The sequence below is a fragment of the Neomonachus schauinslandi genome, chromosome 1 (genome assembly GCF_002201575.2).
Source record: "Neomonachus schauinslandi chromosome 1, ASM220157v2, whole genome shotgun sequence".
NCBI lineage: Eukaryota > Metazoa > Chordata > Mammalia > Carnivora > Phocidae > Neomonachus > Neomonachus schauinslandi.
Window position 1 is genome coordinate 105595491 of NC_058403.1, and position 144179 is coordinate 105739669.

General features: G+C 38.0%; 2 protein-coding genes and 1 non-coding gene across 6 annotated transcripts; 1 reads left to right on the forward strand and 2 right to left on the reverse strand.

Moving 5' to 3' along the window:
* Window positions 1-31841: 31841 nt before the first annotated feature.
* GMPS (guanine monophosphate synthase) lies at window positions 31842-96491 on the reverse strand. Of its 2 annotated transcripts, none has more exons than XM_044915099.1 (16): window positions 96415-96491; window positions 74564-74745; window positions 70347-70461; window positions 65294-65391; window positions 61889-61992; window positions 55422-55615; window positions 55000-55165; window positions 51514-51665; window positions 50871-51044; window positions 49268-49373; window positions 46619-46734; window positions 44226-44351; window positions 38576-38691; window positions 34706-34836; window positions 33562-33734; window positions 31842-31964 (listed from the first exon to the last, which is right to left on the reverse strand). In XM_044915099.1, the coding sequence occupies exons 1-16, from the start codon at window positions 96457-96459 to the stop codon at window positions 31863-31865; spliced, it is 2100 nt and encodes a 699-aa protein (XP_044771034.1). In that variant the 5' UTR covers window positions 96460-96491; the 3' UTR covers window positions 31842-31862. The 2 variants fall into 2 exon arrangements, with proteins under 2 accessions (XP_044771034.1, XP_021558352.1); XM_021702677.1 differs by lacking the exon at window positions 96415-96491 and adding an exon at window positions 94894-95145.
* On the reverse strand, window positions 80921-81024 carry LOC123326981. Its single transcript, XR_006541453.1, has one exon. It is a non-coding gene; the product is annotated as a U6 spliceosomal RNA (small nuclear RNA).
* Window positions 96492-113450: 16959 nt separating the features above from the next.
* On the forward strand, window positions 113451-137748 carry SLC33A1 (solute carrier family 33 member 1). 3 transcript variants are annotated; one of them, XM_021702551.2, is made up of 7 exons: window positions 113451-114636; window positions 127068-127258; window positions 130366-130550; window positions 130826-130943; window positions 133261-133476; window positions 135278-135473; window positions 136817-136834. In XM_021702551.2, exons 1-6 carry the CDS (start codon window positions 113865-113867, stop codon window positions 135443-135445), a joined length of 1650 nt encoding a protein of 549 aa, XP_021558226.1. In that variant the 5' UTR covers window positions 113451-113864; the 3' UTR covers window positions 135446-135473; window positions 136817-136834. The 3 variants fall into 3 exon arrangements, with proteins under 3 accessions (XP_021558226.1, XP_021558225.1, XP_044771044.1); XM_021702550.2 differs by having other exon boundaries at window positions 135278-137748; XM_044915109.1 differs by lacking the exons at window positions 127068-127258; window positions 130826-130943 and having other exon boundaries at window positions 135278-137748.
* The last annotated feature ends 6431 nt before the right edge of the window (window positions 137749-144179 follow it).

Sequence of the window (144179 nt, forward strand, 5' to 3'; positions counted from 1 at the left end):
ACCTAAGCCAGAGGCAGTAGGTCTGAAACTAAGAAGCACTTGTGATGTTCACAGCCCAGGGTCACAGGCTCACTAAAAGGTGGAAACCTAATTCCGGGACTGTAGCACACTTCCCTTACTCCCACACCTCACCACCATATCACGAAAGGCTTATTTATTGGCATTCCTTTCACTCAGTTCATCCTGTCTGGCTTTCAACCAAATTACAAGGCATACCAAAAGGCACGCAACACAGTCTGAAACTATAGAGCATCAGAACCAGACTCATATATGGCAAGGACGTCTGAATTATCAGACTATGAATTTAAAACAACTGTGACTAATATGCTAAGGGCGCTCATGGTAAAAGAACAAATGAGTAAAGTAAGCACAGAGATGGATATTCCAAAAGAAGAAGCAAAAAGAAATGCTAAAGACCAAACACATAAAAGAATAAAGAAGGCCTTTGACAGACTTGTTAGTAGACTACACATGCCTGAAGAAAGAACTGCTGAGCTTGAAGATATGCAAGAGTTCTATTATGTGGGGCTTTAAATATAAAAATGTAAATTAAAAAAAAAAAAAACAGAAACATCTTTATTTGGAATCTTTGAATCTCTAAGTGTTAGCTTTATAGGACAGCTTCCCTTTGGGCATCACTCAAAATTATGAGATGGAAGAATCTGAAAAAAATAATAACCAATTACAAAAAAAATAAAACCCATAGCCAATTACAGCTCAGAACACTCCAACATCCATTCCTGCCATCAGAGGAGTGAGGTTTCCCCTTGCTATTGTATTCATCACCTTCTAAGGTAAAGTAGAGAAGGCAGCAGCACAGTGAAAGGGAAGCACTGAAACACCAGTCAAGTATCTTACGATTCTATCCCCAACACCCATTTAGTCCTGAAGCTCTGAGGACAGTCCTGCCAGTAAAGGAAGGTTTGGTTTCTCTTAGACAGCTAGAGAAATACAGGGCAATACACAAGGGAAATCCATGTAAATATCTACAGGTTTCTTTCTTTTATTTTTACTTCTGAAAATTCTTCTTTCTATCTGGCTTCCTGGGGAGAAAGGGAATCCTATGGGCATCCAGTGGTTACAATAAGTATTTTAATATTTCAGAGCTCTTTTATCAGGATACTGGATCAGGTCCACATTTTGACACTGACATTTCTAAGGTCTGTAATATTCTACATTTGTGATGAAAATGAAACACTGAGAAAATATAGGACTTTGGGATCATAGCCTGTAATATCATTTGACAGTGAGTAGCACCTGGGTTTTTAAAAACTCATAAGCACATTTTTTTTTCTAGCTTCTCACATAATAGACCTTATCATTTGAAGATTTCTGAAAAGAAATTTGAGTTTGGGCAATACCGGCCCACAAGCTGCATCACCAAGTTATTCTCATGGTACCTAAGAATTATAGCTATGTGACCCATCAACACATAGATATTAGCAACATGTATATCTAACAAAGAATCAATACCAAGAATCAATAAAGAACTCCTACCAGTCAATAAAAAAGGATACAGTAGAAAAATGTGAAAAGGACATGAGCAGGTATTTCAAGGAGGAGGAGGCAAGAATGGTGAATATAAATATAGAAAGATGTTCAATCTTCTCAAGAAAACAGAAAGTAAGATCACATCAAGACACCATTATATTCCCACCACATTGACTGGTAATAGCAAGTATTAGGAAGGAAGTAGATCAATGGGAAATCCTATACCCCTATATGCATATAGGTAAATATACTACATATATGCCTATACATTATATGAAACTATAAATTGGTACTGAAACTACAGAAGGTAATTTGATATTATCTTGTAAAGGTAAGCATATGTGTATCTTATAAACCAACAATTCCACCCCTTGGTATATACCCAAGAGAAATTCTTACACATATGTACCAGGAGACATACACAACTATTTTTATATAACTAGTGTAAATGATAGCAAAAAAACTTCCTAGGAACACCCAAAGAACCAATGACAAAAGAATGGATAAATTCTGTATTCATATAATGGAATACTTTTTTTTTTTATTAAGATTTTATTTATTTATTTGACAGAGAGAGACACAGCAAGAGAGGGAACACAAGCAGGGGGAGTGGGAGAGGGAGAAGCAGGCCTCCTGCGGAGCAGGGAGCCCGATGCGGGGCTCGACCCCAGGACTCTGGGATCATGACCTGAGCCGAAGGCAGACGCTTAACGACTGAGCCACCCAGGCGCCCCCATATAATGGAATACTATACAGCAGTTAAAATGAATCATGATTGAGGTAACATGGATGAATCTTAGAAACATAAAGTTGACCGAAAAAAAAACCAAAACAAAACATGTTTTAAAAGAATACACATAGGTGCCTGGGTGGCTCAGTTGGTTAAGCATCTGCCTTCAGCTCAGGTCATGATCCTGGGGTCCTGGGATCGAGTCCCACATTGGGCTCCCTGCTCAGCGGGGAGCCTGCTTCTCTCTCTCCCTCTGCTGTTGCCCCTGCTTGTGCTCTCTCTTTCTCTCAAATAATCTTTAAAAATAAATAAAAATAAAAGAATACATGTAATACAAAAACAATTTTATAAAGCACAAAAAATATGATTTAGTGATACATATATATGTAATAAAACTACTTTTTGAAAAAAGCAAGGGAGTAATAAATCTATAATATAGGATAATGTCTACCTCTAAAGGGAAAGGCAGAGGATAGAATAGAGGAGAACACTGATGGGTTAAATGGCATTGTCAAAACTCTAGCTCTCAGATTGGCTTGTGGATTCATCAGTGTTCCTTTTATAATTATGCCTTATAACTTGCATCTATGTTATATATGTTTGCATATAAATAAAATGTTAAATAATTTTTTAAATAAAATTTTAGAATATTAAGCTGATTTCTGATTGGCAATAGCCTTAAGTTCTGGAAGATCCTCATGAAGTATGGCAGCTCCTTAGTCTTTCACTATAGGAGACTCTTTAAGAGTCTTAACATGTCTTAAGAGTCTTAACTCTTTTTTTTTTTCTTTTAAGATTTTATTTATTTGACAGAGAGAGACACAGCGAGAGAGGGAACACAAGCAACAGGCAGAGGGAGAGGGAGAAGCAGGCTCCCCGCTGAGCAGGGAGCCTGAAGTGGGGCTCGATCCCAGGACCCTGGGATCACAACCTGAGCTGAAGGCAGACACCCAACCAACTGAGCCACCCAGGCGCCCCAAGAGTCTTAACTCTTAAATAGGTCTTATATAAGACAAGTCATGTACTATGTACAATCTGAATTTTGATTGCTGAGGTTAAGTTCTACTGCTAGGGCAAGAAGTTCTGATTCTTTCTTTGAAAATTCTACTTCAATTAATTATATTTTCATGGATATAGGGTGACTTTTGCTGATGTTTTCTCTCTTCTGTGTTCAGAGGATTTTGATATATCTACTTTATATAACACTGTAGCCTATCACATGTATGTTACTGGTTTGAGAATATACTGTTTGATTAGTGGCTCACTCTGGTTTTTGCTTTTTCCACTAGAAGAATAGTTCTAAAATGTGGTTTAAATATCACTGGGAGGACCAAAAAGACCCTTTCAAGAATTTCATGAGGTCAAAACTAGTTTCATAACATTAAAACACTTTTTGCATTTTTTAAAGTGTATTAACATTTGCAGTGATAGTGCAAAAGCAATGATGAATAAAACCGTTGGCTCTTTAGCATGAATCAGGGTAGTGGCATCGAACTATACTAGTAGTCATTGCGTTCCTCATCAGCAGGTGGTGAAGGTGTGTGGGGAGAAGCCAGTTCCACTTACAAATGTCTTGGAGGCAGGAGTTAAATACAATTACATTTTATTGTTTCTCATTCCTTGAGCATGTGTCTCTTATGTATTCTTTGGCATGAAATGGAAGTACACATAGAGGCCTTCTGCCTCATACCCAAGGTTGATATTTGTCTCAAGGGAAAACACTTGTGCATCAGTTTGATGTGCAAGCTGCACGTGGAATACCATTTTTATTTTTTTTATTTCAAGATTTTATTTATCAGAGAGAGAGAGAGCACAAGCAGGGGGAGCAGCAGGCTGAGGGAGAGGGAGAGGGAGAAGCAGACTCCCCGCTGAGCAAGGAGCCCGATGTGGGACTCGATCCCAGGACTCCGGGATCATGACCTGAGCTGAAGGCAGATGCTTAACCAACTGAACCACCCAGGTGTCCCTACCGTTTTTATTTGAAAGACTAGCTGATAGGGGTGCCTGGGTGGTTCAGTAGGTTAAGCATCTGACTTTTTTTTTTTTTTTAATTTTTTTATTCTTATATTATCCCCATACATTACATCATTAGTTTTAGATGTAGTGTTCCATGATTCATTGTTTGTGCATAACACCCAGTGCTCCATGCAGAATGTGCCCTCCTCAATACCCATCACCGGGCTAACCCATCCTCCCACCCCCCTCCCCTATAGAACCCTCAGTTTGTTTTTCAGAGTCCATCGTCTCGCATGGTTCGTCTACCCCTCCGATTTCCCCCCCTTCATTCTTCCCCTGCTGCTACCTTCTTCTTCTTCTTTTTTTTCTTAACATATATTGCATTATTTGTTTCAGAGGTACAGATCTGAGATTCAACAGTCTTGCACAATTCACAGCGCTTACCAGAGCACATACCCACCCCAGTGTCTATCACCCAGTCACCCCATCCCTCCCACCCCACCCCCCACTCCAGCAACCCTCAGTTTGTTTCCTGGGATTAAGAATTCCTCATATCAGTGAGGTCATATGATACATGTCCTTCTCTGTTTGACTTATTTCGCTCAACATAATACCCTCCAGTTCCATCCACGTCGTTGCAAATGGCAAGATCTCATTCCTTTAAGCATCTGACTCTTGATTTCTGCTCAGGTCACTATCCCAGGGCTCCATGCTCAGCTTGGAGTCGGCTTGTCTCTCTTCCTCCCCCTCTGCCTCTCTCCACGTGCACTCTCTCTCTCTCTCAAATAAATAAATAAATCTGAAAAAAAATAGCTGATAAACTAGGTTTTCCACATTTGAGTTTGGTAGATGTTTTCTCATAAATGAACGGTGAGCCTGCCACTTCAAGACAAACACCTGACAGTATTTTTTTTTTTTAAGATTTTATTTATTTGCGAGAGAGAGAATGAGAGACAGAGAGCATGAGAGGGAGGAGGGTCAGAGGGAGAAGCAGACTCCCTGCTGAGAAGGGAGCCCGATGTGGGACTCGATCCTGGGACTCCAGGATCATGACCTGAGCCGAATGCAGTCGCTTAACCAACTGAGCCACCCAGGCGCCCCCCTGACAGTATTTTTTGCTAATAATAGAATTCAGGTTTCAAAGGTGGAATCTGGACTTTTGAAAACTTGTGATTATCACCACGAACTTGACAATTTCTCACTCCCAAAGACTTTTCTGATGAGATCAGTGGTGACATTAACAAATGTGATTTTCTTTTATTGTATAATGAAATCTGCTACATTTGGAAGACCTGCATAAGAATAAGCCAGTATTTTCCAAATGACAAATGCATGATGTTATAAAATTATGCATGGGTAAAAGGTGAATTCAAACTGCAAAATAGATGAATGAAGTATTTAAACAGAGTAGGAAAATTAATAATCTTGTGAATATTATCAAATTAACTCTTACCAAGTCAGATTATTTTAACAACTTTAACAAAAAGTTATTTCTCCCTCTTTAACTGTAGGAGAGAAAAGCATTTGCTGCTTCTCTTTTTCAAACTCCTTTGGTTAATAATGAAGACTGGTTTTTTGTTTTTTGTTTTTTGTTTTTTTAGGATCTTAGCACTTATAAACTAAAACCAGGCCTGTACAAAACTATAATAACAAAAAGCAGATCAGGGGCTGCCTGGCCCTGGGGGTGGCGGACAGGGATTGACTGTAAAGGGCCAGGAGGAAACATATGTTCTATATCTAGATTGTGCTGATGTTACAGGATATTGTAAGATTGCTAAAATTCATCAAAATAATACCTTAAACAATAAGAGGGGGTGGAAACTAGCCTGTAGAGTTCAATTTTACTGGCAGAAGTGGAGAAAGAGGGGAACAGGTTTTACTTAATAAAAATGAAATCGGAGCATGGAGCATTTTTCTTTCCTGAGTCCAGTGGTCCATCTGGAGGGAGTATACATAATGGCTACAAGTTCAGATAGTGGAGATGCAGTCCTAAGCTTGAAATCTGGCATTGCCACATACAATCTGTGTGACCTTGAGCAGGTCACTTATCTAAGCCTCTCTTTCTTCATCTGTGAAATGAGGATCGACATAGCACCAATCTCATTATTTTAAGAAGATAACGTGCATAAAGTGCCCAGCCTAGTAAATGCTCCATAACATTAGTAATTACTGAACCATTTAGACACCTGGTTGCCACATACATATTCCCTTAGATGCTGTGATGTCTTGAACTGTGTTCCCCCAAAAAGATGTTGGAGTCCTAACTCTCAGAATGTGACCTGATTTGGAAAGAGAGTCTACAGAGGTAATCAAGTAAAAATGAGGTCATTTTAGGGGTAGGCAATATGACTGTTATCATTATAACACAGATACAGACACATACACAGGGAGAATGCCATGTGAACAGGAAGGCAGAGATCAGGATGATGTTTCTATACGCTAAGGGACTCAAAGATTGCTATCAAAACACCAAGAGCTCCCAGAAGCTTCCAAAGCCTGGAACAGTTTCTTCCTCACAGCCTCAGAAGGAACCCACCCTGTCAACACCTTGATCTTGGACTACCAGCCTCCAGACCTGTGAGACAACAAACTTCTCTCATTTAAGCCACTCTGTTCGTGGTACTTCGTTACAGCATCCCTAGCAATGTAAAAGGATGCTAACTGTACAAAGGCCAACCTTTATTAACTCAAGTCACCAAGTAACTGAAAGAAACTACACAACATGAACAAACATGAGTCACTGCAGGCAAAGAGGGGACAGGAGAGGCACAGAGAGGAGGAAGAGGAAAGGGGAGGGAGAGGGGAAAGAACACAGAAACAGGGGCGCCTGAGGTGGCTCAGTCGTTAAGCGTCGGCTCAGATCAAGATCCCAGGGTCCTGGAATCGAGCCCCGGCATCAGGTTCCCTGCTCCGCAGGAAGCCTGTTTCTCCATCTCCCACTCCCCCTGCCTGTGTTCCCTCTCTAGCTGTCTCTCTGTCAAATAAATAAATAAAATCTTAAAAAAAAAAAAACACACAGAAACGATTAGGATTCCAACGGTGAAAGAGGAAAGGCTAGGAAGGAACAGTTTGCATTAACAAGAAAAAAAAAGAGCGCAGGGGCACCTGGCTGGCTCAGGCGGTAGAGCATTCGACTCTTAATCTCAGGGGTCCTGAGTCCAAGCCCCACATTAGGCATAGAGCTCACTAAAAAAAAAAAAAAAATTTAAAAAGAGAAAAAAAGCACAGAATCCAGCAAACATGTCCCTTCCCTCCACACTCAGAGGCCCACCCACCATTTATCACTGCATAATAATTTTAAATCTTCACAACTCATAGGCGGCATGATAATGACTGTCATCTAAGGTTTTCCTATAAGAAGTAATTCTTATTTATTTTTGTTATAAATTGCCGGGCACTTTGAATTCAAATGACTACTCTGAGTGAGGGAACCACAGTATTTACTTACATGATTTTCTTTAAAAATATCCTAGAGGAAAGAGTCCTTTAGGATAATCTGGGTTAATACAACCACCAAATATTTAAATTCTGGTCAAGAACACAAGGAGTAATTGAACCAGGACTCAAGTATTAAATTCTTGACTTTTTGTACAATGCTTTCTCCTGTGTATCATGCACTCCCTACAACTTTATAGTAAAAATAATAGGGTTTCACAATTAGGTAGGGCCAATCTGGATGCTGACTTTGCCCTTCTAAACAGAGTATAGACTCCCTCCTTTTACAAGGACGGCTAGCTCTAAGTATACCTCAGCCTGTTTTATGGAAAGTAGGAAGCAAATGCTAGACAGATGTTTATACAGATGTTGGCAGCTATCTGTTCCTTTCTGTTCTAAGAGCTCTGGAGGCCAAGTCACTGTGCCTCAGGGTGCCAGAGCAATTGTAGGATGCACAGACCAGTGACAGGGCTCAAAAATGCCCAGGCCATGCACTGTCCTCAGGGTTGAGCAAAGAAGTAGGTCAAGGAAGGACCAGAAGAAGGAAGATATATACTCAAGCAAAACCCTGACCCTCTTGCCATTGTTGGGAACAGGCTTCCAGTAGCTGAGATTCTGACAAGTGTTCACTCCAAGGTGAAAATACAAAATGACCCTTAGCAAATGACTAGTTCTCACAGCACCTAGAATAGTGTCTTTGCTTTCTGTGTTTACGCCAAGCACTTTACATGTATTAACTCATTTTCTCAGCGTAACTGCCCCCTGCAGTAGACATTATTATCCCCACTAAACTGACGGAGAAATTGAGGCACGAAAGTGTTAAGTAACTTGCCTGCCGTAACAAAGCTAGCAGTGGCAAAACCAGGATTCAAACTGAGGCAGCCTGCCTCTGGGGTCCATATTCTACATTGCATACTCTACATTTTCTATTATTCATATCTCTACTACACCCAAGGATGTACTGGTAAATGTTTAACCACCAGTTCTTCCAGGGGAGACAGGCTCTGATATATAGCATTTCCCCCATTTCTATGGTGTAAAGACTCCCGGGCGAATTTCAAGCTGTCAACACGTATCACTGAACATGAAATTGGGAAGAGATACACACAATCAAAGGCTTTGTCTGGCCACCCTATTAAAACAGCACTCTCAGGGGACACCTGGGTGGCTCAGTCAGTTAAGTGTCTGCCTTCAACTCAGGTCATGATCCCAGGGTCCTAGGATTGAGTCCCGCATCGGGCTCCCTGCTCAGCAGGGAGCCTGCTCTCCCTCTGCCTGCCGCTCTCCCTGCTTGTGTGCTCTTTCTCTCTCTCTGATAAATAAATAAAATCTAAAAAAAAAAAAAAACAAAACCCAGCACCCTCAGGAACCTCCTAGCCCCTCACCCTGCTTTATTTTTCTTCATAGCAAGACCATCCGTCACAATAAATTTTCTCATTTGCTTATTGCCAGTCTCTCACTAGCAGAATGTAGGACCTTCATTTCTTTCCCCTAATTGAGATAAGCAGAATAATGGCCCTAAAGATGTCCACGCCCTAATCCCTGAAACCTGTGAAGTGCGCTGCTTTACACGGCAAAAGAGACTTTGCACATGTGATTAGTTAAGCACCATGAGATGGGAAGATTATCCTGGATTAATATGATTCAGTGTAATCACAAAGTTCCTTAGAAGGGAAAGAGAGAGGCAGGTGAATCAGAGGGGTGATGTGATAACAGACACAGAGGTTGGAGCGATGGGGATGTAAGATTTATCAGGCCAGTGCTATGAAAATGAAGGAGGGGGCCACCCACCAAGGAACACAGGCAGCCCTGTGAAACTGGAACAGGCAAGAGAATGGATTCTCTCGTAGGGCCTCCAGAGAGAACACAGCTCTGCCAAAACCTTCATTTTTGCCCAGCAAAACACATTTTGGAACTTCTGACCTCCAGAACTGGAAGGTAATAAATCTGTGTTGTTTTAAGCCACTAAATGTGTAATCTGTTACAGCAGCAATGAAAAATGAATACACCAGTATCCTTGGCACCTAGAGCCAAAGGAAGAATAAGAGTTTTGAAGGCGATTGGGGAAAGTTTTTTCCAGGCATAGGGAGGAGCATACATAAAGCTGTGGCAGCAAAAGAATATCATGTTTTCAAAGGAAGCGTATATAGAATATTGCCCTGGTTGATAATGTACTTTCACATGCAGTTTCTCATTTTTTCTTCCAGAGCCTCTCTTCTTCTCCATCGAATAGGTAAAAGCACCTTGTGGCAAGTTTGAATTCCTGGCTTAAGAACCCAGAGGAAGCTAAAGGGTTCTGCCAAAGACCACCAGAAACATAACTATAATCAAAATGGTATACTTGCCAGCATGGAAAGCCACGGGACCCCTTGGTAAGAGTTTCTTAGGAAGGGCTTATTATATGACGAGGGCTTGGGATCGATGTTGGGGAATATGTGAAGAAATGTGGTTTCGTTCTGGATTGGATGCTCTTAGGTAATGGGGCAGTTCTGTACTTGGCTATTTTGATCATCTGTATCTAGCAGGGAGGAGGAACAGAGCAGGGGGCAAGTGCTGTAACTGGTGGAGGAGCAGATCAGTGGCCACTCGTGTGAGCCAGGCGAGGGGACAGTTAAATACTCTTGCACCAGGTTCTTATTTTCATCTGTGCTCAGACATGATTACAGAGTGGTCTTGTTTTTGTCTTCCTTCACCATGGACACAGAATGACCTTGGCAGATACCGAGGCTTTGTAAAACTATTTACATTCAGCAGGACAGCACCATAGCTAAGGCCCAGCTCACAGCTGTCACACTGAGCTGGGGCTCAGGATCACATCTGCTGGTGGCTCTTCCTACCTCACAGCCCCATCACCAGGTCGCTCTGGTCTGTAGAGCTGCAGTGGTTACAAGACCCTCCCTGGCAGTTCTCATCTTCCTGTTTCAATTCCTTCTCCCACTTATTCCATTTATTTTCCACTTACGTTGTATGTTTTTCATAAATTAATGAAAAATTGTAATCCCCAAAGGCAAGTAAATTTGTACAATACAATCACTTACAAACGCACCTTCCTAACACACCACATGACTGTTTTGTATTCCCTTCCAGATGTGGTGTATAAGCATCCACTTTTTTTTTTTTTTTAAGATTTTATTTATTTATTTGACGGAGAGAGACACAGCGAGAGAGGGAACACAAGCAGGGGGAGTGGGAGAGGGAGAAGCAGGCTTCCCGCTGAGCAGGGAGCCCGATGCGGGGCTGGATCGCAGGACCCTGGGATCATGACCTGAGCCGAAGGCAGACGCTTAACGACTGAGCCACCCAGGCGCCCCAGCATCCGCGTTTTTATCCAGGCATGATGATAGGGTAAATATAATTTTGTATTTTGCAGTTTTCATTTAATAATTTTTTCAAAAGATTTTATTTGAGAAAGAGAGAGAGAGAGAGAGAGAGAGAGAGAGGACAAGCGGGGGAGGGGCAGAGGGAGCAGATTCCCCACTGAGCAGGGAGACTGACCTGGGGCTCAATCCCAGGACTCTGGGATCATGACCTGAGCCAAAGGCAGACGCTTAATCCACTGAGCCACCCAGGTGCCCCACTGTTTTCATTTAATGTTAAATTTTGTAATTTTCCCAATTACAAAATTACATAGCATAACGAAGAACAGCTTTGGATAACAAAGGGTGTCCTTTCAAAGCATCTACTCATTGGGTGGCTGTCAGTGGCCATCAAAACTCTAAGTATGAAAACCTAGTCTGAAAAAAATGAGGCGGAAAGTAAATTGGTGTTGTGGGTGGGGCTGCTGATCGGCTGAATGACCTCCGCCACATTTCCACACTGCAGAGACCACTGCCGATCCTGAGATTCCGTAAGTATTTCCTTGAGCTCTACCCTGGGATCCTGGAGCACCTCGATGGGAATTTAAGTGCTCCCTAGAGGCAAAGATAATCTAAGGATCTTTTCTCCTGTCTCAGAGAACAGCACACACACAAACCAAACAAAAACCAAAAAAACAACAAAAAAATCTTAAAGGGAAACCTAAAAGATGACTGCTTCCTCAACAGCAACCAGTCGGAGACTGAGTAAACTCTGACGGAGCTTGCACTAGGACCACTGGCAGGAACTCACCGAGGAGCTGCCTCAGCGATGTGAAGGTCAAAGTGGAATACAGAGTTGTGGGGTCTGCTGGAACCCAGTAGCCAGAGAAACATTGCCCCCTGGGAACTGAAGACACGTCTGTGTTTTGGAAATCGACTTCTCAAGAAGTCCTTCTCAAAAGGCCTCCCCAAGGGATGTGAGGTGTTTGGGCGCTGATTCCATGTCTCTTAGTCATCTTCCAGAACTGAGCTTGTTAGGATCCCTTTAAGTGTTTGCTGAATGACTGAAACTGACCCAGCTGGCTGAGGAAAGCACCACCAAAGGCAGGACCAAAATTAGCTTCCCTGAAGAATGAGCTGCTGCTCCCCAGCACCACCTGCTGAAACCCTTGGGAACTCTGGACCAAAGCCCTTGGTCCCCTGCCTGGAAACTCAGCAAACCCTGCCAGGCAGCTTGAAGACTCTGCTCAGAAGCCAGGGAATTACTGACAGGAGGAACACTGCAGGCTTCAGGACTGAAAGCAGAGCAGGTCTTGAGATCACTGGGGAGCTTCCTAGTCATATTTCCTATTGGGAGAACAGAAAAGGTAGAGATTGATTTCTTTTTCATCGGTAGGTAACCGCGGGGAGGCAGTAGGCAGCATAACCAACTAAGAAACTTTATGGGGTTTGGCTGATAAAGGTATTTGGACCTAGATGCAGCATGGGGCCAACCCAAACCCACAAAGTAGCATGAAGACTGTTTCAGGGGGAAGGAGATTCATAGAAAGTACTGAACTTATTGGGATATATTCTAATCTCTGCTTCATAATCTGGGTGTGTATGTATGTGATGGCCAGTTCCTTAACAAGCTGTTTTGGCTCTGGGCTGGGGAAGATATCTGGGGAAGATATCTTTGACATCTGAGGTTTCTAGGTTCCTGTTCTCTATGCAGGACAGAAAAATCCTGAGAGCTGAGCTGGGTACTGAGACAAAGAAAAAGGAGACACCGCACAGGGAGAAGTTAGGGAGTTTCTCTCTCCCTAGAGGGGAATGTATTGCCAGTCTTAGGACAGGGTAAAGGGGATTGGTGCTCCAGAATCTGATGGTTTCTTCTTAAGGCAGCACTTCTCAAGTGTCTGGGGTAGATGTGTGGAATGCAAGGGCCACAGGCTTCACTAATTGCAGATTCAGTGAAGTAGGCTGGGTTGGACGGGAAGATGGGGTGTTGGTTTTTTCTTCACTCATGATAAAGAGAAGGTAAGGGGATGAGACACACATGGCCATCAAAACCATAAGAAACAGTTGAAGCATGAAGCAGTCCAAGACTATAGGAAATGTGGCCACTTCCTCTTCGGAGGCTGGGACCAGAACATGAGGAACTGTTCTGTTGAATTTGAGGAGAACGGCCTCATTTCACTCCAACAGGAGAGAGTCTCTGGTGTCACTTCTAAAATCATGTAGACAAAGGGAAAGAGATGAGAATGTCAAAAAGCAATGAGAGGAGATATGAGGGTACAAGGAAAGGGAGAAGCTGCTGGACAACGGATATTTAACAAGGGTCTTAGTTTTACCCCTGAGTATCATCTATGGGGCTATTTGGAGCACGTCCAGACGTTTGGAATCCAAACGAGATCTAGGGACATTGGACTGACAATTGTCAATACTGGTGAGTGGATTTTTGAGCATGGAACAGGAATAGGATAGAAGCTGAGGTGTTGGACAGGGAGTCTTCTCCAGGATGTAGAGAACTAGCATCTTAATTAGGAAAGACTTGGGTCCCAGGAGGTGCTTCTTTATTACAGTATGCTTGAATCCAAAAGCCAGGTGAGGCCCACATTAGTGAGCACTGAGCCCCAGGAAATGTTGGCCCTCCAGCTAATGATAACTGCATGAGTGAAGGAGGATGTGGAGTGAAACTGCGGTAGGACAAAACATGGGTGACCAACCTTAGTTAACAGAGACAACCCAGGCAGGGCTCACACTGGGTGAGGACCTGGTGCAGGCAAAGTGTTAGCTCCTTTGTTGAGGACAATTGGAAGTGCTTTACAGTGGCTATAGAGGAGACTGCAGTGAAATAGATAAAACTTAGCTAATATTTTTATTCACAGAGACAATCCTGATTGTGTCTACACTGAATGAGGAACACAGTACTGGAAAATGTTGGTTCCTTTGCTGATGGTAGTAATTAGAAGACCTCTGGGGTGACTAGTGAGATTGGAGTCAAATGGTAGGGCAAAACTTGGCTGGCCAATTCTTCATAAGGACCAGCTAATCAGTGCCCGTAATTAGTGAGGATCTGGGCCGTAAAAAAAATGTTAGTTCCTTTGTTGATGGTAATTGGAAGGGCTTTAGGGTGAATAAAGAGGAGCCCAGAGAGAAACCAGAGAGAAACTGGGTTAGGATAACACCCTAGATGGCTAATCTGGATCCAAAAGGACAAGACTGGGAAAGTACTAATTTATTAAACCTGTTGATTGGGTCAGCGGCCCTGCTCTGCTGGTGGTCAAATAAGAAGCTTCCTATGAGGTCTGATTCATATAATTAAAAAAAAAAAAAAAAAAGTCTGTCACACAAAGAGGAAGCTTCAGAGTTGAAGTTGCATTGAGAATAAAAAGAAATGTAGATGCAGGGAGAGAGATGAGCTCTGCATCAGGTTCCTGCTCAGCGGGAGGCCTGCTTCTCCCTCCCCATCTGCCCCTGCTTGTGTTTCCTCTCTCACTGTCTCTCTGTGAAATAAATAAATAAAATCTTTAAAAAAAAAAATACAAATACAAATAAGAAAAATAAAAGTTCCAGGGGCGCCTGGGTGGCTCAGTTGGTTAAGCGACTGCCTTCGGCTCAGGTCATGATCCTGGAGTCCCGGGATCGAGTCCCGCATCGGGCTCCCTGCTCGGCGAGGAGCCTGCTTCTCCCTCTAACCCTCCCCCCTCTCATGTACTCTCTCTCTCTCTCATTCTCGCTCTCTCAAATAAATAAATAAATCTTTAAAAAAAAAAAAAAAGACTTAAAAAAAAAAAGAAAAAGAAAAGTTCTATTTAGTACCCTTTTTACTCAATCCGCAAATTTTTTAGTACTTGTTCTTAATGGGTGCTCAATTGAAATTTACGACATAGAAATATGTCTCTAAATATTCATTTAAGGGGCGCCTGGGTGGCTCAGTTGGTTAAGCGGCTGCCTTCGGCTCAGGTCATGATCCCTGGGTCCTGGACCGAGCCCCACGTCTGGCTCCCTGCTCAGTGGATAGCCTGCTTCTCCCTCTCTCTCTGCCTGCCGCTCTGCCTACTTGTGCTTTCTCTCTCTCTGTCAAATAAATAAAATCTTTAAAAAAATATTCATTTAAATCTTGGTTTAAAATCTCATCATAAATACAAAATCTAAATGAATAAACTAAGATGTTTTTTAATAATTTTGAGAAATTATGAAATCTTCCTCCTTTTAACTGTTAACTGACAACCAAATTTGATATTTGGAATAGAAAAGGAATTTGTCCAGGCTTAGGTCGGTTTGGATGAATTATAAACCAGTTTGTGCTTTCCTAAATAAATTTCCCTGGTTTGGGCAACTACTAGCCACATGTTAATTAGTGACAGTGATCCAACATTAAAATTCAAGAAACTAACTAACCAAAGACAAAAAACAATGCATGTCCAAGTATGCCATTACATATAAGCCCCCATACTCATTCCTCTTCATGTGCACCTTTCCAGGGCCACTGTTTTTACCTTCTATGAAATGGATGGAGCAGCATCTCCCACAGGTGGATGATTCAGAGCTTTCCCTTCTCCCATCCAGGGCCCCAGCTCTGTGGCTTCTTAGCTGTGGATTTACATTTAAGCAAGTTAAATAACACGGAGCTCATTTCACCTTACAAGGTGCCCAGGTTCCCTAGGCATACTTGATTTCAAAGACCCAGTTCAACAAGGGCATCAGGCCAAACCACAAGCTGGAGGTTTCCTGTTAGGCAACTGCTTTTGTGTGGTGTTTTTTTGCACAAAAACTTGGACTTTCAGAGAACTCATACTCCCTTGTCAAGTATCAGTAAGTTTTGCTTTTATCACGATTTATCCTTTCTCATATTCTCCCAGGCTCTGAAAACCACTTTTAATCCATTAATCTCACTTAAAAGTCCTATTCCTGGTTTCTTTAGTTTACAGTTAAGCAAAATTATGGTCTAATTAAAGTATTGTTAGGCCTTCCTCTAAGAAGAGCATCTACTTTTGGGGAGTTTTTTTCTTACTATGAAAGTAGCATGTGTTAATTGTGGGGAATCTAGAAAATTCAAACAAAAAGTGGGAAACCAAGTCCCCTCTAATCTCACTATGCTGAGTTAACACACCAGTAACACTTTAGTGAATATCCTTATAATATTTCTGTATGCACATTTTTGCAGAAAGTCTCCTTTAGTAATAATGTTTTGTATACAAAAATATCTTAAAAGTTCTTATGATTACAATTTTATGTAACACCAATTTTAATAATCACATGGATGTGCTTTAATTCATTTAGCCAGTATGTTATTGTCCTCAGGTTACCAGACCCTGAAGACTTGCACCTAGAAGAGAATGAACCACCAGAGGCCCTGAGAATAGAAGCTACATGGTATGATGGGAGTTGTCTTCTGATGGATAGGACAAGATTGCATTTGTGGTTAAATGTGGGGAAGTAATTATGTCAGGTAGAGGATTCTTTACCACTGTTTCCACTTATGGAACAAATGGTTCTCTATCTTACACTAAGAAGCCATAATGTTTAAACATTAAACCTCTCTTGAGGTGTTTGCCCATTTCTTAGTGTATTTCTTTAAAAGTGATCTTAACTTCGAAGTCATGTTCAACATTGGGCATGGATACCAAAATAATTATAGACATGGGTATATACATGGGCTAAACTACATACAGGTATTTCCTAGTTTCGTCCACTGAGAGGGCCTAGAAACAGTGACACACACCCCAATAGCAACAAGCACACCCAGTACCCAGATCTTGGTTTCTAATACCATTCTCCAACAAAAGAATCCAGACTCCTTGAAGAAATGGCTGATTCTAGGGCTGATTTGGGGGGTGATGAAAATGTTCTAAAATTGACTGTGAAATGGTTGTACGACTTAGTGGATATACTTAAAACCATTAAATTGTACACTTTAAATGGGTGGGTCTTATGGTATGTGAATTCTGCAACAATAAAGCCAGTATTAAAAACAACAACAACAAATGGAGGCATATTCAACAAAATACCTGACCAGCACACCTCAAAGTAATAAAAAACAAAGTCTTACATATTGTCACAGACAAGAGGCGGCAGAGGAGACATGAAACTAAATGTACAGTGGTATCCTGGATAGGATCTTGGAACAGAGAAAGGACAATAGGGACAAACCAGTGAAATAGGAATAAAAAATGTTAATAGTAATGTACCAATGTTTGTTCCTTCGTTGTGATAAAGGTAGCACATAGTAATGCAATCAGGTCTGACTCTCCATAGTCTGGTGTTTATCACCACTGGACACCCTGCCTCTCTTGTAGTCCTACTTAGGGAAGCGGAGCCTTGTTCCTGCTTAGGTGCCACTTCAGTCTGCGATCACCTCCCATTCTGAGGTTGGGATTCATGGACACGTGGAGATTGGGGATAATCCTAAACCATGTTAGGTGTACTCACCCAGGCCCTCATAGCGGAAGCTCATCTCTGTCTCATCCAGGCCTACCACTGAGATCCCAGGAGTCATCATCAAAAAAAAGCTGCATAGGTTTAAAACAGAAATATCACTTTCTTCATAGCTCTATCTAGAGAGAGATTAAAATATGAAGCAGAATCAAAGTATCTGAGAACCATTTTATGATTCTCTTCTGTTCAAGTGTCATGATTCACCATGGAGTTGGCATTCAAAAGTTGAATGGTTAAACAAATAATTAAATGAATTAGCTTTTGAAGGCATTATATGTCTTTTCTTCAAACGTTTAAAAAGTTAAATTCTGCTTTCCCAGAAGACCTCTAAAGATTGAAAAATCAGTGCCTATGATCTGATACATATAACCTTGAGGCCAACAGTATTTCCTCTGCCACAAAACCTCTTTATAAGCTCAAGTTATGAAGAAATAAAATAAACCGGGTGCCTGAGTGGCTCAGTCAGTTGGGCCTCTGCCTTCGGCTCAGGTCATGATCTCAGGCTCCTGGGATCAAGCCCCACGCTGGGCTCCCTGCTCAGTGGAGAGCCTAATTCTCCCTCTCCCACTCCCCCTGCTTGTGCTCTCTTTCAAATAAAAATCTTTAAAAAAGAAAAGAAAATTAACCAGTTTGTGTTTCTATGCCTTTCCCTCTTATTTCCTTCCCAATGACCAAGATGATAACAAGCAGTTCAGTAGCTATGTCAGGTGGTAAGAAGACAGGAAGCAGAGAGCATAAATAATTAGGCTTGCATAGCTGAGGGATGAATAGGTATCAATAAGCATTTTAAACTTAAATTATGGGATGCCTGGATGGCTCAGGCAGTTAAATGTCTGCCTTCAGCTCAGGTCATGATCTCAGGATCCTGGGATCAAGGCCCACATCAGGCTCCGTGCTCAGTGGGGAGCCTGCTTCTCCCTCTCCTCTCTGTTTGTGCTCTCTGTTGCTGTCTCTCTCTCAAATAAATAAAATCTTTAAAACAATAAACTTAAATTATTGTACCAAGTCACGCTATATGAGCTCCAACAGCTTGCACCCACCAATTTATACACCCTATTTTTGTTTTTCCTAGAGGCCAAAAAGCTCCAGAAGAATGGTAACTGATTAATTGCTTAAAACAAAGAAAAACGGACTTCATTTTTTCCCAGACATCTGGTTGCAAATGTATTTAAGACAGGCTTCTGGTGCTAAAAGATGAAAAGGGAAAGGAACCAATTAAAATAGGAACTCTTTTGGGGCGCCTGGGTGGCTCAGTCGTTGAGTGTCTGCCTTCGGCTCAGGTCATGATCCCAGGGTCCTGGGATCGAGTCCCACATCGGGCTCCTTGCTCAGCGGGGAGCCTGCTTCTCCCTCTGCCGCACTCTGCCTACTTGTGATTCCTCTCTCTCTGTGTGTCAAATAAATAAATAAAATCTTTAAAAAAAATAAAAAAAATAAAATAGGAACTCTTTTCCAGGCTGGATCAGAAACTAAGCTGGTAAAGACGATTGTGCCTCAACTTGGGTGTTGGAAGGTGGGAGAGGGAGCTGGAGATTTGGGGCGTGATTAACCTTTACTGCGCAAAGAGGACCCTTAGGTAAATCTCATTATTATTTCTGAACTATGAGACCAGAATGGATGGATTGTTTTAGCCCATAATTTCATTGCCTAAACTGCAAAACTGAACTAAGATTTTTTTTTCCCCCTTGTTCAAATTTTCAACATTTGTGGCATTTAACTGTGGTTGTCAGCGGCAGTCTGTGGACTCCTGTCTGAGTCAGTTCCTTTGGCTCCTAATGCCAAGCTCCTGTCCACCTCAGGAGTCTGGGGTGGGCTCTACCAGCCCAGTGCCCTGCACCCTTAGTGCCACAAGTGACCACCTTCGAGCTCCCCGGGGAGAACAGACTGCTCCTGTCGTGCCTCACCAGGGCTGAAAGGACCCAGAGAGGACACTGCAGACAATCCCTCGGTGACTGCCCGTCTGGAGAAGGGCACCAGGCATCAAATGTGCAGTTCCTGTGGGAGCCTGCCTGACCAGCGAGCCTGTCACAGCCCTAGGATGACAGGACGTAAGAGCAACAAAGCCCAGATGTCACGACACCAGCCCTTCTGTCTTCTGTGGCAAGACACAGAGGGCCACTCATACCTTCCAGAAAGCTATTAAGAGCCACTCAGCACTGAGCCTGCCATCTCTTCCCACCGCCGGCCCCCAGCTTCTGCCCCAGTACAGGATCCCTGCATCCGTGCATCTCTTCTGTCCTCACCTGACCACTTTCCCCTACTTACTCATAACTACCTTGCACAGGGCCAACACAGCCTCTCAAAACCCAACTTTAATTTACCTTAAGTTCCTACACCCCTACGTAACTCAGTCTTTCAGAATCCCCTACTTTATTTCTAAAGGCAGGAAATAGTGGTCAACTATCTAGGAGGAGCCCTTCGTGCCAGGCCATCTCAGGTCACTGGCCGGTCTTTGAACAGGCTGTCTGTCTCTGTGCCTGTCAGTTGTAGCTTGGAAGGCGTAAGGTCATACAAAACAAAACCAGTCTAGCGAAGCAGTGGAGGCTGTGGGCAGAAGAGGCGGTGTGTACGTATGACCACTTGCCAGGAAACCGTTATGTGTCAGCACTGCATAGGGTCTGCATTTCAAACACCTTATTTAGTCTGTACAACAATCCCGGGAGGCAGGCAAGATCTGCATCTCATTACAAGTGAGGAAACAGGTTCAGAAAGATGAGGTAACTTGCCCCAAGATTATATAGCTGGTAACTGATAATGCTGGAGAAACCACCTCAGGAAATCTCCCTATGCCACGCTGCTTCTACTCTGAAGCTGACCTGCTTGTCACCTGTTACAGGCTACCTTTGACCTTTCCTACCCAACCCCTGTTAAGTTTGGATGATGATAGTCCAGTTCCTCTTTTAAGCACAGATAATGGTAATTTATGAAAATTAAGAGCTTGCTGACCAAACAGCAAGCAATTAAAAACACATATAAAACACAGAACATAACACTGACCAAGCATTTGCTGAGCATCTGCTGTGGGCTAAGCACCATGAGGGGTGTCGATGGGACCCAAAAATCAAGACCCGTCGTCTCCCCTCACAAAGTTTACAACTGAGTATGGGAACTAAGCAAACAACTGCACAGCAGAGCAGATGGGATAAATGCCATCATACAGAGGTACATAATGTGCTACAGGAACGACGAGGAGAGAGCAAATGCTCTGCCTTCAAGGAACCAAGGAAGGCTCCTACAAGTGACATGAGCTAGGCCTAACGCATGTGCTGGCTTCATGGCATCTGGTAGTCACACCAGCCTGGGTAGAGCACAACCTGGACACCCACACAGGAGCAGAAAGATGCCTAAGTTTGAGGGGTGGCTAGAAGATCGTTCTAGAAAATAAAGCTGGAAAAATGATGATGTGGTAGCTAAAGCAGCCACGGTGTCATTCCCTGGACAGAGGTTATTGATGTACTTTGAACAGACAAATAAGGTGACCAGGATTTTCTGAGTCCATGATCTGTTTTTTGAAATGGAGGTGCTAGTTCAGAGAGAGAGGAATCGAAGGGTAGAGAAAAGCCCTCAGCTGCCGCTGCAATAACACAGTTCAGAGACAACGGAGGGCTGGACTGTGGTGGAAGCCCAGAATGGAAAGGAGCAGATTGAAGAGCCGTCCTGGAAGGACAGGGTCATTTAAGAGCAAACCGGGTATGTATGTGGAGGGTCGGGTATGGTGAGGAGCCAGGGCAATCGAACAGGCCATGACTTCCTCCAGGTTTGGAGCCTTGTTCTCTGGAGTCCAGCACGGTGACGGGCACAAAGCAGGTGCTCAATCCATAGTTACTGCCATGATTGAACTCCTGCGTGCTGGGAGGATAGCAAATGTCAAGTTATTTATACCCTCCTCTTACTAAATAAATGCAGAATATTTGAAGCAATGATGATGATGGATAATACATCTCTCTCACTCTTCTGCCATTAAACTACAAAATAAACGCAGCCCATGGCTGCCTCACATTTGCCCGGCCGTCAGCAGCTTCCGTACTCAAAAACAAACCTTGTAAGATTAATACCGTTAGGATTTTTGTGAGTAATGAACTAGTGTTCCCTGCTACAACAGAAGCTGAAGAACAACACTAAAATCCTCAGACTTGTCTCATCTTGTTTTCTCAAACTCTTTTAGCTTTGTCAAAAAGAATACTTACAAGATGTCCAAAGAAGAGCCAAAGGGAAGAACAGTTTCTAAGAGAAACCTGAACTGCCACTTGGCCGGTCTAACCGTAAGCACCATGGAAACCGTTGAGACCACCTGACGTCAAGACTACCACCCCACTTCGTAGAATTCTGTGGTTTTCTGCTTCCCACACAGGCAGGCCCTTAACCACCCAACCTCATTAAAAGAAAAAATTGAACAAATCCCTAGTAATTGCATGCTGTTCTCCAAGCATTCGTATTTTAATTTACAAGTCAAACAGAATTTGTCAAAAAAACAGACTGTCTGCCTAAAGTTAAAATAGTAATTTTTAAAAGCACAGCAACTGCACCTAGGGCTGTGGCACCAACAGCTGAAGCTAAACGTAAGTTTAAATATAAGTAGTTTCCTATTTGGTGATTTCAAGTATGAAAGTAGGGGTACAGGCTAGGTTACCTGGCTTAGTTTCTTCACTTAGGTGTCTGATGCTTGGAATTCTACTATTAGACATTTATTCCTTTCAAGTAAGCCTTGTCCTCTTGCAGGTCTTTAAAAAGCATTCCATTTTTATATTTTATGAGCCAGGCTCTAAGACTTCAAAGGTGAGTAAATCACTGATCCTGCCTTCAAGAAGTTTATAGTCCGGTTGTAGACAATATAAACAAGTAAAATAGACATAAGACAAAATAAAGTCCTGGAATTCCTCAACAGGTAGTGGGAGCTTAGAAGACGAGTACTCCATCCTACAGACATGAGGATGAACTAAGAAGTTTTTGTAAAAGAAACCCTCCTAAGTCTTGAAAGCTGACTTAAATGTTTGCAGAGTGGGGCATAGGGGCCTGGGGCTGGCACTCCAGGCAGGGAGAGGAGTAGGGACAAAGGTAAGAAGTGGAACAGCAAGGGACATGAGGGACCCACAAGTGGATCGGCCTGGCTACAGAAGGCAGTTAGGCCAGATTGGTGGGCAAGAGTTAGGCTGTGGATGGTCTCAGACAGACGCGGCTCACTTGAGCCATATAAACAGCCTGGGTAACATCTGTATGACTGACTAGCCGACCATAGTGTAGCACAGAGAGGGAGAAAAGGGCAAAGGAAAAGGGCCGGTGTGACTGTCTCACGAGGTAGCTGGGCTACCACAGAGTGGAGCTATTCTTGCTCTTCTGGCTTATCCAGCACACACCCCTAACTGGACACAACCCAATCCCTTGGCTGAATCATAGCCCTCCACAATTTTACACCAACTCTCCAGTTCTACCCTCCCAAACAACCCATGCTAGTCACAATTTATTCATTTGTCGCTCTTCCTGGCCTCCACCTATCTGGAATAGTCCATACTTTCTACCTCTCTGGAACCTACCACCCAGACTCCACTCCAATCCAGGGCGTGACATAAAACACTTGAACGTCACGAGCTTCAGGTGTTCTCCCTCACCTCTCAACATTTTATGGAAAGTGCTACCTGAATATTTAATTCGGTAATTACTCACATGCTGACTTATCACTTCTATTTTTTTCCAAACTTCTTTCCCCAACTATGAGATTGATAGAGGGGACAAATATTACTTTATTGCATACACCACTAGAATCAGAACAGAAAGAAAACTAGACACCCAATTTTTGTACTTTTCAAGTGCAAGGCTGGAGATTGGGAGACAGTTTTGTTCCCTCTCTTCTTTAATATCAAGTGGCATAAACTTCATAAAGATGCATACATAGATAGCCCTTGCGTAGTTGAAAGCAGGTTATCCCAATATCACCCCACCCTCACAATCTGGAGATCTGACATGGTGGTAAACTTACCTGAATTGTCCCAGCTAATTGAGCACAAGGGGATTAAGCCCACATCATTTGTTTCATCTGCACTGCCATCTGTTTCAAATAACAGACTATGCTTACAACTAGCATTTTACAGATAAAGCATATTTTCATAATGTATTCACTTTTCCTACATTCTTTCACTTGACCCACCCCAGTAATATTATTCCTACATTAGAGTTAACCATTGCCCAGGAGATTGCTGCCTTGCCCAAGGTGACACGGCTATGTGCAATCAGAAATATACCAAGTTTACTGAATTTCAGGCTGATGTTTTATCAGAATTAGGAAGAAATACTTCTAAAATAAATTCCCAAAATTACATCTAACAACAGAACTAGGAATCTTATTCTATGTCATTAATACTCTAAGATTTCATAATAGATTCCTATTCCCAATTCTCAGAAAATTTTTACATTTTCTACAATGGTTCTCTTCTGAGATCTAGAGTAAAGAAGTCAAAGAAAGGTGAAACTATATACAAGATAGCCATGTTCTTTTACTAAGCTTTAAATTCAATTTATTCCCAAAGTGATGTGATTAATGTTAATTCCCTCTCTCTGTCTTAACTAATCACATCTCTAAACTCTAAAAACATTCAAGGGATGGCCATCATTGTCTACATAACCAAAAAAAATTTTTTTTAAGTGTATGTGGTATGTAACTATTTCCCCTTGCTTTACAAAGAGAAATCAATATAGTAACAAATGTGTAGATAGCATATTTGGCATGGTGTAAATCCAGTACATTAAAATATTCACTTCGGGGCACCTGGATGGCTCAGTCGTTAAGCATCTGCCTTTGGCTCAGGTCATGATCCCAGGGTCCTGGGATTGAGCCCCGCATCGGGCTCCCTGCTCAGCGGGAAGCCTGCTTCTCCCTTTCCCACTCCCCCTGCTTGTGTTCCCTCTCTGTGTCTCTGTCAAATAAATAAAATCTTTTAAAAAAATAAAAAACAAAATAAAATATTCACTTCTACAGTATAAAGGGTATATATCCTCAACTTAAAAAGTACAGGAAGTCTTTATAGTAACAACTGTTACCAGACAAAGCAAGCTCCAAAGTAAGTATACATCAAACTTGGATCTAGGCAGATTCTATGCATGTATACGTTATGTAACATACGCCAAATCTTATTTCTGCACTCATAAAAAGATGTTGAGATTTTAGGGCGCCTGGGTGGCTCAGTTGGTTAAGCGACTGCCTTCAGCTCAGGTCATGATCCTGGAGTCCCGGGATCGAGTCCCGCCTCAGGCTCCCTGCTCAGCAGGGGGTCTGCTTCTCCGTCTGACCCTCTTCCCTCTCGTGCTCTCTCTCATTCTCTCTCTCAAATAAATAAATAAAATCTTTAAAAAAAAAAAAAAAGGAAAGGACCTTTCAAAAAAAGATGTTGAGATTTTAAAATATCTCTTTTTGCAAAATATTCCAACTCTTAACATCAAAACCAAGAAAGACAATTTTAAGGATACAAGTGTATTTTAAATATATCCTTTGAAGTTGAGAAGGGGGAAAAAAATAAAATAAAAACTCAGACACAGTGGTTCTCAAACTGTTCACTGAGGCACTCCGAGCCACCACAGCAAACTCACATATACACAAGATTAGCTACTAGCTTGTGGCAGGTCAGTTTCAACACAGCATCATGCTCCATTTCCTCCAATGATGTCATGTCTTTGCAAAGCTGAGTTTTCAGTGGCTGCTGTGATAAAAAGTACTGCATAAGCATCAGCATGGAACAGAAAATGAAGATGGCAGTGTTCAATGTATGCCAAAGTTCAGTACGATGCACAGTCCCCAACAGATGCATGCATCCCATTAGTAACCATCTCCAGTTATTTAAGAATGAAAATATATTCTTTCAAAGGATATTTTTTCAAGTGGTTACTATGTTGTTAGGGCATAAATATTTAAATTGTTTGAACATTACCATCACTTAAAAAAATGGGACTATTAGATATTTTTTTTTTATAGCAATCCTAGACCAAAATAACACTAAATGGAACTGTGAAAGGAGAAAGTTTGAAAAACTCCACACTAAATTCACATCAGGTGCTTTAAGAGCCTGACCAGAAAAGAAAAAAAGAAAAAGGTAAAAAGATCTTTCAAACTGTTTCCTATTCAATGGAATTAATTTAATTCAATTAAATTTCTCTTTAGCAAAAATCTGAAAACAGCTAAGCCCACAACATAAACATTAAATTATTTTTAAATATTCCAAGATACTGCATTTACTTAAAAATCTCTGGGTACTTATTATCAACTTTGGGGTAATTTCAACTATGTGCTATATGATTTATTCAGTAATTAAGGAAAGGCACTATTTTAATTCTCGAATCTGAGTAGTAAGAAGATGTAGAGGGTGCTAGCTGTACTATTTCACTTGTGAGTTGCTTGAAAATTTTTAAGCAGATTCTTTAACACAAAATGGTCATGATATATATATATTATTATTATTCCCCCAAAACTATAATAAGCACTATAAACAAGTTGACTTCATTACATCCTCATCACCCACACTGTAATAGAAGTTGGCTTTTGAAAAGAATCAGAAGATGGAATTTTCTTGCACTTAGCTAAATATATTTTAGTCTGTTGAAACTTTTTTCTTATTATGAACAAGTATCAATCATCCTAATGCAATTAGGTAAAGACACCTTGACAAAAGGCCCTCATGTTCTCCACTATTTAATGTAGCCACATTTAGTAGGAATTTTTAAAATAGCGTTTTCTCTGTGGTGTTAATTAAAAAAAAAAAAAATGTGTGGGCAGGTTAGGTATTGTCTAAAAAAAACCCAGTAATATGCAATTGTAAGTGGAATAGCATTCTAAAATGTGAAAAAAGGATTTAATTAAAATTTGACACATTATTTGGATAACAGTGAGATTTTTAGCTGCGTTTCTTAGAATCTAATGTCTTATAACTCAGAATAATTCACTAACAATCTACCAAAAAAAAAAAAAGGTTAGCTATGATGTAAGATAATTTTGATAACAATATTTTTTTTAAAAAAAGATGTAGAATGGCAGATTTTTGAGAGTTCAAGATAAAACCTCAGTAATATTTTCGTTTTGGGCCATGTTAAAACAGCAAAACCTTTACAGTTGAATCTTCAAAATACAGTTTTCTCAAATAGCAGGTCAGACCAGGTCACTGATCTGTAAGAAATCATACCACAGCAATGTAGTTACCTGAAAGTAATTACTGAGTTCAGTTCCTAAACATGGTTTATTTCCTCTCATCATCATATTAGCAACTTAATACATTTACTTTGATGGGTTTGATCAACTCTTATACTTCCAAACAACAAACAGGATCCAACTTTTGTATCAAATTAATAAAGGTAATGTATGTTTTAAGAAATTGAGGACAGAGTTAAATATAAATAAATATGCAAGAAGTCAAATAAGTGTGCGTGTGTATAGGACTTTAATTTTGGAAACACATACACACACCCTTCTAGCTATTCACTTAAAAAGCTACCCAATATTTTGTTTCTACCATGTCCACTGTTACACTCTGGGCAAAACCCTGACACCCTTCCTTATATAGAAGAGAAATAGATTAAATTTATTATCCAGAAACGTCTGACAGTATATGCAATTTCTTACTTCCCGTACCCTGGTAACGTCTGTCCTTCACTGACTTTCTCATAAACACTGAAGCTTAATGACAAGTTATGAAAGTCATCATTTTTCCTTTATGAAGTATATTGAAAACAAAAGGCATTAAAGTCATTCATATTGATTTGGCAAAGCTATTTTATGCCATTACCACAACATACAAGAATGTATCAGTATACCATAAACAATTACATAGTGATTTCACAACTATACTACTTATTCCAATTAACAAAATACTTCTTTATAAAAAAATCTGTTCAAAAGGTTACATTCACTTCTTCATTTAATACCATAAGGTTGTAACAATGTCACAGTAGGTTCAAAGACAGAAAATTACTTACCTTAAATATCTGTATTCTCCAAAGGCATTACTCCACTTGGATTACTTAAGGTTCAGGCTTCGTGGACAACTTAGGTTTCAGAGCTACTGAACTTTGTATACCCAAGAAAGAGCCAAACTCTCCCCAAAGTCTCCCAATTTTGCTAATCAAGGAGCCCTTGCCAAGGTCAAAAGATGCCATGGGATCCACCAGTGAACAAAGACACTAATGGATAGGTCACTTAAAATGGGGCTGTTCAAAAAATTCTCATTCCGGGAACGTAGGTTACAGGTAGGTACTCTCCAGCTGACAAATTATATCCAAATGACACAGCTCCAGAAGGATTTCTCAGTTGGTGGAGTAAGAAGAGCTCAGTGTGTTTCATGATCTAGCTACAGTCAAGTTCAGAGAGGTGGCTACAGCATAGGGATGGGTTTCCTTTCTGTGACAAAAAGCAAAAGGAGTAAGGAGAGGCTGAGAGATGCCTAGGTCGTTGTTGCATGGACCTCAACAAGGGTTAACATTTACGTCAGCTGTAGACCCAACGCCCTCAGAGTGTCTGACCTACCATACAGTATACATAGGATCAATTCCAGTCTGGTCCCTAGTTCTGAAGTAATTTAGCTAGGACGTCTTCAGGAAGACATTATCTGTGGCCTCCTCTTATCATTTCTCTCATAGACTTGACTAAGATTTTAAGCCGTAACTAGATAGGCCAGGTATATTCCTCAGTAGTATTTCTTTGGAGTGGAGAGATTTAAAACTATCAATAATTGGGCTCTGCGAAGATTCTAATTTAATTGACTTGATTGTGGGGTCTAGACATTATACAGACTTAATTCCTCAGGTAGTAATAATAAGCATCCAGGGTTGAGAACCACTGACAAAAGGTCAGAGTTGGGTAGAATACCTGGGCCTCTTCAATACAGAAGACTAAGTTTGAGACCTGGCATTTTGGCACTCTTGGGCGGGGGAGGAGGGATTCCGAATCTCTTCACTTGTCATTAAATGAAATGGTCAGGAATATAAGAGCCTGAAAGAGAAAAAACGGATACCCTGGTTCCCTCTATCACCTGCACGGCTAAACTACCTCAGTAAGAACAAGGGTGGGGGGGAATTTCCAAGGGTATAGAGATCCAGCTTATACTCAGTTCCCTAATACTTTCTGAATTTGGGCCAATGAAAGGAATACCCATTGAGGTAATAGCTAAAGTGTGTCCTTACCACATTCCAATGAAAATTCAGGAAACAGTAGGAGAGAGGAGGAGGGTATGGAGAGTAGTGGAGAGGAATAATAAAAAGAAAGAGGGGTATAACATTGGGCATGACAGAAACTACTTATTGTAAGGACGGACATGATTTACACTTTAGAAATACATTTATCCCCGATGGGTCAACTACACAAGGAGAACTTCCTGTTAAGCCTTGTCTTTAAAGGCCTTAGAGGATTACCTCTTCAATAGAGAGAAACAGAAAAGCCTGGATTCTAGCTCCAGCTCTGCCAACAATTAGCTACAGATAACTGATTATGGGAGACTTTTCATTCTATTAATGGATATTTTCCAAGTGTCATGGTCACAACAGAAGATTCTCAAGTAGTCAAATTTTGCGGATCTATATTACAGCTTCAAAAAACAAGGTAATTAATATTTGACTTTACACTGTATTTTGATGTTTACCTTTGACTGGGGTAAGGTCATATCTAACGTTAAAAGAACTTAAAAAAAAAACCCTCAATTTCTCCATTCTGTCTCCTGCTATGCTTTTCCTTGTTATTTATGAAAAATTTATGGCTGAATTTGATGTAAATTTAACCCAACTGTCTCATCTTACAGATAAAGAAACAAATTACTTAATCGTTCGCACAGCTGTTTAACGTCAGGACAAAAGCACTGAAGATGGACAGTCCCACCTACCTAATCTGAACGCCCTCATTCTTGAGGGATTTGATTCATTTATACAGTAAAATAGGCTATCAGGAGATAAGCCCGAACAGTGAGAAGAAAACTTTTATGATGCTTGTTTGGCTACATGAAGGCAGCTACCTCAGGATGAAGGGGCAGCAAAAAATGGAAAAACAGTGTAATCCATCTCCCAGATACATCTAAAGACCGACCTTCCGAAATTATGCCAGGCCATGTTATTTCTAAAACAGGTGATGATTAAAATAGCACCATTAAGGTGAAACTGGGTACTTGAAAGGCAAGTACCTTTTCAAGGCAAGCCTGCCAATTTGGGGAATAAATGATGCTTTGACCTGCCTACCTACTCCTAATCGGTATGAAGGAACAAAATATATTTAATTTGATGGGAATGCAGTCATAATCTACCAAGGATCATATTTCATTCTGAATTTCATTAGGTAACCATTACTAAGCTGAGCTTGTTTCCTTAATGTAAAATGGACTATAATCTTAACTTTTCTCAGCTGCTTGGATGACATACTGTGAAGATACAGAGTAATACTGTATGACACAAAGCAAAAAGTGCTTTGCAAAGGAAGAGGGGGTTCAAAATATTAGGGAATTTCAAAATTCCCAAAAAATTAACTTTTTTACTATATCATGTCAGGATGTGTTTTGGAGAGACCATTTTTTCCAGTATTAAGGATTATAAAAAGAGTTTAGCAGACAAAGATCAGGAAAACATCAGGTTAAGAAAGTTTAACAACTGTTTTTCACATCAAAATTTCTCAGAGCTTTGAATATAATGTACACCATGACTTTCCAAGATAGAAGGACAAGTGAACAGCACTTTCCCAACTTCCATGACCATCTAACCCTTTTGACAAGGATCAGCTCGGTGGAGCAGTGTTCCATAGAACATACAGAGAAAGAAAACACTCTCATTATATGTTCTTCCTAGTTTCCTATTTGCTCGAAAACTTCTGCTAGAAGAGGAATTTTTTCACAAAAATGTAAATATTTGTAAGCCTTTTAGAGGTTGTCTATTCCAGCTCTAAGATAACATGACTCCAACAGCCAGATCACTTACACATCCTCTTTCCAAAAGGCTAGTATGAATACCTCATCATCAGGACAGAAAATGAACCTTTCAAGTTCTGTAGAAGTCAAACACTCCTTTGTTTCGGGTACAGATATCCGTTACAACAGACAGAAGCTCTTCCCTTGCCGGTCTGACAATACAGTTTTTTTTGTCCTCTGGGCCAGCCAGAATAAAAAGTAGACTTCTGCCATGCATGATTTTACCATTTACCTAATACTGAATCCCAAACAAAATTTTGTACTTGATTAATACAAAGGATCTTGAAAATAAGAGGCAGCAACCTGAGAAAGGCATGAGAAGGCATGAGAAAAACATGCATAAGAGGCATGAGAAAAACATGACACCAGAAACTAATCTGCTATAGGTCAATTACACCTCAATTAAAAAAAAAAAAGGAAAAGCTCTTTAATGTTCTTAAATAGTAACAACAGCTAAAATATTGAGAAATGGTTACAGAATTTAAGTCTAGAACTATTTTTATAGTGCTTATACGAATGTTATAAAGGATCTGGTAGACACCAGTGGCAATGGCAAGGAGTCCTATACAAGTTCTTGAATCTTACAAATGATAGAGGATTACAAGGTGTGGCAATATCTTGCATGGACCAAGACTAGTTACAGTCTTCTGAACAGTGGGTAATAAACCTGCCTACAGATTACATCTAAGAGTTCATTTTACAACTCTTTACTAGATAGTCTAAGCTGTGGGCATGTGTAATGGTTTCTGTAGTCTCAGAGCTGGCCCTCTGACCAAATGAGATCAAAACTCTGACTTTATGCTACACCAGAGACAGCCTCTTCCGGGAAAGAGAACAGAAACTTCCTCACAAGGCTTTGGGAGTTGGCAACATGGGTGGGTGATGGGGGGATAAAGCTCCTCACTAATGAACAGGCTGACAGTGAACACCATGGCATCTATGTGGAACAGGATTTGAAAACATTTTAAACCAAGACCATTTGTAGCTTCTTTCTCCCATGGCTGCAATGTCATAATATTCTAAAGTACTTCAACAAATTCCTGGTGTTTTCCATCTTAAGGGAGCTTACATTTGATAGCTCCAGTGTCCTGCAAAAGGGTTGGAACAGCCCACCTACACCTTATCTGGTATGTTCATCCCTCACCCCCACCTTTGGAGGAGTAAGGTTACTTATAAGCAAATTCAGATTCTCTGAAAGACATACATACTAAGTCACACTGGTAAATAACGCATGTTTTCTAACAGCTCTTAGAAACTGGCAAGGGGACAGAAGCCTATTACTACCCCCAAACTCACCCACCTTCATATATCTTCATTGACAGAGACATTAATAGCAACAGTAAGTTTATACATAAAGAACAAGTGAGGCAAAGGCAAAAGCAGTGCCAATCTGTCTGATACGTGTAGGCAATGGTGCTTTGATTATACCCGTACAAACACTTCAGTCCCTTTTAGTGATCCCCGACTCAGCTCTCAGGCCGCAGATTTTTGCTGTAGAGAACTCAGATGTGATGCAGCCGCTCCAGTAACTCTTTTCACAGTACCACATGTCAATACTGGGAATGGTTTCTAATCAATTTAAACTGAACACAATACTTTAATAGAACAAGAAGTTTATTACTCCCACTCGGTAGTTCCTGGGGGCTTTGATGTTAAGTCATACATAATTCGAGAAATACCAGGAATCTTCTTAATCTCAGTGACCATCTTTAACACCACCTGTTATAAAACAAAGATCATAAATAGAAGAGCCAGGATCCAGCGCATGTCCAACATACTTAGAAGGCTTGCATTTATAATTAAAATGCGATCTACTTTTATTATTCTCTTCTGTGTATATAGTATGGTCTCTGATTAATTTTATGTAGTGAACCTAATTTCCTTCTATAGATTTAAGTGAATTAACTCAGTACTACTCAAAGCGTAGTCTGCAAACAGTTGCCAGTCTGCAAATTATGTTTGTCCTAACAAGTGTTTAGAAACATTTATAGCAATTTGAAATTGCTGTGACATCCAAGCATGTGATACTATATATTAAAAGCCAATGCTTCACATATATTCTGTGGCTGAAACGTACAAGTCCACGGCCAGCGCAGTGGCACATAATGCACCGTAATAACAACCACTACCAAGTGTACAAGAGGAGAAGAAGGCCTGGTCACTTGAATGGATAGAGATTTGGCAAATTTGAGCCTAAGGGGAAACAAACTCTAAGCCACAATCCCCAACCTAGCTATCTAGCTATAACCAGAGCCTTGCATTAGAGTACAGAGCAGAAGTCCACCTAATAAAGTCTCACTTTGATTTCATTTGCTACTATGCAAATAGCTGCTCTGGAACACTCCAGGGGAGAGAGAACAGGAGAGGGAGATGGTGATCAAAAATAGCTGGTAGTCAGAGCGCCTGGGTGGCTGTCGGTTAAGCATCTGCCTTTAGCTCACGTCATGATCCCAGGGTCCTGGGATGGAGCCCTACACTGGGCTACCTGCTCAGTGGAGAGCCTGCTTCTCCCTCTCCCTCTGCCCCTCCCCCCCACTCATGCTCTCTCCGCTCTGTTCTCAAATAAATAAAATCTTAAAAAAAAAAAAAAAAGTTGGTAGTAGGCAGAGCATTAAGCAATTCATGGGTGTCTAGCCATCATGGTATCAAATCTCATCCATATTTCTAATAAACTCTTCTTCACTACCAGGGTTTTCTCCTTTATTTGGAAAATACTATTTATAAAGTAGAGGTTGGCAAGATTAGAGGTGGTTACTCCACATAGTAATCAGACATCTGGAGGGGTATAATAAATTTAAGATCTTTTCTAGAAAACTACAATAATTATTTTTTTAATTTAAATTCAATTAGCCAAGTTATAGTACATCATTAGTTTTTAATATAATGTTCAATGGTTCATTAGTTGACTATAACACCCAGTGCTTTATTTAATCAATTATGTGGAGATTAAAAAAAAACAATAAAAGCCTAGGGGTACCTGGGTGACTCAGTCTGTTAAGTGTCTGACTCTTGATTTTGGCTCAGGTCAGGATCTCAGGGTCATGGGATGGAGCTCTGCCTAGAGCCCCCCCCCCCCACACACACACCCCTTTCAGGCTCTATGCTCAGTGGGGAGTCTGGCCCTCTCTCCCTCCCTCTGCCCCCCATCCCACGCACATGCATGCTAATAAATCTTTAAAAAATAAAATAAAAAAGCCAATCTTACAAACAGAAAACCAACCCCAGAAACATCAATTTTGTCATAGTCTATTCCAGTCACCATATTATAAAATGTAGGAGATATTAAAAATGTACATGAGAAAAATATGTAAGTTACCTCTACAGGGATTTCATTGCCAGGTGTTGCAGGTATACCAGTCATGAAATCACTAGTAATAAAGGTTCGAATAACCACAGATCTCTGGCATGAGGGCTGCTTCTGAAGTGGGTCCCGATCAAAATGCAATGGTGTCAAAATCACTGGCATCTGGCTAATTTTCCCAGCATACCCTAGAAAAAGTAAACACGTAGAACCCAATGATCACGCCATGGAAAAAGCACTCTAACCCAGTCCCATTAAATCCTCCCAGATAATATCTAAAATCACATACATAAACATACCAGTTAAGACTGTCATCATGCATTGTTTCCAACTACTGTCGTATCTATAAGTAAACTCAACCACAAATACAAACAGTAGAATTTGATGATTGCAGTGATGTTACAGTGATGCAATATATATATAAGTCCATTCTTGTTACTCAAGGTAGTTATGGTCTATACTATAAACACTGAATTAGCAAATTGTAAACCACTGTCCCTACAAGAAATAAAGAGATTCCTGCAAGCCTCTGGTCACATTTTCATCAACCAGTCAATACGTAACCTTGTTTTATGTATGTTTCTGTTTAAGGACACCTTTTTTATTCTGGATTCATTAACACTGAATTATAGGCAACAGCACTATTATAGGCAACAGCACTATAATTCATACATAAATAAAGCTTATCTAACCCACATACTTTCTCCATAAGGCACATGACAGCCTTCCTGTGCTCAGAAACCCAAGCACCTCAGGCCAATGACTGGGGGACATTTCAAACAGTAAAATCAGAAATAAGCACAGAAATGCAAAAAACATGCTACTAAACAGACTACAAAAAGGACACTTAAGAGTGAGCAAAAAGAATATCACCTTGTATAACCTCAGCTGGGAACAATGGGAGTCAGGCAACTCAAATTTTTGCTTACATGTACATATCCACAAATGACCATAAAGGTGAAAAATTTTGTATGGCAGGCAGTATCATAGAACTGAATGAATAAATAATGAATGAATAATAAATAATAAAATAAATAATTAATGAATAATAAAAATAAAAGCATCTAAAAACTCAAACTTGCATCCTCCTAATTAGCAATCATAACGCCACATTTCAAAATTCTAGTTAGAGCATGTAGTAATAAAATGAACAACTTACCAGACTCCCTGAGAATGTTATGGGCCTCAAAGTCAGCTTGGCGTAAAGTACTGAGCACCCCTGTTGTCAAGAAAGTGGGAGTGACATCTGTAGGGGGTTCTTTAACTGGTGGGCCAAATATATAGACAACTCTAGAAGGGGAGGTGAAAATTATAGAGAAATGACAATTTAGTAGAAGAAGCAAGGAACATAGACTACCATTCTTTCCATTAATTCAAGGAACATAGACTACCATTCTTTCCATTAATTCTGAGGCCCCTCTCTTACCCACTTCAAATCACCACATGGGTAAGACAGGATATAGGATTATATATATAGGGGTGCCTGAGTGGCTCTGGCATCTGACTTTGGCTCAGGTTATGATCTCAGGGTCCTGGGATTGAGCCCTGCATCACGCTCCATGCTCAGTGGGGAGTCTGCTTGTCCCTCTACCTCTCCCTCTGCCCCTCCCCCCACTCATACTCACTCTCTCTCAAATAAAATCTTAAAAATAAGATTATATACTTTTTTTTGAAAGAGAGCATGCACATGTCGGGGGGGGGGGTGGAGCAGAGGGAGAGAATCTTAAGCAGGCTCCACACCCCGCGAATAGTCTAACACAGCTCGATCTCACAACCCTGAGATAATGACCTGAACCAAAATCTAGAGTCAGACGCTTAACTGACTAAGCCATCCAGGTGCCCCGGGATATAAGATTATAGAAGGGTCTGTGTTCTTGTGTACCTTCTTGAAAGTGTATTCTTTGGAAAAATAGTATCTCAGAGTATACAAAGATATATGTGATTATCACAATCCTCTTTTCATATGATGTACTGGATTGATACATATCCCCCAAACTTCATGTCCATCTGGAATCTATAGGTGAAAATAGGGTCTTTGCAGATGTAGTCAAGTTAAGATAAAGTCATAATGGATCAGGGTCGGCAAAAATCTTTCAAGGTGTCCTTCTAAGAAGAGGAAAATTTGGAAACAGACAAAATAGAGAGGGCCATGTGAAGATGGCAACAGAGACTGGAGTTATACTGCCACAAGCCAAAGATTGCTAGTAAACGCCAGAAACTAGGAAGGGTCAAGGAAGGATCCTCCCCCAGAGCCTTATGCCATAGAGAGCGTGGCCCTGCTAACACCCTGACTTTAGACTTCTAGCCTCTAGAACTGCGAGAGAATAAATTTGTTTTAAGCCTCCTGGTTTGTGATAATTTGTTATAGTACCCCTAAGAAATAAATACACATAAGCCTGGGGAAACACTGAGTTGAACAAATAAATAGGTTGTTTTATGCCAGAACTTCAGAAACTATATGCTAATATGCACTAGAAACCTCGAAGATAAGGCTACAGTGCATTTCCTAAACTTATTTGACTAAATTCTTTTTCACTTTGCAAAACACTGATCTCAAAGATTGATTCTCATTTCCCCATTATTAAAAATGTTACCAAAATAGAACTTGAAATCCTACTATTTGCTCCTAAAAGGAATAACTCACTACTTAAGTAAACATCTGTTTGAAAGATAGGAAGATGCACTGCAGGCGTTAATAAAAGTAACTTTAATAAAAGAACACAGCTTGAGGAAATTAGGATCAGATAATTACAACTCAAGAGAAATCCTACCACTGGTTGGGAGGATCTGTTCCACAACCTTCACCCAGAAAACAAGGGGCAGTCAGGATATAGGTATGAATGCATCCTACCTCTCCCGACTTGGACTCCAACCAGCACCCAACTGTCCCCTTTCCCTAGCCCTATCTGTCTTAACCAAAGAAAATACATCTCTCTTGGCAACTTCCATGGTGAAGTTTAATAATGCTTTTTTCCTTTTTCTTAATATGTACTTGGAATAAAAACATACAGAAGAAAACAGCATCAGATCAAAACCAAACTACCACCAACTAATTCATTGCCTCCTCCCAAACATATATATAGCAAGTTTTTGTCCCATGTATCAAATACCACACTTTTTTTTTTTTTTAAATCAGCTGCATTTTTTTTTTTTTCTCAAAGATGTTATCTATTTATTTGACAGAGACAGAGATAGTGAGAGCAGGAGCACAAGCAGCGGGAGTGGGAGAGGGAGAGCAGGCTTCCTGCCGAGCAGGGAGCCTGATGTGGGACTTGATCCCAGGACCCTGGGACCATGACCTGAGCCAAAGGCAGCCGCTTAACCGACTGAGCCACCCAGGTGTCCCTCAAATACCACACTTCTACTAAACAATACAGTCCCTAGAGTTCATAAATGATCCTTCGAGGAAAAATCAACTAGGAAAAAGAATGCCATGAACTCACTCTTTTTGTCTTATTTCTTACAAATAAGAGTGTTCCTAGAATGTACAGGAATAAGTACTCTTTCACATTGTACAGGACAGTAAAACTGGAGCAGACACTCTCTATACAAAGAGTCCACAATGCAAATTAAGAAAAAATTTGGCAAAAATAGGAAAAAAATGTTTTAACTGTTTAAATTCCAATTCCCAAAACAGACCCTGGCAAGGAAATCTAAAATTCACCAAGACTCTTAAAGGCTTGCTAGGTTCGTATTTTAAAAATCTATTTTTTGTTTGTTGGTTGTTAGACTTTATTTTTTTTGCAGGGGGGAGGGACATTCGGGAAAGGAGGGAGGAGCAAATGAGGGAAAAAGAAAACAGGCAGAGAAACCAGCATATAAAAGGACAGAGAAAGCTTAAACAAGGGTGAGGGACCTGTGGCAAAAGAAAAAGAGAGAGGGAGATGAAACTGTAATAATGTTGTGAAATGAAAAACAGAAGCAGTTGAGTCAAACTTAGGGAAAGGGAATGTTCTGTATGACTAAAAAGTTTATTTAGACATTAAGCATTCTCTAGAAGATAGATAATGAACCATTATTTTAACCAAGGCAATTATCTCCATTCAAAATAGGTGATTACAAATTTACCATTATTTATTAATAATTCACTCTTTTCAGTATATTGATGGTGCTTCTCTATCTGCAGGCCTTAGATTCATCACCGTAATAATATTAGCCTTTTAGTGGGCATGTTCCCACCAGTAAAAAACTGGCTTCCCTCTGACTCCTTTTCTCAAAGGACATATCAACAGGCAGTTCTAGAACTATACACACCCTCCTGGGTGAACACCAATAGGTAGGTTCCTAATTCCTGCAGCAAACTTGAGTAAACTGAAACCTCAAGTAATTCTTTTTGGTTGTTAATTGCTTAATACTCATGAAGAAAATGAAAAAAGAGTAGACAATGGTGAAACTAGAACATCTAATCAGCAATCTGGTAGATTTTTTTGAACTCTATATGGGACACTGCAATGGACCATTACACAAAGATTATAAATCAGTTGTTGATATATCCAACATTAGAATTACCATGCAAGTGAAAGAAAAACTGGATCTGAAAAAAATAAATTCAAAATAAATCCTACATGTAGTTATTTTAATGATATCTGGCATATGCCTATTTCTTTTCTGTGATTTCTCCTGGGATTATTACTAAATTAACCAAGTCTCTATTGGTAATTCTATAACTCATACATATTCCTTCCAGTAGAAGAAATCCTGGAAGAAAACATATTACCATAAAACCAACCGCTAGCATAAGCTCATAATTTGGAAGACAGGTTTTAAAAGTGCCTTTAATATTTAATACTTAATAAAAAAAATCCTTCCTATTTTTTGTTTAAACAAGAGCAAAAAGTTTTTTAATAAGCAGATGATGGCACTGTGATGAAGGAACAAAACACAAGGTATTATTAAGTATCTGCTCAATTGTTACCTATGTGCATGCCTGTATCTATATTTTTGAGTCTTTTGGTCTCTCAAAAGTGGGAAGATCTTAAAAAATACACCCTTCCGTTTCACCTCACCCCTTGTCCCCTGCAGAACATACCTGTTAATGTTGTGACACATGCGAGGTATAAGTCTAGCCAGGAAAATAAGAGATTCCCAGTCAGGCTCATCTTTACTGGAGATGCCACACACATAACTATAGGAACGACAGTCACCCTAAAAAAAAAAAAAAAATACAGACAGTAATTTTTAATGGTTTTATAAAAGCCAAAAGATGGACTGGAAAATATTCCATGCATGGTAACACCATTAATAATTTCTTTGTTTTTTTTAAACAAAAACATGTTTGAATAAAAGTATATACAAATATTTCTCTAATGATATAAACCCTAAATTAAAATCCCATATTAAATTCTATCTAAATCAGTTCAGACACAAAGTGCTGTGGAAATTTTAAAATTTTATTCAACACATGCCAGAGGCCCACTGGGATTTCATTCCAAGCATCTGCACAAATGTATATAGCCAGCACACCTAATTTGGCAGACAAGACCTGCCCATGTTTTACCTCAACATAATAAAGGCTATATATGAAAAACCCACAGCTAACATCATGCTCAATGGTGAAAAGTGAGAGCTTTTCCTCTGAGAGCAGGAACAAGACAAGGATGTCTACTCCTGCCACTTTTATTCAATGTAGTACTGGAAGTCCTGACTACAGCAATCGGAGAAGAAAAAAAATAAGAGCTCTCAATAGTGGTAAAGAAGGGGCGCCTGGGTGGCTCAGTTGGTTAAGCGACTGCCTTCGGCTCAGGTCATGATCCTGGAGTCCTGGGATCGAGTCCCGCATCGGGCTCCTTGCTCAGCGAGGAGTCTGCTTCTCCCTCTGACCCTCCCCACCTCATGCTTTCTCTCTCTCTCAAATAAATAAATAAAATCTTTAAAAAAAAAAAAAAGTGGTAAAGAAGTTAAGCTGTCACTATTTGAAGACAACGTGATGCTACACATAGGAAATCCTAAGGACTCCACCAAAAAACTACTAGAAGTAATAAATGAATTCAGTAAAGTTGCAGGATACAAAATGAATACCCAGAAATCAGTAGCATTTCTATACACTTACAATGAAATAGCAGAAAGAGAAATTAAGAATACCATTTACAATTGTACCAGAAAGAATTACATACCTAGAGATAAACTTAACCAAGAAGTAAAAGACCTGTAACTCTGAGAACTATAAAACGCTGATGAAAGAAACTGAAGAGGACATAAACAAATGGAAAGATATAATTCTATGCTCATGGATTAGAGGAATTACTATTGTAAAATGTCCATACTACCCAAAGCAATCTACACATTCAATGAAATCCTTATCAAAATACCACCAGCATTTTTCACTAGAACAAATAATACTAAAATCTGTACGGAACCACAAAAGACCCTGGATAGCCAAAGCAATCTTGAGAAAGAAGAACAAAGCTAAGGTATTACAATTACAGATTTCAAGATAAACTATAAGGCCACAGTAATCAAAACAGTATGATACTGGCACAAAAACAGACACATAGATCAGTGGAACAGAGTAGAGAGCCCAGAAATAAACCCACACTTATATGATCAATTAATCTATGACAAAGGAGGCAAGAATATACAATGGGGAAAAAGTCTTTTCAATAAATGGTACTAGGAGAGCTGGACACCTACATGTAAAAGAATAAAACTGGACCACTTTCTAACACCATTCACAAAATTAAACTCAAAATGGATTAAAGATCTAAATGTGAGACCTGAAACCACAAAAATCCTAGAAGAGAACACAGGCAGTAATTTCTCTGGTATTAGACATAGTAAACATTTTTCTAGATATGTCTGAGGCAAGGGAAACAAAAGCAAAAATAAACTATTGGGACTACACTGAAATAAAGTTTTTGCACAGTGAAGGAAACCATCGGCAAAACCAAAAGGTAACCTACTGAATGGGAGAAGATATTTGCAAATGATATATCTAATAAGGGTTTAATATCCAAAATATGTGAAGAACTCACACAACACCAAAAACCCAAACACTCCAATTAAAAAACGGACAGAGGACCTCAATAGATATTATTTCAAAGAAGACCTACAGATGGCTAAAAGACTCATAAAAAGAGGCTCAACATCACTATTCATCAGGGAAATGCAAATCAAAACCACAATGAGATATCCCCTTATACCTGTTAGAATGGCTAGTATCAAAAAGACAAGAAATAAGTGTTGGCAAGGATGTGGAGAAAAAGGAACCCTGGTGTACTGCTGGTGGGAATGTACAGCAACTGTGGAAAACAGTTTCTCAAAAAATTAAAAATAGAAATGCCATATGATTCAGTAATTCTGTAATTCTACTAATGGGTATATACCCAATGAAAATGAAGAGATTAAGTCGAGGGCACCTGGGTGGCTCAGTTGGTTAGGCGACTGCCTTCGGCTCAGGTCATGATCCTGGAGTCCCTGGATCGAGTCCCGCATCGGGCTCCCTGCTCAGCAGGGAGTCTGCTTCTCCCTCTGACCCTCCCCCCTCTCATGCTCTCTCTATCTCATTCTTTCTCTCAAATAAATAAATAAAATCTTTAAAAAAAAGAGAGATTAAGTTGAAAAGATACATGCACCTCTATGTTTACTGCAGCATTATTTACAATAACCAAAGTATGTCCATCAACAGATGAATGGATAAGGAAGATGTGATATGTACACACGTACACACAGAGAGAAAATATTATGCAGCCATAAAAAAGGATGAGATTTTTGTTTTGTTTTGTTATTTGCAAAACATGGATAGACCTAGAGGATATTATGCTAAGTGAAGTAAGTCTGACTGAGAAAGACAAATACCGTATGATTTCACTCATATATGAAACCTAAAAACCAAATAAACAGTTGAATCAGACCTATGAATACAGGAATAAACTGATGATTATCAGAGGAAAGGGGGGTGGGAGGATGGGCAAAATGGGTGAAGGGGGAGAGATACAAGCTTCCAGTTAGAAGTTAACTAAGTCACAGGAATAAAAGCCACAACATAGGGAATACAGTCAATGATTTTATAATAGGGATATATGGTGACAGATGATAGCTACACCTGTGGTAAGAAGCATAGTACAACATATAGAGAAGTTGAATCACTATGCTGTACATTTGAAAATAACGTAACATTGTGTGTCAATTATACTCACACACACACACAACTATTAAAATGAAAAAAGATCTACCCATGTTTATTAGGTGGATATTCTTAAGTATTCTTAAGTCAGAGATAAAAATAATTTCATAAACATTTACTATAAATTTCTTTAAAAATGAACCACTGAAAGTTAACTTAAAAATAAAAGAATAAAACGTAATATTGATTCCCTTTCCCTTTGTCCTTTTTATTTTTTTTAAAGACTTATTTATTTGAGAGAGAGAGAGAGAGCACAAGCAGGAAGAGCAGAGGGAGAAAGAATCTCAAGTAGACTCTTCGCTGAGTGCAGTGCCCAACACAGGGCTCAATCTCATGACCCAGAGATCATGACCTGAGCTGAAACCAAGAGTAGGATGCTTAACCAACTGCACCACCAGATGCCCCTCCTTTGTCCTTTTTAACCCAAGTGATTTGCTCAAAAAATTAAAAAAAAGTTAAACTAAAATAAGCAATTTAAAAAGATTCATTAGCTAACTACCTACCAGCCACTATACTGAGAATATGAGAATTCAGACTATATGAATGCTAATTTGATAGTATCTATCAAAGTTTAAAGTGTACATGTTCCTAATTTAGGACATGATCTTACAGAAGCATGAATAACTGCTTGAAGAATAAGATATTACTTGCTGAAATGCCTATAATAGTGAAAAGCTGAAATAGTTTAAATGTCCACTGGTAGGGAAATGATTAAACTATGGTATAACCATACATGGAATACAAGGCAGTAGTTAAGAATAATCTACTTGTAATGGCACGCAAATAAGAAATTCATGTCATCAAGTTTAAAGGAAAAAGATGACAATACACATCTATAATTCCTTTTCTTTTCTTTTTAAAATTAGTGTTTCTGGAAGGACACATACAATACAACTGGAGAATAGGCAGAGGGAAAATTATCCTAAATGTACTGAATTTTTTTTTTTACAAGTATGGTTTATTTTGGTATTTAGAAAATAAGTTTCATCGCTATACTAACCACTAATTATGATTTTTTTTCTGGGCTTCCACGGGTCTCACCTTCAAAAGCATAAAAGACTAGAATAAAGTAAGATATCTAACAACAAAAGAAACTTTTACTTTGATGGTAAAAGTAGTGGAGCCTGAATAAGCTTCATTTTTAAAGAAGTCATTCACCTAACAAATTGCCTCAAACACCTATTCATCTAACATTATTACCTATAATAATTATCTAAGCAGGGGAATGGGGAACTAATTCAACTTCCCACCTAGCAGGAGTTAGTATAGAGTTGGAAGTCCTCTGTAAGAGATCTACTTAGGACTGGAAAAACTTTTACAAATCAAATAACTTACCTGTTCTTCTATTTTTATGTAGTAGGAGAATATCTGCCTATAAGTATCATAGCATAAATTTCAAAATGAATCTGTGTATGATAACCAAATACCACTGAAAGAAAATTATTTCTACAATTCCAGAAAGGCTTATTTTAATAGTGATTTAAAAAGAATATACATAGCTTTCACATATGGCCTTTAAAAAGGGGGGAAGAGGGAACAAGTTCAAAATAACTGGACCTGCGCTGGTGGTATAGTGGTGAGCATAGCTGCCTTCCAAAATAACTGGACCTATCATTTCCATGAACTAAAATACTTTAAAGACAACAATGAATTTTTTTTGCCTCATTTACAGACAGAGCTACATGGATTCAGGAGAAGGAGGAATTTAAATTGATGACTCAACTTCATGTATTTAGGGAAAAAAGTATACTTGCTAAGTTTCAGATGAATAATCTCTAAAACAGAGTTAATTTCTTCCCACACGTAAGGAAGGCCCAATAACTGGCACTCATACCATTTTGAGTTGAATTGCTGACACTTTTTCTAGTTTTCATTTAACTAAAAGCCCTAACAGAATAGAAACTTTCCTCTTCCCTACCCTCCCAAGCTTTTCCCCAGAAACTCACTTGAGGATCATATAAAGGAGAATTAATATAATCTATTTATAAATAACATTTTAAAAAGTGAAAACTTTATTATCCTCACATGCTTTTACAATTAGAAAAACAGAAGAATAAATACAAAAATGTTAGTTGTACATGATTACAGCTAAGAAAGAACATGTTGAAGACGCAGAGAGCACTGGGTTTAAGGAATACACAAGCTGAGAGCAAGACTTAAATAGTGTAACATGTTCATCTGGGGGCCTTGCACTGAACACTTCTAAAGTCACAGTACACTTTCACACCAAGAAGCACACATAAGGACAGGACTTCCTGGTACCTGCCCTTCAAGGCAGAAGCAAGCAAGTCAACCCTACAGCAAACCATTGTTTGAATATTTACTTTTGGTTGGAGAAGACAGATGTTCCCAAACTACAAAATCTCAGCCTGAATTTTCAGTTCCTATAACCTTATTCACTCCATGAACACTCTATAAAGTACCACCTTTTTACATTTCCAAATGTGGTGTATATACTATCATATTTCATTTTCCTAAGTCGTTCCTATTTCAATATTAGTGGAAAGAATAAACTGCAAAAAGTTACGTTACAGATCAATGAATTCACACAACTCACCTGCACACCTACAGTTTTAATTGGCAACAGGAAGGCATTCAATGAATGCAAACTTGTAATTTGCATCAGCTTCTCCTGATCCTCTTCCGTTGTGCAAGCTTTGACTCTTTGTAATAGTGTATGTGGCTGAGAAAACCAAACAGACATTTCTTAAGATTTCAAGAAATAAGGTATTCTTTTGGTATTTATTACTGTCTTATGTATCTACACTTACTGGTTTACAGCAATAGATCCTATTTGATATTTGACTTGTGTGTGCTATGCAGTACATCAGAATTTCACTCCTGAGGGCCAGGGCTATGAGAAGTATCCGGATAAGAAACACAGATTATATTTGTATACTTCGGGGATTTAATCCTGTCAGCAGCAAGGGACATATGTCGCATGAGTTAAACCTTTCCCTTATAATAAAACCTCTTACCATAAAGTCACTTTTGTCTAAAATTAATATGTCTCCACCAACTTCCCTTTTTTGGTGTATTTGTCTGGTATATGCTCTTCCATTCTTTTACTTTCACTCTTTCTATCCTTAGGTAAACAGGCTGTAATTAGATTTTACTTCTCAATCCAGTTTGACAATCTATGTCATAACTGGAGATGTTAGTCCTTTTAATTAATTGTGGGTTAATAATATGGTTGGATTTCATGCTACCATTTTATTCAGTAGCTTCTATTTGTCCCAGTTTTTAGGTTTCTTTGTCTTTTCTTACATTTTTCTAAACTATTTGTCCCAGCTCATTTATTTCCCTTCTACTGGTTTTGAAGTTAAACCCTGTATTTTTCTTCTTTTAGTAGTTCCCCCTAAGTGTTAACATGGATACTTAACAGAAGAGAATCAATCTCTCTGTCCCCCTAGCAAACAATACAAGTATCTTTGAATGCTTTAACTGCAACCAATTTCCTGTGGCTTATATGCTATTTTAGCTGTATATTGTTATAATATTTTTAAACAAACAAAAATTAGAGATTATTTTTATTATACAGCCCATGTTTGTTTCAGGCTGAGAACCACTGCCTTTAGTTCCTTAAGTAATGGACTGTTGGTAATAAATTCTGTTTATCTAAAAATGTCTTCATTTGCCCTAGTTCTTAGAAGACAGTTCATCTGTTCACTATTCACAATTATTTTCTCATGGCACTCTGAAATCTTCTTGTTTTTCCTGTGCTTTCAGTATAATAGTCTTTCCTTCAAAGGATAAACCATCTTTCTTCTGTAGCTGTTTTGTCTCTGGCAGTCTGCAGTTTCGATAGGTATGCCTACTAGGTGTCAATTTTTTTTTTTCATCATCCTAAATGAGATGTGTTACATTTCCTGAATCTGAGCTATGGTGTCTTCACCAGTGTGGACGAATTCAAATACTTTTGTCTATTATCTCCCCCTGGACATATGTTAAAATTGACCTTTTCATTCTATTTTAACCTCTTCTCTATATATTTTCTCTTTGATGCTTTGTTCCGATTTCTGGAAAATTTCTTAACATCTGTTTTTGAGTTCATTACTTCTTTCTTTAGCTGTTTTTAATTTCAGTTATTTTCATTACTAGAACTTAATTTTTTTCAAAGCTGCCCAAGTCATTTTGATAGTCTTTTACCATATACCTTATTCTCATTATCAACTGCTTCTTTTAATTCTACATACTTTACACTAACTCCAGTATCTGAAGTGTTTGAGGGTCTTGTGCCAGTTTTTTCCACTAGCTCTCATTCATGTTACCTTACTTCTGTATATATTTTTCAATATTTTAAGTTCATATATATTTATTGGAACTGTATATGTGGAGATCTTTTAAGGCCTTAAGACAATCCCAGAAAGAGTTTACATTGCTAAGCCTGACACCTGGAAGCACTACCAACCAAGGTCCGCTTTAAATTCTTAGCTTGAAGTTTTTCAGACCACAAAGATTATAAATTTAGGCACCAACTCTACAGAAGGACTGGGAGACTTTTACATTCATCCTTAGTTTGGAGTAAAAATGTTTTCCCTTATTTTCTTGCAATACATATAAAATATATTTTTTAAAGATTTTAAGTAATTTCCACACCCAACATGGGGCTCAAACTCATGACCCCAAGATCAAGAGTCGCAAGCTCTACCAACTGAGCCAGCCAGGCACCCCTAAAATATTTTTAAACACCCCTTCATATCTAGAATTTTTAGAGATTCAAGGTATCTTATCTGTTGTAAGGCTAAAAAGATAAGTCTACAAGTCTCTGTAGAATATTTTCTGTATAGTCATTTAACATGTTAAATTACCCTAAATTTTAAAAAAATGAAATTCTAATAAATTCATTGTAGATACTAGAGTACTACAAGAATCCATTCAATTCCTTATACTGATGAGCTATATCTATTTAAAGCTCCTGTAATATACAAATTCAATGCAAATTATTACCTTCTTAACACTTGCAGAAAAATCAGCTACTATTTTCAAAATATTGTTGGTTTCAGGAAAGTCCTTACAAATGTAAGGTTCTTCAGCACATATTACTCTGATTGCCAGGCCAGGACCTAAAGAGAACCGTAACAATGGTATTTAATATAAATTTTATATTTAAATATAAAAATACAAGTTTCCAAATATAAAATCCTTCCAAAAATTAAAATCCATTGGTCATTTTAAGGTTTTTCCAGTTTTACTGAGATATAACTGACACATAACCATTGTAAGCTTATTTTTTTTTTTAAGATTTATCTATTTGAGAGACGGGGAGGGGCAGAGGGAGAAAACCCCAGGCAGACTCCCTGTCAAGAACGGAGACCAACTGGGGGGCTGATCCCACGATCCCGAGACCATGACCTGAGCCGAAACCAAGAGTGGGAGACCCAACCAACTGAGCCCCTCCACTTCAAGTTTTTTTAAGTGTTTTATTTCAAATGTAACTATTAGTTTCCCAATCAACTCACCATTTTTTAGAATGCTTTAGTTCTCTTTACATCAATGATTTCTATCTCCTATTTTTGGTAGCCCATGTATTAAGTGTCACAAAATTCTCCAATAAATATTAATTCACAATATATGCACCCATCTTTTTTAAACTTATTAAAGGAATTTTTAAATATATAGAAAAGTAAAGAGGACAGTGTAATGAACCACCTTATTATTCATCACCCATGTTCAACTACCAATCTAATTTAGGAAGAAGAATATGCTGTTTAAAAAAAAAAAAAAGTACAACAGTGTTTAATTCCAAAAATGCAAACTGGTATTTCTATTTTACCAAATACTTAAAAGGATGAAAACATAAGGTATGCGTGGATCTAAAAAAAAAATGGATTCTGCTTCTTTACTATAACAGAAAAGGTATCCTGTGAGATACCTGGTTATAGACAAAACCTTAGCCATGTTCCATTAATTCCTCAGTTTCATTCTTCATCTGTAGAATAAACAGCTTATTTAAAGTAAGTAGTATGCCTTATTTTTTTAAAAGCACCAAAATATTTTTTACCAAAGAAATCTTACACAATAAAAAAAATCCAATCTATAAATAGACTTTTAAAAGTCAAGTGACTCTAGTGCAATGATGACCAAGGACACAGGACCACTTGGCTCCCTCCATTACATTCACACACAATCCTTTGCCAACACACAGGTTAGAGACTGAACATCTTGAATTCCCAGATTTGAAGTTTATTAATACAAAATAGCGCTAATCACCACATGAGTTATACCTTTGTGAGATTGCTTATGAGACCAATATGATATTTAAGAATACAAGTTCTGAGGTGAGACAGTCAGGGCTAGAATCCCAGCTCCAAACCTAATCTGCATTAACTTTTGGCAAATTAGGCTCTGTTCCCAAAATTTCCTCATCTATAAAGCAGAATAATGGTAGTTTTATTGTGAGGATCAAATAAGACAGTTGTAAAATATTTAGCAGAATGCCTAGCACATACTAGTATTTAAGAATTTTTAACTTGGGCGCCTGGGTGGCTCAGTTGGTTAAGCGACTGCCTTCGGCTCAGGTCATGATCCTGGAGTCCCGGGATTGAGTCCCGCATCGGGCTCCCTGCTCGGCAGGGAGTCTGCTTCTCCCTCTGACCCTCTTCCCTCTCGTGCTCTCTGTCTCTCATTCTCTCTCTCTCAAATAAATAAATAAATAAAATCTTTAAAAGAATTGTTAACTTTTACTATGCTTAATTAGACCATTCTCTCGACTCATCACCTAATGACTACTATAAAGAACCAGAAACTGAGGTACAAGACTTACCCAAGCTCAAGAACTTCTAACAAAAACAGTTTAAGACTCTCAGTCCTAACTTTAAATAATTACCACCTTCAGTTAGTTATTTTTCTATATGACAGCAGCATATGACTATTTAAACTGAGTATTTTTTATTTGTTCATGAATTCGTTACATACAGCCCTATGCAAAGAAGTAATTCATTCAGATAAGTAGTCAACCATAGGATTAGGATTGCAGAGAACCACGTTTTAACCTTGTCTTCCATGGAAGGCATCATGGTATAGTAGAAAGAACATATAAATTGCAGCTCTAACACTAAGAATTGTATGGCAATGTGGGGTACGTGGGTGGCTCAGTTTAAGCATCTGACTCGATTTCGGCTTAGGTCATGATCTCAGGGTTGTCATATCAAGCCCCATGTTGGGCTCTGCACTGGGTGGGGAGCCTGCTTAAGATTCTCTCTCCCTATCCCTCTGCCCTTCCCCCTGCTGGCATTCACGCTTACTCTAAAATAAATAAATAAAATCTTAAAAAAAAAAAAAAAAAGAATTGTGTGGCAATGTTATTAAAATACCTCTATACCTTGTTTTTCTCATCTGATGGCAACATTATAGGCCAGACTCACTGGGGTGGTGTAATATTTAAATATAAATACAATGGAAAATAATTATGTAAGAAAATGAAGTATATACAATAGATATTAAGAAGAATTTTGTTCCCTACCCACACTTTCCTTTCTCTAAAGTTACATATTCCGAGATAAAAAGTTATTTCAAAACTGTCTGAATTGATTTTTCTTCAACATGAAAGTCTAATTAAAAATTGAGCAATTCCTTTTTTTTTTTTTTTTTTTTTACCTGGAAATGGATGCCTGGAAACTAACTCTTCTGGAAGTCCAAGTTCTCTCCCTAAAATTCTTACTTCATCCTTATGAAAATCTTTCAGAGGTTCTATTACTTTTCCCTACAGAGGGAAAAAGCCAATTAATACAAATTAGTAATGAAAATGACATGGAAAATAAAGAATAACATATTATTGGCCTTTCCTGTTGATTTTTTAATCTAAGGTGAAAGACATTTCTTAAAATTTCGTATCTTAAACTATCTTCTCCCATGTGTTCATAAGGAATTAGATGAATATTTTACTGATCTTCGTACTTCTCTTTGAAACACATTTTAAACATAAACCTTTCAAATATAAATAAATTGGAGCAGTCCTACCCACCATCTCTGATCTAGTTCTCATTAGAATACAAGGCAATTAGAAAACATCATACTAGTGTTTCAAAATTAAAGCTCTCCAAATGATACCATGAAGTGAAAAGACAACCTACTCCTATTTGATAAAGGACCTACAGACAACTACTCCTATTTGATAAAGGACCTACAGAGTGTATAAAGAACACTTACAATTCAGTAATAAAAAGATAAATAAACCAATTAAAAATGTGCAAAAAATCTGAATAGATATTTCTAAGAAGATATACAAATGGCCAATAAGCACATGAAAAGATGCTCAACACCATTAGTTTTATTAAGAAAATGCAAATCAAAAGCACAATGAGATACCACTTCACATCCACTAAGATGCCTAAAATAAAGACAGGTAGTAGCCATCTTAATGAGTGTGAATTACAAAAAAAAAAAAAAAAGAGAGAAAATAACAATTGTTGGCAAGGTGTGGAACATTGTTGGTGGATTATAATATGATATAACTGCTTTGGAAACATTAAGAAGTCCCTTTTAAAAATTAAAAATAGAACTACCATGGGGTGCCTGGCTGACTCAGTCAGTAGAGCATACAACTCTTAATCCTGGAGTTTTAAATTCAAGCTCCATGCTGAGCGTAGAGATTACTTAAAATCTTACAAAAACAAAACAAACAAAAACTACCATATGATCCAGCAATACTGCTTCTTGTATATAACAAAAAAAAAAAACAAAAAACAAAAAACCTGAAAGCAGGGTCTCCAAGAGATATCTGCCAACTCATGTTCATAGCAGCACAATTCACAATAGCCAAAAAGTAGAAGCAACTCAAATGTCCATTAACAGATAAATGGATAAACAAAATGTGTATATACATACAATAAATTATTATTTAGCCTTAAGAAGGAAAGGAAATCCTCTCACATGTTACAACATGGATGAACCTTGAGGACCTATGCTAAATGAAATAAGCCAGTCACAAAAAGACAAATGATTTCACTTTTATAGGATATCTAAAGTAGTCAAATTCATGGAGACAGAAAGTAGAATGGTGGTTACCAGGGGTGGGGAAGAAGAGAGTAGCTGTTGTTCAAGGGATATAAAGTTCCAGTTTTACAAGATGAATAAGTTATGGAGATCTGTGTCACAACAATGCAAATATACTTAATATTACTGAACTATCCATTTAAAAATGGTTCAGGGAGAGGGGGAGGGAGAAAGGCTTTATGGCAAAGTTCTCATAAGCTTTTACCTCTTCTCTCAACTTTCTGATAAGCTCTGTGTCATTGTGATGAGTTTTGATGAGTTCAGCTTTGCCACTTGCAACAAGGGATGCACTTTCAATTAAATCAGGCCGTAAAGTACCTTGGGCAAGGAAAACCTCCTCCGGTTTCAGGTTCATTTCTCCAATTACTTCATTGGCAATCTATAACCAAGAGGAGTAAAACAGCCTTTTAAAGAGATGAATCTTTAAAAAAAGATAGCAAAGTCTTTTTTATTTATACTTTCAACAAGATTTCTCAGAATCCTTTTGCAATACTGACCAAGAGATAAAATCCACACCAACTCCCAAAGTAAACTCTTTTAAGAACATATGCTTTAGAAAGATTCATAAAGATAGGCAAACATTCAAGAGCCTGAAAACTAGCCACTGAAATACTCAAAGAACTAAAAAGTCTAATATCAACTGAAACACCTATTCTTAAAATAGTTAAAATAAAGGCCTGGCAACATAAGTATATGTATTTTTTAAAAACAGGTCAGTATAATAGTAACATACACTAAAATTCTTAATCAAAATTAGCAAATTTGATTATTTCATATAAGGACAAGGAAAAACAAATACTAAAATTCACATCAAAAAATAGTACACATTGTGGATATTAAAAAGGTACCTTAACAAAAGTATCACCAATAATTTTTCTTTTCTCTTCAGGACTTGTTGTCATATTTAATGTTTTGCTAATTCTTTTTCGTGGAGTTCTATCTTCATCTGATATTGGTAGAGTTGTTGTTCCGTTGTAGAAAGAATGAGCAGCATTTATCACTGAGGAAGAGAAGAGAAGCACATTTTAAAACTAACAGAAGATTTTAAAAAACATAATAATGGGTCAAACTACAGAAAGAAAACCTAGATCGATCTTTTACCTTTTATCTTTTATCTTTTACCTTGGCTACATATTACAGAACTACCAATAAACCACGATTAATAGAGTCCAGACACAGGAACTTACTAAATTTTGTTTGTTTTTTTGTTTTTGTTTTTGTTTTTGTTTTTTAAGATTTTATTTATTTATTTGACACACAGAGAGAAAGCACAAGTAGGCAGAGAGGCAGGCAGAGAGAGAGGCAGAAGCAGGCTCTCCACTGAGCAGGGAGCCCGATGCGGCACTCGATCCTGGGACTCCAGGATCATGACCTGAGCCGAAGGCAGTCGCTTAACCAACTGAGCCACCCAGGCGCCCCTAAATTTTGTTTTTTTGAGAATCCTGTGGCATTTAGTAATCTAAGGCCATAATATCATACATTATGCTGGTTGCTTTCCTGTATTCAGTGCCCCACCAGAACAACAAGCAAAAGCCAAAGGAAGAAGCATAGCCCCAAGGGAACTAAAAGTAGTGGTTCATATACAGGGATCAAAGTCCTCCAAACTGCACACTGAATTAAACAGTCTCTTGAAAAACTGATGTTTATCAGCATACATTTAGCAATCACTGGCTATCCTTTTATTTTTAAAGAGCAAGGTACTTAAAAACTTACTAAGATCTCTATTTGGTAGTAAGGCTGAACAACTGGTGAACCTCACTGAAATACAGCTGGCTATTTCACTGGGGGACACCAGTGAATTTGTAGCTCTTTCTCTTAAACTGGTCAATTGCCCCAGAAAAGACACCTCCAATCTCCTGCCTATCAGCATTCTGATAACGAAACACCAGAAGGCAGGGAGAGAGTCACCATTCAGTATACAGATTTTTGCTTCACCCTACTGTTTCTAATGTAGAATCTTATTTCCACCCTCAACTATGCCTGGTATTGATATGCCCAAATCCAAAGTTTCTTTTGTGTAGCCTCTCTAGAGAATAAGTCCACAGTCTTCCCATAAGGAGGGATAGCAGCAATTTATTCCTGTGTTAAGGAAAAGAATCGCCTTCTCAGATTTTCAACCAAACTGTTTTAGGCTCACCCAGAGAACCACACCCCACAGGGAAGCCAATGTTTCCAAATCTTGAGCCTCCCCACAAGTCCTGCTTTTGTTAGTTTCCTCCCCTTAGCAACATTTTACTAGATATGTCTCCTCAGACAAGGGAAAGGAAAGCAAAAATAAACTATTGGGACTACATCCAAATAAAAAGCTTTTGCACAACAAAGGAACCCATCAACAAAATGAAAAGGCAACCAACTGAATGGGAGAAGATATTGCAAAGGACATATCTGATAAGAGATTAATATCCAAAATATATAAAGAACTTCTACAACTCAACAGCAAATACACAAATAACCCAATCAAAAAATGGACAGAGGACCTGAAGAGACATTTCTCCAAAGAAGATATACAAAAGGCCAACAGGTACATAGAAAGATGCTCAATATCACTACTTATTAGGGAAATGCAAATTAAAACCACAGTGAGGTATCACCTCATACCTGTTAGAATGGCCATCACCAAAAAGACAAGAGATAATAAATGCTGGCGAGGATGTGGAGAAAAGGGAATCCATGTGCAATGTTGGTAGGATTGTAAATTGGTACACCCACTATAGAAGAGTTTTGAGGGGCTCCTGGGGGGAGGCTCAGTCAGTTAAGTGTCCAACTTGATTTCAGCTCAGGTCATGATCTCAGTGTGGTGAGATTAAGAGTCCCACACTGGCCTCCATGCTCAGCGTGGAGTTTGCTTGAGATTCTCTCTCCCTCTGTCCCCCGGCCCCACTCACACTCCCTCTCTCTAAAATAAATAAAATCTTTAAAAAAAACAAGTTTTTGGAGGATCCTCAAAAAATTAAAAATAAAACTACCATGTGATCCAGCAATTCCACTTCTGGAGAGATACCCGAAGGAAATGAAAACACACAAAAAGATAATCTGCACTCCCGTATTCATAGTAGCATTATTTGCAATAGTTAAGGTATGGAAACAACCTAAGTGTCCATCAATGTATGAATAAAGATGTAGTATACACACACACACACACACACACACACAGGAAAATTATTCATCCATAAAAAATAAGGAAACCTACCATTTGTGACAACATGCATGGACCTTAAAGGCATTATGTCAAGTGAAATAAGTCAGAGAAAGACAAATACTGTATGATCTCACTTATATGTAGAATCTAAAAAATCAAACTCACAGAAAAAGAGATCAGACTTCTTATCAGAGGTGGAGGGTGAGGAGAAGGGGAATTGGAAGAAGATGGATAAAAGGTACAAACTTCCAGTTACAATATAAATAAGTACTAAGGCTATACTGTACAACATGACAATTATAGCTAATACTGCTGGCTGATACATAGAAAAGTTAAGAGTGAATCCTAAGAGTTCACATCATAAAAAGAAAAATATTTTTCCTTTTTATTGTTCCCATATGAGAAGATTGATGTTAGATGAGACTACTGTGATAATCCTTTCAAAATATATGCAAAATCTAATCATCATGCTGTAGCCTTAAACTTACACAGTGATGTAAGTCAATTATTTCTCATTAAACTAGAAAAAAAAAAAGTGACTATGGACTCTTCACTTCTCTTCTCTGTATAAGCCTTTCAGTTTGTAAAATAATCTGTACATCCATATTTATTGTAGGAAGACTTGGAAATTCTCATACATAAATAATATTATGGATGGGAAAAGATAACTCAAAAAGAGTGAACAAGTAGAAGAGAATAGAATGACAGATGGAATTTTATTGATTTTTTTTATTGATTTGATTTTTTTGGAATTTCTATTGATTTCAGTTTTAAAATTTATCCTAGGACCCCTCTTGAACCAGATAATTATAATGTAAAAGTAAAAAACATAATTATAAGTTTATTGGGAAACCTGTACTTGTTTGTTTGTTTTTTTTTTAAGATTTGAGAGAGTGTGTGTGCCTGTGTGAGCACACAAGAGCAGGGGGTGGGGTCGGGGGATGGGGGCAGAGAGGGAGAGAATCTCAAGCAGGCTCCCCACTCAGTACGGAACAGGAGGCAGGGCTCATTCCCACACCCCTGAGATCATGACCTGAGCCAAAATCAAGAGTCAGACACTCAACTGACTGGGGCACCCAGGCCCCTCTAGAAACCTGTACTTGGTTAAGACAATGAGCTCACTCAAACCATAACGCTAGATCTGATTTGTTAAATAAGTCCTCACATATAGACTTTTCTGGGGGTTCATCAATACCTTTGACCTGAATTCCAAGCTTTTTGAGGGCTTCTTCTACAGATTGGCTTTCTCGTTTTCTCATAAAGCCATTATCAATGTGCACAGCAATGACTTGATCTTGGTTCAAAGCACGATTCAGCAAAGCTGTACAAACCGTTGAGTCTACTCCACCACTGAGTAAAACCTACAAGGTGAAATTAAAAATCAAGTTGAGTACAATAAACAACAAAAAAATAAAAACTATCAGCTTAAATCATTACCTTTAAAAACACTGATTTTATCAAAAGTAGATATGGTAATTGAAAAAGCACTCTGAAACAGTGCAACTCACAAAACATCCGATCACCCAGTCAACATTTAAGGGCTATGGTGCTGAAGCCAGCTCTGAGTTCTAGCATTATTGACATAAATTTGTACACTTTCAGATGTAAATTCCTTACCAAAACTTTTGATGTGCCTACTCTTTCTTTGATCTCTCGAATGCACTCAAGTTCTCTGTTCTGCACAGTGAAGGTCCCACTGCACCCAGCTATATCATAGAGGAAATTCTTCAGGATTACTTTCCCATTTTCTGTAAGGCCAACTTCAGGGTGGAACTGTGCTCCGTACAATTTTTTAGATTCATTTGCTATACCTTTAATAGAGAAAATAATCACAAATTAAAAAGTTTTCATGTGGAAGACTCAACTAAGTACCCATAGTAATTCCTCACAATTTCTTCCTCTATAAATACAAAAACTGATACAACTTAGTGCATTTTTAGCTACAGGGAGAAAATAAATAAATAAATAAATAAAAACTACGTTGCCACAATTTTTCTTTAAAAGTCCTTAGGTAGCAATTAGTGCACTATATAGGAGGACAGTGAAATAAGTCCTACAGAGATTACCTCATAGTACTTTCCTTCTCCACCCAGATTACTTTGTCTATTTAATACAATGATAACTCAGTTTTGGCTCTCAGTCCCACACGGCTTTCATATGCAATATACTGCTATCAATTTTATGTATAAGAAAAACCTCATGTATTAGGCCTGTCAGAATATTCTATGTATTCCTTTCTTAGATACTATTAACCACAAATGTAACTTCATGGATTTGAGTAATGTGTTTCTGACAAATTATGAATTATTTACTAAGCAGAAGATGATAGGCTACATGTTTTACCTGTGTATGCATTACCCCTGTTTACGGCTCTGAGATATCAAGAAACTTACAGCTGTTTAAGTAGTTAAATCAGGCTGAGCAGGCTCCCAAATTCATACTCATTCTATTATACCACGAAACCTTACATTTTCTTTACTTGGGTTCTAGGACACCACTCTCTCTTGGTTCATTTATTTCACTGTCTGCTCCTTCTTAATCTTTGTTGTTTCCTCCTCATCTTACCCATCTCTACACATGAAAGTTGCCCAGTACACAGCCCTTAAATCTCTCCTCTATACATTGAGTGATCTACAACTCTCATAACTTTACATTTTACCCATATGATGGTAAACCCCCAAATTTATACCTCCAGCTCAATTTTCTACTCTACAGTCTAGACTCCTATATACAACTGCATATTCATACCATTTTTTCTATGTTTAATATGGCATCTTGAATTTAATCTACAAACTTGAATGACTGCATTCTTTCCTTTCAAGTAAACAGAAACTTCAACTTTCTGGATGGTTGGATCAAAAAACATGGAAGTTAAAACTCAATTATACCCTTTTTTCCCCACTCCAAATGCAATCCAACAGGAACTCCTTAGTCTCTCCATTCAAAACATATCAGAATCCAATCTCATTTAAGAAGATTAAAATCCTATCAAACATCTTTTCCAACCACAATGGTAAGAAATTAGAAATTACAAGAACAAAACTAGAAAATTCACAAATACGTGGAGATTAAAAAACATGCTCCTGACAAAGGAATGGGTCAAAGGATAAATCAAAAGAGGGAAAAAAAAAAAAAACCCAAGACAAATAAAAATGGAAACATAACACCCAAAACTTATGGGATGTAGCAAAAATAATTCTAAGAGGGAAGTTTATGGCAATTAATAACTACATCAAGAAAAAAAGATCTCAAATAAACCTAGATTCCACCAAAAAAAAACTGTTACAACAAATAAACAATTTCAGTAAGGCTGTGGAATAGAAAATCAACATACCAAAGTCAGTTGTGTTTCTATAAGTTAAACTATCAGAGAAATTAAGAAAACATTCCCATTTACAATAGCATCAAAAAGAATAAAATATTTAGGAACAAGCTTAACCAAGGAGGTGAAAGATCTGTATACTTAAAACTCTAAGACAATGATGAAAGAAATTGAAGGCACAAATAAATGAAGAAATATCCTATGTTCATAGATTAGAAGAATATTGTTAAAATGCCCATTCTACCCAAAGCTATATACAGATTCAATTCAATCTCTATCAAAATTCCAATGACTTTTTCATAGAAATAGAAAAAAAGGAATCCTAAAATGTGTATCAAACCACAAAAGACCTCAAAGAGCCAAAGCAATCTTGAGAAAAAAAAAGGAAGAGGCATCACATGTCCTGATTTCAAACTACATTACAAAATGACAGTAATCAAAACAGTACTGTACTGGCATAAATACAGACACACAAACCAAGGAAACATACATACACATATATACACACACACATAATATATACACACTAAATGGAGTATTATTCAGCTTTTAAAAAGAAGGAAATCCTGTCATTTGCAACAACACAGATGAACCTGGAGGGCATTAGGCTAAGTGAATTAAGCCAAAGACAAATACTGAATGGTATTGCTTATATGTAGAATCATAAAAAAAATTAAAAGTTGGACTCAGAAATAGAGAATGGAAAAGTGATCACCAGGGCCTGGCTGGGGGAAATAGGGAGAGGTGGTAAAAGGGTACAAACTTTCAGTTGTAAGATGAATAAAGTCTGAGGACCTAATTAATAATATGGTGACTTATTATGGATAACACTGTATTGTGTAATCTAAATTTGCTAAGAAAACAGAACTTAAATGTTCTCACACACACAAAAAAAGGCAAATATGTGAGGTGATGGATGTGTCAATTAACTCCATGGGGGAATCTTTTCATTATGTGTACCTATATTAAATCAGCACATTGTATACTTTATAAATACTTTACAATGTTGTCAATTAATCTTAGTAAAGCTAAAAAATTAAATTAAAAAAAGGTAGAGAGAAGAAAAAAAAACTACCAACCTAGAATTCTGTACCCTGAGAAATTATCCTTCAAAAGTGAAGAAAAATACTTTCTCAGACAAGCAAATATTGAAGCTGTTTGTTGCCGGCACATGGGCCTTGCAAGAACGGATAAAAGAATTTCTTTAGAGAAAAGGAAAATGATAAAGGTCAGAAACTTCAGTCTACATAAAGAAAAGAACATCATTCACAGTTCCTGGCTCACAGATCCCAAAACCTTTGGAATTTCTTAAGAGATTAGAGCTTAAAGGTATCTCTCATATTCATAAGGTGACTTTTGGAAAGCACCTAAGGATGGGGGCTGGTTACCAGGGGGAGACAACCATGTGATTAGAGACTTGGAACTTTCAGTCCCAACCTCCTAGACTCCAGGGAGGGGAGAGGGGCTGGAAGATGAATCAATTACCAGGAAGCAATGATTTAATCAATCATGCCTATGTAACGAAGCCTCCATAAAAACCCAAAAGGATGACGTTTGGAGAACTTCCAGGTTAATGAACATGTGCAGTTTGGGGAGAGTGGTGCACCTGGAGAGAGCATGGAAGCTCCGTGTCTTTCCCCATTCTCTGCCCTATGAATCTCTTCCATCTGGCTGTTCCTGAGTTGTATCCTTTTATAATAAACCAGGGATCTAGTGGTAAAATGTTTCTCTGAGTTCTGTAAGCCACTCTAGAAAACTAATTGAAACGAGGAAGAGGTCATGAGAACCTCTGATTTACAGCCAGTCAGTAAGAATACAGGTAACCTGGACCTGTGACTGGTGTCTGAAACCCAAGGAGGGGGTCACTAGAACCTCCAATCTATGGTTGTTCAGTCAGAGGCACAGGTGATAACCTCGGCTTGTAACTGGTGTCTGAAGTGTATGTGGGTAGGGAAGGAGGGGTGGTCTTGTGGGATGCAGCCCTCAACCCGTGCAATCTGGTGCTATCTCCAGGTACACGGGGTCAGAATTGAGATGAACTGAGGTGACCGCTCAAATACTATACTGGTGTATAAGAATTGTTTGTTGGTGTAGGAAAAACTTCCCAACTCTCCCCACACACTGGAAATTGCTCTCAGAACACCAAAAGACAGCAAAAACAGTGCTTAGAAGGAAATTTTCAGCACTGAATACATATATTAGGAAAAAAGAGATTTAAATTCCATCGCCTAAACTTCCACCTTAAGAAATGAGAAAAGAGGGGCAAATTATATCCAAAGTAAGCAAAAGAAATAATAAAAATTAAACAAATCAATGAAACTGAAAACAGGAAATCAACAGCAACCACCACCACCACCACCAACAACAACAACAACAACAAAACTAAAAGCTGGTTTTTTGAAAAGATTAATAAAATTGGTAAGCCTTTAGCCAGGTTAACTAAGAAAAAGAGAGAGGACACAAATTACTAATGTCAGAAATAAAAGAGGAGACATCACTACAAGTCTCATGGACACTAAAATAATAAAGGAATACTATGACTAACTCTATGTCCACAAATTTTATAACACAGATGAAATGGACCAATTCTTTGAAAGACACGACTTACCAAAACTCACACAAGAAATAGATAATTTCAATAGGCCTCTATCAGTTTTAGAAGTTACATGATCTGATTCAATAGAGAAAGAAAAGGCATCTGAAAAAAATCCAACACCCATTCATGATAAAAACTCTCTGTAACTTGGAATATAGGGGAACTTCCTCAACTTTATTATCTTCTAAAAACCTACAGCTAAAATCATACCTAAACAGAAACTCAAAACTTTCCCACTAAGATCAGGAACAAGGCAAGGATGTTCCCTCTCCCCACTGCTTTTCAACACCATATAAAATTCCTAACTGACGCAATAAGAAAAGGAAGTAAAAGGTATACAGGCTGAGAAAGAAAAACTGTCACAGATGACATGATTATCTATATAGAAAATCTGGAAAAAAAAATCAACAGAAAAACTCCAGGAACTAGTAAGCAATTACAGTAGGGTTGTAGGATGTAAGGTTAATACACAAAAGTTCACTGCTTTCCTAAATACCAGCAATGAACAAGTGGGATTTGAAATTAAAAACAATTAGCACCCAAATAAATGAAATACTAAGGTATAAATCTAACAAAATATGTACAAGATCTATATGAGAAAACAATCACTCTGGACCACTTCCACCTCTACCACACTATTCCCTACACTACTGTCTCCTCTCCTGATTGCTGCAGTAGATTCCTAGCTGATCTCCCTACTTCTACATTTGACCCTTTCTCTTTTCTCCTCACTATAGCCAAGGTAATCCTGAAATTAGATCATAAGTAAAGCCAACAATTTCATAGTGGCCTCAAATGGCCTGTGTCCTGGCCCCCCTGACCATCCCTCTAACCTCATCTTCTACCACTCTCCTCCATGCTTACTCTACTCCAACCATGTAGTCTTCCTTGCTGTTCCTCAAACATGGTCCCATCCTGGGAGCTTTGTACTGCTACTTCCTCTTCCCCCCAAATATCCAAAAGGGTCAGCACTTACTTCCTTCATGTTCAGTATCATTTTATAGGAATACCTTCCCTGAATATCCTATATAAAAGAGTAACAACCTTAATCACACATATTCTGCAACACTCTTCTCTTCCTGTATTTCTTTTCAATGTACTTAAACACTATCTGACACTTGACATATTCTGTATTTATTAGCTGTCCCATCCCTTCCCCAAACTGGAATGTTAAACAGAGATTTTTGTCCACTTTGTTCATTACTTTACCCTTGGCACCTGGAAATGTTACTGACACAAAGCACACAAATATTGGTTGAATGAATACAAATACATAAGCCATCTACCACTGTTAATCTTAAGTAAAAACATTTCAATACGAAAACCATTCTGGATCATTCCTATTCTTATGTTAAGTAACTGCAGGCAAATTACTCAATTCAGTTTATCCATGACAAATCTTTTTTCAAGTTACTGTTGAGGTGTGGCATTTCAAACAAAAAGAACTTTATTGATAAATCCACTTTTTTTTTTTTTTACTGACTTCCAAGATTATTGATAATTATTTACATAACAACTATTCAAATAAGCAAGTCAAAAAAAATCACAAACTGCCAGAAAATCAATTCCTCTTCCTCGAAAAAGGAGAGAATAAAAATGGCTTTAAAGTACAGATTAGCAAAATTTCTACAAAGGGCTAAACCATAAAAATTTTAGGTTCTGTGGAACATATGCATACAGTCCCTGTCTTTTATTATAACCCTTCAATAACATAACAGGCTATAGGCTAGATCTGACCCACAGGTCATAGTTTGCCAACCCTGCCTCAGAGAAATGTCCTGAGTGCTTAGTCTGGTGTTTCACAGATGTCCAAGATATATGCCTATGTACACCTGAGAAAGGCATTTAAAAACCCAATTATGAATAAAGCACACTAGAAAATAGACCGTTCTCAAATTTTTCCTGAGCCGTAAAAGTAGTGTTTTACATCTGGAGAACTTTTATTAGAACGAACATTTTTTAAAGTATTTCAGAGCAAACCAGTAAGTGACTTCTAAATAATCTAATACTAAATTCCCTTCATAAATTAATGGTTGATCCTATGACATTTACAGTATCTTTTAAAAATAATAAAAAAAAATAACAGTACCTCATACAGAAACATATTCTTAGACTCTTTAGAGAAGTTTTTTAAAATGAAATCTGCAAAAGTTTTAAAATTTTCACCTGCCACAATGTTCCCAGAACGTGCCACAACCTTGAATCCATCAGCTACTTTGTCTACACTATCTCCATGAGTAAGCAAAACAATTTCTTCCTTCTGAAGACCCCTAAACATACAAAAAATAAAACACAACACAGAAATATCTTAATTAAAGACATGGTCAATGGGATCTTATGCTTTATTTTTTTCCAGCTTTACTGACATAATTGACATGTAATAGTATGTAAGTTAAAGATGTACAACATGATGATTTGATATATATATATAATGAAATAATTACCACAGTAAGGTTAGTTAACACATACATCACACATCACATAGTTACCATTTTTTTATGTGTATGGGAAGAACATTTAAGATCTACTCTCAGCAACTTTGAAGTATACAAGACAGTTGTTAACTGTAGTCACCATGCCTGAACATTAGATCCCCAGAACTTATTGATCTTACAACTAGTTTGTTCTTTTCCTTTAAAATACTAACTCACCATATGTGGAAATCAATAAAATAGGAAAAAAAAGTATGTAGCAGTGCAACACTGCTAAAATTTAAATTTATTCTGTGCATTATAAATAAAGCCAAACGGAGTATTAAATCTCAAAAAAGGCAATCTGTAAAAATTGAAAACTGAAAAAAATATATTTAAAAGTTGGTGGTATAACCACATGCATAAAAAATTATTTCAAGAAGCTACAAAATAATAATTTCAACATTTTTTCTCTATTAGGATTTATCTTGAGAAGGCATTTCAGAGATCTAAACATTCAGTAGTTTTATATCAGAAAGTAAAAGTACTAATACTGATATTGTTATTTTGCAGCTATATATACTGTAAATACATGCATGTTATAGGTTAAAACAAATATTAAATAATTAGGAATTGAGGTTTTCAGGCTCAGAGTAAGGAGATACAAAAATCAAAGTTGTTATAAAACCCCATAAACTTTCATTTTAAATGGAAATAAGAGTATACACGGATTTTGTTTTCTCTAAAAGAATACATATTGACTAAATTTATTCACTGAAAGGGCCCAGAAACAAAGACAACCCAGTAGCAATGTGGACCTCTGTTTCTCATGCCAAACACGTTAAAGGCATAGGTTAAAGAAGATGTAACATTCATCAAATGCAACATGTGGACTTTCTCTCGGCCCTGATTCAAACAAATCAACTATAAAAAGATATTTCTTACATTATGAGAAAATCTGACAGAGGACTGAATATTAAATATTAAGAAGTAAAAAAAAAAAAGTAAATTAAAAATAAAGCAAGAAAATAAACTACATTAAAGCCAAATGGATGTTTCAGGTTTACTACTGTTGTCATAGTTGTTGCTTAGGATTAATGTATGTTGTGAATGAGTTCCACAATTTTACAACTAGGAAGACAGACAGAAAACTTTAAATTTTAACGGGATCTTGGGGGGGGAAAATGGAGGAGGAGATGAACCATGAGAGACTATGGACTCTGAGAAACAAACTGAGGGTTCTAGAGGGGAGGGGAATGGGGGGATGGATTAGCCTGGCGATGGGTACTAAAGAGGGCACATACTGAATGGAGCACTGGGTGTTATACGCAAACAGTGAATGATGGAACACTACATCAAAAACTAATGATGTAATGTATGGTAACTAACATAACAAAATTTTTTTTTAAATGCAAAAAAAAATATTTTTTAACCAGATCTTTAGATATAAAGCCTCTGCAGTATCACATACTACCATGATTCCTAAAATGGTTCTCAAGGCTAGTCACTTTAGATGCAGAAGAATGTAAGCAAAACCTCTCCATTATGAAGTGGAGTAAGTGCTAGATTTCAAATGCATTTTGGTAATGAGTAGCTTCAGCTCATAAGATTATTTTGAGCCACCATGGCTTTTTTAATTAATCTTCCTTTGAAAATGAGAATATTCGAACAGATATACTTATTTTTGCTCTTCCTCAAAATTAAAGAGGAGACAGCCATAGCCAGTTTTGTTTATAATCTGGGATATCTCCATTTCAGATAATAAGTTTATAACTTGGATTTTAAAATTTCTGATCTGTCCAATTTGGAGAAAACTATTCATTAGAAATTAATTTAGGCACAAGCATGTTAACAAAACATACCTATAACTAAAAATAATTAGCACAATTAAAAGAAATGATAAGAAGTAACTGCATAATGGACAGACTTGAGGAATCACTATGTTGTACACTCGAAACTAATGTTAACACTGTGTCAACTATACTTCAATTATAAATAGATAAAAGTAAATTTCTTGGATTCACACACACACAAAAAGGGGTAGCTGTGGCTCACTAAATGACATCAGTTTTATAAATTTTATAGATTTAATGCAGTAAGGGGGAAATGTAGTTTTAAAGTAAAAATGAAATTTAAGGGGCTCCTGGCTGGCTCATTCGGTAGAACATGGAACTCTTGATCTCAGGGTTCTAAGTTTGAGCCCTGTTGGGTGTAGGATTACTTCAAATCTTTTAAAAAAACGAAAAAATAAAAATGAAATTTAAGTCAAAATGAAGCAAGTCAGGGGGCACCTGGCTGGCTCAGTCAACAGAGCATACTACTCTTGATTCTGGGGTTGTGAGTTTGAGCCCCACACTGGGTGCAGAGATTATTTAAAAATTAAAAAAAAAAAGCAAGTGAGTAACCCTATCAACAGTCCCCTAAAATGAGCTTTACCCAAAACATGGAAAACTCCCAAAAAAGAAAGCTTCTGGTCCTCTGGAAAACTGAATGAAAATGCAGCCATGTTTTTTTTAAGTCAAGCAGAAGATAAATGGTTCCAGGAAGGGAGTGAATAGCTCATCCACCAATTTTTAAATAGATTAGAGCTATAGCACCTCATCTGTTGTTACCTAGAACAAAAATCAATTAATACATTCACTATATTAAAAGATAGTATGCTAGGTACAGTTATGCTCAACGTAGAGAAAGTGAGCAGGAGGGAAACATAACACATATGTAATAATGAGTCCAACAAATTGGTTGTGTGCTAAGTACCCAGCAAAAACATGAGGGAAGAGATATACAAACACATTTGGTAGATACAAGATAGTTTAAAACATCCATCTGCCACATAGGGCACATTAATGTTTAGAATCACACTCCAAAGAGTAAAAAGGAAAAACTACAAATGTTGGCATTCCCAAACAAGGACCCAAGACTGAACACGTGCTTTAAAGTTGTCATAAGTGCTTTCCCTACCCCTACTTAGCATCACCACCATCCTCTGCCACCCTGACACTCAAATGGAAAACAAATATGACAGTTACACCTCTGGCCACTAGTACAGCCTTAATTTATCTAAGAATGAAGGAATCTCTAATTTTGAAGAATAACAATCCCAAATTTAAGTCAGTTACTCTACTAACTGTTCTTATGCATCTAAAAATATCTATAATACCTGAATAACGAGCATGTGTTGTCCACACTAATACTGAAGACTCCATCTTCTCTAACACTTTTTTTGTGCACAGTACCTCCAAATACCTTATTCATCATCTGTTCAAAGAGAAAATAAATTGACATCAATAAGAATCAAAAGAATTACCCAATCATTTTATTATGCTAATTTAATAATTTATATTCCTGTTTTCAGGATATCTGTTTGTGCCCCCAAAATAAAGAGTTAGATAAATGTAGACAGCTTGGTATTATTATATGTAATTATACAGTTATTAAGAGGAATAGTTATAAAACAAAACTAGATTAGAAATCTGACCTGAGGTTAATTTTTATTAAACACTGGCAGATTTTCCATTTAGTGTATTTTAATTCATTTGTTAAAAATAGATATTTAATACTTACATCTGGGTTTAATTTAAAAGCATTTTAAAAGGTACTCTGAGCTTAGAAAAAGCTAGAGCAGACGAAAGGAAGAGCTTTGGTATTAAAACTAGGCAGGTACAAATTTCTCCAAGTGATTTAACCTTTGGCCCCAAAGGAACAGTCTGAAAGCCTGCAGAAGGCTATGTTGTGGAGAAAGCATAAGCAAGAAAATCTGGTCTTTCAATTAAATTTATTTGTATAAATCCGATACACCTACAGACTCCCCCCCCCCAACACCAAATAAACACACACAAAATTTCTACAATCGTTAATTCTGCCTTGATGCAATCACTATGATTCATCTCCGTATATCTGTTTCACACAGGTGTCACAAGATACCTGCCATAACCATGCAAGATACAAGTTGATCCAGCTCCCGATAAAAAAGCAGGCAGAGGGCTAATAAGTGTTCATTCGTATAATGCACAGTGGAATAGCCTTCAAAACCATCAGCAAATGCTGCCCTCTACATTCTCTTCTTAAGACATTCACAATAAAGCTTACTGCAATAAAGGTCTGGGTTAAGTTCAGCAGGAAAAAAACTTGCTAACCCATTTAGCCCAGTATTTCCCAAACAAAAAACCCAGGTTATCAAACACTTTCTGCAGCACATTAACTACCACACAATTTAGGAACACTGCTACAATCTAACCAGTTCCCCTGCCTCTAGTCACTTCTCTTCTTCCCCCTCATTCTGTACTCAAACCATTCAAGCTAGAGTAATTGCCAAAACAGACCATGTTCTCTCCCCCATGTCTTCAGGTCTCTTCACAGTCCCAGGGGCCTAACAAAGTATGTGGCCCAAAGCAGTCATTAAAAGCTTCTGAATGAAAAATTAAGTGCTTTCTTCTATATACTCAGTGAACCTTGTGTACCTCTACCTTCCTTAATTTGCTGTTCTTAATTAGAAGACAGCTGAATGATCAAGATAACTAAAACTGTTGGAACTCAACACAATTTAAAAGTCCACAAAGGTCAATGGGCAAAACTAAATATATTACTTAGGGATATAAACTTATGTATAAAGCTGTAAAGAGAAAAAGGGGAATGAATAACAAAATTCAGGGAAAGTGCTGCCTCTGGTAAGAAAAGAGAACAACATGAATGGAGAAAAGTATAAAGAGAGTTTCAAAAGTTCTACTAATATTCTATTTCTTACACTGAGTGAGGAGATATAAAGATAAAAGGAGCAATGGGCAAAACAGTCTTTTTTCTTCTAAAGCAAAGAATTCCCAGAAAGCTATTAGAAAGGCTCTCACAAGAGTCCAATGAATGGGAAAGATGGTACATAAGACACTGAAATAACTAAAATTTCAGGATGCTCTTGGGGGCAAAAGTATACACTAGGGTGAGACCTTTGGTGCTAAACTTACCCAACTAACAATCACTAAGAATTATTAGTCCTTTAAAAACAACATATTAGCTAGATGGTATCATCTATACCAATATTTTATGGAAAGACAATTTCTATCTAAAGGACCAAGATCAGCCTATTCTATTGTCCTAATAAGTAAGTTCAGAGGACATAAAGGCAAATTGTTTTACATATTTAACATGAGCAGGCCTAGCTCTGGCTACCGCAAGATCTCTACTGAATGACAGAAAAATTAGGCCTTACAATTATATGGGGAACTGGCATAAGGGAGAAACAGTCAGTCACTAGCACTTAAGTTAAGGCAGCATTTTCCAGACATATTTCACTATAAGGGGTCCTGAAAAAAAATATCTGTGAGACTCTTCCTTACAGAATGTTATAATACCTCAATATACTAAAAATCATTTAACGTAAGTTGTGCTACATTATTAATACTGACTACTCTGGCATGGGAGATCAATAAATTATGTAAATACATCACATCCAAGAGCAAAGGTATATTAAAAAAAAAAAAGCCAGCCAGTTTCCAAAGTTCAACTCAATCAGGATGTAGGCTCTTCTAAGAAAATGTATTCATTAGAATACTATATAAGAAAATCCAAAAGTAAGTTGTTATCCAAGTCAAATTCATAACCACCACTTGGCTTTTCAGAAAACTTTAACAGGACAAAAAGAGCCTTTTACTAGAAAATGCTTGCTTCCTAGAGAAAAAAATATCCATTGTTGTAGCTTTTGAACTTCATACATCACATATTTTTAGGGGTCAGTATTTCCTCTAAATCAAAGTGGAAAACTATAATGAACAATTAGCAAGAAATGAAATCTGGTAAAGCTGTTTTACAGACCAGTGATCCCTAATATTCTGCTTTTGTATCAAGTAGAAGAACAACAAAAATATTCATTCTTATGTGAACACTGATTTTTATTGTTTTTTCCTTTGCTGAATGCTCCAGGGCCAGATAAAATATACTGGTCTGCTCACTTTCTACCTTTTAGACAGCCTCCTTCTGTACAATATTCATATTAAAGCACAGCAATTTCAACCAGATTGTTTAATTATTCTTTTTTTTTTTTAAGGTTTTTATTTATTTATTTCATAGAGAGACAGCAAGAGTGGGAACACAAGCAGGAGTGGGAGAGGGAGAAGCAGGCTTCCAGCCAAGCAGGGAGCCTGCTGCAGGGCTAGATCCCAGGACGCTGGAATCACGACCTGAGCCAGAGGCAGATGCTTAACAACTGAGCCACCCAGGCGCCCCTCAACCAGATTGTTTAAAAAAAAAAAAAAACGACTCCCTCTGTTTTGCCCATTACTAAAATTTCAAGTTATCTTCAATCCAAGGACTTAAAACAACTCAGTCATTGGGAGAAAGAACACATCATCTTAAGCCATATATACAAGAAATCAAAAGTTAATAGAGAATTCTCAATAATCAATTAGGGAGGACCAATGTATTATGAGGAAATTAAAAAGCTAATGTTTTAATTAACACCGATTCCATTTGGTCAGTTAGGATCTCACATTAGATATTCCACTTGTATTGTGACCCTGTCTCCCCTTCTGATTTAGTACAGGCGAAAGCCAAAAGGTGGGCAAAAGGAAAAGAGATCAAGATCATTTATAAACAAGTGAATCCAGTCATTGTATTTATTTGGCTATTCTTATCATAGCAGAGAATTCTGAGTTTAAAAAAAAAAAAAAAAACTATCTTGCTTCTGACACTAGAAAAGGCAAAATACTAGAACATGTCAATTAGTAATTATATTACCCAGGGAATACTATCCCAGCTAGCTCAATTTTCAGATGATGTGGTTAAGTAAGATACATTGTTAAAAGTTAACCTGAACTAGAAAATCATTTTGCTTACAATCACTAGGGATAACTTTTCTTAAATGTATTTATTTCTATTCCCACCTCCTTAGTAAGTAGATCTTATTGAACAAATCATTCTAAGTGAGAACTTAGCATGTTACTGGCTCAGTATTTTCTTTCTATCATCTTATTCAGTAATCACATTCTACTTGTCTAATAAACCTATACTCCTCTAAAAAGGTATCAAAGCAGCCAAAATAGATTTCTAAACATTTAACTTATAGAAGAATAGTTTTATATCTAGACCTCAGTCCCTATATATTCTTGTTTTTGATACAATTCCAAGGTATGCATACTCATTAACGATACAGTGGAGACACCTGGAAGACACCGTCTTAACTAAACGATCAAACTGTCATGGCACACACTGACATCACGTGCCTCCTAATGACCTGCTCTGAGAGGAGCAGAGCATTTCTGTGCTACTCCTGCCAAAAGAACAGAACCTGAACCTAACAATGAGGAAACATCAAATAAACCAAAACTGAGGGAGAATCTATAAAGTAAATGGAATGTCTTTTTTTTTTTTTTTTAACTGTCGAGGTCATGAAAGAGAAGAAAAGACTGAGGAATGGTTCCAAAATAAAGGACATGACAACTAAATATAACACATGGTCCTAGATTGGACACAGTACTTACAAGGGATATTAATGAGACAAACAATGAAATGTGAATGCAGTCTGTGGATTAGATGCAAAACTGAATCAGTGTTAACTTCCTGATTTTGATATTTGGACTGTAGTTACATAGGAGAGAGCTCTCATCCTTAGGAAATACAACAAGTAACAGGACATAATGTGTGCAACTTACTCTCAAATTGTTAAAAATGTCAACAGTAAGAGGGGCACCTGGGTGGCTCAGTTGGTTAAGCATCCGACTCTTGATTTTGCCTCAGGTCATGATCTCGGGGCTCAGAGTCATGGGATCAAGCCCCCCCCCCCCCCAACCTGGAACTCTGTGCTCAGCATGGAGTCTGCTTGAGATTCTCTCACTCTCCCTTCCGCCCCTCCCCTGGCTCATGCACACATGCAGGCATGCTATCTCTAAACTAAATAAATCGTTTTAAAAATGTCAACAATAAGGGAATTGAGTAAAAATATAAATGAGCTCTGTGTACTATTTCTGTAACATGTAAATATGAATGTCTAAATTTTTTTAATGGACAGTGTTATGTTGTATTCAGTAGTATAGTTACTTCTCTAAAAACAGATTTCCACTCAGGTCGGTTCTGCCATACTGCTATAACAATTTGTAAACAGTCGCAACATGCACAAATTAACTCATACAATATCCTAAATACTCTAAAGACAGAAAATATTAGTACAATAAGAATCACAAACAGAATAAATTAAGTCAACTCTTAAGGCAAATTCACAGATGTACCTGCATGCCATAGCAAATTCCAAGAACAGGCTTGCCAATAGTGAATATCGCTGGATCAAACCAGGGAGCATCTTCTGCATACACAGAATTAGGTCCTCCAGAGATGATAATAGCACTGTGGATTAAAGGAAGAGAGTCAGTGAAGAATCCTCTAACTGCTAATTTTTATCCCGAAGTCCATGCCCTCTCTCCCTTGAAGCACTGAGACTCAGTACAGATGCAGAGATTTTGTTATGTTTTCAGTATACTGTGGCAGATCCAGCCTCCTACACAGCTCAATCATCTGTACTCTACTGAAATGTGTGAAAGTCCATCAATTCAACATTCACTTGTTAATAAGTACAAACTTCAAATACATAAATACTAATGTTTCTAGCTGTAAAGGTTTAGCATGAGTTTGTTTTGTCTTCCACATTAATGAAGGAGTAAATGAGAATTCTAAAGGGAGATGGAGAAAATATAGGTCTTCCGGGAAGCAAGGAGTAAAGCAAGTCACAGAAAGACCCTAGATGACACAGCAAAATACAACAAAGGAGGACAGAATATGAATAATAACCTAACTTTGCCTGTTGAAAACCTATCCAACGTTCCCAACAATTTTACCTGAGACCCAGGAAAGGGAGCTAACATACGAATTTTGCCCATATGGCATTCTCTCAGAACCCAGGTCAATATTTTTTTTTTTTTTTTTAAAGATTTTATTTATTTATTTGAGACAGAATGAGAGAGACAGAGAGCACATGACAGGGGGGAGGGTCAGAGGCAGAAGCAGGCTCCCCGCCGAGCAGGGAGCCCGATGCGGGGCTCGATCCAGGGACTCCGGGATCACGACCTGAGCCGAAGGCAGTCGCTCAACCGACTGAGCCACCCAGGCGCCCCCCAGGTCAATATTATAATTTCACTATATTATAATTTACAGAGCATTCGATGGGTTAACTTGGGAGTCGAAGAGTTATTATGGAAAAGGCTGCAAACTGAGGCCTATGCTCTTCACCTGGCCAGTGATAGATCTAATTTGGCCCTCAGCATACACTCAAAAGATTGAGAACATTTTAATATTACGAATTTTACATAAAAATCCAGATTTCTGGGTTTTCTTTAGGAAGAGGGGGAAAAAAAAAATCTAGCAGCACTTGACCTTCACTCTCATATGGCTACAAACAACTGGAATCACAGAGAGACCTGCACCTTCAGACTACTCCTGCTTCCCAGTTTGCCACACATGCCCTCTTATACAATAGAGGCATACCTATGCTCATCACTTAATCTAAGGTATCCTCAAACTCATTTTAGGTTTGAGTTTTGCAGGAATCCTGATTTATCTACATTTCTAAAGGAAAATGCATTTTAAGATCTAACCAAAATCTTCTTACAAATTTAGGCAATTCACTTTGTAATTAGCAGCTGCTTGCCATATAAAAACACACAAACTAAAATACAGGCTTATAATACATCCAGAAGAATGATATAATAGTCAAATTCATAAAAATTATTCAGCAAGACAGGACATTTTTAAAAAATATAACAATTCAAGTGAGCTCAAAGGCCCCATTCTTTGAACTTTGTATTGCTAACATGAATTATGCTATTCATCATGTTTGTTAGCCTGTCTCCTGCAAAAGAGACTAAAGACAACCTACTCAGATGATAAATGTAACATCTTTAAGATAACAATCCTAAAGGGGTGTGGCGTTAGCCTTAAGGGTAGATACGCAACTTAGCTCTTTAAAAATGCATAAGCTAAAATTCTATAAAACATAAGTAAACAAGCCCTCTAGAATTTCAGTACATTATACTTAGTTTTATAAAAGATAACTACCATGGGACTGCCCAGCATTTCTCATTAATCTGCTAAACAACTCATGACTGTAAGATTCTTAAGACTATTAAAAAGAAAAGGGAATGGACTTAGTCAAGGATGAAACCTAAGCAGTACTTAAGCCAATTATGAAAATTCTTATCTCAATAACTCTCAAGAAGAGCTAATCACTCAGTCTTCTAGTTCTACCCTGCAATTATTTTGAAACTAACTTGCAATTACAAAGCCAATAAGCCACAAGGCATTCCAGATACCAATTTTAAGCAGGTCAAATTTCCAAAAACAAGTAGGTTAAGAGGTCTTTCCTCTCATAATATTAATATTCTAGGAAAAGGATGATCAACTAGATAGCAGACAGGATTATAATAAGCAAAGCCACAGGGCTATAGTTCCTATACTCCTACACAGAAAGAACCTCTAGACACAAGCAGGACCTAGGAATTGTTTATAATCAGGTGGCAGGAAAAATAATTAGCATTCTATTGCCAAGTATTTGGCTACCCTATTTTTTTTTTTTTAAGATTTTATTTATTTATTTGACAGAGAGAGACAGTGAGAGAGGGAACACAAGCAGGGGGAGTGGGAGAGGGAAAAGCAGGCTTCCCGCCGAGCCAGGAGCCTGATGCGGGACTCGATCCCAGGACCCTGGGATCATGACCTGAGCCGAAGGCAGACACTTAACGACTGAGCCACCCAGGTGCCCCCGGCTACCCTATTCTTAAACATTTAGCCTGGGTTAGTCTGCTGGAGATTTTTTGTTTGTTTGGGGTGAAGGGAATGAAGGAGCTTAGTTATGACAGAGAGACATTTAGAATTCTCACACAGTTTTTTGATTCCCTAAAACTGGTTCTCACTGGCAAACTGACACAGTCACGTTAGAGAAACTCAAGGGTCCCTTCTTATTCTAAAAATTCTACAGTTAGAAAAGAGATGACTGGGGCGCCCGGGTGGCTCAGTCGTTGGGCATCTGCGTTCGGCTCAGGTCATGATCCCAGAGTCCTGGGATTGAGCCCCGCATCGGGCTCCCTGCTCAGCGGGAAGCCTGCTTCTCCCTCTCCCACTCCCCCTGCTTGCGTTCCCTCTCTCGCTGTGTCTCTCTCTGTCAAATAAATACATTTAAATCTTTTTTTAAATAAATAAATAAAAAGAGATGACTGTTTTTAACTGTATCCTAAGACTAGGACAGTTAAATTTCAACCTGTCTTTTCTGCTTTCCAATTCACTCTATTTCAGAAACAAGAATCACAGGATAAACAGGTCTATGAAGACTTTAAAAGTTAACCATTTCTCTAATGGAAAAAAATTATGCTTTTGAGAAAAATTAAACATATTGTATTTTGGAAGAAATATAGCATTAATGTTTAAGACCCAATTAAAGTTACAAACTGCAGTTGTTTGCTTTTGGTAACACTCTTAACAAACAAAGACCATCAATTCCATGAGAAAAGGCATAGCATTAACCAGAAATTGTTAAAGGAAGAAACAAATATAAGTTGGTTGTCATTTTGACTAGTTCTGAGCACAAACGCTGTTGAATTAGACCTTATATTAGACTTGAGAAACCTTCATATTTTAGAAACTCAGTCTCTTGGAATAGGAGGCAAAAGAGACTCATTGGACACAGAATTCTTCTCATTTAGGTATTCTAGCCACTGTATATATTCCTTTGATCAAACGCTCGGGGATGAATGAATGACCATAATAGCCAAATTCAAGTCTGACCCAAAAATCCTAAAAAAAAATAAAATATTCAAATGAAAAATTCTTGTAACTGTGCAATTAAAATTAAGGCAATCTTTTTAACTAAAAATTATTTTTCCTTTAATTTTTTAAAAATCAGAACCAGGGGCGCCTGGGTGGCTCAGTCGTTAAGCATCTGCCTTCGGGTCAGGTCATGATCCCAGGGTCCTGGGATCGAGTCCCGCATCGGGCTCCCTGCTCCGTGGGGGGCCTGCTTCTCCCTCTCCCTCTCCTGCTGCTTGTGTTCCCTCTCTGTGTCTCTCTCTGTCAAATAAATAAATAAAAATAAAATATTTAAAAATCAGAACCACAGAAGGAAACTTTTTGTAAAACCACTGCATGTCTTATATTCATTTAAAAAAATTCAGTGCCCAGGGCACCTGGGTGGTGTAGTCGTTTAAGTGTCTGACTCTTGGTTTCAGCTCAGGTAGTGATCTAATGGTCCTGAGACAGAGCCCCAGGTCGGGCTCCGCACTCAGCATGGAGTCAGCTTAAGACTCTCTCTCCCTCTCTGCCCCACCACCTCTCCCCCAACACGGAACACTCCCTCGCTCTCTCAAAATATATCTTTAAGAAAAAAATTCAGTGCCCAAGCAAATTAATAAAAAATTCCACAATCTAAGCTCAATCTCATAGAAAATACAAGTGTAAGGTCTACCGGAATCCTTGCTCTTTTATGGCAAATGCTGGTGTTTCCAAGGGAAAGATTTCCGACTGCACGAACAGTTCTCTCACTCTTCGATCTATGACTTTCCCGTACTGGGCACCAGCATCCAGAATGACAACAGCTCCTTCATAGTGGTGGCGGCCATCCTTAAGGTCTCCTCCAGCATTCTCCAGCTGCAAATATTAAGGCAAATGTCCTCTTAGTTATAAAAATTAGAGCTCCTTTAAAAAAGAGTGGTCACTGTCAGCTCCAAAAACATACAGAAACAAAAACTGTTAACTTAGGCCTCTGAGTTGCCAATTCAAAAGCACTTCTTTTAAAAGGAAGATTTTTATATATATCCATACGTGGGCATACATAAACACTTTAATAAAAGCCAGCATTTACTGACTATGTAATATAGTCACTTTACATATAAATGCATCTTATATATATTATCTAACATGGTGGACATACAACCCAGCTGTGCCAAAATATAGTCCTAGTTTATGCCTGTTATACTGGCATTATTACTAAGAGGGCCTCCTGTGAATCTCAAAAGCATCCTAGCTTGAACAATAAATTATATGGTCACCCTATCTAACAGTCACAGTATTCCTATGAGGGATATACTGATGAAGAACTTAAAGTTTGCTGCCAGAGTATAAGCATGCTCAAATTCACTTCATTAGGATTTTTTGTATTACATGAGGAAACGGTTATATATAGATGCATCCAACCCATAACATTAGAATTTTAAAAAGGTTTTTTAATCTTATTTCTGTCACCTATATATTGATAATGCTTTCCTGGAAAGCAATTTGACAAAATGTAAAATTTTTAACTATGTATGCTGGAATAGTTACTTGGAACTGGCTTCAGATTAATGTAAGAGTAGGTGGGTATGGATGAAACAAGATTGCTTGCCTATGCACTGAAATCACTTTAGTTGAATGATACACAGTCTTCATTTTATTCTAGTCTCTATTCTGTTTTTGTACATTTTATATAAGAAAAAAACTTTAGGGGTGCCTGGGTGGCTCAGTCGTTAAGCGTTTGCCTTCGGCTCAGGTCATGATCCCAGGGTCCTGGGATCAGGCCCCACATCGGGCTCCCTGCTCAGCGGGAAGCCTCCTTCTCCCTCTCCCACTCTCCCTGCTTGTGTTCCCTCTCTCGCTGTCTCTCTCTGTGAAGTAAATAAATAAAATCTAAAAAAAGAAAAAAACTTTAAAAACATGTATGTACTCTGGAAAAACACTTGCAGGATGCATATAATCCCATTTTAAAATATTTCATCAAGAATGTATATACATGTATGAAGAAGAAACACAGAGACAGATACACACAAAAATACTAACAGAGGTTGTATCCAAGTAATGAGCTACAGGTGATTTACAATTTTTCTCATACTCTTCAGTATGGTTTTTTTTGTTTCTTTTTTTTTTTAATTTAATTTTATTATGTTATGTTAATCACCATACATTACATCATTAGTTTTTGATGTAGTGTTCCATGATTCATTGTTTGCATATAACACCCAGTGCTCCATTCAATATGTGCCCTCTTTAATACCCATCACCAGGCCAACCCATCCCACCAGCCCCCGCCCCTCTAGAACCCTCAGTTTGTTTCTCAGAGTCCATAGTCTCTCATGATTCGTCTCCCCCTCCGATTTCACCCTCTTCATTTTTCCCTTCCTGATATCTTCTTCCTCTTTTTTTTTTTTCTTAACATATAATGTATTATTTGTTTCAGAGGTACAGGTCTGTGATTCATCAGTCTTACACAATTCACAGCGCTCACCATAGCACATACCCTACCCGATGTCTATCACCCAGCCACCCCATCCCTCCTACCCCCCACCACTCCAGCAACCCTCAGTTTGTTTCCTGAGATTAAGAATTCCTCATATCAGTGAGATCATATGATACATGTCTTCTTCAGTATGGTTTAAATGTTTACAATAAACATTTTTGGAGTTTTCCCCGCTCCAGCTGTAAAATTTGCACATAAAAAAGCATAAGCCAGTCCTTCAGACACTTATGTAATTCTTTCCATGCCTCTTCCTTTTCCCTTTATATGAAAAAACAAAAGACCTCACAACATCACTAACACTTCTGCTACAGTAATGAAAAAAGCCAATAATCACAGCCATCTAGAGGCGGATTTGTGAGAAGGACCGACCACAGGCCAGAAAGAATTACTCAGATCACAAAAATGAAGATTTTAATCATATGAATACTGAACAATGTAGAAAAAGCAGAATACAGAAAGTTTATAAAATATATTAGAGTGCAAGAAATACTAAAACTTTTTCCTTTTAGACCTTTGCCCTTAGTCCACACACAAACATACATACTACTCTTTAAAGAATTTATCTAAAATTCTTTAATCTTAATCTATTTTTTTGTAAAGAATAGAAAGTGTTGGGGCGCCTGGATGGCTCAGTCAGTTAAGCGTCCGACTCTTAATCTCAGCTCAGGTCTTCATTTCAGGGTCGTGAGTTCAAGTCCTGCATGGAGCTCCAAGCCCAGTGGGAAGCCTACTTAAAAAAAGAAGGGGGGAAGGGGGGAGGGGAGCAGAGCAAAGAAAGAAAAGAAAGAAAAGTTTTGGGGCACCTGGCTGGTTTGGTCGATGGAGCGCATGACTCTTAATCTCTTGGTTGTGAGTTTGAGCTCCATGTTGGCTGTAGAGATTACTTAAAAATAAAAATCTTTTTAAAAAAGTGTTTTTGAAGGACTACTTTGTTATTGTGTATATTTCTCAGATTTCAGTCCCCTTATCACTGTCAAAATTTTTACCAAATCCAGTACAACCTGTTTTGTTTTTTTTAACACTGCAGGCAGAGTTCTCACTTTCCATGATTCTGACAAGCATTAATTTCAGTTATCATGGTTTATACCAAGGTTTAGTTAACTAACATCAGTCTGCAATAACATGGCTCAAATTTCAGTTACCATAATTAGCTGTGAGAAATTACATTAAGTACAAACTTCGCTGTCAGCTCTTCAATCCATAAATCACATTAATAACAAATATGATGATCACTGACTGATGTGTCCCTTCTTTTAAAGTTTATTGCAATTGGACAGTGCAAAACAAATAGCTAGAGTACAGTTGTGTTACCTCCTTATTGCCCAGTAATAAATCCACATGACATTTTACAGGGAGCCTGCTTCTCCCTCTGCTCCTTATCCCACTCATGCTCTCTCTCTCTCTCAAAAGTAAATAAACAAAATCTTTTAAAAAAAGAAAGAAACTCTTGGAGGTATTTCATGACATTTCAATTGTAAAGGATAAAATGTCAAAAGCCAAGGAGGCACAGAAAAGATGCAAAGGAAAACACTGTTTTAAGGCATAGAAAAGATGCAAAGGGAAAGACTGTTTAAACTACTCTTGATTCATATTTACAAAGAAAACAATTCTCATTGTGTCTAATGTTTTAACTTATACTAAACAGTTATAGTATTTTATTTCTCTATACTTGTATAATTAACAGTAAGATTTAATGTTTTAACAAAATATTTTAAAGGTCCCCAAACCACTGTAATCTTCACACTGAATAAAACTGCTTTGCATAAGGACCATCTGGGTACCTCAGTCAGTTAGGCATCAGATTCTTTTTTTTTTTTTTTTAAGATTTTATTATTTATTTATTTATTTATTTATTTATTTGACAGAGAGAGAGAGTATGCACAAGCAGGGGAAGCAGCAGAGAGAGAGGGAGAAGCAGGATCCCTGTAGAGCAGGGAGCCCGATGTGGGGCTTGATCCTAGGACCCTAGGATCATGACCTGAGCCAAAGGCAGACGCTTAACCGACTGAGCCACCCAGGTGCCTCTAAGCATCCAAATCTTGATTTCAGCTCAGGTCATGATGTCAGGGTGGTGAGAATGAATCCCGCAATAGGCTCTGCGCTGGGCATGGAGCCTGCCTGAGATTTTCGGGGTGCCTGGGTGGCTCAGTCCATTACACATCGGACTCCTGGTGTCCGCGCAGGTCATTATCTCATGGGTCTTGAGATCAAGCTTGTGTCAGGCTCCACACTCAGGGAGGAGTCTCCTAAAGATTCTCTCCCTCTACCCCTCCCCCAACTCTTCTGTATGTGTGCACATGCATGCATTCTCTCTAAAAAAAAAAAGAAATAAATTACTTCGCATGGTTTCAGCTTGCACAATCATTTTTATGGTCGTCCTACTATTATATAGTGAGGACTGTCTGTATTTCTTTAAATCAACTCATTTTTACTTAATTGAATTTTAAAAGAAAAATGTATACTGTTTTCTTATCAGCTTTTGAAAATGTTCAATCATATGATATCAGAGGTCATTGAGGAAATACTGAATCCTTGACTCATTCTTTCTACCTCAGCTATCAACTTGCCTATCCAGCACAAACTTCAACAACTCAGGGGAAAGCAAAAAGGTCACCAGTAACGTAAGCAAAAGTTCCTTTCCCTCAAAACCTAAACTCTATTTACTCCTACTTCACAGAGTTATAAAGTTTGATAGACTTCCAAACCTTAACAGATTAGAAAAAGGACCCTAATGAGAAAAGAAGCTGTTAGTCACATCAATAGTAGAGACAAATAAAACTCAACAGTACACAATAGAAAAATCTATTATATCTATTTATACAATTAAAAAGTAAACACAGAGACGCCTGGCTGGCTCAGTCTTAGGGTGTGTGACTCTTAATCTTAGGGTGTAGAGGCTACCTAAAAATAAAATCCTTAAAAGAAAAAGAAAAAGAAACACAAATGCCTAAAAGGTTCACATCCCTCTCAACTGACTTGAGGTCATCATAATAAAGTAAATGATGTTCATAAAGATATCTTTTAAGACATCAATAAATGATATTAAGGAAACAATCAAACCATATCAGTACCCTAATTTAACAATAAAGCAAAATAATCTGGCAGATTCTCATAAGATGAAGATGGTATCATTTTTGGATCTTCCTGAATTTCCATGTATCACTGAACAGCAAAACCAAAAACTAAATGACAAGTTATCTCCCCAAATAGAAGCTGGTAGGAATAAACTACCATAGTCACAAACTCTAGTGTAACAGCATTTGTGGGGGAAACAACCGAGTTTCACTGAATAACTTGAGAACAGAATTCCAAGATAGCCAAAAAGGTACTCGCTAGAAACCACAGGGGTCAGGAGCGCGTGGGTGGCTCAATCACTTGAACGCCTGATTTTTGGTTTCAGCTCAGGTCATGATCTCAGGGTCGTGAGATTAAGCCCCAGGTTGGGATCCATACTCAGGGGGGAGTCTGCTTGAAGATTTTCTCCCTCTGCCCCTCCCCCCTACAAAAGCACACTCTCTCAAATAAATAAATAAATCTTTATTTAAAAGAAAAGAAAAGAAAGTACAGGGGCCAATTCGACTACAGCAGTTGCACCGGGAGGAGGTATGCATACTCCAATAGTAACATAGGTAGCAGGAGACCCAAGGTAAGGCTTAAATGGGTGGAAGGAGTTTAATCCCCATGAACTTTCTCAACTAATGGGCCAGGGCTCCCTTCTAGAACAAGGCTCACAAATGAGAAGCAACTGCTGGGAGCAGAATCAAAATTAAGCAGGACAAGGGCAAGGAAGAAGGAAAATAGAAGTGTCAAACTAAAATAGAGGGAAGAATCAGAGCAAGGAATCCTCAGAGAACAAGCTGCCATAATTTTAACAGAAGAGGGGGCTCTATAAAGTTATAAAAGTTATCTGAATCAAGATTCCTTCTAAAAACTCAGGAAAACTATATTCACATATAAGAGAAACAAATTAGAGAAGTCAAATCCTATACAAAGTTACTCAAAGTAAAAAAGAGAGAATAAGGAATAAAAACATCCTACAAGAGCAAGCCAAAAAGAAGAGATCAAAACTAGAAAGTACAATTTTAAATGAACTAAAAGATATTAAGAAAATTATGTAAGGCATAAAAGATTATGAATCAAAATTAGACTATGAACCCAGAATGACCAATCTCAACATATACTTGTGTTTACATTTTTATTTAAATTCCACTCAGTTAACATACAATGTAATATTGGTTTCAGGTGTACAATATAGTGATTCAACACTTCCATAAAACATGCAGTGCTCATCAGGACATGTGCCCTCCTTAATCCCATCACCTATTTCACCCATCCCCCCCCACCCACATCCCCTCTGGTAACCATCTGTTTGTTCTCTAGAGTTAAGAGTCTGTATCTTGGTTTGCCTTTCTCTCTTTTTTCCCCTTTTGCTCATTTGTTATGTTTCTTAAATTCCACATGAGTGAAATCATATGGTATTTGTCTTTCTCTGACTGACTTATTTTGCTTAGCATCATACTCTCTATAGAGCTCCAGCCACATCGCTGCAAATGGAAAAATATGGACCGCTTCACAAATTTGCATGTCATCCCTCCACAGGGGCCATGCTAATCTTCTCTGTACCAACACATATGCTTAACAAATTACTGGGCTTTAAAGGAAAAAACCTTTCAATATTTTGGATAAAAAGCACACATGACTTATAATTCACTCAACTATACATTTGTTGTGTGTAGTTTTCTTTATCCATGTTTTTACAATAAAAAGATTTTTACAGTTAAAAAAAAGGGAACTAACATTTACTTCATACCTAGTATTTCATGTGCTTTACATATTTTCTTATTCATAATGGTATGTACTTCTATTTTGCAGATGAAGAAAATGAGACTCAGATACTATATCACCTGCCTAGGGACACACTGGCAGAAGAAGAAGGTAAATGTAGGCCTTTTCAAACCCCAAAACAAGTAGCACTATAGAGGTGGGTAAATATGCACTATATTTTTGGAAGACTTCAAAGTTATTTTAATTTTTTTTTTTTAAGATTTTATTTATTTATTTGAGACAGAGAATGAGAGAGACAGAGAGCACATGAGAGGGGGGAGGGTCAGAGGGAGAAGCAGGCTCCCTGCCGAGCAGGGAGCCCGATGCGGGACTCGATCCAGGGACTCCAGGATCATGACCTGAGCCGAAGGCAGCCGCTTAACCAACTGAGCCACCCAGGCGCCCTATTTTAATTTTTAGTATTTTGGTACTTAAAAGGTAAGCTTTATTACTTTAGAAAGTTTGCTTACATGAGTGAAATAATGTTCTGCTGATGTCTGAGAAAAGTAGTAGTATACTATATAAATGATTTTGGAAGTTGAATTTCATCAGTACTAAACTTATTCAGGTAGTTGCTCTTCAAAAAACACTTTAGTAGACTTCAGTTGCCAAAATAAAAGTCTTAGGGTTAAAAGAGATTTTAAGAACCACCCCCCACCCACACACACAGACATTTTAGTCATCTGAAATACTCAACTACCCAGAATAATCCTTTCATTACCAAAAGGCTACTGAAGTAGCATATTTACTTATTTAATCTCACCACACCTATAACTTGGGAAAAATTGTACATTTTCTTCACAAAATTATCTCACATCTTAGGTACTTTAGAAATGTCAACAAACTTAACTGAAGGTTTTTCTTAAGAAACCATCACCTCACATACAACACTGAATGAAGTTTGAGCCTACAATTAAAGGGTTAAATCGAAGAGACTCTCTAGCTCTTGATCTTATCATATGCTTGTGTTCTACCCTCCTTTTTTTATTTTTGAAAAATTTTAAACCTACAGAAACCTACAGAAAGGTTGAAAATATGGCACAGGGTGCCTGGCTGGCTCAGTCAAAGGAGCATGTTAACTCTCGATCTCGGTGTTGTGAGTTCAAGCCCCACACTAGTTGTAGAGATTACTAAAAACAAATAAATAAACTTTAAAAAAATTTTATATTTAAATAAACTTAAAAAAAAATCTATAGCACGATAAACCCCACTGTCCACCTAAATTTAACAATTAGTAACATTTTGCCACATTTGCATTATTTCTATCTATATATACTTCTTCCTCTGAACTACTAGAAAATAAATTATAGATATTTCTCTCCCAAAAAACTTTTCAGCATGTACTTACTTCCTACCAACAGGGACATTCCTCTATATAACTACAATACATAATCACACCCAAGAAACTTAGTCCTAATAGTATCTACACACAAATTTCCTCAAATGTCACCACTAATGTCCTTTATGGCTTTTTTTTTTTCCAGATTTGAGAGAGAGAGAGAGCATGAGCAAGTGGGGGGAGGAGCAGAGGGAGAGAGAATCCTGAAGCAGATCCCCCCCAAACCCACTGAGGGTGGAGCCTGATCCCAGGACCTTGAGATCATGACCTAAGCCAAAATCAAGAGTCCGCCACTCAACCAACTGAACCATCCAGGTGCCCCTGGCTTTTTTGTTTTGTTTTGTTTTGTTTTTAATTCCAGAACCCTATCAAAAACCACAGACTCTGTACTCACACTGTCATGTCATTGTCTCCTTTAATCCAGAACTACCTATTCATCTTTTTACGGTCTTTTAGGACACAGCCATTTTTTTGAAAGTTCAGACCAGCTCTCTGTAGAATATGCCTCAACCAGAATCTATTTGCTGCCTTATGATTAGATTCCAGATAAACATTTTTTTTGGCAACAATCTTACACTGATGATGTAATTATGCTTCTTCCTAATAAAACACGATGGCAAGGATACGATGTCATTTTATTCCACTATTGGTGATCCTGACTTTGATCAGTTGGTTAACAAGCCTATGTTAAAAAAAGAAAAAGAAATCGGACTTCAAGTCCTCCCCCTGCTTAAAATTCTTCAATTATTTCCCCCTCAGAATAAAGTTCAATTAAGTCCAAAATACCGTCCAAGCCCTATAAGGCCTTGACCTAATCTTTAACCTAAACTGCTGTTTAAACACCCCATGATCCCACAGAGGGTAATGTCCTCTTTGGCTGAAAAATCCCAACATGGATAAATCAATCTCAGACATGCCAACTGAAAGAAGCCAGACATCTCTAAAATCACACTGTATCTTAAATTTTCCATTAGCTCAGTGACACAGCTGTCACTGCCATGGCCATAGTTATGTACAATTTGATATAAAATCCCTCAAGGGAAAGAGATTCCCTGGAGTCTCTCAGAAAATTTCCCTTAGAGCAGAAAGATGTCCCAAGGTTTGAGCAAAAGAAATATAGCTGAGCTTGGCTGAAATTCACCTAGGATAGACATTATGAAACTTTATATAACTCTATTTCATTTCTCTATGTCATTTCTCTATGTATTCTACAAACACTTGAGCAAGACCCCTGGAGAGTGCAGTGGCTTGTTACTACTAGTAGTATCACTGGACAAGTGCAACCCCTTAACATTTAAAAACTACTTGAAGAAGGACTGAATTCTGGATACTACCTGAAAAACTTCCATTGATATCTTCTGGTAAGATCAAGGAAGTACAAGCATCAAAACTTGCAGAATGAGGGAGGCCTGGGTGGCTCAGTCGTTAAGCATCTGCCTTCGGCTCAGGTCATGATCTCAGGGTCCTGGGATTGAGTCCCGCATCGGGCTCCCTGCTGAGCAGGGAGCCTGCTTCTCCCTCTCCCACTCCCCCTGCTTGTGTTTCCTCTCTTGCTGTCTCTCTCTCTCTCTCAAATAAATAAAATCTTAAAAAAAAAAAAACTTGCAGAATGAGTCATCAATGGCCTGGAAAAAAATTCCAGAAGTGAGTGAGCACTCTCAAGAATTGCTGAATCATCAAAATTCTTGATGGCATAGAAGATGTGTGGAAAAACAGTTCTTGGACAACTCAGGTCAAAAAATAACTTAGAAGTATCAGACTAAACATGAAGAAAGTTTTAAAAATACCAAAACTAATTTAGTTCATATTTTTTTAATTGTAAGTGGTATATGATTCTCAAAAAAGTCTAAGTCTCTTATGATATATATAAAAAATTCTAGGTGTGATTATTGAATACAGTTGACAGTTATACAGTTCATTCTATGTATACGTATACGAAAGAAGTCTGACCATATGCTTATATCTGTTTAGCTGGTTAGTACTTTATACTCTTTGCTCTACTTATGCATGTTTTTAATATTCTATATATAACAGACTGAATTATTGGCCCTAATTCTTCACTATTCCCTATATCCATGCCATTTCTCATATGACTTTGCAGTTCATCCTGTTTTAGGCAGAATATATTTCCTCACTCTTGACATTGGGCTCAACCATGAGACTTGTTTTGGCCAAGGTAATGAGGGCTGAAATGGTAGAGTGCCAAGCCATCTTAATGATTCTACTTCCATCCTGTCCTTCTGCCATCATGAAAACACCATCAACCTAGTAGTCCCAAGAGAAGGATGAAAGTAGTGGAGCTCAGCAATGCTGAGCTGACCCACAAACTTGTCAGCAAAAAGTTAGTTCACATGTCCTGAATGTTTAATACCACCTAAAGTGAAATTTTACAAAAACTGTTTAACACCAAAGCACCCATGGCAGGTTCTCAATCGGTAACATACTATGATTCTGCTTTCCCTGGCCATATATAGCAGAAATGCATAAGAATACAGGGCAAAATTATTCAAAATGGCTGTAATCATGCTTAGCTCTCTGTGACCTTGTCCTTAAGATACACATTACACTGATTCTCTAGCTTTGGAAATTTAAAACATAAATACATACTTATCTTTTTTTTAAGGGGGTAACTAATGAAGGAAAGACATCAGGGAAAAGGAACCACGTAGAGGCACTATTAATTAACCTCTGGAGAGGTAGGCCTGGTGAACCCAAGATTTACCATACCAGGATAATATGCCTCACAAACTGATAGAAAAGTTCTTATCAAACACCTGAAAATAGTTTTTTATATGCAAATACTGCACCAATGCCAAGGTTGCATTTAAAAAAAAAAAAAAGAAATAGAAACCCAGCCTTATTAAATCCCGAGTGCTTCCAAATCCTTTTTCATCAGCTTTATTGTCAAATTATTTTTTTATTTTATTTATTTTAGAGAGAGAGAGTGCATGGGCGCACATGCAAGCAGGGGGAGGGACAGAGAAAGAGGGAGAGAGAGAATCCCAAGCAGACTACCTGCTAAGCGTGGAGTCCAACACAGGACTCAATCTCACGACCTTGAGATCATGACCTGAGCAGAAATCAAGAGTCAGATGCTTAACTGACTGAGCCACCCAGAAGCCCTCAAATTATTTTTGAATTTAAAATTCAGATTGCTATTATCAAATAAAGAAGTTGTTCATTTCTACTGGTACATGTTTATAAAGCCAATCTAAAAGTAGCCTGTTTACCAACAAACCATATCCTATTCCCATTAAAATACAGCTCAACAAGGTACTTTTTAAAATACCCTTAAGGACAAAATATTATGATGCAATTTTTTTTTAAAGAGTTTATTTATTTATTTGACAGAGAGAGACACAGCAAGAGAGGGAACACAAGCTGGGGGAGTGGAGAAGGAGAAGCATGCTTCCCGCTGAGCAAAGAGCCCAATGTGGGCCTCAATCCCAGGACCCTGGGATCATGACCTGAGCCAAAGGCACACACTTAACAACTGAGCCACCCAGGCGCCCCATGATGCAATTTTTTTAAGTTTATTTTACTCTACCAGTGTTTATCTCTTCCAGGCATCAAGTAGATTATTATAACCTAAATATCCTAAACTGTACAAAATAGAAAATACCAAAACCTATTAAGGTATCCTCTGACCCAGTAATTCCACTCCTAGGTATTTATCCAAGAGTAATGAACATCTATGTCCACAAAATCTGGAAACAGTCCACATGGCCATCAACATGTGAATGGATAAATTCTAGTATATCCTACAGTGGAATACTACACAACAATAAAAATGAACTACTAATACAACATAGATAAACCTCAAAAACATTATGCTGAGTGAAAGAAGCCAAACATCACCATACGATTCCATTTATATAAAGTTCAAAGCAGACAAAACTAATGTCTGGCTATAGAAATGGGAACAGTGGTTGCTGCTGGAGGAACCAAGGGACATGCAAGAACTTGGGAGTGATAGAAATGTTTTATATCTTGATTGGGGTAGTGGTTACACAGGTATATACATCTGTCAAAATTCAAATTGTACACTTAAAAGATCTATACACTTCACCTATGTACATTTTACCTCAATAAAAACAAGCAAAACAAAATACTTATTAGTGACCTTTTTCAAACCATGTGTCTCCACAAACTGACAATGTTACAATAAGCAATTGTTTACCCTCAGCCTTCAGGGGCACCAGATGGTCAAGCTCTGCCATGGTGTCAAAAACAAGGCCAACATTCACTCAAATCTAAGAGCCCCTCCATTACAAAACCAAAATCAGGTTAAATCCACTTAAGTGGATTAAGCATCCAATTAACCATCCATTAAAAGTTTGTACTTTTATTCCTAATTACCTTTAATTACCTTTTAAAAAGTTATCTCCTCAGTCTAATGCTGTAAATCTGGTGCCTTATTTCACCCAATCAGATGTCAGGAGTTGGGAGGACCATATCTCACAGTTCATGACAATAATGCAACAATATGAAAATGTTCCACCAAATTATAACTTAGGATCTCACAACAAAAATGGATCAAAGACCTAAATATAAGAGCTAAAGCTACAAAGCTTTCAGAAGAAAACATAGGCAATTATACAAGATTCAAGGTCATTAGGAAATGCTCCTTAGGAGGCAAACCATAAAACAGACTCTTAAATATAGAGAACAAACTGAGGGTTGCTAGAGGGGAGGGGGAGGGATGGGCTAAATGGGTGATGGGTATTAAGGAAGGAACTTTTGTGATGAGCACTGGGAATTATATATAAGTGACGAATCACTAAATTCTACTCCTAAAACTAATATTACACTGGATGTTAACTGGAATTTAAAAAATAATAATAATAATAATAAAAAGGAAATGCTCTTTAGATGAAACACCAAAAGACAAGTGACAAAAGAAAATAAGTTGAACTTCATCAAAATTATAAGCTTTTATGCATCAGAGGACACCATTAAGAAAGTAAAAACCCACAGAATGGCAGAAAATATTTGCAAAACATATTTCTGATAAGAAACTTGTCAAACTAGAATAAAGAACTCTTACAACTCAATAAAAAGACAAGTAACCTACTTTTAAAAATCAGCAAATGATTTGAATGGACATTTCCCCCAAGAAAATATACAAATGGACAATAAGCACGTGAAAAGATGTCCAACATCATCGGTCGTTAGGGAAATGCAAATCAAAATCACCATGAGATACTACTTCATACCCACTATGATGGCTATAATCCAAAAGACAAGTGCTGGCAAAAACGTGGAGAAATTAGAACCTCATGCACTACTGACAGAAATGCTGCAGAAATACTGCAGCCACTTTGGAAAACAGTCTGACCATTCACCAAAAGGTTAAATACAGAATTACTACATGACCCAGCAATTCCACCCTCAGGTATATACCCAAAAGAAATGAAAACTTATGTCTACGCAAAAACTTGTACAAGAATATTCATAGCAGCATTATCCATAATATCCAAAGGGTATAAAAAACCCAATGTCCATCAGCTGATGAACTGATAAGTAAAAGGTGGTATATCCATACAACAGAATATTATTTGGTAATAAAGAATAAGGTACTTAACACATGCCACAATACAGATGAACTTTGAAAGCATTACACTAAATAAAAGAAGCCAGTCCCAAAAGACTATATACTGTAAGATTCTAGTCATATAAAATGTTTAGAATGGGCAAATCTATAGAGACAAAACAGATTAGTAGTTGTCTAGGGTTGGGAGAGAAAGGCAGACCAGGAGAAAGGAGGACTGATTGCTAGAAGGTAGAGGATTTCTTTTGGGGGTGATGAGAATGTTCTAAAATTAACTGTGGTGATGGTTGTACAAATCTGTGAGTATACTAAAAACTACTGAACCCTTTATATGGCACAATCTTATGGTATACGAATATCTCAATGAAGTGGTTATAAAAATATATTTTTTAAAGATTTTATTTATTTGACAGAGAGAGACAAAGTGAGAGAAGGAACACAAGCAGGGGGGAGTGGGAGAGGGAGAAGCAGGCTTCCCGCTGAGCAGGGAGCCCGATGCAGGGCTCGATCCCAGGAGCCGAATGCAGATGCTTAATGACTGAGCCACCCAGGCGCCCCTAAAAATATATATATATATTTTTTAAGAAAAATAAAGAGTAGAATCTAGGTTTTACACCTAAATGCTGACTAAAATTTCAACTTGCTTGTCAGTTTGAAATGTTTCATAAAATGTTAAAGGGGGAAAAAATTACAGCATAAAAAGTTTCACTATTACCAATAAATGTATCAAAACAATGATTTATCTATAATTCATCTAAATTTTCCCAAATTAGTTAGGAATTGTTCATCCAAAATTTGTTCAAAGCAGCATTTTAGAATTCCGGAGTCTTAGATTTATATTCATAATGAGACTCAGAGGATAAGAATTACTAAAACTAATTTTCCAAATTACAGACAAGGTGAAGGTGACTTAAATTTACACAGATCTCAGTAAGTTTTAAGAGACAAAAAGGATTCTGTTCTCCTGTGACAAACAAGAATATCAGAATTTTGCATGCCCAGGCAGCTTTAAAAGTTTGGGAAACATCCCCTGAAAACGTTATGGTAGAGTAGAGCAGATTTTATCTGTTGGTCAGTTTCAACACTGCTGGTTCTCACCTTTTAGAAAACAAGTAATTTGACACTCAGTTTTTAAGAATTTCATAAACTCTTAGCATAGTTACTAACTCAGAAATAATTATTCTAATATACACATTAGGATTAAATGTTAGCCAAATTTTAAATAGATGTCACTGTTGAAATCAAGATCCAAACTCAGGGCAATACGTGCTCTATAACTAGAGTGACCATATGGCCCAGTTTGCCAGGACTATCCTAATTTACACCTGTTATTCCCACACCCACCCATTTATCTCATAGTCTTCATTTTTTAACATTCTTATGAATAACTGCATTAAAGTAACATAGGATGGGTTTGTTACACTTTCACTTTATACTTCCACCTTCTGCCATGGTTTTGTCTAATTCTGTGGAGTACAGGTGCAATGAACACAGAGTTCTCACTTCTAACTTTAGGTTCAATCTGAAAGCCAACCACTCATATACCATTTCTTTTTCCACATCCTTTCCTAATAAAATGAAGTACACCTGGACAGGGACATCTAAGGGTAGCTAACTCTATCCAGTCTTGAGTGCCACAGCCATTGCTCAGCTTGCAAGATGCACCAAACCTCTAGACCACCATCATCTGGGTCAGTGGGAAATGTGAATAAGGTATCTGTAAAGTACATGCAGGAAAGAGATGTTGTGTGTTCCCGTGCATGATTTCCAAAGAGAGTAATTTGAGCATTCTTGCTACAGGAGTTTTGCCATTTATTTACTATATTGTATAAAACTAAAATTTTTTATTTTGTTTCATAATATTTTATTTTAGAGAAATTACAATTTATTTTTACCAATTCCTTTTATGTTTAAGTGCCCCAGTTTAGACAAAGACTATAAGGTCACACTACTATAACCAAACACCTCACTCCCTATCACATTATAATGTATTGTATTAGGGAATGTACGGACATAACTGTATAAACCATCTCCTTGGTCCTCAAAACATGGCAAGGATCCACCACTAGAAAACCAACTAATACCACATTACTACTATAGTAAAACTATTTTTTTAAACCACTGTGATTCTTAAGCAAATACAGAAACGTCTCTATTCCACAATAAGCATGAGAAAAGTATTCTACACAACTCAGAATTATACATGTTATACAAAGATTCAAATTCCTATGAAACGATTACTTTTCTGTTGATTCACAAAGTGCTTCAGAATTATGTTTTAGCCCTGAGGACTTCATTCATTTTGAGCATCTAAACAGAGTCTAGGTTAGAAGGAAACATGAAGACATTGTAAGCACCATAACAGAGGTAAATTTTATTCTTCCGGATAGCAAATAAGTACTCATTACGTTAAACAGCATCCTTTGGAATAGCAATCATTAAACGGCCTTTTAAAAGTATCAAATAGGGCGCCTGGGTGGCTCAGTTGGTTAAGTGACTGCCTTCGGCTCAGGTCATGATCCTGGAGTCCCGGGATCGAGTCCCGCATCGGGCTCCCTGCTCAGCGGGGAGTCTGCTTCACCCTCTGGCCCTCCTCCCTCTCATGCTCTCTGTCTCTCATTCTCTCTCTCTCAAATAAATAAAATCTTTAAAAAATAAAAAAATAAAAAAATAAAAAATAAATAAAAGTATCAAATACATTTGAACAAGTATAGGACAAGTCTACATTTGGTCCAGCTAAAAGACAAGGCTATCTGAAGTTCCTGGAGGAATTTCAGAACCTTCCAAGTCTAAGAACAGGAAACAATAAAAACTATTCCTTTTGTAACAGCTCTTTCATTCGAGATGAAGATTCTTTTTTGAGGGGCAGAGGGAGAAAGAAAGGGAGATAGGAGTGAGGAAGAAAGAGAGAAAATCTTAAGCAGGCTCCACCCCCAGCACAGAGCCCGATATGAGCTCAATCTCACAACCCTGAGATCATGACCTGAGCCAAAATCAAGAGTCAGACACTTAATCAACCTAGCCCTAGATGAATATCTTATTATCTGAACAAAATCTGAAGCAGGAAAAAAAAATCTTTGACCTTTAAAAAAAATGTTCTATAGAGTTATCATAAAAGGACATTGTTTAATACTCAATGCAACCCAGGAAAAAAATCTTGTTATCTTTCAACCTGATTCAAAAACTTAAATTTAAAGGGGCACGTGGGTGGCTCAGTTGGTTAAGCATCTGCCTTCAGCTCATGATCCCAGAATCCTGGGATCCAGCCCTTGCCCCTCACCCCATTCATGCTCTCTCTTACTTTCTCTGTCTCTCTTTCTCAAATAAATAAAACCTTTAAAAAAATAAAATTTGGCTTGTTTTATTAAAAAAACCTTAATTTCTTTTTTTTTTAAGATTTTATTTATTTATTTGACAGAGAGAGACAGCAAGAGAGGGAACACAAGCAGGGGTAGTGGGAGAGGGAGAAGCAGGCTTCCCGCTGAGCAGGCGGCCCGATGCGGGACTCGATCCCAGGACCCTGGGACCATGACCTGAGCTGAAGGCAGACGCTTAACGACTGAGCCACCCAGGTGCCCCACAAAAACCTTAAATTTAAAAATGCCAAATTTAAAATTTTAACAGTAGAGGTCATTAAAGATTCTATATCACAATCAATTTATAAAACACCCTTAATTCAAATATGATTTACCCTAGTCAACATCTAGGTAAGGTGATGGAGCAGGTCCCACTTCTGCTCCAACCAAGAATGTGAGGGTTAGATAAGGCCAAAAAGTGGGAAATTTCACAAGTAGCCCAAAGAACAATATTCTGATAATCCTGCCTTAATAAAACAGAAAATAGTTACTATGTCTGATACTTGACCTTTATAGTATTCATATATAACACTGAGTAGCGGTAAAAAAAAGTTTTTAAATAAACCATTATATAAGATCTTAACTTCTTAAAGACATTATATCAACTCCTTAAATAAGAAAACAATAACCTCTGCTTTGGATAGTTAATCAGCCCAAATGTTTTTATAGATGTTAGGTCTCTCCCTAATTTCTATCATGCAAAAATGTCATTTTAGAAAATCCTGATACAAATTGAAATGTACCAGAATAGGAATCAAAATCAGCTCTTTCCTCCCACTTTAATTTATGAACCAGGATTTACACAAAACTGTCAAGAGTCAAATAGGTGTAACAAAGTAAGCTTGGGTACAGTACTTGTATTTCACTCCAGAGGGAAGGGTGGTTCAGTGGTAAACTATGGAAAAGAGATGCCTACTCAGATTTCCAGGTGGACCTCTTAGAAATACCTTATTTCACCTAATTTATTATGCATATTATCCCAAGTTTACACATCTCTTTACTTGAAATGTTTCTTATGATCAATGACATATCACCATTTAACTGTAGGGAGTTTTTTCCTCCTTAAGAGTACATGAAATAATAATAGATTTGATGAAATATGTTATTTCCCTGATGGTTCCTCCTGAAAGTGCTTCCAATTCAGTTCACATCTAATTGTTACTCCAAACACACACACACACACACAAACACACATCCTTGAGTATGTTTTTAAAGGACCTTGAAATAAAATTAATCAGCAGGGGCGCCTGGGTGGCTCAGTTGGTTAAGCGACTGCTTTCGGCTCAGGTCATGATCCTGGAGTCCCTGGATCGAGTCCCGCATCGGGCTCCCTGCTCGGCGGGGAGCCTGCTTCTCCCTCTGACCCTCCCCCCTCTCATGTGCTCTCTCTCTCTCATTCTCTCTGTATCAAACAAATAAAATTAATCAGCAATTCACTTGAGGCTCAAATATTCAAAAATATATCAAATTGATTGAGACTCTCCTTAAAATGCAAGTTAAACAAAACAAAAATATCAACTAGGAAAAAAAAAAAATGTATGCTCGGGCGCCTGGGTGGCTCAGTTGGTTAAGCAACTACCTTCGGCTCAGGTCATGATCCTGGAGTCCCGGGATCGAGTCCTGCTTCGGGCCCCCTGCTCGGCAGGGAGTCTGCTTCTCCCTCTGACCCTCCCCCCTCTCATGTGCTCTCTCTCATTCTCTCTCTCTCAAATAAATAAACAAAATCTTTAAAAAAAAAAAATGTATGCTCTATACACCTAAGACACACAAATTTGGAAACTGAGTCTTGAACTTTCTGCTGCCAGTTAATTTTGTGAAAATACTCTTCTCAAATCACCACATATCTTTCAAAGTCTGAAATTAGGTTTAAGTCCTATTAGTGGTCATTTCCTCTACCCGCACAAAGTTATCAGTCTCAAAACAGAAAAATGCTTTGCAAGTGAGCTAATGTACAGAAAAGAGCTGCACAATGAGGTTTACATTAGCTTCTGAGGTCAAAAACAAGTTCGACTGTCTTCATTCCCCTTTAGAGCCCCGAGAAAAGAGTTTCACATTGTCTACGCATTAGTTTTCTCGGTTTAAAAGAACATATCGCTACCTTATCATCTTTCCTCATTTGTTCAACAAATAGTATTTTAATGTTTAGGAGGTACTAGGCAATCAATAGTAGGAGAGGACCTACTACTAATATGTGACACTTAGACACCACCTTTGAAAGAGAATACCACCTGCATGAGGCACTACTATCTGACTTAGAACACCAATTCCCACCTGACTTTTAAAATCCCATACACATGAATAAAATTTAATGAAGTAATTTCTTAAAGCCAGGCTCTAAACAGTGTATAGGAGATACATCTTGCTCAAGTTAATCGCCAATTCAAAACTATGCACTTTATCGCTGACAAAAGCGACTTTGTGAGGGTCTGAAAACTCCAAGCCAACGAAAATTTTAATACAGAAGTGAACGCGAAGGTGCTCAATTCAGAAGCGAGACGAAAGAGGAGGGTCTAAAGAAAAAGTGAGTTGGAGGCGACGAGAAGCGCAGCGGCGACCCAAACGTGCTCTCCCCACATCAAGTTAGCAACTTCTCCAACACCCCGGGATTCCCCACTTCCCCAGCCCTCGGACGCGGTGGCCGCGGCTCGCGTCCCGGAGAGGGCTCCCCACCGCGGGGAGCGGACCCACCGCAAACAAACGTGCAAAAGCAGCAGCCAGCGACTAGGGGCGGGGTTAGACCCACGCTCCAACCCTCGGAGAAGGATGGGGGGGGGAGGGCAGCGGAGCGAACGACCCTCGGGTCACCGGCCCTGACCGGGGGACGGGGGGTGGGGAGGAAGGAGGACTGCAATCACGCGGCCTCGCGGAGGGCCGGCCTCGCCGCCGCGGACCCCAAGGCCGGCGTTGGGGAACGGGGAGGGCCTCACCGAGGGCAGGCGGGAAATGGGGAGGCGGGAAGACTGGAGGCCAGCACAGCTTGAACGCCGCACGCGAGGCCCCGACCCTGCCTTGCCTTCCGCGGGCCCCAAGAGGTCCACAAAAGGCCCCCAGCCTCGCGAAGGGACGGGGGTGAGGGCTGAGGAAGCAAACACACACACCCGCTTGCCTCCCTACCTCCACCCTCCGGCCACGCTCCTCGGGCTCCGAGCCCCACAGCGGAGCGGGGGAGGCGAGGGCCAGCGGCGTGGCCGCGGGGAGCTGACGCCCTCCCCGACGCCCGGAGACCGGCGGGCGCAGGAACCCCGACACGAAGACAAAAATCAACAAAGCACCTGCCGCTCCCGAGGAGAAAACATGCCACAGGCCCCGACCGGGGACTCTCCGACGCGCAGCTGCCCGGGCCGCAGGGCTGCGCAGACGGGCTGGGGGGAGGAGGGTCGAGCGGTGGTTCCCTGGCCCCGGAGCCTCGCCTGCTCCCAGAAGCGGCGAGGCAGGGAGCCCCACGCCAAAGACTGACCTTGGAGTCTCCGTTGCACAGAGCCATCGGGGCCGGGGCCGCGGTAGCGGCGGCCACAGTATGAGACGGGGCGGGAAAGGGCCGGCGGGGTCGACGCCGCGGGCTGGGGCTTGAGGAGGAGGCCTGGTCTAGAAGCGGGCGGGCGCGGAGAGGAGCTGGCCAACTGCGAGGCGCCGAATCTAGCAGCAGCCGCGGAGCGCGGGCCCCAGCGCCGCGGGAGAGGAGACCAGCAGCGCGCACGCTGCCCCCGCCTCCTGCTTCCGCCCCGGCCGGCCACTGGGAGGAGCCAGAGCCCGTTCGGCTAGGCAGCCAAACCGCGGACACCTGGCAGATGCCCCCGCCGCCAAATAAGCCCGCCTGGGGAGGAGGGGCCTTCGGTGTCCGGCCCCGCCCCCCAGGTCCGTTCCCACCGCCCAGGTCCGCCTCCGGGAAAAGAAACCCGCAGCTTCTCCGGCCCGCGGGTCCACGGGAAGAAGGGACTGCGGCGCCCGGCCCCGCCTCCGCCGCCAAAGCCCGCCCCCCAGTAGGAACCTGACCCTCCTCCGCCCCCTCTGGTCCTCCCTTGGGGGGGAGGAGCCCGCAATAACAGCCCGGCTCCCGTCCCGCCCCCGCACCGGGCAACTGGCCTTGGGAGGAGGAGGAGCCCGAGGCGGTCGGCCCCTCCTCGCCGTGAAGGCCCACCTCTGAGAAAAACCCGAGCCTCCGAGAGCTTGCAGTAGGCTGCCGGCCGGCGGCCTTCAACCACTGTGAGAGGCTGGGGGAGCGGAGTAGGAAGTCTCCGGAGAGCTGGGTCCTAGCCATTGGCGCGGTCTCATGTCAGGTTGTGGGACACGGGGTCAGCCAAGGCTACTGTGAAGAGTTTCGTCGTGACATCTCAAGGGACGTCAAAGTGAGATTTGATCACATAGGTCCGCAAAAGTTCTACAGCGGGTACAGAATTTCCATAAGAAGGAGGTTTGGGAGCGGCAGTCTGGTGGGATGCTGGGCCAGGGCACTGGCCATGAAGCTCTGTTTGCACAGCACCCTATGTTTTTATTTAGATGGTTTGTGGGGAAGGGGCTACAGTTCTTCCAGCTACTCCTTGACAACCGGCAAGATGAGGTATTACTTTGGTGACCTGGGAACCTAAATCGCGGTTGGAGAATAAATAACACTTGGAACAGCTTCCGGATTCACAAAGCCTTTTAACAAATATTCAGTTACTACGATACAGCCATTTGCTGAGCTCATGCTATGTGTCAGGCTCCAGGTACCAAGGAGCCAGAGTAAGACAACCCTGACTTACAAAAACTCATTTTATTCTAAGCTATTTCACGAAAGTAGTGAGGTAGGATTTATGTTCTTACCCACTTTTTACTAATAAAGAAAACTGAGGCTCAGTGAGGTAATGTGCCTCTCTGCCTCTCGGAATAGGAGGTAGGGGGTACCTGATCTGGGAAAAGATAGACAGTTTATTACTATCGGGAACAAAAGGCCCCAAATCCTAGCGGACCCCTGAGTCAATGAAAGTATTTCACTTACCCTCTTTGGGGTTGAAAAACGGATACTTGAACTTTCTAAAGCCATGGATACTGTGCTCTCTTGGTAGGTCTGTATGAGCAATCAAGAGAACAGTGTAGTAACCAATAGGAGAATCTCAGCTTACATCATTATCCACCCAGAATGAAATGGAATGGAATGTGATGTGCCAGCGTTAGGATTGGCTAAAGCCCATCTGTACTAGATAATACCTATATTAAATATATTCTAGTGGTCACCTGTGCTTATGGCTAAGGTACCAGGATCCTTATATCTAAAGTTCTTCTGCAAATTTTGACTCTATTGACCCCTCCCTCATTCTTGAAACTGGATTTCTCTTACAGTGTATCATAGAGGTGCCTTTTCACCTGTAAGATTGTTCTTGGTCTTTTTTTTCCTATGATAGTTGACACTTGCAGTCACCTTTTCTTGCCACTCTTTCTGTATCTATCCTACAGGAGGAAGCTTATAAGTGTTGCTTTTCTTCAATATTTCCGTTCCCTACCCTCTTCTCTTCTTACTCTTCACTTGTGTTTCTTTGGGGTACTTGTTTAAAAATCAAAACTAGTTTTGGGGCGCCTGGGTGGCTCAGTTGTTAAGCGTCTGCCTTCTGCTTCTCCCTCTCCCACCCCCCCTGCTTGTGTTCCCTCTCTCGCTGTGTCTCTCTCTGTCAAATAAATAAATACAATCTTTAAAAAAAATCAAAACTAGTTTTAAAATGTCCTTTAATAGGCTCTATGACAGCTCTTTCCTCTGAGCTCCAGATCCATATCGCTCTGCACATCCCCAGTTAGATATTCAGTGGTATGTTGGGCCCTAAACTCAACAAGTCCAAAACAAAACTTCCCAAATTTCTGTGCCCAATATCACTGAAACCATGATATTAGAGAGAAAACATTCAGTCTTTCATCCATAAGCTGTAGGTTTTTCATAGATTCCCTTTATCAAGTTGAGGAAGTTCTCTATCCCCGTTTTGCTGAGAGTTTTGATCAGGAATGGATGTTGTCAAATGCTTTTTATGATGTGTCTGTTGACATTATTATATGGCTTTTCTTTTTTCAGTTTGTTAATGTGGTAGATTACATTGATTGGTTAATTTTTAAATGTCAAACCAGCCCTATATTCTTGGAATAAGCTTCAAGTAATCATGATATATTTTCCTCTTCGTTTTTTAAGATGTATTTATTTTAGAGAGAGGAAGAGAGGACCTGCATGCAAGCACGAGCATGTGCGCAAGTGAGTGGGGGGAAGGGCAGAGGGAGAGAATCCTCAAGCAGACTCCCCACTGAGTGTGGAGCCTGACATGGTCCAGTGTCATAGCCCTGAGATCATGACCTGAGCCAAAACCAAGAGTCAGATGCTCAACCAACTGAGCCACCCAGGCACCCCCATACATTTTCCTTTTTATATATTGGATGTGATTTGTTACCTCTTGCTTTCAAATTTTTGCATCTCTATTAATGAGGAATATTAACTGGCCATTTTCTTGTAATGTCTTTAACTGGATTTGGTATCAGGGTAATGCTGGCCTCAGAGAATAAAGTTGAAAGTTTGTGTAGAATTATTCTTTCCAGAAGAGTTGGTATAGAATTGGTGTTATTTCTTTCTTAAATGTCAGGTACAATTCACCAATGAGGACATCTGAGCCTAAAGTTATCGTTGTAATAAGGTTTTTAACTACAAAGTAAATTTTTAAAAGATATAGGGCCCTTCAGGTTATCTATTTTTTCTTGACTGAGCTTTGGCAATTTGTGTCTTTCAAAGAATTTGTCAGTTTTGTCTAAGTTGTCAAATTCATAGAGTGTTATTCATAATATTCTCTTATCATTTTAATATCTAGACTCTGTAGTGATATCAAATTTCTCATTCCTGATATTGGTAATTTTGTTTTCTGTTTTTCCTCAACAGTCTGGCTAGAAAAAAGTTTGCCAACTTTATTGATCCTCTCAAAGAACAGCTCTTAGTTTAATTTATTGCTTTTCTGCTGTTTCATTGATTTCCACTTTAGTCTTTTTTATTTCCTTTCTTCTTACTTTGTGTTTAGTTTGCTCTTTTTCTAGTTTTTTAAGTTGGAATCTGAGATCATCAATTTGAGATCTTTCTTCTTTTCTAATATAGGTATTTAGCTCTATAAATTTCCCCCTAAGAACTACTTTACTGATATGCCACAAATTCTGATACATCATATTTTCATTTCCATTTGATTCTAAACAGTGTCTAATTTCTCTTTTTGATTTCTTCTTTGACCGATGAGTTATGTAAAAGCATGTTATTCCATTTCCAAATATTTGAGGATTTTTCAGAGCTCTTTCTGTTATTGGTTTCTAAGTTAATTCCATTGTGATCAGAGAATATATTTTGTATGATTTGAATCCTTTTAAATGTCTTGAGGTTTGTTTTATGGCTTAGAATATAGTCTATCTCGGTGAATGTTCTGTGTGTACTTGAAAAGGAGAATGTGTATTCTGCAGTTGTGTGGAGTGTTCTATATATGGCAAATAGGTCAAGTTGATTGATAATATTGTTCAAGACTATTATATTCTTGATGATTTTCTGTTCATTTATTCTATCAGTTATTGAGAGAGGGGTTCTAAAATCTCTTTAATTGTGATTTTATCAACTTCTTACAGTTCTATCAGTTTTTGTTTCTTGTATTTTGAAACTCTGTTATTAGGGTCATAAATGTTTAGAATTGTTTTTGATCACTTTCTCATTATGAAATGACATTTTGTATCCCTGGTAATATTCTTTACTCTGACATTTGTCCAATATTAAAATAGCACGCCTGGGGTGCCTGGCTGGCTCAGTTGGTAGAGCATGCGACTCTTGATCTCAAGGTCTGGAGTTCAAGTGTCACGTTGGGCCTAGAACTTACTTTAAAAAAGAAATAAAAATAAAATAAAATAGTATGCCTGCTTTCTTGACTGGTTATTCGTATGATATAGCTTTTGCAACTATTTAACCTGTTTCTGCATTTATGTTATGTTTTAAAGTGTTTTTCTACAGGCAGCAAATAATTGGATCTTGCTTTTTTGTCTGATCTGCCAATTTCTTTTAATTGGAGTATTTAGACCATTTATATTTAATGTGTTTATTAATACTGTTAAGTTTATGTGTATAGAGATTCTCAAGGCAGTAAGCTGGGGCAATTGAAGGGCTCATCTCTGTCCTTTAATGCTTGATATTCAGTATTTCAAAACCATTGTTTCATATATTTTGTCTGATTTTTGTTGTTGTTATTGTTGTTGTTTCAGCAAGAGGGTAAATCCAGTTCCTGTTACTGCATCTTTGGCAAAAGGGGAAGTCTGGAAACCTCTCTTAATGAGTAGTTGAATAATCTTAAACCTGTAAGTCCTTTACCTGTCTCATACGTAGTTTTGTTAAGGGTGAAAATTGCCCTAAATTCAGAACAACTTAGGCAATATAGACTAGTGATGTTGATATTTATTAATGTAATTTTGTGGTTTCTGAGACCAACACATTTTTTAGATAACATTTGATAAAATCCACAGATAGAAATTTCACATGACTTTTCAGATTTGGTGAGTATCATATCATAAAATACTTCAGGTATAATCTAAGGTCATTTCATCTTTCAAACTGTAAAATATTTTAAACTTCCCATTAAAAAAATTAACTTTAAAGCTTATAAAAAATATTAGATGCCAACTTAATCCCAATGTGGGAGGAAGTATATAGTATTTCAAAATCCTTTTAGGATGGTATGTGAATTGTTTCTTTTTTAATTGAAGACAACCGTTCTAAAATGATTTTGTGGGGCGCCTGGGTGGCTCAGTCAGTTAAGCATCTGAGTCTTTGTTTCGGCTCAGGTCATGATCTCAGGGTCATGGGATCAAGCCCTGCATTGGGCTCCATGCTGTGTGGAGTCTGCTTAAGATTCTCTCTCTCCCTTCCTCTCTGCCCCTCCTGCTCATGCTGTCTCACTCTTTCTCAAATAAATAAATAAAATCTTTTAAAAAATGATTTTTGATCATATATCTCTTGCTTGGAATCTTCTTAATAATTCTCCATTGCTCTCAGGATAAAGTTAAAACTTTTAACATTGTTCATTTGGTCCTTGTCTTGAGATTTGGCTATCCCCTGTTTACCTTGTTTCCTGCTCTCTTACTGCTGCCCCCTCACTCTACTCTAGCCATACTGCTTTAGTTCCTTAAACATGACATATTCTCTCTTGACTCAGGCCTTTTGCACATAAATATCTTCTGTCTAGAATATTTCTGTTCCCCTCCCCAAAATTCTTAAGCCTTAGGTTAGATGTCTTTTCCTTTTTTGTGCTCCCTCCCACATCCCTTTCCCTTTCATTAGTACTCACTACCCCCTACTGTATTTACTTGTCTCTGTCCACAGAAAAGCCCGAGAAGCCACCGGATACTGTTTCTAAATACTATTCTCCAACAAGAGGAACCATGTTTTCTTGGAGAAAAGGCTGATTTTGGGGGCAAAGCAGGGACAGGATGACCAGGAACATCTTTTTGGGCCAGGAAGTAAGGAAGTATTCAGAGAAGAATGGGGACATGTCAGAGGGATACAGAAGTCAGTTTGAAAGGACTTTTACTAGCCAAATCTGGGATAATATATCAAAATAAAAGTGATGGTAAACAAATCCCATCCACTGATTAGATTAGGGGCCCATCAATCTTTGATGATATAAATAAATGGATGATTAAATAGAAAACCCTTCCTTGTAATACAATGTCAACTAATAAAAGTCAAAGGAATAATTGAATTATAAAATCATCATTTTGCAACCCTCATAGAAATAATAAATTCAGGCAAGAAACATCAATGGATGGCAAAACTTACAGATGAAAGATGGATCAAGAACAGGTTTTATTTACATTGTCTCAGAGTATCTCTCTACAAAATAATCATACATGAAAAAAAGAGTAATTTTATTGTGGAGAAACCTGAAGGCACATCCTTATTCAAGTGATCCAAGTTAACATCAACAGTAGTGGAACAAATCAACATCATACATTATCTGATGGATGCAGTGAGCCAAGCACAGAATTACTTCAGTGGTCTTGCCTAATATATAACCCAACTGTGAGTAAACATCAGGCAAACCCAAATGGAGGAACATTCCACAAAATAACAGGTCTACAATTGTTCCAGTTATCTACTGGTTTGTAACAAACACCCTAAAACCTAGTGGCTTAAAAAAACACTATTTTGCTACAATTTGGACAAGGTTCAGCGGGGATAGCTCTTCTCAGTTCTAAGCTGTCAGCTGGTCCAGCCCAGAGCCTGGCTCCACTAGGCCTCACCTAGAGTGGTTCAAAGGCTGGGAGCTAGAATCATGTGAAGACTTTTGCACTCATATGAATGACACCTGATCTGGAAGACTCACACAGCTGAGGGTTGGAACAACTGCAGCTCCTCTGACATGTCTACTTCTCTATGGTCTCTTCATCACCACAGCCTCAGGGTAACTGGATTTTTCTATATGTCAGCTCAGGAATCCCAGGGAGTGTGTATATGTGTCTGGGTGTGAAAGAGAGCCAGGTAGAAGTTGTATGGCCTTTCTAACCTAGCCTCATAAGTTACACAGGTCCACTTCTCTATATTCTGTTCATGAACTGAGGCACAGGGTTTGTCTAGATTAGATGACAGAATTCTAGAAGAGCATGTGGAACTGGAAATGTGGTGCAATACTCAGAAAAATACAGTTAGCACAGTAATCTTAGAAAATGAAGGTCACAGGAGGGCTAAGGAACTGTTTGAGATTGAAGGAGAGTAGAGATATGATAGCTGAGTAAATACATCCTCCTGGATTGAATCCTCTTGCTATAAAGGGTATCATAGAACAATGGGAAAAACTTGAAGGCCCTCTGTAAGTGAAGGGTATATGGGAGCTCTTTGTACAGTTATTGCAACTTTGCTATAAGTTTGAAATCACGTCAAAATTTTAGAAGATAATATACACCATAAAATCTCATTGTTTAAAAATCTTGCAGTTAGAGGTGCCTGGGTGGCTTAGTCAGTTAAGCCTCTCTCTGCCTTCAGCTCAGGTCATGATCTCGGGGGCGTGGTATCGGGCCCTGCATCAGGCTCCCTGCTCAGCGGGGCGTCTGTTTCTCCCTCTCCCTCTGTGTGCTCTCTCTTGCTCTCTCTCTCTCTCTCAAATAAATAAATTAATAAATCTTTTTAAAAAATCTTGCAGTTAATCCTTTCATAAAAGAATAGATAATTATATGATAAAAATAACCACCCATATATCATACATTCCTATTTTTAAATATCCTGTTTTATTGAAGCAGAAGACCATTGAATAAACCTGATAGAACACTTCATGTGCCAAGGAACTATTGTAAATTATTACATATATGAGCACATTTAATACAACGGTCTTATGACATGGGTACTATCATTATCCCCTTGGCATCTTTTCATGATTGAGAAAACTGAGAGAGAAATTAACTAGCATAAGGTTATACAGCCAGTAAACCAGAGGACTGAGATTCAAACCAGGCCAACTGGCTCTAGCCTTTTCATTGTTCATTAAGCATTCAAAATACACTTTGCCAAATAATCTTTAAAGCCACAATTATCACTGGGTATATATTAAAACAGTAATGGCCCTATTACCACTGTTTCTTCCATCTGTTTGCAGTGCTATAATTTTGATGGATTTTTTTAACTGGTATTCCTTTACAAAATTCATGGGTATAAATTCACTGGGTGTTTATGTAATGTATTTAATTGTGGTAAAAACATGTGATGGAAAATTTACCATCTTAGCCATTTTTAAGTGAACAGTTCAGTAGTGCTAAGTATATTCACATTGTGTACAGCAGATCTCTATATTTCATCTTGCAAAACTTGAACAATTCTTCATTTCCCCTTCTCTCAGCCCTGGTGGCCACCATTCCATTTTCTATTTCTACGAATGTGACAGCTTTAGATACCTCATATAAGTGAAATCATACAGTATTTGTCTTTTTATAACTGGTTTATTTCACTTAGCATAATGTCCTCAAGGTTCATCCATGCTATAACCTGAGACAGGATTTCCTTCCTTTTTAAGGCTGAATAATACTCTATTGTGTGTATGTATCACATTTTATTTATCCATCCATCTGTCCATGGACATTTGGGTGGCTGCCACCTTTTGGCTGTTGTGATTAATATTGCTGTTGGAGTATTTGTGTATTAAAAATAAAAAATAAAAGAATGAAACATAGTAACTCATAAAACAGCTTGCAGTGAGGGTGAAGAAAATGAAGTCCTCCGGGTTTTGAATGCAGTATGCTTTCTGTTTTTGCACAAGTAATGATAACACTTTCCATGGAGTTTTTAATTTTTTAATTTCTTTAAAAGATTTTACTTATTTAATGAGAGAGACAGAGAGGATGAGCGGGGGAAGGAGCAAAGGGAGAGGGAGAAGACTTCATGCTGAGCAGGGAGCCCAGTGCAGGGCTGGGTCCCAGGATCCTGGGATCATGACCTGAGCTGAAAGCAGATGATTAATTGACTGAGCCACCAGGCACCCCTCCATGGAATTTTTAAGTTTAGGATTTTAAGCTGTTTTCATATATTTCATATATTAATATATTAAAATTGCATATATTAATTTTACCTATATTCACATAACATCCATGAATTTAGTATTCTGGCAATAGGCATCATAATACTTATACAAATGCGGGGTGCCTGGGTGGCTCAGTTGGTTAAGCAACTGCCTTCGGCTCGGGTCATGATCCCAGGGTCCTGGGATCAAGCCCCGCATCAAGCCCCGCATCGGGCTCCTTGCTCGACAGGGAGCCTGCTTCTCCCTCTCCCTCTGCCTGCTACTCTGCCTACTTGTGCTCTCTCTCTGTCAAATAAATAAATAAATAATCTTAAAAAAAAATAATACTTATACAAATGCAAAGCTCAATTTGTAACCAATAGTTTTATGTTTTTATTTTGACCTCTTCCTAGGAATCAGCTCTGCATTCAGAGCCTCAGTTCAACCAAGATACCACAAATTTGAGGTGACTAGAAAAAAGCAGCATGACCCCACTTTACTTAGGACATGTTACAAGAATAGACACTTTTCCTGAAATGAGAGACTTCACCAAGTTTGCCTTTCCATACCTACTCCCGTTTTATCTAAGATTTCTTGCCTTATTGGTAGTGTTAGTTGCCCAAAGTAAAATTCTCTCTCTGGGAATAACTTGTTGGAAAAGGTAGGTAACCAGTTAATTAGCATTTCCAAAGACCATAAAAAATGTGAAGATACATTGTAAGGATACCCAAGGGAATTTCAGGGTGGGACAAACATGGTAACCCAATCTAGTACTCACTGAATGTCCTTCCTTTCTCCACTTCCCAACCTCCCCCTCACACATTTGTTACCTCTTTCTCCAACTTTCTCCATCTCTTAGCCAGTTAAACTCATCTTTTGTCTGTCCTATCATTCATTCTCATATTTCTCTCTGTACACACACACACACACACCCATTGGTTGTGGGTGGTTGTATTTCTTTTTACCTTCATAGAATTAAATAATATGTATGAAAGCACTTTTTAAATGTTAAAGCACCATAAAAAAATATTGGTTATTTTCAGAATATGGTCCCATGACTAGCACATTGTGAGTACCCAATATATGATTGTGAAATGATTCACTAAAGCATTATGTACTCTGTCCTTATTTTGAAAACCATGTACATTAAAACATGACAAGATATGGGGAAATTTTTACAGAAAAATAACAGATATGTGACTCTCTAAAACAGAATTAAAATGAAAACAAACAACATCAAGACCCCAATCATGAAAGGGAGAGATAAAATTCAAAAATTAGGGGCACCTGGGTGGCTCAGTTGTTAAGCGTCTGCCTTCGCCTTAGGTCATGATCCCAGGGTCCTGGGATCGAGCCCCGCATCGGGCTCCCTGCTCCGTGGGAGGCCTGCTTCTCCTCTCCCACTCCCCATGTTTGTGTTCCTGCTCTCTATGTGTCTCTGTCAAATAAATAAATAAAATCTTAAAAAAAAATTCAAAAATTAGTCACTACAAATAATTAATAAACATAGTATGTTACTTAAAATATTTTGGTATCATCTTCCCAATCTTCTAAAAATCCCACAAAATAACAGAAGAAAAAAATTTAGGAGTAAAACATGGCAATATTGGAAAACCATGTAAGATGTCATGAGGAGAAAAAAAAATGTTGCTGGTTGGAGTATAAAATGGCACAACCACTTTAGAAAACATTCTGGCAGTTTCTTAGAAAGTTAAAATATACACATATCACACAACTCAGCAATCCTATTCTAGGTAATTGCCCAAGAGAAATGAAAACATGTTTACACAAACACCTGTACACAGTATTTATAGTGACTTCATTCACAACTGCCAAAACTGGAAATAATCCATATGTCCTTGGACTAGTGAATGGATAATAAACACATGCTGGTACATCCATACAACAAAATACTACTCAGTCAAAACACAAAAAGGGGGTGAGGAGAGGGGAGAACTATCAATACAAGTGACAATTTCAATGCACTTTGCTAACTGAAAGAGGTCAGACTCAAAAGGCTACATATTATATGATTCTATTTATATGACATTTTAGAAAAGCAAAACTAGGGAGAGAAAACAGATCAGTGGGGGCTTGGGGACTGGACGATGGGTGGAGAGATTGTCTTCAAATGAGCGCAAAAGACTTTTTGGAGTGATGAAACTTCCATATTTTGATTGTGGTGGTGGTTACATAAATATTTGTCAGAACAGTTTGTATTTATCAAAACTTACAGAACTGTAAAGTAAAATTTTACTTCTATAAATTATACAATAAACCTGATTGTTTCCCCACCCCCCAAAAAAAGCAATGAAAAAATTCTGAGGGATGTATAGAAGATATAATTCAGATGATAGTGAGCTGGAAAACCAGTCAAGAAATATGCAACCACACATAGGTGTAGGGAAGGGCCACTAGATGGTGGTGTTCATTTTTGTAACGGAGCCCAGGAAAAACTTCAAGCTCAGAGATCAAAGGCCTGCCAGAGGAGCAGGGTTTTTTTGGCAAATTTCCTATAACCCATAGCTGTAACACCTTCTGTCTAGCCTTGAGCTATAGTTCCTGTGTTTTTGCTAGGCCAGTTCCCCCATCCTTTTACTGATTCTGGGAGGCCATCAATATCCTTCCAGTAAAACTCTGTTTCTCTCTCTGCTTTTGTTTTTGTTTTCTGAAACGGACCGAATAGAAGAAGTATTAATGGTTATTAACCAATTTATTTTTTGTTTGTTTTTCTTCGTTACGGAGAATTTTGAATATATACAAAATAAACAGACTGGTAAGATGATCCCCCAATAAACCCATCAGTTTTGAGTCATTGATAATCTGATGTTCTTAATTCAGCAAGCTTCCACCACCCCCAATCCCCATGCAAATAATTTTCTACAGTCCTTCTTTTTAATGATATAAAATTCACATATTTTAAAATAGCCTTATTTTTAAAATTTATTTTAGGTTCATAGCAAAATTGAGCAGAAAGTACAGAGATTTCCCATATATTCTTGTCCCCACTCATGCATAGCCTCACCCATTAACAACATCCCCCACCAGAGTGGTACATTTCTTACAACTGATGAACCTACATTGACACATCATTACCACCCAAAGTCCATAGTTTACATCAGGGCTGACTCTTGGGTTTGGACAAATATATTATGACAAGTAATTACCATTTTCATATACAGAGCAGTTTCAGTCCCCTAAACATCCTCTGTGCTCCACCTATTCATCCCTACCTTCCCCTGAGCCCTACCAAAGTACACAAATTTTAACTGTACAATTCCAATTTATCAGGGCACCTGGCTAGCTCAGTTGGTAGAGCACGCAACTCTTGATTTTGGGTTGTGAGTTTGAGCCCCATGTTGGGTGTAGAGATGACTTAAAAATTAAAAAAAAAAAAAATTCCAATTTGTCTTTGAAAGACTTAGTTTGGAAGTTCCCAATAATGTAGAACAAAAAGAAAAAAGAAAGTTATGAGAGAAAACTTAAGAGAGAAATCCAGTCGTGGTGAAAATTCTGAACTCTAAGAAAAGGAAAATCCCATAAGCTTCCAAATGGAAAAACAAGATACCAGCAAAGGAACAAAAACTGGGTTGATATTAACTAACAATAATATAATCATATGTGATAAGAACTTTTTTTTTAATTTGAATTCAATTAGCCAACATACAGTACATCATAAGTTTTTGATGCAGTGTTCATTGATTCATTAGTTATGTATAATACTGTGCTCATCACATCACGTGCTCTCCTTCATGCCCATCACCCAGTTACCCCATCCCCCCACCCACCTCCCCTTCTGCAACCCTCAGTTTGTTTCCCAGAGTCAAGAGTCTCTCATGGTTTATCTCCTTCTCTGATTTCTTTCCATTCTGTTTTCCCTACCTTCCCCTATGATCCTCTGCGCTATTTCTTATATTCCACATATGAGTGAAACCATATAATAATTGTCTTTCTCTGATTGACTTACTTCACTCAGCATAATACCCTCGAGTTCCTCCATGTCAGTGTAAATGGTATTCATCCTTTCTGATAGCTGAATAATATTCCATTGTATATATGAACCACATCTTCTTTATCCATTCAGAACTTTTCTGATGTAATTCATATCTTATTTTTGAGAGCTTCAGCCTCAAATTGCAGGAAAAATAAATGAAATTTTAAAAATGAAATTTTTAAAAATATGTATACATATAATAAATGTGAACATATGCTTTTATCATTAAAAGAATACAAACTAAAATAACATCACATATTTGTACTTGTCATATTGGTGTAGACTGACAAATTTGACACGTAAAGGGTTAATGCGGGCAAGCAGACATGATTAATCACAGTTAAACAGTGTAAACTGGCACAAAAAATTTTTGTAGGGCTATTGACAATATTATCACTTTTTTTTTTAATTTTTTTTTAAGATTTTATTTGACAGAGAGAGAGACAGCCAGAGAGGAAACAAAAGCAGGGGAGTGGGAGAGGGAGAAGCAGGCTTCCCGTGGAGCTCTATCCCAGGACCCTGGAATCAGGACCTGAGCTGAAGGCAGACGCTTAAGGACTGAGCCGCCCAGGCGCCCCTATTATCACATTTTAAATATACATTTCACCCAGAAATTTTACTTCTAAAATATATGTGTGTATGGGATAGTGAAAACAAACCATCAAACTAGAAAGAACCTAAATGGACCGTATCATCAATATGAGACTGGTTGGTAAATTTTAGCAAATCCATACAGTGGACTCTGATAGGCCTAGAACTGACCCTGTGTTCACCCTTCTGGTCATACAGGCATCTGCAATGGAGAATGGGAAAGTATGGAGTGGAGCAATTGAAAGCAAGAAGGGATTGTAGCTACCACCAGGAAGGGTTTGTGTTTGGCAGCTTCACCAGCTTTACCAGAACACCTCAATCAGAGAAGACCAGGAAAAAGAATATTACCAGAAGTGAGTAAAGGGCATTGAGTATTCAAAAGGAACAGCTGTTCATAATAGTAGTGGCTAAAGGTCCCATGCAGTGCCAGTCTTGTTTTCACGGTGAGAGTTGCTCCACATTTGCTGAGGTACCCTGAGAGCCTAGTGGGAGAGCATGCCTCAGTTGGCAGGGAAGTGTTTCAGTCTGTCCCATGAGACTACCATGAGGTCTTCTGAGAAAGAAACAACGATCTGGGCATGGCTTAGCAGTGAAGACTTATTTCTGCTCCATGTGGCATCAGCAAGCAGAGCTTAACTTGCGACTGGAGCATTCACTTCCAATGTAGCTCACACAGGGCAACCAAGTTGGTGCTGCTGACTGGCAGCTCAGCCAGCAATGAGAGCCATGGGTCTTAGTTCCTTTCCAAATAGTTCTACCCTTAGTGCATAGTACTCAGTTCCAAAAGAGATTGTCTCAAGAGACAGTAAGTGGAAACTGCCAGATTCTTAAGACCTGGACCTGGAAATTAGTTCAGCATCATCTCAGCTGTATTCTGTTGGTCAGTGGGAGAGCCTAGATTCCAGGGAAGGGACACAGTCTCCACCTCTCAAAGGGAGAAGTGATAAAGTGATAAAGACTTTGGAAGCTATATTTTAAAACTGCCACATCAGGTTCAAGGAAATCAATTTCAGTTATTTATGGATCCTCCAGAAAGCCTTGAGAGTTTAAATATGGAGAATATATTATGTATGACCAGCATTACATTGTTACTTACACGTTAGTTAAACCAAGATTACCCCATATTCCATATCAGAATTTCCTGACCCGTCCCTCACCTCCAACCTCCTTTTGGTCGAAATAGGATAGGAGAGCACTTGACTGAAAAGGAGATGGTCTCTTTTTGAATGTCAGCTCTGGATAGACATGTAGCAATATTTACATGTCTGGCATGGGGCACCTAACTAGCTCAGTCGGTAGAGCATGCAACTCTTGATCTCAGAGTTCTAAGTTCAAGCCCCATGTTGGGTGTAAAGCTTACTTAAAAAAAACAAAAACAAAATCAAAAACAAAACTGGCAGATGATGGGGAAAGGCATAAAGAATGAAGACAATCATAAATATCATGAGACATTTGGAAACTATTTTGTATTTAATTTTTTATTTTTTATTCATTCTGCACCTAACTTGAGAATAAATATCAAGGATCAATTTGATCAACTTTAACCAAATGGCCTTTTAAAAAATTGACTAATTGTTTCACCTTCTTTTGATGGGTACAAGATATATTAGCTAGTGTATGGACTCTCTCGTCTGGCCTGTAAAAAGTCAAGGGCAATTGTTTTATTTTGAGTGATTTTAGATAACAAATTTTTATTAGTCTGTTGATTTTCTTAGTTGTGTCATAGTCAGTATGATCACAAGTTTTAGTTTAGAAACTTTTAGCCAGTGTTGACTCCTGTGTCCTGGACTCCTGGTAAGTTAACTGGGCTTTTAAAAATGATGAGTTACTGAGGTTTGTTTTGAATATCGGAAAGGCAGGATGACCAAAGTACAGTCATGGTTGGTGTGGTACATATATGAGATTTATAATACACCAATACCCTTCCATTGGCACCTCCACCCTGAGTTTAGCCAGAGCTACACCATTTCCTTCATGAGAACTTCTCAATTTAAAAACCCTTTAAAATCTGCATATAGAAATAAAAATTACATGTAATTCTTAAAATAATAGAATACTTCCCTGACCTTGAGAAAAGATTTTTATATTCAGATTGAAATAATTCACTGATTCCCAGTATGACAATTTTAAAGTATATCTACAAGTTCTTTGATATTCCTCCCTTCAAGAAGTAAAACTTTATTCTCCTTCCCTTGAGGGTATGATGGGCTTAGTGACTTGCTTGTGATTGATAGAATATGATGAAGTATGTGACTCTTGACACTGTGTCTTAAAAGCATTGTAACTTCTTCCTTGTTCTTTCCCATAAATCACTTGTTCTGAGGGAAGCCAGTTGCCATTTCAGAAAGACACCTAAGCAGCTCTACAGAGACTCACATAACAAGGAACTGAGGCCTCCTGCCAACATCCATGTGATTGAGCCATGTTGGAAGTGGATCCTCCAGCTCCAGCCAAGCATTCAGATGACTAAAGCCCCAGCTCACATCTTTACTGCAACCTCATTGGAGATACTTAGCCAGAACCATCCAGCTAAGCCATATCTGAATTCCTAACCAGTAGCAATTATGAGATAAAATGATCATTGTTTTAAGGTGCTAAAATTTGGAATAATATGTAACCCAACAATAGATGATAAATATACCCAAGAAGGATTAAGATTTTAAAAAATAAGGACATATCTAGAAGTTAGAGGAAAAAAAAAAAAACCTTACAAACACCAGACAGAACAAGCTACTTACAAATAAATAAAATCTGATGAAAACTTAATAGTAAAAATGAGGGGCACCTGGGTGGCTCAGTTGGTTAAGCGAATGCCTTCGGCTCAGGTCACGATCCTAGAGTCCCGGGATCGAGTCCCGCATCAGGCTCCCTGCTCAGCAGGGAGTCTGCTTCTCCCTCTGACCCTCCCCCCTCTCATGCGCTCTCTATCTCTTTCTCTCTCTCAAATAAATAAATAAAATCTTAAAAAAATATAGTAAAAATGAAAGCTGTAAGTCAACAACAACATTTGGACAAGCAAAGATTCAGTTTGCCAATACATCCTATTTACAAAAATAATGGAACTTATTTTTCTTCTCTAATTCTCTAATTATATAAAATTCTCTAATTATATAAAAATGGAATAGAATTTAATCGTGACTAACCCAAAGATACTACGGCAAGATAAAGAATACAGAAAAATCTATTTTACAATATTTAAGTGGATGAGACAGTATGAATAATTTGTAATGAGTTTTGAAATAAAAATAATTCCCACTTACATAGCTCAGTAGTAAACTTTCTAATATATAATACATCATTCAACAAGTATTTACTAAAACTTACCATGCCTACGTACTTTAAAAAAACATTTCAGCAAGTTTGCGGACTTTGAAGCCATTCTTTAAAGAATGAAGTTTCACGCCATCGGGGTGGCTCAGTCAGTTAAGCATCAGATTCTTGATTTCAGCTCAGGTCATGATCTCAGGGTCATGAAATCAAGCCCTGCTGGCCTTGAGCCAGCTTAAAATTCTCTCTCTCTGCCCCTCCCCACCACTTGCTCTCTCTCAAAAAGAAAGAAAGAGAGAAAGAAAGAGAGAAAGGAAGAAAGAGAATTAACTAATGTGTAACTTTTTTCAAGATTTATTTATTTGAGACAGTGCGCACACCAGTAGGGGAGGAGAGGGAGAGGGAGAGAGAGAATCTTGAGCAGACCCCCCCACTGACTGTGGAGCCCCACAGGGGACTTGATCTCACTACCCTGAGATCATTACCACAGCAGGAATCAAGAGTTGGATGCTTAACCACTCACCTACCCAGGTGCCCCATAAATGTGTAACTTTTTGTATTCAAATTTTAATGTCCATCTTCAGGAAACCAACCTTTTCCTTCTTAAATTTTGAGATGGAGAAGTTATTGCAACATTTGACTATTTGGGAGAGGCCAGCAATAACATGTTTTATCTTTTAAATGGTGTGAGGTTTGGTATGTTTAACTTTTAAGCATATGTTGTTTTCAGTATTCATTATCCAATGGAAAATAGTATGTAATATAAATAAACATTATATATAAAACTTTATAGGTATTTCCTATACAATTAATGCTATTGGTTCCCCAAGGTTATTTTCTCTTATCATTTCAAAACTGCATATATATCGAGTTAGCATGAAACAAAACTTTAATATTTGGCTCTTACAAGACCTTTTATCAACAGTAAGAGGGAGGGAAGGAATCTTATGATTCCAATCGACCCAATGTAACGAGTTAGTTACCCAGATCCCAGTTCCACTACATTTCTTCCACCACACTGGAAAAAACGGACTACAGAGAAATCTAGCACCTCTGAGCAGTTTCAATCATGCCATAAAAAAGCAGGCACTGTTGAGACACGTATTTCTCCATTTAACCAGGTCTCTTCCTACCCTTTTGGGGGCACCCTTGCCTGCTGATAAAGACATTGCGTAAACTTCAACCCTTCTCCTCCCCGTTTCTGTCTGGCCCACGCAAGCAGGGGCATCACACAATTCCTGGCCCCGAGTTTGGGCATTGCCCTATCCCAGGCTAGCGACCAGCGCTAAGCACAGCAGCCCCCACCTTCAGAAGCTCGACGGTGTGCTGACTCGACCACCTGCGCAGGCCTGCCTCAACCAGCCCTCACGTGGCCGCGCGGGCCCAATCACCGAGGCCCACGCTTTCCAGACGGCCGCATGCGCTCATAGAGCCGGAGCTCGCGCGGCGCCCCGCCCAGGCCGTACGGTGCTTCCGCTTTAATCCTCCCATGAGGTCCAGGTCGCCGGAGTAGCGGGTTCCTACCAAGCGTTGTTTCGGAACTCGGCCTCGGAAGCATGCCCTGATTGGCTTGCTCTGGAGGCGGGGACAGGACTCATTTGAGTCTAGGACCACTTCCTGAGGCGCGAGGCAGGAAGTTATCTGGTCTCTCTGGAGTCCTGTGGAGAAAGTGCTGTCTGCTGCAGTGGTGGCGGTGAGAACTGGAGGTGGGTCGGGAGACTGGCCGTTCGGTCTCGCCGCAGCCAAGGGCCCGTTTCCATCGTAGCACCACGGCCCTCTCCTCCAGCCCCGAGCCCGGCGCGGCTGCCCGGGGGGCTCTTTCAGGCTCCTTGACGCGGCTCCAAGAGGCGCCTATCTGGGCATCGCCTGGGCCTCCAGCCAGGGGACTGACTCCCGGCTTCAGCTCTCCGGGCCACTGTAAGAAGTGCCCTTATCACCCCTCGCCCTGTCCTCCTCCTCCCTGAACCATCGAGACCCTGGTCCAGAGCGATAGCCTTGGACCTGGGACTGGACGGATCCAAGACGCTCAGCCCCGGCACTCCACAGACGGGGCTCTGCATCGTCTCTGATATGTCACCCACCATCTCCCACAAGGACAACAGTCGGCAACGACGACCAGGGACTTTCAACCACTCTCTGGATATGAAGAGCGGTCCTCTGCCGCCAGGCGGCTGGGATGACAGTCACCAGGAATTGGTGGGCGGGGAAGGGGACAAAGAAGCTCTGCGGGATACCGGCACTGGTGACTTCTCAAAAGCCCCACGGAGTTGCCGGGCCGAATTAAGCAGCATTCTGCTGTTGCTTTTTCTTTACGTGCTTCAGGGCATTCCACTGGGCCTGGCGGGAAGCATCCCACTCATTTTGCAGAGCAAAAATGTTAGCTATACAGATCAAGCTTTCTTCAGTTTCGTCTTTTGGCCCTTCAGTCTCAAATTGCTCTGGGCCCCGTTGGTTGATGCAGTTTACTTTAGGAACTTTGGTCGTCGCAAATCTTGGCTTGTCCCTACACAGTATATACTGGGACTGTTCATGATATATTTATCCACTCAAGTGGACCGATTGCTCGGGAACACTGATGGTAGAACCCCCGATGTGATTGCTCTCACTGTGACATTCTTTTTGTTTGAATTCCTGGCCGCCACTCAGGACATCGCTGTGGATGGTTGGGCGTTAACAATGTTATCCCGGGAAAACGTGGGTTATGCTTCTACTTGCAATTCAGTGGGCCAGACAGCGGGCTACTTTTTGGGCAATGTTTTGTTTTTGGCCCTTGAATCTGCGGACTTTTGTAACAAATATTTGCGGTTTCAGCCTCAACCCAGGGGAATCGTTACTCTCTCAGGTAGTGTATTTCAACTATTATGCGGTTAGGTTTATTTTACGTTTATGAATCCTTTTGACAGAGTGTGTGACGTTGGAGGCAATCTCATAATTTAATTTGCTGGAAATTATTTTGAGGGAGATTATCCGAGGTTAAGTTTTCTGCTAAAATGAGCTTCAGCCAGAATGAGTACAGGAGAGCACGCATAATTGATGAGTACCCTGCAATGAGCAGGGAGAGGCAGCTCATCGGATAACATTGTTGTGTAATGGCAAACAAAACTCTCAGTCTAGGGAGCTGTTGATATTTGCTTAATACATAGATGCACATTTTTTAAAAGTCTGACTAGTGTGAAGCAATGAATCCAACCTGAATCCTGTGGCTTACATTTTCCTTTTACTGGATTGAGATTTCTAGTTCCATGCTTTCTGGTTCATTTCTGCCTCTGCTGATAATACCAAGAGTCCTAGCCTTCTGGTGAATAGAATAGGGTTAATTTATTCAGCATTAATGAGTTGGCCGAGTGACAGAGTTCTAAGGGCCTCCTATGAATAAAGCAGAGTCCAACCCACAAGTAATGGGAGAAATGAACATTTATGGGGAGCTCAGGGTTGTTAGTTTGTGAGAGTCAGGCTTCACACTGCAGATAACATTTGACCTTGCTGAATTATAAAATTCCATGAAGTGGGTAAGTGGAATTCCAGAAAGCACAACACCAGGTGAAAGTGCACTGAAGCTGCAAAGTACAAAAAGGTACAGGACAGTACCTACCGTGTTCAGAGTGCCTGAAGCAGTAATGTGGGGACCGGGTTTGGGAAATAGTGATGAAAGAAAAGTTGTGACCCAATTAGTAAGATTTTCTTGAATTGCTGTGAGAAAGAGTTTGAAGTTTATCTGGTAAGCAATTTTGTGTAAGTTCTATAAAATTTCCCCTTTTTCTGAATAAGTAAAATACATGTCCTTGGAAGGTTTTCTGAATTTTTGTTTTTTTAAGCTTTCCTAACAATTAGGAAACAGAAGTAAAATTAACAATATCAGGAATAACCAACATGAGGAAAATGGTAGAATCTTCATTTTGATAATGATGATGAATTTAAGTGATTCTCTTGAAATGTAAGCAGTTCAACTTTCTCTCATCTTCCCAGTACTAGCTTGGGGATTCCAGACAGAGTAAATGTCAGGGGTAGTTGTGTAGTGAGGGAAGTATAAGGATTATATAATAATATTTGGGGAGTGTGGAGGACGGAGGGATTCACAACTGCACTACTCATCTCTTGAATCTTACCTCCTCCGTACCCCTACTCCCTGTAAGAGATCCCCTTTTCTACCTCCTCAAACTGCTAGTGAGCTACTATTACTGATGAAATGATAATTATACTTTTCCTTAATTGGTTTGGGGCCGAAAATGGTTGAGAGATACTGCTTTGCATTTAAACAGATTGGTCTTGAAGTGTTCTGGGGTCCCACTCCTGCTCTATGGATAATTCTCTGCCTAGAAATATTTTGTGAATGCATCGTATTAGCACCTCATTGCTTTTTACGCATTTTTTCATTTTGTACTGGAACTGTTCATGTCACCAGGAAGGACTAATGAAATGGTGTATTACTTAACATGGGAAAGCCTCAGAAGAGATGTCAAGATTTAAGAGGTTGTGGAAACTAAATTACTAACTAGGTAAATTAGAGCTTTCTCTAAGTACAGGAGTGATTGATAAAACATTCCACAGAATGCCATTATGCATTCAGGAGCCATGTTAATTATATCCTTTCTTAGCCACAACTGTTCCCCAATGGGAAGATCAAAATTGTGCCGCATTGGATTTTTATTTACACTGATTTGTTATTTTGAATAGCTGTTTGTTCTGTGGAATTTGAACTTTGTTTATAGGAAATGTAAAAATAGCTTAGTATTTAATTTTTTCTGTGTGTAGTTTTTAGTTCAAACATTTTAGTAAGTTAAGAGTTGAAGAGTTTTCATTCTCTTCTTTATGATTGTACATATCATATTTATAGCTTCGATCTTTCTGGAACTTAGTAGCAGTATAACAAAAAAAAGAAAGAAAGAAAGAAAACAGCGGTTTTTAGGAATTTTAAGAGCACAGAAAGAATGATGAAATAAAATTACTTAGGTAACAAAAGAAGAGCCAAAACACTGAGGCAGATGTTTAGAAAATCAGAAAATTAAAAGCCTAATTATGAATTATAAATATGAATTATGATGTATTTTAGAATTGTAAAATATATTCTCTGATTAACACTTTGTTTTGAGTTACAGATAAATAGAAATGGAATATATTGAGAAAAGACAGTTTTTGCCATTTACAAAGCAGTAATCTAAATAATAAATTTAGAACATGAAGGATAAGATGGGAAAAATCCCTTAGAAACAAAACCTTGATTGTGCTGAGATTGGCTTTTTGGTGCTTCAGGGATCCAAGGCAGTCCTGAACTCAGAAGGGAGCTTTTTCTGTCCTGCCCCCTTTGGTTTTCAAGGATCTTTAGGAGCAAAAAGAGACAACCTTTTGAGCTGCAAGAGATGATGAAAGTAACCCAGAAGAACACAGATATTAGAACATAGTTTTATGACTTGGAAAGATAATATATTCCTTCTTTTTTTTTTATAATTTAGATTCTGATTTGTATTTTTGGGAGCTGATTTTTTTTTAATTGAGGTAAAATTGGTATATAACAGTATTAGTTTCAGGTGTACAACATAATTCAGTTTTTGTGTACAATACAAAGTGGTCACCACAGTAAGTCTAGTTACCATCTCAATTCATTCTTTTCTTTTTTAAAGATTTTATTTATTTATTTAGAGAGAGCGAGCGAGCGTGCACACACACAGGCTGGGGGAGGGGGGCAGAGGGAGAGGGAGAGAGAGAATCTCAAGCAGATTCCCCACTGAGTGTGAAGCCTATCATGGGGCTTGATCCGATGACCCCAAGATCATAACCCAAGCCAAATCAAGAGTCGGACACCCAACCAACTGAGCCACCCAAGTGCCCCAACCATCTCAGTTCATTCTTACAGATGAAGAAACTGAGGTCAGCTGCCTAGTTGGAGGTAGAGATACAGGATTTCCCCCACTATCTGAATGTAGATCATTCTTAGAAAACTTGTAAGCTAAAATGGCATAAAGCAAAGAGTATCCACACTTTATTTTACAAAAGACCCACTGGTATCTTTCTAACAGTTGCTAGGAAACTAGGAAAAACCTCAGGGAAAACCTTGAAACCTAAATATAATTTGTGCTGATTGGGCTTTTCTACCAGAGAAAAGTAGCACTCTAACTGCTGATGTCTAAAAACATCAGCCCACTTCTGGAAGGCCTAATGGCATAGAAATGACAAAAAAAATTTTGTTTTGTTTTTTAAGTGACCTGTGGCATTTATTCACTCAGTGCCTGTTTGGTGCTAGCCATGTGATAGGTGTTAAAATTTGAGAATTCTCTGCTCCAAAGGAATTTATAATGGTACTTTGCAAACCAAAGTGATGGACTGGGTAGGTGGACAGTGTAAATGAATCAAGTGAGTTGGTACAGGACTGTAGGGTTTGGAGGGGACAGTAGTGACCTGAAAAACTCATGCCCATCTGAAGGTGGGGAGCTTCAATTTTCAATAAATTGTTGTCTTGTGGCAGTGGGATCTTAGGATTGCTGAATCTTATCGGTATTCAAGAGAAGCTAAAGCTTCCTTCTCTGTTTATTTTATAATTTTAAAAACATTTATTAGACTCATATGAAATATGTCTTTAGTCTAGATCCAATCTGTGAACTGGTAATTGAGGCCTACTCCTCTAGAAGCAGTGATAACAATAATGAATAGAAGAAGTGATTGGGATAAGGACCAGGGTATTTGGGTTGGGGCAGGTTAGATTTGATACTGGACAAGAGCGCTAAACATATTAGAGCTTAAGAATTAGTTTGTCATATAGATAGGCATGAACATATAAGAGTCAATGAGAAAAAAGTATTTTGAAAAAAACTGATGGTGAAAGAAAAGCTAATCAAACTGGCAATGAATACAGTTAAAACAGTATTTGTAAGATATTCTTAGAACTAGGAAGAGAACAGGACCAATTAATTCTTACTTCGTGACAAATTTCTTTGTCGTGCTTTCTGAAGCAGGACTCAATATATTTTGCGTGACCAGAAATGCTATTTAGAATGTGGCCAGGACTAATTGACCCATTTCTAGATAGACCAGTTACTTTTAAATAGACTGTAATACATTTTTTAGCATGTACATCTAGACTTAAAACATTCTCCTGCATTCTCAGAAGGTAAAATTATAGAGGTAAAATTATAACAGATGGGAAATTGCTAGAGATTGGATGAGGGGAAGGTGAGTTTAAGTGGATGATAGCATGAGGGAGTTTTGGGGAGTGATGGAACCATTCTGTATCTTGATTATGGTGGTGATGATTTGAAATTTATACATGTGTTAAAGTTCACAGAACTGTAAACCAAAAAAAAAATTAGTTTTACTGTATAATAATTTTAAGAGTTTTTTTTTTTTTAAGATTTTATTTATTTATTTGACAGAGACACAGCAAGAGAGGGAACCACAAGCAAGGGGAGTGGGAGAAGGAGAAGCAGGCCTCCTGCTGAGCAGGGAGCCCGATGCAGACAGAGAGAGATATAGCCAGAGAGGGAACACAAGCAGGGGGAGTGGGAGAGGGAGAAGCAGACTCCCCGCTGAGCAGGGAGCCCGATGCGGGGCTCGATCCCAGGACCCTGGGATCATGACCTGAGCCGAAGGCAGACACTTAACGACTGAGGCACCCAGGTGCCCCTAGGAGTCTTTATAAAAATAAAAAAAAACTAATCCATTACCTTAAAAGCGAATCTCTGGGTAAATATCATACAAAGTATGTGATATAAAAATCCTTGAATTTAGCTATCTTTTTACCTTGAATGGGACAGGTTCATAAATCTGGTGGATCTTACATCTCCATACACACAAATGGAGCAAATTTGAACTTATTTTCAAATATTGGGACCCTAGTAGTAAAGTGAGATAAGTGGAGGAATACTGGGGCTAGTAGATTCAGGAAGGATTAGATATTAAAAACTGGAGCCTACACTCCAGAAAAGAAGGTCTTAAATCCTTTTTTTCTTTTTAAAACAAAGCAAAGGAGAAATGGTACTAAGTGCTTTCTTTGCCCAGTAAGCAACTGTGAGATTGCTTTTTTTTGGGAAAAGTCAACTTATAAAATATACTCTAAACCAAAAAATTATTTGATTTTATTTGGCATATGTTTTACTTGGAATTTCACTTCTGTTTTTATTAAAATTTATGTACAGGCCAATTGAATTAGCCTTTATTATAAATTTATCAATGATAGAATTATAGAACCTCTCTAATTATAGGCAGTCTCCTACTTTGATTTATAGTGTTCCTGAAAACTATAATTTGAGAAAGCGAAATAGAATTACCTTATAAAAGGAGATGTTCTGTTCCTAGAAAATTAGAAATAAAGAATATAAAACCTCTGATTTCACCTATTTTTTAAAGAAACAATCTTGGATAAATCTGGTATTTTATACATGTTCTTTATATATTTTTTTAAAGATAATATTTTTAAGTAATTTCTACACCCAGTGTAGGACTCAAACTCACAACCCTGAGGTGAAGAGTCACATGCTCTACTGACTGAGCCAGCCGGGTGCCCCATATGTGTTCTTTAATTTCATTCTTTTAAAAAAATTACTTCATATTTTTTAATTTGGGGTTTATATTTTACATTGTATATACTGTATTAGTATAGGAGGTCATAAGTATATAATTTATACATGAGTGTGCATGCTATAACTTTTTTATGGATGGGGTGCACATTCAAAAAGCAAGATGTTAGTTCTCTTCCACCATTTCTATTCCTTGGTTTAGTGTTGTCTAAGAATTTTTTTTCTTTTTTTAATTTCATTCTTTCCCCTCACTTTTGAACACAGTCCTTGCTGGCTGAAGTCCAGTGGTGATCAATTAAAGCTACAGAATGGGTGATTTCAACTGACCTAAAGATTTCTATCTTTTTTGGTTGCTTTATATTATCTTACATTTGAGACCTACATTTCTTATTCCTAGCACGTTTTAGAATTTTTGTGTTCTAAAAAAAAAAAAAAAAAACTTGTGCATTTTTAAATTTCCCATTAATTTTTTTTAACTTTTTATTTTAAAATAATTATAGATTCACAGTAGGGCAGAGAAATGTTTAGTGAAATCCCATGCACCCTTCCCCAGGCTCCTCCACTGTTAACCTCTTACATAAGTATAGTTCAATCTCAAAACCAAGAAATTGACATTGGTACAATTCATACTGTTATTCAGATTTCACCAATTATACATGTACTCATTTGTGTTTGTGTGTGTGTGTGCGTGTGAGTAGCTGTATGTAATTTCATCACATGTGTAGCCTTGTATAATCACCATCACCACAATGATGATACTCAACTGTACCATCACCACAAGACTCCTTTTTTTTGTTGTTGCCTGTTTATAGCTATACCCATTTCCTCCTCTCCATCCCTAGCCCCTGGCAGCTACTAGTCTGTTTACCATCTTTATAATTACGTTATTTCAGAAATGTTAACAGGAATGAAATCATGCATATGTACCCTTTGGGGATTAGCTCTTTTCAGTTAGCATAATTTCTTTGAGGTTCATCCAGGTTTGTTGCATCTATCAATGATTTCTTGCTTTTTATTGCTGAGAAGTATTCCATTTCTTACACATACCATGGTTTATTTCACCACTCTTCCACTGAAGGGGATCTGAGTAGTTTCCAGGTTTTGGCTATTTTTATGTGAAAATAAGTCTTCATTTCTTTGAGATGAATGCCCAAGTTATGCAAAGGCTGGGTTCTGGTAAGTCCATTTTAAAAAGGAACTGCCAAACTTTTTTCCAGAATGGAATGAATATACCATTTTATCTTCCTATCAGAAATATATGGGGGCTCCTGGGTGGCTCAGTTGGTTAAGCGACTGCCTTCAGCTCAGGTCATGATCCTGGAGTCCCGGGATCGAGTCCCGCATCGGGCTCCCTGCTCAGCAGGGAGTCTGCTTCTCCCTCTGACCCTCCTCCCTCTCATGCTCTCTGTCTCTCATTCTCTCTGTCTCAAATAAATAATAAAATCTTTAAAAAAAAAAAAAGAAATATATGAATGATCCAGTTTCTCTGCATCCTTGTCAGCATTTGATGTTATCATTATTTTTCATGTTAGCTCTTCTGATGTACTCTTCATCTTCATGTGGTAGTTTGGAGTGTACATTGTCTGCTGTTTGATAAAAGTCTAAATTCAGCTTACAAAAAATGATTTAGTGGTGTCAGGATATAGGTTATATAAAAGCTGAATGCAAGAACCTATCATAGCATCAGAGTAGAGATATATATGTTTAATATTTTAATTAAAATCCATTTTAGGATTTTGTGCCTTGTCAGAACATATTTTTAAAAATTAAGAGTGATTTACTTCCATCCATTCAGTGATAGAGGCGCAGAGTTAGCATGAGGTGAGAGCATTAAATCTGTTGGCTTCTCAACGTCGCATCTTGGACTGAGTTTGAGCCCAAATTTTGGGACAAAATGGTCCTTAATAGTAAGATAGCTGCTTAATCCAATCCTTGATTGCAGAAACAATCTCTTCCACCCCAGAGGAAAACCTAACATTGTTGGAGTTAATGAAAAGGTATGTGATCGCAAACATGGCTTTATCTTCCTAAGGGATTAGGAAGATTTCAAAATTTGCTTTGTATTTACTTGATTTTTGCATTATATGCTATCTTTTAACATCCTAATCCCCAGATCAGATATGACTATATATATTGTATAGTCAAATAGCATTTTCTGTGAGGGCTGTACAACAGCATGGATATTTTGAGTAAATGCTTCAGAGAGAGATTTGTGGCACAGAAAAGTCTGTTTCTTTTAAGAGTCAGCCAGTGACCCAGGGCCAGTTACACTATTTCTAGTTCAGTTTCCTCCACTGTGAAAGTGAGAGTCTCAGACTGGATGGTGGGTGTCTAAAGTCCCTTCATGCTCTAACTTGTGAAATAGATTGCTGTGCCAAAAGCAAGATGGCGAAAGGAAGACCTGACATTTAGAACAAACTGGAAGTTTGCTTCCCTGTCTCTGACTTCTGAAAAACTAAAGTTCATTTCCATAGTGTGAGAGTGCCAGGGAGAGAGAATTTGTTCTGAGCCAAGGATATCAGACAGTGCTTCTTAAATCTTCTGTCTTTTCTGATGGTGGCAGAGAGTGAACCTACACCTAGTCCCAAGGGTCTGAGGACCTAGTCCAAAGCCTTAAAAGCATGAAAGCTTTTTGAAGTCTGATGTTTTATCTTTAAAAATTCTTGGAAATTTTGCCTTCCCTGTAATGTATATTTTTTTTCATTAAAAAGGCTTCCCTCTAAACTATTGAATAAAATGAACTCTTTAAGAAGATGTGCCATGTTTATTTATCCTATTTGTTTGCATACCCTTTGCCATACTACCATATGGGGAGATGGAAGTGGGGAAGGGGAGTACAAGTATGCTGAAGTATCTGTGTTCCAGACTTTGTGTGGTTGGAGCTAAAATGGGTATCTTCTCAGGCATATCTGGTTGATAGGAAAGAGAGCCTACTTGCTGTAGATAGGTATATCTGAGCATCTTGGTAGTAAAATGGAAAACATTATTGCTTTAGGATCAGATCCGAGTTTAGACCCACCTCTGGCATTTTCTGAAGTGTAATACTGTTTTACTGTGTGTAAAGTAGGAATAATAATACTTGTCTTGGAGAGTGAAATTTATTGCACTGTCCTGTGTTTTGCTTTGGCATGATAGGCACTCAGGTGCTAGCTATTATATCCTTCTTGGTTACTGGTGAATTGGCACATGCTCTTAAATTTTGCATTCATGGGGGCACTAGATAAGATCTAGTAGCCACTTATGAATATTTAGTTTGACCTATGGTCTTTGACTAAAAATCATGTTTGTGAAACTTGCACATCAGCTTTGACATCTTAACTATATATATGTATACACACACACACACATATACACACATATACACACACACACACATCATATTGCTTTTACAGATGAAACACATAAATCAAAATTAACCAAAATGTTAGTAGTGAAATACTTAGATCATTTTTGGTAACAATATCTTTAAAATGGTTGGTATATCAGACTATGGATGTTCTCTAGCATCAAAGCAGTGTTAATAAATAATAACCAGAGTCTAATGATTATTACTGTTTATGGTAATTGTGTTCATAAAACTTAATATATTTTCTGCAGTGGCTAAGCCTCTTTTTCTGAGTTATTAGCTTCATTCTTCTTTCTGTGTGGGCTATTGGGAAAGCCTTTGAATTAGGGCTCTGAAGTGATGCATTGTCACTCCTTCCTTCTTTTATGTGTACTGTTAACTTTATCCAAAGAGCACAAAGAAATTAGAAATAATCTTATCTGCAAACAGTATTGAAACCTGTTTAACTTGTTCTTACATTTTTCTCCTGGTATTGGAGTTTAGATTCTAGATGAAGATTTTGTTCATGAAAATTGGGAAAATATACTAAGCAAACTTAAAGATGTTTTACTTAGTGAACTGGATCTGAAGTAGTATATAACTTAAAATAAAAAAACTTTAATTTTCACTTAATGTTTAATTAGAGACCATTAATTGAAATTTCTAGTGACAGTGAAAGTAGCATAGTTTTTTTTTTCAGGGTTTCTTTAGTTCCTTTTTTTTTTTTTTAAGTAGGCTCTATGCCCAGTGTGGAGCCCAAGCTGGAGCTTAAACTCAAGACCCTGAGATCAAGACCTGAGTTGAGATCAGGAGTCAGACTCCTAACTGACTGAGCCACCCAGGTGCCCCTCAGGATTTCTTACATCTCTAATTTAAACCAAATGATGAACAAAAATTTTCTGAATGAGAATATTGTAAATGAAATACTGTAAACAAGTCATTATTTGTCACATTTCACTGTGACAACCCAAACAGTACTCTTCACTGAAACAACCCAAACAGTACTCTTCACAGAATTAATAATGCAAAAATAATGAAAAGTAGCCTCATTTAAAAGAATAATCTTAAATTGTTGTTCATTCCTTTTGAACCAGATTGCAAAACACTACATTAACATAAAGTAGAAATTGTTATTTTGATGAACCTTTTTTTTTTTTTTAAGATTTTATTTATTTATTTGACAGAGAGACAAAGCGAGAGAAGGAACACAAGCAGGGGGAGTTGGAGAGGGAGAAGCAGGCTTCCCGCTGACCAGGGAAGCCCCATGAGGGGCTGGATCCCAGGACCCTGGAATCATGACCTGAGCCGAAGGCAGACGCTTAACGACTGAGCCACCTAGGAGCCCCTATTTTGATGAACCTTAAGCATAAGACTTGTATATATTACTGCATTTTTTGAAACAGATACCTTTGTGTTTAAGAATGTTTCATATGGGGGCGCCTGGGTGGCTCAGTCGGTTAAGCGACTGCCTTCGGCTCAGGTCATGATCCTGGAGTCCTGGAATCGAGTCCCGCATCGGGCTCCCTGCTCGGCAGGGAGTCTGCTTCGTCCTCTGACCCTATCCCCTCTCATGTGTTCTCTCTCTCTCATTTCTCTCTCTCAAATAAATAAATAAAATCTTTAAAAAAAAAAAAAGAATGTTTCATATGAGTTTTTCTTTTCATAACTACAATTAATATAAAAATAAAAATAAAATTATGGATTTCTCATGGTGGAGAAAAGAAATCACTGCAGAATACAAATTTCCATATGTGTTTAAAGACTTTGAGCTTCTTTAATTTGCATAATTTGAATAGCAGAGACTTGGTTTTGGTTAGGCTTGTGAAGACTAATTAGCCAATACGAGTAGATTCTTATTTCAACATTAACTTAAAAAAATCATTATATAGGCAGTATGAAATAACGGAAAGAATATGAAACCCAAATTCAGAAGAGTTAGGTTCAAATTCTGCCTCTTAATTATTTGTTCTTTGACAAAGATTTAAATATTCTGAGCTTCTTTTCCTTATGTCTACTTTCATAGCAATAATACCTGCTTTGCCTGTTTCACATGTTTGCTATGAAAATCCAATGAGATAACACAAAAAAAAGAAGCATTAAAACAGTAAGATGAGGGGCATCTGGCTGGTTCATTTGGTAGAGCACGCAACTCTTGATCTTGGGGTTGTAAGTTCAAGCCCCATGTTGGGTGTAGAGATTACTTAAAAATAAAATCTTAAAAAAAAAGGTAGGGTGAAATTGGTCTAAACAAATAATTCCATATACCTCCATCGAAAGTGAGATTCAATTCTAGAATGTTAGAACTAGCAAGCATCTGGGATTTTCTAGCCAAGTCCTCTTATTTTACAGGTGAAGAAACTAAGACAGGGTTATCCAATAAGCTTTGTAGTGGCAAACTAAGATGTATTTCTCAGGGTGGTTAAGGAGATACAGGCTTTGAAATTAGTTGTATAAAGGTGTGAAATCACAATTTTACCATTGACTTAGAATAGCTTCAGGCAATGTAACCTAAGCCTATTTCTTTATCTGTAAATTGGGGTTTACTATTAACCTAATCTATTGGATTGTTGTAGTAAAGGAGATATGCATATGCAAAATGCTTAGCACACTTATGAACATGATATACACCTAATAAGTGGAGCCTCTAATATTACTATTATTTTTAATTATTGCACAGAATCTTTCAGAACATTATTCACTCCCTGTGCTTAATTTGTTCAAAAAAAAAAAGGCTAATGTCCAAGCTCTCTTTCACTGAAACAACCCAAACAGTACTCTTCGTGTGTCCCCATTGTGCATGTACAAGTATGAGGAAATTCCTTCTGTGTCACACTATTGAAGGCTATTCTAAACAGATTAAAAACATTAAAAAGCTTAAAAATAAAAAGTTGGAAGATCTAATATAAATGAGCATCTGTTTGTTGTCTAAGTGATAATTTAATAAAGAACTGAAATAGCTTATGCGCTTAAGAAGTATGACTGATGGAGAAGAGCATGTGACTCCTGATCTAAGGGTTGTGAGTTTGAGTCCTACATTGGGTGTGGAGATTACTTAAGTAAATAAATAAACAAACTAACTTAAAAAAAAAAAGTATGACTGATAGATCTTATGGGATATGAAAGTCATCAGTCACCCTTAGCACTTTCCTTGAAGAAAATGACACAACAGACTTGTTTCATTCAGCCCACAAATGTCTGTATTCCTTTTCTTTTTCCTTGTTAAATATCCTTGTCTATTTTGGTCTATGTAATATATGTTCAACAGAGGCAGGACTGTCTTGTTCATCTAGTATGCTTGGTATGTTGCCTTGAACATGATAGGCACCTAAGTGTTGATCTTTTAACAGATTTAGTGGAAGAAAAGTTGTATACAAAATTAAGTATCCATGCAGATATGTCATTTCAAAAGTTAGTTATAGATGTTAACATTTTTAATTTCAGATTTCCTTTTTTTCTGGGGAACTGTATTTTTGATAACAACAACTCTAGTTGCCCTTCTGAAAAAAGAAAACAAAGAAGTATCAGTAGGAAAAGAAGAAACCCAAGGGATCACAGATACTTACAAGTTGCTTTTTGCAATTATAAAAATGCCAGCAGTTCTGACATTTTGCCTTCTGATTCTAACTGCAAAGGTAAGATATTTATAAAACAAATGTACCACCCTGTTATAATTACCAATATCATGGAATACTTCCATTGCCTTTTCATATCATAAGTCCCTTTCCACTACTATTAGAATGTAACAATAAAAAACAGTATTTTCTGTTTATTAAATTTGTTTTAAAAGGTGTGATAATTTCAAAGTAACCGAAATGTCTTGGAATCTTGAAAAGAATTAAGCAAATTTGAAGTACTTCTAATAAATGTGAAATTTTACTTAATGATATTAATGCTTGGGATGGAAATGAATGCCTTGAAAAAAACAGCTCTGTACTGTTATAATGAGTGTACATTTAATGTCAGAGGTATCATAATTATTTACTTAGAAAGTGATTTACAGACATATGGAAATATTTAAGTTTTAGAAGTCTATTTAAAAGTCAGTTGACTTATTTTTTTTTTAATGTTGGAAGGAAATATACCATAAATAAATGGGGATTTTGGTAACTTTTATTCTTTATGTTTTCTGTATTAAGATGTCCTAGTTTAAAAAAAAAAGTCCTAATTCTATAGTACAAAAACATTTCAAAGATACTATGCTAGAGGAAAGGTAAGTTTATTTCAGTATAGAAAGAGATTGCTAGTGTTGGAATTAGTATTCCTAAAATCTAAAATCTGGGGGCACCTGGGTGGCTCAGTGGGTTAAGTGTCTGCCTTCAGCTCAGGTCATGATCCCAGCAGGGAGCCTGCTCCTCCCTCTCCCTCTGCCTTTCTGCCTACTTGTGATCTCTCTCTCTGTCAAATAAATAAATAAAATCTTTTTAAAAAAATCTAAAATCCGTTATAGGAGTTTCATATTATAGCTCTAAAGCTATCTTTATAAATACTCTACAGCTGTCTTTACCCTGAAGTAAAAATTGGTAAAAATTATAGCCTCATTGTTTTTTTGTTTTTTTTACGAGCCTCATTGTTTTTGAAATAGTGAATTTTTTTCCTCTCTAATGATAGGGTTACATTTTAAGGAAACATTGGGAAGGTTAAACTTAAGAAACTTAAGATTCAACTTTAGGAAATAATGAAAGGTTCAAGGAAGAGAGTAATATTCTCTAATTACATCATTTAGAGGTAATCATTGGTAACACTTTTGGTATATTTCCTTCCAGCCTTCTTTTTCCCCTTTGTGTGTGCCTGTTACGTGTGTGTGAGTGTGTGTATACACACTTTATATATATAAATATAATTAATAAGTTATAGTCAACAAATTAATATTAATACTATATATTTACATACAGATATGCATGTAAATAAAAGTGGAATTGAATCATACCATATATAATTTAATCTCATTTTTGTCTTATTACTCCATATTCCTTATCATTAAATAATTTCTGGAAACATACTTTTTAGGGGCGCCTGGGTGGCTCAGTCAGTTAAGTGCCCAACTCTTGATTTCACCTCAGGTCTCCATCTCAGGGTCGTGAGTTCAAGTCCCACATTGGGCTCCACACTGGGAGAGGAGCCTACTTAAAAAAGAAAAGATACTTTAATAGCTATGTAATTGTCAGTGTATAGATTTGCTATAATTTACTCATTTTTCTATTGTATATTTGCTTATGTTTTTTAATTATAAAACTGCACTAGTGAATATTTTTGTGTATTTCCTTTCAATAGATTCTTAAGTAGGCAATTAGTGGGTCAGTGAATATGATTGCCAAACTGCTTTTTAAAAGATTACAATTATACTGTTGATAGCAATGTATAAGGAGGTGCTTCAGTTACAGAATCTAGAATCTTGTGTTCCCCTTTTAAAGTAAATCTTGCCAAAAGTAACATCTCTCCTAACTTTTAATGTCATAGATTAGTTTTCTCTACTGTTTTTTTTTTTTAAGATTTTATTTATTCATTTGAGACACAGAGATAGAGAGAGAGAGAGAGCATGAGCCGGGAGAGTGGCAGAGAGAGAGAGGAAGAAGCAGGCTCCCCGCCGAGCCAGGAGCCCGATGTGGGGCTCCATCCCAGGACCCTGGGATCATGACCCGAGCCAAAGGCAGACGCTTAACCATCTGAGCCACCCAGGCGCCCCTTTACTTTTGAGTTTTGTAATAAATGGAATATCCAGTATGCATTTTTATGTCTGGCTCTTGTATTCTTTCACTTAATATTATATTTGTATAATTTATCCATATTGTTACTTACAGCAATAGTTTGTTCATCTCATTGCTTATAATATTCCACTGTATATACATATGCTATAATTTATCCATTCTATCAACAAATGTTTAGTTATTTCTACTTTTGGACTATTATGAATAGTACTTCTATGAATATTCATGTACATTACTTTTGGTGAACATGAATGCACATTTCTGATGGGAAGAGAATTGCGGGTCATAAGAAATGTTTTATTAGATACTGCCACACAGTTTTTCAAAAATGGTTGTTTCCCTTTTCCCTACTGCCGACAGTGTAAGAGAGTTCCAATTGCTTCACAGCCTTGAAAGACATATATTGTCCTTTCAAATTTAGCCTTTCTGGTGGGTGTGTAGTGGCATCTCATTGTGGTTATAATTTGCATGTCCGTGATGATTAAAGTGGTTGAGCATCTTTTCTTATGGTTTTTGGCCGTTTAAATATGCAGAGCTGCCTTTTTTTTTAATTTGTAGAATTTTTATATATCCTGGCTGTTTTGTGTCTACAAATATCTCCTACTATGGCACTTTTAAGATCAAGTAAATGTTGAAGTAAGTTTGTATATTTAAGTTTTACAAAGAGAATGGGTGAAATAGTGAAATTCTTCTGTGGATTTAAGTAAAATATCATTGGCCTTTAATTTTTCTATGGTAATAGGGGCGCCTGGGTGGCTCAGTCGTTAAGCATCTGCCTTCAGCTCAGGTCATGATCCCAGGGTCCTAGGATAGAGCCCCGCATCAGTTGTTTTCACTGAGTATTGTCAGTAGACCATAGGACAAAGTATGCCTTCTGTAACTTGATTGTTGTACTAGGTAGAGTAAATAATTTACTTGTAACTACCGTAAATCAATAATGAGATTGAGGTTCTTGGAGAACTTACATATGCTTGAGGAAAATATTTTGTAAATCACAAATTAAAGTTTTGTTTTGTTTTTTTTTTATATTGCAGATTGGTTTTTCAGCAGCAGATGCAGTAACAGGACTGAAATTGGTAGAAGAGGGAGTACCCAAAGAACATTTAGCCTTATTGGCAGTTCCAATGGTTCCTTTGCAGATAATATTGCCTCTGATTATCAGCAAATACACTGCAGGTCCCCAGCCACTAAACATATTTTACAAAGCCATGCCCTACAGGTAAAAATGAAATAAAACCTTACTAAATAAGAAAGGTTAAATGAGGAACATTCATCAGTATCACTAATAACTGTATGTAAAGTATATATGGAAAAAGACTTGAAAAGCATCTTTAGCTTCAGCATCATTTATATGCACTTTTATCTCTTTTTAACCTCCTAACAGGTTTTAAATAACAGGCTACTTTCACATAGTAGGCATACAGATTTCTGTTTTTGTTGTTATTTTTTAACCTAAAATGGACGTCAACTCCATGTTTCTTTCTTTTTCTATAGATTATTGCTTGGATTAGAATATGCTCTACTAGTTTGGTGGACTCCCAAAGTAGAACATCAAGGAGGATTCCCTATATATTACTATATTATAGTGCTGCTGAGTTATGCGTTACATCAGGTAAGCTTGCTGTGGTTTTCTCAGAAGTAAACTTTTATTTTTGGAAAATAAAGAAGACATTTTTCTACAGTTGCCTTGAAATAATGATAATAAATTTTAAGACTTAAACATGAGTCTGACACTGAAGAAATTATTTGACAATGAACTTTAAACATTGTGGCTTTTGATTTATTGAGCTCTATTCGTAGAGAGTTTCTTCATTTCATTTATTTTGTTCATTCAACCAGTATTTGTTATATACAGAATTAATTCCAAAGCTAGTAATTCTACCCTTCCTAAGTATTCCTCAGTCCATCCCTAGACTTGGGTTCTTTATATCTTCTATTCCAGATGCGTTTTCTTTCTGAAAGTCTTGAAAAATAATGATGGCGGGCACCTGGGTGGCCCAGTTGTTTAAGCGTCTGCCTTCGGCTCAGGTCAGGATCCCAGGGTCCCAGGATCGAGCCCCACATCGGGCTCTCTGCTCAGCAGAAAGCCTGCTTCTCCCTCTCCCACTCCCCCTGCTTGTGTTCCCTCTCTCTCTGTGTCTCTCTCTCTGTCAAGTAAATAAAATCTTTAAAAAAAAAAAAAAGAAAGAAAAATAATGGTGGCTACTGGGCGACAGATCCCAGGTTTTTGGTTTCAATTCTGTACTGAAAGTTAAGACTTACTCTTTGTGATTTTGAAAATTGTGTGTTAATCTGCTTTCTCTTTCTTTATTAGCTATGTTTGTAATCCCTCACCTAAGCTGCTGTTGCAGAATGGGGTTGTGTTCTGGGGGCAAGTGATTTCAAGTAAACTTGTAGACACCCAGCAGTAAACTTTGGGACTTGAGTGCAGTTATTACAAATGTGTATCTAAGTGTCACTTTGGATTTTTCTATGGAACATAGTTTAAACTTATAATTACAAACTCCTCACTTGTTTTTAACTGAAACCTAAAAATGTGGCTACCAAGTAATCTCAATAATTTTTTACATACAGTTATATCATTTGGGAGAACTCCATAATGGATCTGTCCAACTAACTATATTTAAAGAAGTGCTTTAACTTAATAAATGTTTCGTTATCTGTGTAAGTAAAAGAAAACTACAGTGTAGTAGTCCAAAAATCGTTTGTTTGGCTTTGGAATTGATTAGAAAATTTTCTAAAGTGTAGCTGTTGATGCTCAGACAGCCAGATGTTTTCTGGGAAAAACTGTACAAGGCCAAGTAAATTTGAGAAATGATACCTAACATAACCCTTCTTTATGTAGCATCTTAGTCATCAACAAATACTAATTGGACACCTGTTCCATGCCAGAAACCATTCTAAGCGCTAAAATAGAACTAAATAAATCATGCCAAAATCCCTGTCCTTAAGGAGTTAATATCCTAAAGGCTTTCAGAGGCCTACAGTGAAAGGGACCTGTTTATTATTTTGTGTAACTTAGTGTTTCTCAGTCTTTTTTGACTCTGGAATACCTTTTTCTATGAACGCCCCATGGAACAGTATTCAAAGGAAAGCGATTTTGGAAACATGGTTTGTTTCCATGTTTCTAAATGGAGAGTTAATTCTTGCCTCTTAAGGAGATTTTTCTGTGTAGTTTGTCTCATAAATTTTGAAATGTTATCATTTTTCTGTATATGTAAAAGAAAAAATACATATACTTACATATTCATTCACAAATATATATACACACAGGATGTATTTAGGGACAATACAAATATGGGGTTTTGCTAATTGCTGTATGCATCCTTCAGTGCCACCCTGTTTGTCATTTTCTCTATTGAGCTTTCTTTGACTACTTACTGTAGAATTAATCTCTCATTTATTTAGATTCCAGTGGCATAATGTGTGTACTTCTACTTTCAATACTTACTGCATTTCATCGTAATTATTTATTCCTTATTTTCCCAGCCTAGAATAAGTTCTTCAAGGGTACATAGAGAATGTGTCTTTTTTTTTTTTTTAAAAGATTTTATTTATTTATTTGACAGAGAGAGAGACGCAGCGAGAGAGGGAACACAAGCAGGGGGAGTGGGAGAGGGAGAAGCAGGCTTCCCGCTGAGCTGGGAGCCCCATGCGGGGCTCGATCCCAGGACCCTGGGATCATGACCTGAGCCGAAGGTAGACGTTTAACAATTGAGCCACCCAAGCGCCCCGAGACTATGTCTTATTCATCTTTTTATTGCCATGATCTGTCCTGGCCTATAGTAGGTGCTCAATATATCTTTGTTGACTTGAGTTTAATAAGGGTCATGAAAATTAATTTTCAGATTTATGATTTTGGTTTTTTAAGTCAGACTCTTTTTTATAAGGTCTAATTATGGTAAAGGTGTTTTATATTTTCCTTTTAGGTTACATTGTACAGCATGTATGTTTCCATAATGGCTTTCAATGCAAAGGTTAGTGATCCTCTTATTGGAGGAACATATATGACCCTTTTAAATACTGTGTCCAATCTGGGAGGAAACTGGCCTTCTACAGTAGCTCTTTGGCTAGTAGATCCCCTCACAGTGAAAGAGTGTGTAGGAGCATCAAACCAGAATTGTCGAACACCTGATGCTGTTGAGGTAAGTATGTTGTAATTTGATTTATTTTTTATGATTTTTTAAAGATTCCACCTATTTATTTGGGAGAGAGAGAGCACGAGCAGGGTGAGGGGCAGAGGGAGAAGCAGAGCAGGGAGCCCAATGCAGGGCGCGATCCCGGGATCATGACCCCAGCCGAAGGCAGACGCCCAACCAACTGAGCCACCCAGGCACCCCAGTAGGTTGTAATTTTAGATAACGTTAAGCTAGTATTAAGATATCAATTTTCAGGGATGTCTGGGTGGCTCAGTTGGTTAAGCATCTGCCTTCAGCTCAGGGCATGTTCCCAGGGCCCTGGGATCGAGTCCCACATCAGGCTCCTTGCTTAGCGGGGGCCTGTTTCTCCCTCTGCCTGCCGCTGCCCCTGCTCCTGCTCTCTCTCTCTTTCTCTGACAAATAAATAAATAAAATCTTAAAAAAGAAAAAAAGATACTAATTTTCAGGGGAACCTGGCTGGCTCAGTCTGTGGAGCATGCCACTCTCGATCTTGGGGTTGTATGTTTGAGACCCACAATGGGTGTGGAAATTACTTAAAAAAATAAAATCTTAAAAAAAAAGAAAGATTAATTTTCTTATTTTGCCTCTAGAAGTACTGTATCTTTTTAAAAAATCATATCTGCCCATAGTTTCTTCTTCTTTTTTTTAAGATTTTATTTATTTGACAGAGAGAGAGCACAAGCAGGGGGAGCAGGAGAGGGAGAAGCAGGCTTCCCACTGAGCAGGGAGCCCATTGCGGGGCTCCATCCCAGAACCCTGGGATCATGACCTGAGCCGAAGGCAGACGCTTAACCAACTGAGCCACCCAGGTGCCCCCTATAGTTTCTAGTGTAGAAATCTCTGTTTGGTTTTTTTTTTCCTATCAGAACTGAGGGTTATAACACTTAAATCAGTAAGAGTAGCTCACTTGAAGATGCTTCTCAGCAAGGAAAGAGCAGTCTCTCTCCCCTTTACCTTGAGGATCCTATACAGTACGCACTTAATAAGTGCATAATTAACAGCTAAGTTTTATAATGATAAAAAAGGGAAGTTCCATTGACTATGTAACAATTGTAGCTAAACCTGAATGGTTAGCAGTCTATTGTTAAATTATTTCAAATTAACATTAGCCCACTTCTAGAGTAGATTCATTGGAAATTTCTACACATTTCCCAAATATGAAAAGCTATATCTTCTTTTTTTTTTTTTGAAGATTTTATTTATTTATTTGACAGAGAGAGACACAGCGAGAGAGGGAACACGAGCACGGGGAGTGGGAGGGGGAGAAGCAGGCTTCCCGCGGAGCAGGGCGCCCGCCCGATGCGGGGGCTTGATCCCAGGACCCTGGGATCATGACCTGAGCTGAAGGCAGATGCTCAACGACTGAGCCACCCAGGCGCCCCTAAAAGCTATATATTCAAAATGGAAAATGAGTATTGTTTACAGCAAGAGCTGAAAAATATTTTTAATCCTGTTAGTAGCATTAGAGAGATTAAGACATATTAGCATATTCACCATTGGAAATGAACAAAATGATGAAATGATTTAACAAAAATACATTTTGAAGGGAGCCTGGTTGGTTCAGTCATTAGACCCTATGACGCTTGATCTCTTGGTCTCTGGGTTGTGAGTTCAAGACCCATGCTGGATTACTTAAAAAAAAAAAAAAATAATAATAATAATAATAAAAATACCTTCCAAAAATATTTTTTTATTAATCCCTTAAATTACAAAGTAAAAACGTCTAAATTGCTGAATACTTCCGTTTTGAAATTGTGAAATATTTATTATAATTTTACTTTTACAGCTTTGCAAAAAGCTTGGTGGCTCATGTGTTACGGCGCTGGATGGTTATTATGTAGAATCCATCATTTGTGTTTTTATTGGATTTGGTTGGTGGTTCTTTCTTGGTCCAAAATTGAAAAAATTACAGGATGAAGGACCATCTTCATGGAAGTGCAAAAGAAGCAACTAATGCATTCACTACTGGACATTCTAGGAAGGTAACTGTAGTTTCATTTTAATTCAGACAGCTATGATAATCAGTGCACGGGAGTATAAAATAATATTTTAAACAAGGAAGTTACTAATATAAAATGCCAAATGATTAAAAAATAGAGACTCTCTGTATAGTTGATTATATTTTCCTTGCCTTGTCAGTGTATTTGAAGTTTACTTAAGTTCAGGAAATTGGTTCTTAAAACAAGTTTTCTGGCCTTGTTATTTGATTTATATCTTTTTAATTTACTGACCAAAGTATGTTTTAACCTGCAGTGCAGTAGTCATGGGCGGTAACCATGCAGTCAAGTATTGTTATCAGTACCTATCACTGAGCTGTATTTAAAATTTTAGTACAATATATTAAGTGGAACAGAGCTTGATATTCAGGTGCTAATTACAACTAGTCTGGCCTTGTTGGCAGTTAAATCTTATTTTGAATTGCAAATTGGTTAAATTCTATGTGGAATTTGCTGAGAAGAGAATGCAGACTACTGAAATGCCATTTTAGTTGTTATTTTTCTGACCATAACCACATTGTACTAATGAATCTGTGTTAAGAAGACTATTTTAAATGTATTTCCTGCTTTTGTAAGCATTAAAGATTTTTAAGAAGATTATTCAAACTATTTTTTTATAAAATGAAAGCTATGATTTTTAGTTTAATGATTCCCCTGTCCCCCTTTTTTGGAAGATATTCTGATTCCTTGTTAACTTTTACCCTAAAACTTACATGTGTTTTTGTCATAAGTGCTTCATGGCATACAGACAGCTCATGAAGGGATCTAATTTAGTGTTGTGTGTATGTTCATGGCAAAGTTTTGAAAATAAAAAATGTTTTTCTTCAAGCAGTTTTTTTTATTACTGAGAGAAAAAAACAGTAAAGCTTTTCGATTAAATAAAATCTAAATGATTAATACCATAATTTTAAAGACTAATGCTTAGAGAGAGAGACAAAGACATTTTGTGCCTTTGACAAGTTAAATTATGTTGTGGAAGAATGTTTCTTAATTAAGCACTTTACTAGTGAGAAAAGATCTCACAGTTACTTTATATGAAATCCCACTTATTAAAACATAACGTTCTGTTTGTAAACTGTAATGTCTGGTAGAGGATTGATATCCCAGGAAAATTAAACTTTTGAATACATTAGCAATTCCCAACATATTATGTACACCCAGTAATAAGGTTCTTTGCATATTTTGTGTTGTGTATTACTCTGACTCTTTAGGGATTATGTAAGTCATTCCAAAGTTATAGAAAAAGAAAGATTAAGTTGAGTCTGACTTATTTTTATCCTGTGGGAAAACATATACTAATTTTTGATTTTGTTAATTTTATAACATAGGTGGAATTTTAGAGTGGGGTTTTATATAAGTAATGGAGGATAAAATGGGTGGGAGAAAATGGCACTCAGCATCTGAAGATAGAGGCAGTTCTCTAGAACTCATGCATTGCCATTGGAAAGCCTGTGTTGGGCATCGATGTCAGATTCTGAAGAATCACCTGGAAAATCATCCTAGAAACAAGGAAGCTACACCAAACCATAGTCTCCCATACTTTGTCACATGGGTTGTCCATTATCATGTATTATAATCAAAATGTTTACTTGAATAAAGAAAAAAACCCACTTACTCTCATATGTGAAATGTATTTTGCTTTTTAAATTTTGGATTAAGAAGGTGACATTGCCATAATTACCTTTTGTTTCTTACCCATTCATATTAAAAATTTACATACTTTCAAATATACTTTGAAGTCAACAAATCTTTAATGACTTGAAGTATTAAAATATATTGTAAGCCTTTAACTATAAGGTAAAAGCCATTATTAATTGCATTTGCTCTTGAAATGAACATTTAGTTCATTTTGAATTCTAGTCCTTTGGTTATTTGGGTACACGCTTGTAACACATACCAAAAATGACTTCTTAATAGCTATGTGCAACTATATTGCATACATTGATTACTGATGGCATCTTACAAATGATCTACCTGAATCTGAGGATCTGTTCATGGTATATCAGTAGTACTAGAAAATACTACCTTTTTTGCATATGTTTTTCTTTACTGATAGATCCTGATAAACTCTGCCCTCAAGTATGAACGTTAACTCCTCCAGTTAATGTATTATACATTTACTAGCTAATATTCTTATAAATCTTACAATCTTACAAAAGATTAGCTAAGACTAAAACCAAAAATTCCTTCCTTTGTAAATATTTTAATTTTGCCTGATCAATCATAAAAAAAATTTGTTCAATACCTAAAATAGATTCCTCTATTTTTTTTTAATATTAAAACTTTGAGATACAAATCTACTGTTTGATTTCATCTCTTTATTACAAGGATTTTTATCCTAAACAGGTGTCAGTGGGGCCTTGAAACCCCTGAATTGCTAGCAAAACTGGACATGTAATTATTTGTCTTTCTGGAGAGAGCTCTTGTTAAAATCGTAAATGGTCTGTGATCCAAAAAAGTGTAAAAGCCATGACCTTATTGAATGTGGGCTCTGAATTGTAAACATAACTTTGAAATAATAATTGTGAAACTAATTGTTTAAAGCATCCTAAAAACAATGTTAAAAGAAAAATCTTATGATGAAAACTGGAAAATGTCTGCATTTGTAGTGGTGAACTTGAACCTTGAACGGATTAGAGCAGGTAAGACATTACTGGTAGGGGAGAGTTATAAGGGTGAGTTCTGTCCCAAAAAAGAAATATCTTAGTCATTTAGTACTTTTTTCCTATTAATAATTTCTATTTTGTCCTGTTAACAGAAACCCAAAAAAGTATGTTGTTTTATATTAAATGGTTGAGCTCATTATTTAATATAACAGAAGACCAGGCTTGTTTTTATATTTTGGGGGATCATCTTTTTTCATGTGGTTGAAAGAATGAATAAAACTGTATGACACAGACCCTGCTAAAACTAAAGAACCAATTTGTTGGGGACATTCCATGCATATTTCCAAAATGTATTTTACCTTAGTATTAGAGAAAGAAAATAAGTTTTAAGAAATGATTCCATTATAGCTAGGATTAATATATTTAATAGCCATTTTCATTACAGGAGGAAAGGTGGCAATAGTGCGTTGTACTACTGAGACTTCTTTTAACCAATGTCTTTGGTAGATAGCAAGGCGTAATTAATTGATTTTTCTCTTAGCAGATTTAAAATACCTATTATAGACCTTATTTCTTTTTCCACTACAGCTTAATCTCTGCCTGATTTGACAGTGCCAAATTTTTAATGTAATCGCTATTTAATTTGGGACTGGGAGCCTTTTCATTTCCTACCTGTCAAAACTGCTATTAGAATCTTCGTTTTACTCCTTTAAATTGTTGGCAAGGTAAATCGGCACGGAAAACTTATATTTTTTCCTGGAATTCTGTTTTGGTAGAGGAAAGTCCTGATCAGGATGGAATAGTTAATGTGCAGGGCTCATGCCCTCTCCTTAAGTGAATAGAAACATTTTTTTATTTATCAGATTATAAATATTGCTTTTAAGGAAGGTTTTTTTTTTTTTATGGAGTGGCAGATATTTTATAGGAGGAAATAGTTTTATGTAGCAAATGGAAAATTTTATGATTAATTATAATTTCTCTTTTAAAGAATTTGTCAGGTATATAATTTAAAAGATATTAAAACAGCAATATTTGCATAGTTTATATGAAGTCTTGAAGCATTGAGAAAAGGTTGCTACATTTTAATAGTTTTTTATTGGCAATATATAGAAACAACTTTTTATAACAGTTTTGTGTGAAGAGTAACAAATAGCATGACTGAAATGAACAAGGTACTGGTATAATTCTTAGGGAATTATAAATCTCTCAGATCTAGTACTCTAGTCAATTACAATTAATCAGTCACTATTGTAAAATATAAAAATTAAAGACTATCCTTACTTTCATCAAAATGACCTTATATGTTGGAGAAAGTTTACTTTTTATAGCCTTATAATTAATGAAACTGAAATTTTTATCACATGCATCTATAAAATTAGGAAAATATAAAATCGGGGCAAAAATCTGATATTTTAAAAAGTTAGTTTGGCATATTTGGTAAATTGATAGATTACCACTGTCAAGTTATATCAGTGAATCTAGATCTATTGTCCTCCGATACTGCTTTAGGTAAGAATTAGTGTAAAATTGAAAAAATACGCAGTGTTAAAAGTTGTCATTGTTGGGGTCTTTATGAAATCACTGCATCCATGTACAGTTTTGAATTAAAAATGCACAACACAAAATAATTTATCATTTTTGAAAGATCTAACATTAGCTTTGATAGTTTAGCATTATTTAAGTGTTTTAGTATATGTGAAATGTTTATGTGGTTAATTTATTTTCAAATGTTAATAATATTAAATATTTATGCAATGTCTAAATATTTGGAGTATATTTGAAATAAATTCTCCAGATTTTTGCATAAAGGATTATTTAAGTGCTCAAAATGATTGTTTCACAATTGATCTCTAAAAAATAAAATATTGACAAAATATACTTGTTTTCATGTTTATTAAGTACTAGCCAAATTTACCTGCAAATGATTCATGTTAAAATTATACTAGATTGACATTATATAATTAAAAGCAAGGTAATTTCAAGAGGTGTACACTTACCACCAAACCGTTGTTGTTTTTTTTTTTTAAATGAAGCCAGCCTGAATCATTGTATCTTCCATTAGTAACCTGGGTAAAAGGGAGAATAGATGGAGGCATAACACTGTATGGATAGTTTGGGATTATAAAGAATTTCCCTGGGAAACTTTATTGTAAAATCTCTTTTTTTTTTTTTAAGATTTTATTTACTTGAGAGAGAGAGAGAACATGAGCAGGGGAGAGGGGCAGAGGGAGAGGGAGAAATAGACTCCCCGCTGAGCAGGGAGCCGATGTCTGGCTCAATCCCAGAACCCTGGGACTGTGATCTGAGCTGAAGGCAGATGCTTAACTGACTGAGCCACCCAGGTGACCCTAAAATCTCTTATTTTTTAAACATTTGTTATTGGATATTGGCTTCTTTAGTAGTTACAATTTTAAAGAATTTATTTAAATTAAAAGTTTGGGATTATAGAGAAAATATTGTTTCTCCACAGTTAGAACTTTCTGAGCATGGGGCGCCTGGGTGGCTCAGTTGGTTAAGCAACTGCCTTCGGCTCAGGTCATGATCCTGGAGTCCCGGGATCGAGTCCCGCATCGGGCTCCCTGCTCAGCGAGGAGCCTGCTTCTCCCTCTGACCCTCCCCCCTCTCATGTACTCTCTCTCATTCTCACTCTCTCAAATAAATAAATAAATCTTTAAAAAAAAAAAAAAAAGAACTTTCTGAGCAAATTTTACTAAAACTTGGTACCTATGCTGAAAGAGAAGCCTTTGAAGCTAAGTTGTAACTGAATAGAGAGAAACCAGAGTGTATTAGTCTGCGAGGCCATCATAACAACATACTACAGACTAGGTGGCTTAGACAGCCGAATTTATTTTCTCACAGTTCTGGAGGATGGAAATTCCAAGATCAAGGTGGCAACAGGTTTGGTTTCTCCCAAGGCCCATTTCCTTGGTTTAGAGACTGCCACTTTCTTACTGTGTTTACATGACCTTCCTCTCTGCACACACATTCCTGGTGTCTCTTCCTCTTATAAGGACACCAGTCCTACTGGATTAGGGCTCTACCCTTATTACTTTATTTAACCTTAATTACCTCTATAAAGGCCCTGGCTCCAAATATTACCACATTGTGGGTTAGGGCTTCAACATATGAATTTGGGAGGAACGCAATTTAGTCAATAACGCAAGAGATACTTACTTCTCTGGTATGCACATTTCAAGGGGAATGAGACTTGGGAAAATGGAAACATCCATGGGTTATAAATCTGGAGACATGTCTTGTTTTTCCCCTGAAGACATATCTATATTCCAAAAGGTAAGAACCCAGGATCCTTCCTAAGGAGAACTTGTTTATAGTAAGGACATAAGATTTCTCTTCCAGGCTCCTGGGTGGCTCAGTCTGTTAAGCGTCTGCCTTCGGCTCAGGTCATGATCCCAGGGTCCTGGGATCAAGCCCCGCATCAGGCTACCTGCTCAGCAGGGAGCCTGCTTCTCCCTCTCCCACTCTCCCTGCTTGTGCTCTGTCAAATAAATAAACTCTTTAAAAAAAAAAAAAAGAAAGATTTCTCTTCCTTTCTCTGAAAGAGGAGAACTTCCATATAGCTGTCCTGTGTAGTTCCCAGATTCATATTTTGAGGCTCCTCACCTATAGTACAAACCCTAGAATATATAGTCTCATCAATCTGATAAGCTGTTATCAGTCTGGTTCTCATTTGTCACCACACAGGTGAGAATTGGTCTGTGGGGAACAAGTGTGGTTATTTTAAATAGTAATTAAATCTATTCTTGCTTAAGAAACGACATGTGTACTTCAGTACAATGTGAATAAATATAATAGTCATGTTTTATCTGATGCTTCTTGAATTGTGTTCTGTTTAATCCACATTTTTTTGCTTCTATTATGGTCAGAAGCCTAGAATAATGAAAGTCTGGGTGTTATTTTTTAAGTTTTATTTTTATTCTATTTTTTTACCCTATTGGCTATTCTTTATTTCTATTTTTTTATTATTTTTAAAACATTTTTTTAAAGATTTTATTTATTTATTTGAGACAGAGAATGAGATAGAGCATGAGAGGGTCAGAGGGAGAAGCAGACTCCCTGCCGAGCAGGGAGCCCGATGTGGGACTCGATCCCGGGACTCCAGGATCATGACCTGAGCCGAAGGCAGTCGCTTAACCAACTGAGCCACCCGGGCGCCCCTATTTTTAAAACATTTTTTAAAGATTTATTCATTCATTGGAGAGAGCGAGTGTGAGCATGGTGGAAGGGGCAGAGGCAGAGGCAGAGAGAATCCCAAGCAAACTCCCTGCTGATCATGACACAAGACTCTGAGATCATGACCTTAGCCAAAATCAAGAGTCTGACACTCAACTGACTGAGCCATCCAGGTGCCCCTTTAATTTTTTTTTAAATATTTTATTTTTAAGTAATCTCTATACCCGTCATGGGGCTTGAACTTAAAACCCTGAGATCAAGAGTTGCATGCTCTATCCACTGAGTTAGCCAGGTGCCCCTATTTTATATATATATGTATGTATGTATATATATATGTGTGTGTGTGTGTATATATAAAAGTTTAAGTAATCTCTACACCCAACATGGGGCTCAAACTCATGACCTGAGATCAAGAGTCACATGCTCTTCTGAGCCAACCAGGTGCCCCTTTATTTTTTATTTTTATTTTAATTCCAGTATAGTTAACATAAAATGTTATATTAGCTTCAGTGTATAATATAGTGATTCAACAATTCTGTACATCAACCAGTGCTCATCAAGATAAGTATACTCTTAATATCCCCTTCAACTATTTGACCCATCCCTCTACCCACCTCCCCTCTGGTAACCATCTGTTTGTTCTCTAGAGTTAAGAGTTGTTTTTTGGTTTGTATCTTTTTTTTTTCCTTTGTCCATTTGTTTTATTTATTAAATTTCACATGGGAGTGAAATCATATGGTATTTATCTTTCTCTGATTTATTTTGCTTAGCATTTTATTCTAGATCTATCCATGTTGTTGCAAGTGGCAAGATTTCCTTTTTTGTGAATGAATAATATTCCATGTGTATATATACCACCTCTTTATCCATTCTTCTATTGATGGACACCTGGGTTGCTTCCGTAATTTGGCTATTATAAGTAATGCTGCAATAAACAGGAGTGCATTTTTCATTTTGGATTAATGTTTTTGTATACTTTGGGTAAATACTCAAGAGTGCAATTACCGGATTATATGGTAATTCTATTTTTAATTTTTTGAGGAACCTCCATACTGTTTTACAAAGTAGGTGCACCAGTTTGCATTTTCACCAAGAGTACACGAGGGTTCCTTTTTCTCCACATCCTCACCAACACTTGTGTTTTTGAAAGCCTGGGTTTTAGAACCAAGAGTTCTGTCTCAAGTGACTAGATGTTTCCTTTTATATTTTCTTCTGGTTCAAATGGGACAAATTATCCAAGTAGTTCAATTTAAAGTGATAATAGAAAAGTATACTCCTGTGGGTAGAAGACATTTTATATCTAGTATTTTAGTAGTAAGGTGTGAGTTGAAGCAAAAATTGGAGGTTTTTTTTTTTTAAAGATTTTATTATTAATTTGACAGAAAGACACAGCAAGAGAGGGAACACAAGCAGCGGGAGTGGGAGAGGGAGAAGCAGGCTTCCCGCTGAGCAGGGAGCCCGATGCGGGGCTCGATCCCAGGACCCTGGGATCGTGACCAGAGCCGAAGGCAGATGCTTAACGACTGAGCCACCCAGGCGCCCCCAAAATTGGAGGTTTTATCTGAAGGAATCTGACCCTATAAGTCAGGAAATGGAAATTATTATAAAAGCAGAAAGAAACAATTCTGGGTTAAAAAAATGGTAAAAACCATTTCAAAATAACACTTTCACAGGTTTTTGAACATTTTTGTTTATTAGGTTAATAACTTCTGACAAAAGGAAAAATAAAGGTTTTGTATTTTTTTTGTCCTTTATTTCTTTCTAGTCCTCTAAAGAAAAAACAATTTTTTTAAGATTTTAGTTTTAAGTAATCTCTAAACCCAATGTGGGGCTCAAACCTACAATCCTGAGATCAAGAGTCGCATGCTCTACTGACTAAGCCAGTCAGGCACCC

What these genes read in the sequence shown, in the direction of transcription:
- SLC33A1 (XM_021702550.2), top strand. Translation starts at nt 113,865, where the DNA reads ATGTCACCCACCATCTCCCACAAGGACAACAGTCGGCAACGACGACCA. An exon ending in GGGAATCGTTACTCTCTCAG is followed by an intron (nt 114,637 to 127,067) that starts GTAGTGTATTTC and finishes TTTTAATTTCAG; the next exon opens with ATTTCCTTTTTTTCTGGGGA. An exon ending in TTCTGATTCTAACTGCAAAG is followed by an intron (nt 127,259 to 130,365) that starts GTAAGATATTTA and finishes TTTATATTGCAG; the next exon opens with ATTGGTTTTTCAGCAGCAGA.
- GMPS (XM_044915099.1), bottom strand. Translation starts at nt 96,459, where the DNA reads ATGGCTTTAGAAAGTTCAAGTATCCGTTTTTCAACCCCAAAGAGG. An exon ending in TCAGAAAGTTGAGAGAAGAG is followed by an intron (nt 49,374 to 50,870) that starts GTAAAAGCTTAT and finishes TTCCCTCTGTAG; the next exon opens with GGAAAAGTAATAGAACCTCT. An exon ending in TAACATTCTCAGGGAGTCTG is followed by an intron (nt 33,735 to 34,705) that starts GTAAGTTGTTCA and finishes TACTTTTTCTAG; the next exon opens with GGTATGCTGGGAAAATTAGC.